Here is a 110,361-nt window from a genome sequence, read left to right on the forward strand (position 1 = left end):
TTCTAAGCGCAGTGCCCTGAAAACGCTGCAGACTGACGTGCCAGACTGCTCTTGTTTATCGGTGGAAACATCCAGTGCAACTTGTAATGTAAACCTCAGCTACCGAGTCCCTCCCTGCTTCCAGGCAGCCGTCCAAGGTGTATTTAAAGTGAATTTCTTCTTGACCATTCGACACAGTGTCTCCAGATCCTCCTCAGCCGGTGATGCAATGTTTACAGTGGTTTCCTACTGCATATTTAACCTCATAAACTTGTGAGCCACATAGCTATTTAATCCAGCAAATCCTGCCTGTAAATATGCTTCAGGGAAAGACTTTCAAAACATTAGCAGGTACTCTGAGACAACCAAGTTGCAAGACTCATGAGGTACTAGTTTTCTAATTGAAAGATGGAGAAATCTGGGACACAGAACCTTGTGTTGCTACACCAAAGAGAATCCTAGGACCGGTTTACACAGGCATTGGTGCTGCAGGTTGACTAATCTAGCAGTTTTCAAAGCATGGCCCAGAGATGCCTACAGATCCTGGAAGAACCGCTGAGGCATTCATGTAAGACAGGAGAAAAAAGAAAGGCTGATTTACTGGAAGCAGGTTAAAATTCACAGTACATATGCAGCCCCATATGCACATATGCAGAAACCGGAGCTGCAGAAGGGGGGAATTTGCGAGTGAGAAATGGTTGAAGAGTTCTGGTCTAATCAATCATTTCTTTTCATTGCTTCAAAGATCAAGAGTACCCCAAAATATCAACCCTGTTGAGTAAGCACCATGTTCCCACAGCTAAAAGCAGATGTTTCATGAAATCTCATCTTCTCACTGGTATTGGTGCTAGACGAAAGACAGAGTCCCTGCCCATGGAAGCAGCCTGGAGTTTTGAACACATAATTTCCATGAGTCTTCCAATATTTTTAAATCCGTGAAAATAATAATAATAATTCTTTTAAAAAGTAACAGCACCAAGTGGTTAAAGTAGAGCCTTCATTTCTTCCCCCTGAGGGTGGTGAGGCACTGGCACAGGTTGCCCAGAGAAGCTGTGGCTGCCCCCTCCCTGGAAGTGTTCAAGGCCAGGTTGGAGGGGGCTTTGAGCAACCTGGTCTAGTGGAAGGTGTCCCTGCTCATGGCAGGGGGGTTGGAACCAGATGATCTTTAAGATCCCTTCCAACCTTTACCATTCTATGATTCTATGATTTAAAACCCGGGAATGACAATCAGAAGCCCATCATCGCCGACCTTCTAGCTGAAGGAAAGCAAGGGAACACAAAATCCAGGCAGCTGTGGATGAGAAAAATGAAAGCTGCCGGAGGATGAATAAGCACAGGTGCCAGCCAGACTGACACATGGGGAAACCCAACTCCTTGAGCTGCAGAGCAGGAATAGACCCAGCATCATCAGCACAACTTGTCTCCGTGTTCAGCGCATCGCAACCCTGCCCTCAGGATGCTCTTTCGAAGTGTGAGTCAGCAGATAACACTCCGGTCTATTTTATCCTTCACACTGCAAGTGGAATTGCCTATGTGAGTGAATTGCTAAACTTGTTCTTTAATGAGGACAGCTGCCTAATTAAGACTTGGCTGAGACGAGCCATGGACTTTACACAGGCTACCTAACTGCCACCAGAAGTGTAACAACCTGCATTTGCTGGCAGCCGGGCTACGTACAAGCCTGTGACCTGTAGCTGAATCTACGATGCCAGTGGGAAGAGTAAGTGACTTACAGCAGTTTAATTAATCTTGAAAAAATACCCCCCCAAAAAATCCTTTGCCAGAGATCTTTCACAGGGTTTTCCTTCCTCTTTTCCCAACCTTTTCTGTAGACTTTAAACCTGGGCTTACCACAAACTGACACAATTCCTGTTGTTTTTCTCTCTCCCTCTGACTGACGCACTGTGGATGCAAACTCATGGACCAGCTCACTGCCACCCGTGACAGTGGTCCTGCAAGCAAAGCATACGTCTTTCTGCTGAATTCTGCCAAAAACTAAACTCACGTTCTCCGACCCATTACGCTACTAAGTTTTCTGCTTGTCAGATCAGCCTCCTGAATGCAAACACAATATAGGCCATGCAGTTTTCTCTTCATTTGTCTTTCAGTAACATGAGGCAGAAGCCCTTGGAGTGTTAAATGGATGTGTTTAAATAAATTATTTACTCTGAAACATGTTTATGGCAGTTTAGATGTAATCAGTATTGTTGCAGCTGGATTAAAAGTCATCGAAACTGATAGGTCTAATTGTAACCTATATTGACAGTGCTGGAAGGGACAGCTTAGTGTGACCTTCTGTCCACAGCAGAGATATGCAAAACCACTTAAGGATTCAAAATTCCTGGGTCAAGGGTCTTTGGCTGAGTGTTGCATGGGAAAGGGAGAGGAGTTCAGGTGAGGAGAGGGATGGTAGTGAGGAAATAAGAGATAAGGAAGTTTCAAAAGAACTCCATCAGATTCTGTTTGGTGCCTTTTTGAGAGAAGATGAAAGGAATAGTGTCACTCAATGAAAGGTATGTTCGTATTATCAACCTGACTTGGGGCAATAGTAATTCTAATTTTGATGCAGACCTGCTGCTGTCTCCAGCTGTCTTCTGGTGGTTTCAGTTCCCAATAATTTTTCTTGTGCGTGAGCTGACTTCTCTTCCAGAGGAAACTTGACTGGAAGACCAGCCCAAATGTACTCCAAATCTACAGGAGACACTTAGGTCCCAACCAAAGGCTTGGACCTGAAAATATGAAGATGGTCTTTGCTTGTTTGATTCTTCTGTACTCAGGAAGTCTGCATGTTCTTGGTACCACCTCCATTTCCTGTTCACATTGGTGTAATGTAAGCTAAATTTTAGCTGTTTAGGTCAAAAGAGACAACTGCTGACAACCTAATTCCTGGTCACATTTGCAGAATACACTTCTAATATCAAGCTGTATAACAAGCCCTTTGCTTCTTTTGCTCATCTGTCACCAGGTCTTTTCAATGATGCCTATGTTTGTTTTGCTAGTACAAAACATTGGTGATATCCCGAAAACAGATTGTCTAGGAGCAAAGCAAACTGAAGAGAACGCATTGTAAAACCAACACAAAAGATACTGGGCTGTAATATGTACTACAGCCAGGTTTTGGGGAACCTTCGATCTTGAGTTCACTAAAAGTCATGACAAAAGTTCACGTCCATCAGAAAATCCTCAAAATCCAACTTCACAGAGCATGCACTGACTGTAAGTGTATAGGCAGTGGATAATGCTATAGTGGCGGCGGAGAGATACAAGCAGCTCCTTTTTAGAGTGAGATTGCTTCAGATGTGGGAGAAACCAGCCAGAACACTGATTGAAAGCGGTACTAGTGTTTCTGGATCTTAATGCAAGGAGATGGACGTTGTGTGGTAGTTTTTCCTCTGCAGTGCAAAGGAGCAACTAGAGAACAAGCAGAGAGCAGTGGTCAAAAAGCCAAGAAGACAGCAAGAGAAATGTAATCAAAGGGTCCCTGGTGGTCAGCCAGGAGTGGGAGAGACCCTAGCAGCTGGACCGCTGTGTGGTAACTGGGAGTGAAGAAATTGCCCCTTTTGACTCTGTTTTCAGGAAAACAAGGTTGTGCACGTATCCTCTGCATGGGCAGATTGCGCACGAGACTCTGCACAAGACTGAGTGAGGGAAAGCATTTGTTATTCTGTTAAGTTCTCCTCCAGCAGAAGTCATCCAAAAGAGTCCAGGATGCAAAAGAGTCCACCTGCTTTTGCTCTGAATTGTTGATAAATTGAGGAGTGAAGATGGCTGGATACTGTGCTACTTCAAAAAAATGGTAATTTTGTCCAGAGCAGAAGGAATGTTGACTCAACAGTGGGTGATTACATACAAGAAGCAAATGGGAATTTAAGGCTTATGAGGCTTGCGTTTCATGAAAAATATCTGACACACAAACCACATTGGAAACAAATTTAAAGTCTTGTGAAGTGAAACGTATAAGGGACCGCCTATGTTCTAAAATAGTAAGACATCTCTCCTAATTCATCTCCTCCATAAGTAAAATAGAAGGCAGTGAAGTTTTCAGGCAGATGTCTTTGACATCAATGCTATTTGATCTGACTAAAAATTATTGACTTTGTACTGTTTCTATTATGATATTTCACACGGTCATATACATGTAGCCTGTATGGCTCAGTCATCCTGTACTTCACATCCAACATTGTCTGGGGACTGTTTCCAGAGCCTGAAAACCTGGCCAAGAAATACAGAATCTAAATTGATGTAATTAATAATTACAATGATAATGAAATATAGTTGTGGCCAAAATACCTGGCCAAAGAGATACTAACCACATCCAAAGAAAAAAAAATGTTCCTTCCCCAAGAATAATTCTTATTAGATTTTCCTGGGAACACTGAATATCCTCTGGGCTTTGTGGTGGTTTTTTTTTTCTTTTTAAAAATACATATGGGTTTCCATTTTGTCTGTTTTACTTGCCCTTGTGTGACTAAACCAATGCTTTGTTTTTTCCATGGTCCAGAAGCATCTTTCTGTTGTATTTCACCAATCTCAGGTAACTCAGACCAGTGCGGCCACAAGCATAGGGGAAGTCAGGAATGGCAGAGAGTGTAGGATGTCGTGCCCATCCACCCTACTGATGCAAGCAGGCTGAAAAAATCAAGTCTTACTCTCCCTCCTGTGGTCTGTTGGCTTTAAGGCAGTAGGAGGCAGAAGGAGAAGCCAAGACCGCTCGTTTGCTGAAGGCATGTGGTTGAACATGTTAGAGCAGAAGTGGAGCTCTTCATTTATTTGTGTTGCAGTAGTGCCAGTCACGGACTGGGACCCCATTGAGTCAGTCACCATACAAACCTGGAACAAAAGCAGTAATCCTTGAGCTCTGGTTAGCCCCTAAATCACCCTCCTTTAAGGGATGGGGATTTGCATATTTATGGTTGGGAAATAACCGTGCTTTAGTCCATTGGAGCCTCTCTTGTTACAAGCACGCGGGGGGTTGTGTAGATGGGAAGAAAAGAATCAGTGTTACAGTCCATGACCACGTACTGCATCCAGCTCTTTCCTCTGACTGAGACAACTGCATTCCAGTTTCAGAATAGTTATTAAAAGCCCTGGTTTTTTTCCATTTTTCTCAGCCTCGAATAATTTTTGTGACGAGCCATAGCAGCACCCTGTCTTCCTCACAAATGAAAGTTAAGTAAACCATGCTCTAACTCTCCCAGCCAGAGGGAGGACCTGTGACAGCAACTTCTTCCATATGCTCATCTTCTGTTTCCAACTTTCATTTCATAAATAACAGGCTTTCAGAGTTGCCCACTCCACACAGCCCAGCACTGATTTACTAGCTGTATTTCTACAGCAGAGGATTTGCATGCAAAACTAGAGTCAGAGCATTTACACAAGAAGACAGCAGTTAAAAAAAAATAACTGAACATAAAATACCACTGAAAAACACAGGCTTTGCCACTGTAGACACATAAAAACCCAGCTCTGCATGGGTTTATCAATATCATGTTTATCCAGCCATGGTATTGAAAAACACGTGTACTATGCCGACTGTATCCAGGGTTACAGAGGCTGTGAGTCTTCCCAAAAGCACTCCTCAGAGAACAAACACCAACTTAACACTGACTTGGCATGGTGCCAGGCTTAGAACTTGACCCAAACATGAATTGCTTATTATTAGAGCAAGTTTACAAGTCCTCAGCAAGTAGAAGGAGAAAACAGAGGGAAAGAGGTGGTCAGCAGAGATAGAAATAACTTCTGTTTTTGAAGAAAAAGGGTACTCAGATCTCCGCAGCCAATTTGTGTCGTGGTAAGTCATGCACCTGGTCAGGGCAGCGTGGCCACCAACCACTGTGGTCATTGTTCCTCAGGAAGGCCAGGGCTTCTGTCAAGATGGGCAATGCTGATGAGAGGTTGTCTAATAGTAAACAGCCAAATGCAGAGGCAACTTCTAGTTATTTGTTGCTGCCATCTGCTCAAGTCCTCCCCCCCACCCCTTCTGCTCCTCAGAGTTGGCCACTATCATGAGATTGTCCATGAAACATGTTAGGAAGAACCATGCGTGGCCATAGCCAAGGCCCTGTTTGAGCAAACCCAGAAGGAGAACAGTTTATTCCAGAAAAACATACTTCCTCTGTTGGGAGGTAATTGAGAGAAATTTGTACCTGCCATGAATCTGAGATCTGCAAGGCTGATATCATAGAATCATAGAATGTTTTGGGTTGGAAGGGACCTTAAAGATCGACTGGTTCCAACCCCCCTGCCATGAGCAGGGACATCTTCCACTAGACCGGCTTGCTCAGAGCTCCATCCAACCCGGTCTTGAACACTGCCAGGGAGGGGGCAGCCACAGCTTCTCTGGGCAACCTGTGCCAATGCCTCACCACCCTCATGGTGAAGAATTTCTTCTTAATATCTAACCTAAATCTGCCCTCTTTTAGTTTACAGCCATTCCCCCTTGTCCTATCACTACACACACTTGTGAAAAGTCCCTCTCCTTCCTTCCTGTAGGCCCCCTTCAGTTACTGGAAGGCTGCTATAAGGTCACCCCACAGTCTTCTCTTCTCCAGGCTGAACAGCCCCAACTCTCTTAGCCTGTCCTCGAAGGAGAGGTGCTCCAGCCCTCGGATCATCTTCGTGGCCCTCCTCTGTGCCTGCTCCAGCACATCCAGCCTAGAGGCGCAGTCCTGAACAGCACAGTAACAGCAGGGAACCTGCTGGCATTTCTGTACCTGTTCATGCCTGGATGCTCTGCAATGCCTGAGCTAGCTACCAGCACATGGCCTCACCACCCGGATTAGCACTGTAACCCCTGAGCAAATGAGTCGTGGTCTCTCCTGTGAATCCCACCGTAATAAATTTATCAGTGGCTAATCTAACTGCTTCAGTCCATTGGTTTGAATTTCCCTAGAAAGGCATTTAGACATGCAGGGAGCATTATTAATAGAAACAAAAGTTCCTCCAGCTTCAGGTACCCTCTGAGCTCATTTCAAACATGATCAAGTGCATGGATTAGCTAAAATTTGATTAAACATCTCCAGTGACAGTTAACAGACTCCTTTGGTGCCTGGTGCCTTTTGTAGATCCCTGGATACCTTTTGCACCACTGTTTGCAGAGCCAAGCCTCAAGCAGGTATAGTTTGCTTACATTTCTAGGTAGATTTTGTGACAGTTTAATATTTGTGGTACAAACCCCTGTGCTAGGCACTCTGCACGGGGAACAGGAAAAAACTCCTGCTCTGGTCCTCACTTCCTGGTTTGCTTTAAGTTTGACCATTGATCATATGGAATCAGTCCTGGAAATACCATGTATTTCCTTCTCCCACCTTACTGCATACCTAAGATACCTCTAGTAACCTCTCAAAACCCAAACCTCCTCTTAAGCGCTAACAGCATGTTCTCAAATACTTTGTCTAGACTTGAAATATGTTTAAGCAGCAAAGTCTGAGGGGTAAACGGACAGCATATTTAGTCCACAATAAATTAACTGGAGCGAAGGCTACTCTTCAAGGCCAATACATTCTGCCTCTCCTCAACAGCCTGAGGAGAGTGAGGGAGGAACTGGGTCGACCGATGCTTTCCGCATGTTGCACGGGATCCCCCAAAAGGCTGACGTGATCATCTGTGGGCTCAGACATCCTTTCCCAGTGTCTCTGTTCACAGCTGGTACAAAATATGCCCAAACAGCTACGCTCTCAACTTCAGATCCCCAAACCAACAGCTATGGACAGCTGGGTTATTCAAACACGAGTCTAATTCAGCCCTTTAAGCACATACAAAACACCAATGAACCTCTCTCCACTGCCTGCAAGAAAAAAACAGGACAGGCATTTTCCTATGCTCTTACTACAAAGCCAGCAAACACCTGAAAGTAAACAGGACTGCAGGCATTCGTTACTATGAAACTATTCGAGATGCAAGGCTTCCCTCTGGTGGAAAATCCGTGAGCTGACCACTGTTCATTAACACCTGCACTCCAGACGTGAAAAAACAAATGCCAACAGTACGTAGAACATTGCTGTTGAAACAGCAAGCGGCAAGTGCATTCACATACGAGAACAGGATTATGCTTGAATCTTTTGTGTCACACGTAAGGCTGGACCTCTTCCTAGCTGAGGGATTCGCTCTTTGGGAAGTAGTCTGGAGGTGCTAGAGCTGAAGGAGATGAGAAACTGCCCCTTCCGTCATAACTGCTAATTCTGGACTAAACTTTTGTTAGCCATAAGAACATCAGGTACAGCATTTTCCATTAGGGTCTGGGCTTTGGAACAGGTTCTTTCTCTATGACGAGAAATTTGTCAGCCTCGGGGTATGGCTGCCTGCCCACTTGTGGGACGTACTGGGTTTGTGAGACAAGGTTTTGGCACCAGAGGGGGTCTACAAGGGTGGCTTCTGTGAGAAAATGCCAGAATCTTCCCTTTTTTCCAACAGAGCCAATGCCACGAGGGACCCGCTGCTGGCCAAGGCTGAGCCCATCAGCGATAGTGGCAGCGCCTCTGGGATCAATTAGATAAGAAGGGGAAAAACCTCCTGTGGAGACCTCAGTTACCTGAGAGGAATGAGAATACATGAAAGGAACAACTCTGCAGACACCAAGGTCAGTGAAGAAGGAGGGGGAGGAGGTGCTCGAGACACCAGAGCAGAGGTTCCTCTGCAGCTTGTGATGAAGAGTATGGTGAGGCAGGCTGTCCCCCTGCAGCCCATGGAGGTCCACGGTGGAGCAGATATCCATCTGCAGCCCGTGGAAGGGACCCCACGCCAGAGCAGGTGGATGCCTGAAGGAGGCTGTGACCCCGTGGGGAGCCCCACGCTGGAGCAGGCTCCTCCCAGGACCTGCGGACCTGTGGAGAGAGGAGCCCACGCTGGAGCAGGTTTGCTGGCAGGGCTTGCGACCCCATGGGGGACCCACGCTGGAGCATTCTGTTCCTGAAGGATTGCACGCTGTGGGAAGGACCCACGCTGGGGCAGTTCATGAAGAGCTGCAGCCCCTGGGAAAGACTCATGTTGGAGAAGTTTGTGGAGAACTGTCTCCCATAAGAGGGACCTCAACGCTGGAGCAGGGGCAGAGTGTGAGGAGTCCTCCCTGTGAGGACGAAGGAGAGGCAGAGACAACGTATGCTGAACTGACCACAAACCCCATTTCCCCATCTCCCTGTGCTGCTTGGGTGGGAAATTGGGAGTGAAGTCAAGCCTGGGAAGAAGGGAGGGGTGGGGGGAAGGTGCTTTTAAGATTTGGTTTTATTTCTTACTACCCTACCTGGCACTAAATTAAGGTAATCTCCCCAAGTCAAGTCTGTTTTGCCTGTGACAGTAATTGGTGAGTGATCTCTCCCTGTCCTTATCTTGAGCCATGAGCTTTTCTTCTTATTTTTTCTCCCCTGTCAAGCTGAGGACGGGAGTGACAGAGTGGCTTTGGTGGGTGCTTGTCCAGCCAGGCTAAACCACGACAGGGAAGAAGAGGAGGAAAGAGGGGGTACTTGTGAGAGTGGACAGCAGTACTGCATGACCCTGGGCCAATGAATTTTCATGACATTTAGGTTAACACAATCGTTGATTGGTGTGGGGATAAGTGATAGGCATTTATAAAAGAAACCCAGAATAAAACAGCTCAAAACAAAAGATTTTGGAAGATCCACAAAACACAGCTGTAATTTATAGCAATCAAAATTAATGCATCTGTGTTTCACATCCAGACTACGTAAGGCCTTTTGAAGGTTTTGCTAAGATTAACAATAAGTAAATAAAGCCTAACTCACCTATATCTACAGCACAGGAAAATACTTAATGTAATGATACAGGTGGTGGATGAGCACACAGATGCAGAACAATCTGTTGCAGATGGCAGCAAACACACCTAACCCAAGTTCAAGTCCGAATTGTGCCCATGCCTCTGTTGTGTACAAAGTGCAGTTAGTTATATACTTCAGAATCACTGCTGCTACCACCATTTTTTCAGCTCCTCCTACCACCGTTTCACAGGCCACGAGGAAGGGCACAGCTCCAGCTATGGCAGATCTGGACTGAGATGCCCAGCCACGCAGGCAGGTTCCTGCCACCAAAAGAGGTGCAGCGTTTCTGACACCCAGCCAGCCAGTGTGGATAAATCATGAGCAACGAGGGCTCGTGGTTAGGGCTACAAGGATGGTGAGGGGACTGGAGCATCTCTCCTATGAGGAGAGGCTGAGGGAGCTGGGCTTGTTCAGCCTGAAGAAGAGAAGGCTGCGAGAGGACCTTATAAATGCTTATAAATATCTGAAGGGTGGGTGTCAGGAGGATGGGGCCAGACTCTTTTCAGTGGTGCCCAGCGACAGGACAAGGGGCAATGGCACAAACTGAAGCACAGGAAGTTCCGTCTGAACATGAGGAAGAACTTCTTCCCTCTGAGGGTGACAGAGCACTGGAACAGGCTGCCCAGGGAGGTTGTGGAGTCTCCTTCTCTGGAGATATTCAAGACCCACCTGGACAAGGTCCTCTACAACCTACTGTAGGTGACCCTGCTTTGGCAGGAGGGTTGGACTAGATGACCCACAGAGGTCCCTTCCAACCTCTACCATTCTGTGATTCTGTGGTTCAACCTGCCAGCAGTGAATCCCACGAAGAGACACGTGCACTTACCCAGTAACATGCACACGTTGTAACGGAAGAGGAGCAGGCCTGTCTCTGAGTGCTCTTTCTGCCGCTGCTTTGGTCACAACAATCCCATGCAATGCTACAGGTTTGGGGAGGAGTGGCTGGAAAGCTGCCCACCAGAAAAAGACCTGGGGGTGTTGGTCCACAGTTGGCTGAACATGAGCCAGCAGTGTGCCCAGGCGGCCAGGAAGGCCAACAGCATCCTGGCTTGTATCAGGAATAGTGTGGCCAGCAGGAGTAGGGAGGTGATCATGCCTCTGAACTCACCACTGGTGAGGCTGCACCTTGAGTACTGTGTTCAGTTTTGGGCCCCTCACTACAAGAAGGACATTGAGGTGCTGGAGTGTGTCCAGAGAAGGGCAACGAGGCTGGTGAGGGGTCTGGAGAACAAGTCTTATGAGGAGCAGCTGAGGGAGCTGCGGCTGTTTAGTCTGGAGAAGAGGAGGCTGAGGGGGGACGTTGTTGCTCTCTACAGCTACCTGAAAGGAGGTTGTAGTGAGGCAGGTGTTGGTCCCTTCTCCCAACTAACTAGCAATAGGGCAAGAGGCAATGGCCTCAAGTTGTGTCAGGGGAGGTTTAGATTGGATATTAGGAAAGATTTCTTCACTAAAAAGATTGTCACGCATTGGAACAGCCTTGCCCAGGGAAGTGATGGAGTCCCCATTCCTGGAGATGTTAAAAAAATGTGTAGATGTGGCACGTCAGGATATGCTTTAGTAGGCATGGTGGTGTAGGGTGGATGGTTGGAGTTCATGATCGTGGAGGTCTTTTCCAACCTTAATGATTCTGTGATTCTATGACTCCCTTGCACTAGCTCTGGTGATTGTCTGACAAATTTTCATTGATCATCACAAATTAGACCAGTGAAAAAAATAACACAAAGTATTTTCAGCAGTTCAGCAAGCTGAATCAGCTCTTTGCTAAATAATGCCCTGAACCATCTAATACCTTGAGGTAAGCGAGGCCCTGCATTCTGCAGGCAGCCTTCTGCCAGCCTGCTGCTGCATTTCTGTGTTTTCCTTCTCCCTAGGCAGCAAATCCCACCCTACGGTGGCTGCAAGTTGTTAGGGCACGCATCACACCATGCCCATCTGCAACAAAGATTAAACAAAGGTGGTGAGAACTCATCACAAGATTGTGAAGTATTTGAATATCATATTAATAAAAACTACTGATAAAAAGTGTGTTGATATATCAATAAAAAAGGTTTCTCGTTATTCAATTAAATCTGGTCTATATAGAAATGTTAATCTGCCAGAGGAAAACAGTATTATCTCCTTGATTCTCCAAAAGCTTCTTTCTTTTCTTTAAAAAAAACAAAAAGCACAGGGTAAAGATACTCCAGCACATCACAAGACCTGGAATTCGTTTTGGTCTTTAGCAATTCAAGATGTTTCAGGTTTGAATCAGGAACAAGTTTCCAAGGCTCAGCGACTTTTCCTCAGCAGAACCACTGCTACAATCTAACAAAACTCGTCCAGTCCTTACCACAAAGACAGTCTCCAGCCGAAACATGTGATGTATGAACAGCTTCAGTGACAGTGGTCTGCTTGCGGGCAGCCATAGAAGCATCTTAAAGCCACTTACTTGGGGCCTGAGGAAGCTGCTGCCTTGCTCTTCATGCACTCCTTGAGGCCAGGCCAGAGTTACAGAAGAAAGATGTGTAGCATAAATACATCACTCCTTCCACCTCCCTGTGGGTCAATGGCGGTGAAAATAAGACAGACCCCCGTCTCAGCCACTGTGTGTTCTCTCAGCTAACCTCGTTCGAGAGAAAACAGCCAGTCTCAGATTTGAGACGCGAGATGATCAGGAGCAGGGAGTGACTGTGCTGAGGCAAAAGGAAATCTGAGGCTCTTCAGCTTCAGAGTCACACCCACACGCTAACTCCCTCTGGATCGCCCATAAACTCTCGATGCAGCAGTTATCTTGATGCCAATGGACCAGTAAGAAAAAGAGAAGCTGTCTCCTGGGATGTCACATTCCATAGAGAAGGAAAGAAGTTAAGGGATGGGACAGGGGAACAAGAATGACTACAACTGACTTTCAAAGTGGACTGCGTCATTTTGTGAGATAACAAATCAGGACAAATTGCACTGAAGAAAAAAGCAAGAAAGTGATGAAGAAAACAAGAATGAAAAGTACAGTATATGAAAGTGGATCTAGGCAAGCTAAATATATTTCAACGTTTAAACACTGAAATGTGCAGCACTGATTCTGTGACATATAAATGCTAACAGTGCTTACATACACAGCACACTGCCTCTAGGACAACTCAACAGGCCTGTTAAGTTCGATAACTTTCCTAATTCAAGCTACTGAAAAGACACCAAATCTTTTCATCATCATTTAAACACCTTTCCCTGACATTTCTTGTTCTCCGTTATTTTTGTTATCCTTCCCACACTGCCCTCCTCGCTCTCGGCAATGGCCTACAGGATTGACAAGCATTTACCCCAGCACTTCACACCGGTAATGACAGCCCTGGAGAAAACGCAGCAGCTTATGGCTCCAGTAGTTCTAAGAGAAAACCAAGCCACACACTGGGTGACAGAATTCCGACTCAATTTTTATATTTTCAGAATTCTCAAAAGTGGTCCTACGATTCTTCAGGTCTACAAATCATAAAACTACCCATCAACTTTCTCAAGGAATAAACTGATTAAAAGATATGCCAAGCATCTTTGCTCAAGTCTGATTTAAAGTGTCCAGCTAAACAGACACCAGAGGGTTGGAGTGGCAGTCTTACCTTCCCATCTGTAGAGCCACAGCCTCCTTCCAAAGGCCCCTGTTAAGTCTCTAGCACTGTCTTACTTACAAATATCAGTACTTACAATTATCTGAAGGGTGGGTGTCAGGAGGATGGGGCCAAGCTCTTTTCAGTGGTGCCCAGTGACAGGACGAGGGGCAATGGGCACAAACCGAAGCACAGGAAGTTCCGCCTGAACATGAGGAAGAACTTCTTCCCTCTGAGGGTGACAGAGCACTGGAACAGGCTGCCCAGGGAGGTTGTGGAGTCTCCTTCTCTGGAGATGAATATTCAAGACCCGCCTGGACAAGGTCCTGTGCAGCCTGCTGTAGGTGACCCTGCTTCGGCAGGAGGGTTGGACTAGATGACCCACAGAGGTCCCTTCCAACCCCTACCATTCTGTGATTCTGTCTCATGGCTATACAAGACAGAGGGCCACCGTACCACTTCACATCTTCACCTCACGCGGGCTGATAAAAGTGCTTCTAGGGTACTGCTGAGCCAAAACAATCCCATCACAGTCAGCTACCTCTCCCCGAGACATCTTTGAGCAAAGCTGTTCCACAGCAAAAGGCACATGATGAATACGTAAAACAAAAACATCTTGCCATACTTCTCAGGGTAGTATGTTACTATATAGGGAGAGATACGTGTCTCGTGCTAAGTAGTGCATTTTTTTCTCTCAATTACCTACAGAGTTCCCATTAAACCAGTGAATGTTGCAACTGAATGCAAAAAACTAAGGAATTTGATGGGCTGAAGTTTGATATCCATAAACACGCAAAAACTCCAAACGAAAAGGCAAGTGTGTACAAAATAATTTATTACAGCATAACATATGTTGGCAATATTTTACAGTGAGTTTTCCATTCAACAATTTCAAATCTAAACAGATGACACACAAAGGAGAGTTTTAATTAGAACAGTTTATTTGTCTTAATAAAATCCCCTCCTCATGAACTTATATTTGCCTTTGAGGGGTTAGTTAATATTACTGAAATTATTTACATTGCAGTGAAATAAAAATGAACCAGGATTGAATGATTCCATTACAGTTTCCAGAAAATTGATTTTCTGTACAAGCCACAGTATAGTTATGTTTTGATAGCAGTTCTTATAGAATGTAAAGCTGTCATATGTAGCCATTTTGTCCAGCAATATTATGCTTTAAATAGGTATATTAGATTCAGACTTCCATTTTGATGTGTTGTATATTTAATGGTTAATGCACCAGAACACAAAGTAAGAAAAAAGGTTCACTGTGATTTGCAGTCAGCCTCTTTGTGCTCCCTTAAATAGTTTTTAAATGTAAAACATACTCCTCACATACTATTTGCTTTGAAGCACCTAAAGCAATAGTAGTTAGGCATGAGAAGTACTGGAGTATTGGCCAGAGGTGGATAACTAAGACTTTTAACAGAGGTAATACAGTAAACTTACCAGCGAATTTTTATGATGTAGAGAAGAACTGTATTGCCCATTACTGTACCTTCTGCATTTGCTCAAGATTGGAGCAGCTTTTTCAACTTAAGTGTCAATAGGTGAACAGATGGGGAGAAACCAGAAGGAAGAGGAGGAAGGGGAAGATGGAACAACCGACAAACAACAGTATCAAATTTATTCTGTTTTCATAGAGAATTGTTTCAGAATACTCAAACTTAAAAATGTTAAACTGACCATAAACTTAGGAAAATAATAGTTATGGAACACAAGGTAGATAGAATAGTTTTCAAAAAGCCTTAGTGTGGTTTTTTTTTTTGTTTTTTTTTTTTTTTACACAAACCTAATCTTCATATCCATCAACACCAGTTCGATATAAGACACACACCTGACAAAAACATGCAAACCCTCAATGCTTTCATCGTCACCGTGCTTCAAAAGAAACCAAAAACTGACCAAAGATAAAAATAAAATACAAAACCAAAACCAGAAAAAAACCTAAAGAACAGTAAAAGATGAACAGGGCAATTCAAGCAGCGCTTCAGACTTTATCTGCTAAAATGCTCAAACGATAATTTATTAACAAGATATGATCACATTTATCTGTATATGTAACGACATTTATGTGAAAGCAGTCTTCAACATCCACATTTTTTTGTGAGGGAAGGCTGATGGATTATTAAAAGACTTAAAACTGTACAAGTATAAACATGAAAAATGCTGATTAAGGATAATGTTTACATAAATATTGGCAGTTTTTGTTGGGAGAAAAATAACTAATAGCATACTCCATTTCCTTTCACTATCCAAATAATTTGTTTTTTACCTGTTAAAGATATTAAAATACAACCTGGAAAAGTAACCCTGATCTGTATCCAGCCAGCATGTAATGAGAGTCAGAGTTTCGTATACATGTGTGCATGTAGGTATACACGCACACGGGCTTGCACACACTACTTCAGATTTCATTAGACAGCAAATCATGGTTAATGGCTGTGTGATTCACAGACGCAATGCTGCTATCGTCCTCGTTTGTGGCAGGCATAAAGGCAGACGTAAAAGGGAACAGTTTATGACATGCTGCTTGATACTCTTCACATTGAGTGTGGCAGCTTCCAAAACTGCCATCCAGCAGTGCCTCAAAGACCTTTGTTAACGTCTAAAGAAACAAAAGCAACAGTTAATAAGTGTGATTTACAATTGTTTCAGTAGTAAAAAAAGATGTGCTGTTAAACAATACTGATCTGAACAAACACAGGTTCTCTGCTGGTATTCAGGTATCTTAGTTACGTAAGGGAAAAAAAATGTGAAACCTTGTTCTTTCAAATACTAATTTATCATGATATATGAACCATTTACATTATTCTGCAGTTAAGTATACATTATTTAAGATCCCACACATTTTTTGGTTTTAAATACTGTATCTTTTACCTTCACATTTTTATCTCTCATGTTTTTATCCAATCTAGTAGCAACAGCAATTGCTTTTTCTTGTCTTGACTTGTCCAGGAAATACATCATCTTTGCACCTTATCACAAGAGAGAACACGACATTTAGATATCAGCATTCCTAAATGCAACACCACATATACTGACACACAGAATCCAAAAACTTACAAATCAATGTGAATTAGAACTTCACAAGTTTTAATAAACCATACTTTCCTCTCTTATTTATAAATTCAGACTAATGAAACTAAAGCGGTTTTGAAATTTATTAGAAGCATAAGGACTGAGTAACACAGGAGATCTGTTTCTGCAAAAGTAGAACGCCTCACTTGACTGAAGACCTGTCAGTCAAGACACACATATAAAGAGTACGTTGATGAGTACGCCCTTCAAGTCAGCAGGCTAAATGAAATCCATCCTACAAATGTAACAGCAAGTAAAAGACATTTCCTCAGAAACACTCTGAATTCTTTTCGAAAAGTACTGCAAGTAAGTGAACAATACAGCTACTGAACAATTGTGGAAAACTGTTTGGAAGAAATTCAGACCAGGATACATCTGTCAGGCAGAAAGTCAGGCCGAGCTGGGCTACTAACCCGGAGCTGAGTGAAACAGCTTCTATGCAAGGAAAGCGTAATGCAAGTTTGGTGTTCTGCCTGGACTGGACTGCAGTGGTGAGAAGTAAGACAGTGCATTAATGTAACTACGCAGCTTCATGGACCACAGTTCACCAAAACTGGCCTGGGCATCACTGCAAAATACTGTGTTGCTCCTCGTATCACAGCTGCCTTAATTTACAAATTTCATCTTAACGAGCACATAGGTATTTCATAAGCTTTCCTTTGCCAAACACAAAGTCCAAACACACTTCACTACATAATCTGCTACAAAGAATAAAAAGCTTATGAAAATATTTTACTGAAAAAGTGGAAAACCCTCTTGCTCAACTCCCTTCCCCAATTATTAAATTTTCCTAATTGAAATATCCTAGTTCTTACTGCATTTTACATCCAAAAGGTTTCAGAAAATAAGCTGCAGGACTGAATATATTTGGGTTTAAGTCATCATTATCAAAGAACTTACTAAACTGAGTTAAATTTGTTTAAAGTCAGTGAGGCTATGGTACAGAAATTGAAAAGGGATTAAAATTTTCCTTGTAATTTTTGTTACTGATAATCATTTTAAGCCAAGGAAACATTCATTTGTACTCTCACACCTAAGGTTCGGGACTTCCAGACCTTTACATTTTTAAACCTGAATTAAAGATGACAGTTTCAGAAGTTATATGTTGCACAGCAGATAACTCCATCGCTTCGTATCTGTTTCAGCATGAACAGAAGACTGACACACAAGTGAAGACCTGAAGCTACCAAGGACATGTCTATGGTTCGTTCACTCCTGATTTCACTTTAAAATCCTAACCCTGCACTTGTTCCCACTGCCTGTAGGCTGACACACTGTTGGATCAGTGATCAATGGACCTTAAGGTCCATTCATTGACCCTAAGGAGCTTTTAGACATTCAAGCCCCTCACCTTCAAAATGGTCCCTGACATCTCTCTAACACGAGTGACACCACTGTCAATGATCTAGTTTGGGCTCTTCTCAAAAGCACTAAAGATGTAGATAGGGTGAAGCCAAATTCAGAAGTACGACAGTCTTAGCCTGTGCAATTACAATGACAAAGTGACTGCACTATTTTCCATAATAATGGAGGGCCAGAAAGTAGAACCTGGAAAACATCCATTTAGATGTCCAACAATGACAAGAGCGGAAGAACACATCTGTACGCATCAGGAGCAACTGCCTGCTGAGATACCTGTACTTGACTTCCCAAATCCTGAGCCTGCTCACAGGAAAGGGGTGCAAGTATGTCTCTCAAGATGCTGTCCTGAAACAGGGATCTTGTAATGGCCTCCAAGTTTGGGTAAGTTGGGGTAACCTTCCTTTAAGAGAGATAAACAGTCCTCTGAAGCTAACTTCCTCCAGTGGCTCTGGACAGAGCCTGTGTAACTTCTACCAACTAGGTGAGATTAGTACTGTTCCAAATACTCTAACTAGCTTCTCAGGTGACATCAATTTTTATTTCAAAACTTTCTGTATTCAGTAGACATCACAAATTTCAATTCCAACTTCCTTTAATTCCAGCAGCTACTTGTAACTCTTCTACACAAATAGCGTAAGACTGTCCTATTTCAACATTTTCATTACTGACCACAAAGCAGAAAAACAAAAGTAGCATAACAAGTTTGTCATGATATTTTTATTGATGCTGTTGCTACGTGACAAAGCCATGAGTAGGAACAGAGACATTTCCGCTGATAAGGAAACAGGGAAAAGCACTGCCTTCTAATATATAGGATTTTCTGCTTTATATTTTCTAATCATTTCAAAGCTAGAAGCTGCAACAGGAAGGATGGCAGTGCTTCCATACTTGAATACCTGTGGAGGTTTGATTGCACCTTCTGGAGGCAATAAGCAGGCTCCTTATGCATCTAATAAAAGAGTGAATGAGTTTTTTTAACATGGTAAACACAGGCAGAAAAAAACCAAATGTAAACATGTGAGTTTCTGGCTCATTGGAATTTATGTATGATTTCTGGACTGCAGATAAGGCTTCTGGATTTAAATCACTTAATATCCTTTTCAATAGCACTAAAAAGTTAAACGAACCTGACAGTTGGTGCTGAATGGAGGTAGCATTGTGTTTGAGAAATTCTTCATTAAAACTTTCCAAGTTCTTATTAACAAAGATTTTCTGCATTTCTTGAGTTAGGACCTTGCTCACAATTTCTGGGAGGTTACTCTGGTCGGATACTAGAAGGGTGAAGGTAAGACAGAGAAGCAAAAAGCGCTATTTAAACAACCATAGAAGCCAGTGTGAAATCATGAACATCACCGCTAAAATTCCATTTAAAAAAAAAAAAAATTGGGCCCAGAAAGAAGCACAAATTTCAGTTCACAGCAGTATTACAGGTCAACACAAGCATTACCAATGCATTTACAGATGAAACATGAAGTGCACTGTCATGTAAACTTTCTGCTGCAAGTTCACAATGCATACTCTGCTTCAGTCAGAATCTTTCTCCCATACCTGTCAGTTATTTTCTTACAACTGAAGTATTTCAAGGATCTCTGGAACACCTATTCCTTTGTGGAACCCAGCCAAAATGAGTTATTGGGCCCACCTCGTGGATTAACAGAGGACCAACCAGAACATAATACAGACACAGTACCCTGCATAGCACAGCCAGTGTTTTCTTGGGTATTGCCAGGAAAAACAAAACATATTAATTTTTCTTCATATCAGTCTGTATTTCAAGAGTAGTTATACATTACAAAAATATGTAGTTATGCCCTTGTACAATACAACTTCCTTTTCCTGTATCTTTACACATACATACATACTTCCTACACACATACCAGCTTTAGAGAATTTAATCAAGCACTCATGTAGCCATGGGTTATTATTGTTGATAGCAAAAGCTCTTTTGACAGACTGTAACATTAACAGAAACTTTCCTGTGGGAAGAAGAAAAAACACATCAAGATTAAGAACACAGAACTATTTCTCTTTGTATCAACTACTGTTTTCTTTAGTAAATCTAGTATAAACATTAGAAATATCAATGCTTACACAGAATTGGGAAGATTTATTTTTCCCATCCAAATTGCTTAATAAAATAGAAATGCCTGTTGCTTCAACTCTGGCAACACTGCATAGATGATACTACTATCTGTTTGGCTTTGTTTTCCCCTAGATAATTAAAGATCACGCATCACACTGCAAATACCTTTATACAGCATTTATTAGTACATACTACAACCTACTTTGCTCTTAGGTTTTTTGGTTGTGTTAAGGCTGGCTAAACAAAAATGCCATTTCCCCTGTCACCACTGGATATGATGCAAACCCCAGCCTCAGTCGAGTAAGTATCTATTCCAGCCCATTTTAGGCTACACTCACATAACACAGGCTGCAGTGAAGGGTTAAAACTTTGCAGATAAAAAAAATGAAGTTATGCAGTACTTTACCTTTTCTAAAGTATATTTCAAATGCTAATAAATGTGTTTCTATGTCATGTCCAATAAGATTCTTAAGTGGTATAAGGAACTTAATGGCTTCTTCTAATGGATTTTCTACCTGTTTTAATAAAAACAGAGTAAAATTTAAAATAAATGTCAAAAAAACACCAAGGAAAATTTTTGTTATTCTTAGCATTTAAATAATCAGAGGTCAAAGGTGAAGTGTAAATAGCTTCCTGAATTAAATCGAACCACAACATTTTTATTTGAACAGCAAGATTGACAAGTGTTTACTCCTGATTTCATGTTGACAAAGACATCATCATTGCTAACTCTGGCATTGCTTATGTAGTGTACTCGGTGTTGTTATTTAGCATTTCAGAAACAACTAAACACAACCACCTTAGACAACAAGCCTAAACTTCTGCAGTTACTGTGATGAAGGAGGTAGCTCTTTGGACTTAAGAGAAATACTGGAACATGTCTTAAAGTTTTGTGAACTGAAATCTCATTTCTGCTCATTTTTCTCAATTCACTGTATGAAAACCAGAGCTCTTCAGACAAGAACAATCTTTTTGTTCAGTATCTACTTTAATAGCCTACTGTTCAAAAAAACCAAAGATTAAAGAATGTATAATATTGTTAACACAGAAATTTGATTTATTAGAGGAAAAATATTAGTGTAAATAGAGATAGACTACAAAAAGGTATCTTTGCATGCAAAAATAATTTTATAAAAAACCATGGATTTTTCTAGGAGAACCTGATAGCAATCCCACATCATAGGCTTTTTATGACAATCACATTAATTTAACACGAAAGACCATGCTAACCCTTTCCAGTTTTTCAGGAACTAGCTCTTCCCTGGGTCCACTAGTTTCCTCTTCCTCTTCATCTCGCTTTTTCTTTTGATTCTTTTGTTGTCGCTCTCTTTCTGCATGTTTTCTTTCCTCTTCAAGTTTTGCTTTCTTCTGTGCTCTTCTTTGCTTGCTAAGCATTTTCTTCAATTCTTTGGCTGAAAGATTTTCTACGGATTAAAGTAACAAACACAGTAACTTGTATTAACGGAATATTTAATCAAAATTCTTGTTAGACATGCCACTACGCTCCTCTGCATACAGCAATTTCCACAGATATCGGCACTTGTCAGACTACCATCACTACATAGTAATTCCAGTAGTAACGTGAAACTATTTACAGCATAACACAACACTTGATATTGCATATTTTCTCAGACACGGTTCTTATAGAAACCTCAACTATTTGAAAGGTTAATTCCATGAAGTTGTTGTATCTATGGCAGGTTTTACCTTAGAAAATGGTTTTGTAGGGTAATAATGAACTCCCATATTGACTGTAGCTCAGCTTCCTTCTAAAGCTAACTAGAAACATCCAGACAGATTTACACTCCATCTTAAAGCAATCTTGCATCTTTCATTAAAGCATCTGAACAATATACAACAATGATAATCGCATAGATTTTTCTGCAAATGCCATGGAATAGCTAAATGGATGCAAGCAAAAACTGGTATTGTTTGGTGTGAGGAGAGGTAAAATATTCTGGTATGTATTAGCAGGTCCTTTATATGAATCTTCAGGCTGTTTGCTGTCTCCAGATTTTTAGACAGGACTCGCATTTAGACAAACCAAGAAGGTTTAACAGTTGCATGAAAAGCAGAACACACAAAACACTGTTTCCTACAAGTTCACATAGAAGCAAGGAGCCTTCAGCCTCTCCATCCACCCCTCTTTTTTCCTTTCCCTGACGTCCCACTGACCTGACCAGTTTAGCCAGAATAATACTGTAGTTTCCACTTTGTCTACTGTCATGTTTCACCGAGAACAGGATTTGTGCTGCTAATGTGGCAAGGAACAGAAAACTGGGCTATGGAGGGACTAACACATCTTTCTGTGGCTATGGCACCATGACCTCTCTGCTGGGGGCAGCCAACACTATGTGAATGCAGAAGCAAGGAGCAACAAGCATTCTTTTCTGTTTACCCCCTTCACACAGTGCTGTCTTCCCCTGTGGATGAGCCTATGGAATCCCAATGCGCAGCAGGCAAATGAACTAACGTGACTACCTAAGACTCTTCCCCACCTTGGCTTCTATGACATACTGCTGCCAAGATCCTCTGTCACACACTGATCTTACATTATATACAGAAACAAATTAAAATTGGAGAGAAAAATAGATGCAAGTTCATTGTGCTGCGAAATATGCCTCTTTCTATATGTACTTCACTATATATAGGCAGATATAGAAAAACTTGTTATTCACCTCTGAGTGAAAGGTAAGATTGTATTGGCAATATTAAGTGCCATTTTTGATTGTTTAACTTTTTGCCCCATGTCAAATATTCTTCCCTTTGCAAAGAGCTAGGCATTAATTCCATCCCTTTAGTCAACAGCCACTGCAGTGCCAACAGTCACTGCGATTCCACAAAAGGAGAAGCAGCTATTTATCTTAAAGGAAGAAACCTCCTAACTCATTTGTCATTGAATCCTCAGGTTTCCAATCCTAACAGTGTCTGCTTTCGTTTTAACATTAGTTTTAAATAATCTCCTAAATGTATTAATTTTGCTAATACCCACATCTGTGTATTCTTTGGTCCTGAAGTTATGTGAAAAACAATAAAATGTAATGCAGTGTTAACTAGTATTACTATGTGATAAATTAAACACACTAGATGAAAATTAAATTCTTACAATTCAGACTGCTTCCCCACAAAAATCTATCCATTATTTCATAAGTCATTTGTGAATGATACTTCTCTTCTGTTTAAATGAATAAATGGCTGAACTGAATTTGATTTTTCCTCCTAATATTCTGAAGTGTCAGTCCTCCCCAAGTACTCCAACTATGGCTAGGTTCATTCATGTACTAGTTTTACAATATGATGAGAGGAGAACAAGGAGGAAGAAAACTTTAGCATGTTATCTATGATCTCTTTTCAGTTATCGGATTGTGACAGAAGAGAGGAAAAACTTCTCTATGTTACAATTTGTATTTATTCTACAGCACATAGCTTAATTAGCTTTCATGTGTCATACACGTATAAACCTCCATTATGGTCTACATACCTGAATTCACTTCTTGTTCTTTGCTTTCATTGGTAAGAGGATTATCATGGAGCTTCAAGTAGATTTCGATTGCCGATCGAGCAGCCTTGAAGTAGAAGGCGTGTTTCCTGAGCACATCTTCTAATCTCAAAAGGTCTACATAGGCACGAAGAGTCATCTTTCTCATGCAGTATGTGTGGAAGTCAAATTGATCATCTGTTATCTCAAAAAAATGCTTCAAGAAGAAAAAAAAAAAAAACAACTTGACTGTTATGCACTTCCCTTGTGTAGTCTATTTTTTTAGTTAGATAGAGGTCAATAAAGTTACAACTGATATTATTTACAGGCAATATTTAACACACACAGAAATATCCTTATAATACTGACTGTCCAAGAGAACCTGTCAGTCGGAAAAACGCCCACCCAGAAAAATCTCATTTTGTTAACAAAAACTATAATATGATTGTTCAAAGACCTCGGCACACTCTAAAAGTCAACTGAAATGTGATCATTCTGATTAAAAAGCTATTGGCAAAAGACAGCATAAAGTTAATGCACAAATAGTTGTATAGTTAGGAGACATGGTATTTTATTTTGAATCCTTTTCACTTCAGATAGTTCTTTTTCACACAATAGCTAGGGATGACATGTTATCTATTACAATAAATCATCAAGTATTAATTGTAGAAGTCAACAGACTAGAAACTTTATATGCAAAGAAAATCATGCTGCAGATATCAATTAGCAAAAAATCATCAGCAAATCTCTCCTTTAGCACATGAAAGTACTGGGAAAGAAACTGATAGTGTTTGCACCTACTTACCCTTTCTACTTCATGGCATTTTTTCAAGGCATCACCATACTTCCCTAGCCTTTGATAAGCTACAGCACATTCAGTCTGGAACCACATACACTGCATCTCGTTTAGGTTTTCCATAGCAGAAGTTCCTTCCTGAAATAAGTGTCATTATCACTTTTTGCTATTATAATTTACCAGTTGCTTCTTTTAACTACAGCTAATTTCAGGCCATTAGTAGGAAACAGTCAATCCTTCAACTACTTGGAATACAACAGAAAATGGATAAAACCACCCAGGGACAGAGAAGAACACTTGTCATACCATATGCTCCCCAGGATACAAGAGGGTAGATATTAAAAAAAAAAAATTTACCTGAACAAGATTAGTGTCGCAACAGATTTTTAAGATTAACTCACACTTGCATGCACAGTCTTACTTCTATAATTTGTGGGCAGAAAACACCATTGTTTTTAAAAATCTGGAGCCCTCAGCACACAAAAGACATGGAGCTGTTGGAGCAGGTCCAGAGGAGGCCACAGAAAAGGTCAGAGGGCTGGATCACCTCTGCTGCGAGGACAGGCTGAGAGAGTTGGGGCTGTTCAGCCTGGAGAAGAGAAGGCTGCAGGGAGACCTTGTTGCAGCCTTGCAGTACTTAAAGAGGGCTTGTAAGAAAGACGGGGACAAACTTTTTAGTAGCGCCTGTTGGGACTGGACAAGGGGCCACGGTTTTAAACTAAAAGAGGTTAGATTCAGACTGGATATAAGGAAGAAATTTTTTACAGTGAGGGTGGCAAAACACTGGCACAGGTTGCCCAGCGAGGTGGTAGATGCCCCATCCCTGGAAACATTCAATCTGAGGTTGGACAGGGCTCTGAGCAACCTGATCTAGCTGAAGATGTCCCTGCTCATTGCTGGGGGATTGGACTAGATGACCTCTAAACGTCCCTTCCAACCCAAACTATTCTATGGTTCTATGATTTTGAAGTTCAGCAAATAATTTTCATTGTTTTTTCCCCTGTCAGGTAAGTGCCATCTACTAGTCTAAAAATCCACCAGTGTATTTACTGCTTTATCACGTAGTACAAAAAATAGTATGTTTCTTAGAACCTGTTAGTCTAAATAAAGTTAAATTTATACTTCATATTTTTATGAGAAAAAAATCCTAGGATTTCTTCTTTATAGTTCCAATGCTCCAGATTAAGGATGAACAAACTGGAAGCACATTCCACACATCACGAATGCTAGCCACCAAGTTTTTAGAACAGTCTTTATACTAGGAAAGAAAACGGAGTTCAACTCGCAACTTTTAATTACATAGGATCAGATTTATCCAATCTTACCACAGGCATCTATGCTAGAGTTCTGCGTTTCTTGCTCTAACACTTCTGACAAGCTTACATGATGCGTTTTAGTAATCAAAGTTTCAATCATTCTTAGAAATATCTAAAAAGCTCAGACTAACTTTCAAGTGTTTTCAGACCTAAAATTAAGAAGAATTAAGGAGCATAATTCATTTATGTGCTCCAAGACATCCCACCAAGTAGCTGTCTTCATGGTTAGTTACATAAATAAAATGGAAATCTGGTCTTCACAAATATAAATTTTGTTCAATGTCAAAAATATGGAATTTAAAATGCTTACCCCCATCTTTTAAGATTAGAATTTGCTTTAACAAATTTTTTGTCTCTAGCACTAAGTTAAAGGAATAAAATGTTCAAGTTGATTCATGTTAGTGCTAAATCACAATGAATACAATGCACATTCCTGTGTGGTTGGCTTCAGTGGTATTCCTGGGAAACAGCAAGTTTTGCTAACAAGGTATCCATAAGCTGCATTTCCACAGAGGTACTTAGAAGTTTGGCAATGAAAAGTACTTCTGGACAACTATCTCTGAACAACTATTTTTTCCACTGTTCACTTGGTCTATACACCTGGAGTACTGCAGCCAGCTCTGGGCCCCCAGCACAAGAGGGACAGCGGTCAGTTAGAGCACGAAAATCAATGTTTGAACATCTCTTCTGGCAAGAGAGGCCAAGAGAGTTGCGATTGTTCATTGCGGTTGTTAAGCCTGGAGAACAGCAGGCTCCAAGAAGATCTAATTTCACCCTTTCAGTATATAAAGGGGGCTTATAAGAAAGACATGGAGAGACTCTTCACCAGGGCCTGTAGTGACAGGACAAGGGGTAATGGTTTTAAACTGAAAAAGGGTAGGTTTAGACTGGACACAAGAAAGAAAGTCTTCACTCTGAGGGTGGGGAGGCACTGGCACAAGTTACCCAGAGAAGCTGTGGATGCCCCCCCCGGAAGTGTTCAAGCCCAGTCGGACAGGGCTCTGAGCAGCCTGGTCTGGTGGAAGATGTCCCTGCCCATGGTAGGGGAGCTGGACTAGACAATCTTTAAAAGGTCCCTTCCAATCCAAACCATTCTATGATTCTATATAGTTATTTACCACTAAGTATAAGCGTATTATCTTAAAAATGGATACTAAAAGATTATTTTTTTAAATTTTGGTCAAAAGTTACATGAGTGAAAAATAAACTAAACTACCAGAGCCAAACAAAACCTCTCTTCATTGAAGCAATACACTTACCCTTGTGAATTTAGAGCACATCTCCTCTGCATCCTTCACCATATTTGCTCGCAGCATGTATTTAGCACATTTAGAATTGATAAATCTGTCCGCAGTATCTAAAGACTGTGCTTCATCCATCCATTTGGCAGCTTCCTTGAGGTTACCTACATGCTGTTAGGGAGCAGTTAAAAAGTTAACTTTCACTGTAAGCCTGCTATTGATCAACTCCTGAAATCTATAGTTACTGGTATTTCTTCCTTGTTTGCTGCCTCCTGCCCCCAGATTTTTTCACAATGACATCCAAGTTATGACTTGCTTTGCAAAACCTAAACAAAAGGGTTTTCATTTTCTTCCTGACAGAACCGTGCCTGAAAAGAAACCTGCATGAAATCCGATGCCCATAACCACTGCTAACTGAAATACTACCCACACATTCACACTAGTTTGATGGGTTGTGTTTTGTTTTTTTTCAAATGAAGTAGGCACTCTACATGTCCATATCCACTTTTTACCTTGTAAATCTTTGCTTTTAAATAGAATAGTTCTATTAATGTTGGAGTGCTTGCAATTGCAGCATTAATGTATTCCAAGGCCAAAGAACACTGGCCAAGTTTGTCAAAGTGCTGTGCCAGGAAATATCGAACCCAAAGCAGTGTCGTTGGGGGCTCTTTCTCTCCATTTTCTGCAATAAAATGGAAAAAGTTACAGTAACCAGTAAGGTTGAAGATTGTATTTGAAAAACAAACACAAGAAACAAAGCTTGGCAAACTCAGCAAATATTTCCTGTAATGTATTCATTTAACTAGAAGGTATTACAGCTATTATCTTGCTAAAAATATTACCACTTCAACACTTCTTGAGAACTGCCATAAACAGCATTAGTTATTACTGTGTAATTAATGGAAGAACATAGAAACTTACCACATGTACTAAAAAGGTCACAAGTTTTCAATGAGGCTTCATAACCAGTAACAAGTTCTTGGATTGTGGAAATCTGCATATAAAAAAAGTATTAACTTAAGTTATGCTTTACTATCGTGTTTACACAGATTAATACACTGAGAAAAACTACATGGGCAAAATTAGAGAAACTATATTGAAATAATTACTTAATTTGGAAAAAATGGATATACCCTCATACAGTTTACTTCACCTTTCACAAGCTACCTTTGATCATCTATTTTAACTGGTGATACGGCAGTCCAGGTGTAAGCTTTGGCAGCTTACAGCAGAAAGTATTCAAGTACATTTGATCAGTAGCCTTTTTAACTTATATTTTTAAATTTTTATTTATTTATGTTATTAGTTTAAGTGTCCAAACTGAGCCAACTGAAGAAAGGTGCCTTGGAAAACACTCTGCGTGAACTTCCCCTAACAATGAAGATATAGAAGAAACTTCTGTGGTTTTTGGTAGGCTGATACATAGTAGTAATGATTTTTTTTTTTGTTATTAAAAATGTATTGTTGTCTAGAACACAGGCTGCATCTTTTTGCATTAAAAAAACCTATATTTATTGATTGATTTGAAGCTAACACTTTCTGAAATCAAACCTTGTCAACAATATTGTTGTTCATTCCAAGGCTGAAGACTCAAATTCACCCACATGGTTCTGAACTCACACTATACGAGTTTGACATTTACAATACATACAAATGGTAGTAACTGCTCATTTCACGACAATGAACTATTCCAATACCAGACCCATGGCTTACAAGTGCAACACGGTATTTCTACACAGTTTACAAAATGCTCAACTTGTTCTGTAGCTACATTATAAACATGCCTGTCATATCCAGCAAGTAACCAGTCTCTTAAACATGAGCAACACTAAAGAAAAAAAGTATGGTCTATGTATATATACCCAAAACACAGAAGAGACTTAAAAAATAAGAAATTACTGTACGTGTAGCAGGATAATGGCTACATTCACCAATTATGTGAAACCTACATATGGTGAAAACCCTAAAACTTCAATGGTTAAAAGATGAACTTACATTACATAAAGCATTGGTTGCAAGAGTAAAATTTAAAAAATCATGGAGAGACAGCAAAATTTTCGAAAGCAGGATTTGACAAAGCACACATCCACTTCAAGATACACTTTGGGAGAGGAGGGGAAGGGAATAAACCTTGTTCTAAAAGATTGAAGTACACCATTTGAAGGATACTACTTTATTTAACCTAACTCAGCACAATAGGCAAGAAATACCAAACATTTTGTTTCAGAGAGAGCAGAGAAGGTGACACACACAAGTCTTACACAGCCAGTGTAAATGTCTCAAAAGTGTAATAAAACATATAAAGACACACATTCTGGAAAGCTCTGAGCAAATCTCATAAGAAATGGTTTCTGGTAGCAAAATCTCAACGATAAAATGTTACTAGACTTCAAAAAACAGCAAAGTGATAAAGAAACGTTAAGAAGTCACATGTAAATAGACAAAGGCAAATAAATGCATTAAGCTGTCCTCTGGCCTCAGAAATCTGTTTACTAAAACAAACCTTCAACAATCTCAGAAGAATCTTTGAAGAATCTTTGAAGATTCTCTTCTCCAAAATGAGTTTAAGTACAGAAGTAAGCATCTGCTTCAGGTCACAGGCTTGCAGTGTGTATGTACAACAGAGTAAGTGTTATTTCCTTGTTGCTTTTCACTACAACTTCAAAGTACTCCCAAAATTATTCTCATCTGACTTAGCAAACCCAATTTCCTCTGAGACCAAGCAGCTTTGCCAGACTGCAAGTGAACTGTGTTTAAAGGGAGAAAGCCCCCTTCGTTTCTTTAATAAACACACCCCACCACCACCAACCTCCACACACAATTTCTTCCACTAGTGCATACCTGGAGTACGGCTTCACAGCTGGACAAAGTCCATGCTACCACCAGAAAGAATGGTGCCACCATCTCCAAGCCACATGTGTCTCGTCCCTGCTTTGGGTCAGTGCTAGTGGCTGTATCCAGGGTTACAAGTGACTTACTCCCTGCTGTACTTCAGCATAGAGATGTCCAGTTACTAGTTCCATTACCAGAGGAAGCTGGCAGTGGCAAACCTGGGGCAGCAAGAAGGCCTCTCTTGCTAGCAGGAGGATCTTCAATCAGCTTACAGAACAGTGAAATCAAATCCTCTGATCCTGAGGTGATGGAGAATACCAAACTGTACCACTCTCCATCATCTATCAGCAGTCCTGGCTAACAGGGGAGGTCCCAGGTGACTGGAATATCCCCAGTGTAACACCCATCTACAAGAAGGGCCAGCAGAAGATCCTGGGAACTACAGGCCTGTCAGCCTGACCTCGGTGCCACGCAAGGTTATGGAGTGATTCATCTTGAGTGTGCTCACCGGGCATGTGAACGACAACCAGGGGATCAGGCCCAGCCAGCATGGGTTCATGAAAGGCAGGTCCTGCCTGACCAATCCAATCTCCTTCTATGACCAGGTGACCTGCCTAGTGGATGAGGGAAAGGCTGTGGGTGTCATCTACCCAGACTTTAGTAAGGCCTTTGACACTGTTCCCCACAGCACCCTCCTGGAAAAACTAGCTGCCCATAATTTGGATGGGTGTACTCTTTGCTGGATAAAGAACTGGCTAAAATGGCTGAGCGCAAGGAGCAGCGGTGAACAGAGTTAAATCCAGCTGGAGGCCGGTCACAGGTGGTGTCCCCCAGGGCTCAGTTTTGGCTCAAGTCTTGTTTAACATCTTTATCAATGCTCTGGATGAGGGGATTGAGTGCTCCCTCAGTAAGCTTGCAGATGACACCAAGCCGGGCAGGAGTGTCAATCTGCTCAGGGGTAGGAAGGCTCTGCAGCAGGATCTGGACAGGCTGGATCAATGGGCTGAGGTCAATTCTATGAGCTTCAACAAGGTCAAGGTCCTGTGCTTCGGTCACAACAACCCCATGCAACGCTACAGGCTGGGGGAGGAGTGGCTGGAAAGCTGCCCACCAGAAAAAGACCTGGGGGTGTTGGTTGACAGCCAGCTGAACATGAGCCAGCAGTGTGCCCAGGTGGCCAAGAAGGCCAATGGCATCCTGGCTTCTATCAGGAATAGTGTGGCCAGCAGGAGTAGGGAGGTGATCGTGCCCCTGTATTCGGCACTGGTGAGGCCGCAACTTGAGTACTGTGTTCAGTTTTGGGCCCCTCACTACCAGAAGGACATTGAGGTGCTGGAGCATGTCCAGAGAAGAACAGGCTGGTGAGGGCAATGGAGAACAAGTCTTATGAGGAGAGGCTGAGGGAACTGGGCCTGTTTAGTCTGGAGAAGAGGGGGGTGAGGGGGGACCTTCTTGCTCTCTACAACTAGCTGAAAGGAGGTTGTAGTGAGGTGGGTGTTGGTCTCTTCTCCCAACTCACTAGCAATATGACAAGAGGCAATGGCCTGAAGCTGCATCAGGGAAGGTTTAGATTAGATATTAGGAAAAATTTCTTCACCAAAAAGGTTGTCAAGCATTGGACCAGGCTGCCCAGGGAAGTGATGGAATCCCCGTTCCTGGAGATGTTCAAAAAATGTGTAGATGTGGCACTTCAGGACATGGTTTAGTAGGCATGGTGGTGTAGGGTGGATGGTTGGACTTAATCTTAGAGGTCTTTTCCAATCTATGATTCTGTGACGATGTTTTAAAAGATGCCAAGTTCCTCCAAATTCACAACTCTGCAGTGGTTTTGGCTTTGCAGTCCAAGAAACTACACCAGAACTGTCATTCTTAAAACCACTCCGAACAACACATTTGGAAACAAGTATTCAATGAAAGCAACAGCTACAAAAATCATGCAAATCTGGTAGTTACGGTACTGTGGACATCCCTGATGAAAATGACAGTATCTATGTTTCTCATGACTACCCAATCTTTTTCCTCCCTTTTTATGCTTTTGTTTCAGTCTCTTGCTAGTAATTTAGGAAACTAATTCCAGGTTCATGTGCTGCTTCAGGGAACAAATGATCTGAAAGTACAAACCCTAATTGCTGTCCATATTAACTGCAAATTTTACAGTAAAATCTGTCTCTTAGATTTATTACCATTTATTGTCTGTATTCTAGAGTCACCACTACCATCTTAAATGCAGTAATATTTTAGTATTTCTAAACACTACAGACTGAGAGGGGATCTTACAAAGGTCTTAAGGGTGGGCGTCAAGAGGATGAGGCCAGACTCTTTTCAGTGGTGCCCAGCAACAGGACAAGGGGCAATGGGCACAAATTGAAGCATAGGAAGTTCCATCTGAACACGAGGAAGAACTTCTTCACTCTGAGGGTGATGGAGCACTGGAACAGGTTGCCCAGAGGGGTTGTGGAGTCTCCTTCTCTGGAGATATTCAGAACCTGCCTGGAGGCGGTACTATGCAGTCTGCTGTAGATGACCCTGCTTTAGCAGGGGGGTTGGACCAGATGATCCTCAGAGGCCCCTCCCAACCCCTACCATTCTGTGATTCTTCTTAATTTTACAATTTCTAAAAATCAAGCCGAAGTATCCGGAAATATCATGATACTGACCATGAGTTATTTTTCAAACAGTATTATTCTAGGAAAAAAGTTTCAGTTATTCCCTTGCCACAGATCTGAAAAAAGTTTAAGGTACTGGAAAAGCATAACTGAAGACATCAACAAATCTGAGGTTCTATTATGACACGAATGGAGCCAATTCCAGAACTGGGACCACCAGTTTCAGAAGCCTCTTAAAAAAAAACCCAAACCAAAATTCAAACCTCAAGCCTTTTCACTATCCACAACTTCAATTTCATTATGAAAGAACAAGGAGCTAAGAAGCAAGAATCCGAGAAGGGGGAAATGGGCTTTAGCATTCCCTCTTAACACAGACAAGTGAAGTGTTCTTTTCCCCTCCTACATATTATGTAAAGATTAAATCTGTAGGTCCTCAAACCAGTACAGATTTTTGTCGTGCAATAATCTTGAAAGCTAAGAAAGCATCTTCCACACTGCACTACTTGAAGGAAAGGCTCCACAAAGGCCAGAATGGTCTTTTTTTCCATTACTGGGCAGTTTATTTCCACTGGAAGTGAAGGTTTCATAAATAAATTGAGTAAATGCCTTAAAACAAGTATTTGAGAAATACAGACTGAGACTGGAATAATTTATCATGCATACACATCTTAATTTCTTTTTAAACTGTAAGCAACAGTAACTCAATTCACTTGAACCCCAATTCTGAATTACTTTTTCCTGTGAGTGTTAGTTTTTGCCTATCTGATTACACCGAGAAATATTTTGTGTCCTCTTATAAGGGACAGCCCAAGGGAAAGTTACCGTTTTCCAGTTAACTGCTGATGGCTAGAATGCTTTTATCATCACTTTTAGCTATTATGGTAGCAACTATGGGCCAGTCATTAAATGTAAATCTGTGCTGCATGCTATGCCATATACCAAGCGATTCCTGCCACTGAAATTTTTCTTTAGACAAAGAGCAAAAGAGGACTATCAAAGATGAGAACTATAATACGGGGACGCATAATGGGATGTTAGGGCTACAGTAGCCTAAATCCTGCTTTGATTTTTTTTTTCTTCTATGGTCCTTGTAGGAGGTAAGTTGAATAGAAGGACAAAGGACTAATAGTAAAGAGAAAAGCAATATGGAAAGATTTGAAAGAAACATACATAACAAAGGCAAGCTGAAATACGTCATGGAAGATGAAATCAACAGCCCACTAGCACAAAGCAGGGAAGCAAATTTTTCAGATAAAAGGCTCAGACTCTATGGTTCATTACTATAGAAGTTAGAAATTACTGAATTGATTGTAAATACTAATATTACAGCAGTTGGGCACAATATTTTATAATAGACTGTTTCAATGACAACCTTCAAAACACTAATACTGTATTTCCTTCTTCAACAAAACAACTGCACAAAAAGGAAGTGAATTGTCAAAATCATATAGAAATATTGTAATATACCATAGAGTGGTCAGACTTAAGCTGTGTCAATACGTTTTTTTTTTTTAAGGATTCAGCTTGTTAATTTATCACTCAATTGCTACATCTAAGCATTTTTTTCAGTTGCCGCCATTATAAATCAGGAACATGTTACCAGCACTTCAGTCCACAAACAGATTACAAGCTACTGTAGGCAGTTTCAGATGCAATCCGTAAGTTTAAGATTTGGCACATGTTTGAGTCCCTGCCTTCAGAATTCTTGAGAACATTTATAGTATTATCTGCACTGTTCTCAAAGGCAAACAACCAAAAGGGAAAGTTTGAATACTGCTACCAAGATATAAACATTCAAGGTGCATCTATAAAACTGTCCAAACAAGACAATATACTACTGAGTTGTAGATACAGATGCAATGGTCTTCAGAAAATTTAGCTACACATTAGTGTATAAGAATCTTCAGGCAGATCCCAGAAATACTTTAGAAAGATGTGTTTTAGTACGTGCTTTTATAAAAAGATTTAACTGTTCAAAATTCATACATATTTACACCACTGAGACACAAGCAAGGGGTACATTAGCTTGCCTTGAACACCATCACCAATGAAAAGGACACAAAACAGTGGGAAGAGTAGAAACACAGGAACAAGATCACATGTTGCTTGGCACAAATATATGCAGAGTGACATTTAAATCACTAAAATGGCCCATCATCATGCATCAGATAGATCATATCTGGGAATTACCACATGGTAGGAGATTGATGCTTTAGAAAACCACTTAATCTGGTTCCTAATTATGCCTAATCATCATACCTACCAGAAGCTAAGTGTTAGCAGGTTGGTGGCAGTACTACTTCATTTTTGTTGTGTATTTCGGGGTGTGTGTGTGTTTTTTTTGTTTTATTGTGTGGTTTGTTTTTTTTAAGAAACTGAAACTATTTAAAGACCAGCTATTCACAGTCCTGTACTGCCTCCAGAATAGTTTTAATTATTCAGTTACTTTAATGAGAGCAACTTTTTCTTCTCCTCCAAGCAGCTTCACAGTCCACTGCAACCCATTCCAAAACTGTAACTGGTGTCTTTAAGAAGAGCATGCTGCTGCCTCAGAAAATAGTCCAACCTCGCCTCAGTGTCAAATCTACATGCTTCCGAAATTTCAGTGTCTCAAATTGCACCTTGTTCTTCAAACACAATTCAATGGATGCTACAAGTTTGATACCCTCGTGACAGAACCAGAGACTTTTTCACATGGAAACACTCTGGCTAATCCTTTTCATAACCAGTTCCACAAAGGGCTAGAGGAGGAAGAAAAAAATCAGCCAACAGTTCTTCAGCTTCTAGTAGGTGACCCAAGAGGCTTCTGAAAGTTCAAAGTATTTACTTCTCATTTACAGCACATAGGTATAAACAAAACAATCACAAAAAGAAATTTCACAAGACTCATCTACTCAGATTCCTCTGTCTCAGCTTTTAAATTAAAGTGTAAGAGAAGGATGACTCAGAAGGATCATTCTATAGTGAAAAGCCATCTAGTATCAGTACTTAGACTGGAAAAAACCGTGAGCTGAAAGTGTGGCTGCTTCCTATTCCTCACCTACACAAACACAGGCTCGTACAGACACACTCCTCCTTTGGGACATCCAATCCTGAAGCAGTACATAAAACCTTCAGCTGTAGGAAGATTTGTGACATCCAGGAACAAGAACAGCCTTGCTATTACTGAGCAGGTATCTTCCAAACAGTTAGCAGTTTAAAAGCTCAAACACTAACTATATTTTGGCAAAAGTATCAGATATAAGGGCACTCCCTTCACTTCAAAGGCAGTTGTTGCATGGAGCATTACCTTTCTGAACTTCAGTTTGCAGACAATTTTGAAGACAACTGTAGCCCTTACTGAAGAGCAAGGTGAGCTGCTGCTAAACTTTTCTCCCTCCTTCAAACTTAAAGAGCAATTTCACAGAAACATCTTCTATTATATTGATAAAGCACTTCTGCTGTTCCAGCAAAAAGATGTCTACTGCAGAAGGGCCTGAAAGAGAGAGGGAAAACAGCACATAGAAGGGGATACCCTTCATGAACTTGCTCATCTTCCACAGAATGAACGTCTTCTGCACTGGAAATGAAACAGGATGTTTCCCAACACACATGTTCTCAATCCTGTAATCTGCCAACTTGGCTCAGATGTCAGACAGCTGCATTTTCTTATGAATCAAAGTGTCAACATGGGTGGTCTTCACCATTAGGAAGGTTGATTTCTCAGCTGGTTCTGAAGATCTGAACTGGGAGAAGGACTGCAAAAATCAACCTGCAAAGGCAATACTTCTGCATGTTGCATTTTCACTTAAGGTAAAAGGATGCATACAAGAAAAAAAAATAAGAGCATGTGTTCTTAGCCCTTCAAAGAAAGGTTATGCTATCTGTCCTTGAAACCTGTAACTGAACCACCTTAAATAGGTATTTCTCCACAGTTGTTCATTTCCTAAAGAAAACTTGTTTCTTGCAGGTAGTATGCACAGTGCTGACAACAGGGGCCCTGCAGGTCACAGAAACTGATCGTGAAGCACTACATCAACATCAATTTGTTGATTTGCCATCAACAAATCAAACATCTGAATCAGATGAGTACTTATTTGAAAAACCAACTCCTGAAGACAAAAAAAATCCACTTCAATAGCAGAAAAATATGTCTCCAAGCTGAATAAATCAAACCCTTTGTTTTCACCTCAAAGTGCAATTGAATTTTGACAGCATTTCCATCACTAGTATTGTAAGTAGCGGTACTTGAACAAAGCTTTCTCATTCCCCGAGTTTTTTTCAGGAGAATGGAGTGTGGTTGAGTTTGTGACACCACTTTTACAGCACAGTAGAAGAAGCATCCACTACAGTTGGTAAGAATCATTATGTCTGTGCCAGAAATTGAAAAATAGTTGTACTTTTCAAAATATCTAGAAACCATTTGCAAATTGTTTTGCTACAGGGCACCTAAAGGAAATTGCTGTTGTGCAACTTCAAAATACTCATCATATAGAAAAGATGGGATACCTAAAGATCAAATGACAAAGTAAGCCTTTCAACAGCAGCCCTGGCAAAGTGTTTTCCTTGGGCCAGAGGAAAACCATGTTGACATGAACAGATAAAGTCTTGTGGCCAAATTACTAGGATTATCTCTCACGAGACAAAAAGAAATATCCAGTACATACCCTGAAGCAATACTCTAAATGCTTCATAGGAAATGGAGAAGCAACAATAAAGACAGTCCGTAAGAGTACTATGTCAGTACTTCAAGTCTTCGCTACGATGAGATGTTATCTGAGAGAGAGATAAGAAGATGCTCACAATGCGCAGAAGCGGTATCAAAGGACCCTGAAAAATATTTATGAACTTAGTACCAAATAAGTTAAGACAGAAAAAAACAAAGCAATTGCTGTGTTAGACTTCTGGAGAAGGCCTTTGATGACAACATTTTGAACAGGGCTTGAGGCTGGTCTGTGGCACACAGCAACAGTACTAAACCACCCCTTTCTCGAGTTCTCTCCATTATCAGTCCATTTCTGAGACAGTGGTAATCACACATGCACACAAAACCAGCCAATACCAAGCTGAAAGCTGAGAAGCTGAACCCACAAAATAATGAAGAGGAATAATTATCAGGAGTTGGTTCCTTGCTTTTGATGCAATGGTCTCCACACCATTCTGAACAGAACCTTCCCCAGAAACAGCTTAGCATTAAAAAAGCTCCAATACAACAATGGCACAAACAAGATGTCTTCTAAACTAAAATTTCCTGAACCATTCCATTTCAAAACTTCCTTAGCTCACAGAGGCACCTTCACAGCCTCCCTGAAAAAGGTTACTTGATTACTTGTGATGGATGAGACAGATATACAGCTTGGCAAGGAACTTCTACCCCCTTCTCTAGGTCCCTAGAGACACTGCAGATGAGGATCCCGAGTTCAGAGCCAGTTAAGTTCTGCTCACATGGTAAATCTGCAACCTGAAGTCCCCATCTCTACAAAGAGACACTTTGATGTGAATTTTCAGGCCTGAAAAACACTTACAAAGGGTAGCAGAGGCAAACTTCTGATGATCTATTTTTGTCCAGCACAGCCCCATCACATGATTAACTGTATTTCAATCAAGGGCATTCTGACCACACCTTTCTGGATGGAAATACTGATGGGAAGGAACTTTTAAATAAGCTGCCAATAGATTCAAAAAGAAATTAAATCATAAACTCAGTTAAACACATCAGGCAACAAGTGTGTGGGGGGGGAGCTACCCATTACAAGAAAAGGTTTTACTACAGCCTAACAAACACAAGAAGCATCTTCATCTATTGCCAAGAGGCAACTGGCATGAATTGAGATGTGCTTTTTATCGAGGAAGCAAAGAACAGAGCATGGCAAACACGTGAGCCAGCTGGCACACTTGTACTGCACAAAAGGTCTGAGTTCACACTCTTCAAGTGTATCCACACAGAAGGTATATATGGGCAGCCACCTAAAGAAGTTACATTTCTTATGGCTTACTATAAATTTAATCAAAAGAATACCTAAGATCACAACACTTATAAGCTTGCACAGTCCATGGAAGAGCAAAAAAAAAAAACCAACTTTGAGCAAGACTCACATTAGTTGATTTTGGTTTTTGAAAAGCAATGTTCCCCCATTATTTAAAAAATGTTCCATCTAGCTATTCTGAAACACAAGACAGACACTCAGATTTATGAATAAAAATGAAGAGGTGTAGGGCATGCAAATGACTCAACAGTTCAAATTTTACTGGACAGCTGTACACTAACTCACTTGCAACAACTTCCTTAGTCTCATCTGAAAAGTTTCTGCTCCACAACTTGTTATACAGTTTATACAGATTTACTCCACCAATGAGGTATGAACCACAGAACAAGCCCATAGAGACCATTCAAATAAATTAGTTAAATTGTGAAAGGCTATTCAGCCTTATACAGAGAATTTCCATTGCTTACATTTTAGTATATGGCTAACATCTGAATGCAATAAAAATCACAATCAATAAAAAAAATTTTACCACCTCACGCCATTAAAGTAGAAACGGCAAAACATTACAAGCAGCCTTCTACTTAACAAAAGTCTCCTGAAATTTCTTATATATCTTTGTCATATACATATGCCAAGTTTGTTTCTATAGAAAGCTTTACTATGTTGTGTAACACCCAACGAATGTGTTGCTTTGGAACCAACAGCAGTTCAAATGTAGGTGCATCTCTCTTTTAAAAGTTTATTCAACTGAGCAATCAATGTTCACTCCTGCTTCCCTCAGAAAAGCACTGTTAAATGTGTGTGTATGCTCATGCATACACAGGGTAGGACAAAAACCTGTCACCTGCAGTAAGGCACACATTTTAAGGGAAGTTCCACAGTCATTTAAAATGGACTGAGACTCAACTGCCAAAAAAACAGAACAGTTGGATTTAATTCATATCTGTTCCTTGATCCAGTTTGCTAAGCAGCTGCACAGAATCAGGCACCCTCTTTCAGTGGAAACCTAGGTATTCTACAGTCAGCTACAAGTACCTCTAAAAACACCTTTTCAGTCAGCTTGCAACCAGTCATCTTGACCCAGCTAGTAAAAAATTTTTATTATTTACTTTTCTATAGAGCTAATCGTATGGTATCATGGTTAATGATTAACTTCAGCATTTCTCAGTGTGTGGTAGCTAAGCAGACAGACATCCTCAGGAATTTCACCGGAGAGCCACCAGCTTATAAGGACTGGCTAGCCACAAAGCATGAAGTCTGCAGTACTGTATTTAAATCAAAACAGAATAAAAACCAAAAAACCACCCACTCCACAACCCTGGAAAGTTACACATTTTCTTTGTTCCCTGACCATCTAAGACATCAGCTACATGTTTTGTAGGCAGTAGAGAAAGTAGCCTTCTATTAGGTAAGTTTCCTTTGAACTAATCTACACTTTAAGGAAGTTCACACATTTTGGTTTATTGCATATTTTCATGGAAAGATTAAGAGCTTGATTAGCTTTTACATTTTCCTTTACACTTAGTTCCTTACCATGGAACACCTCAATTAATGACTTGTAATCACTTTCAAAAGTGAAATACATTCAATGCACTGTTAGATACATTTAGAATTCAAAAATGGCTAAAAATCAAGCATAGCTAGGGCTGCTTTTTGCCCTGGCTTAGGTTTGGAGGTGTGTCTTATGATACACATCACTGCTAGTAAACTGCATGCCTTCCTGAACAGTACAGCTGCATTGCCCTAAGTTTGTGTAACACGTACACACTTGACTATCCACGCCACCAAATCCTACTCTGATTTAGCATCTCAAGATAATGCTACCTTCCCATATAAGTGAAGATTACCCTTGCTGTCCATTGCTGCTAGCACTGGTAACAGCTACTCCTCAGACAAAACCAGTGATACCTTTTTCTAGTGTCAACACCACCACTGAACACACAGGCTATTTGAAATACTGAACTCCAGAAAAAAAGCTTCCTCCATTTAGATAAATGAATTTGGTTTGTATTTGTCATTCAAAAGGTAACTTGTAACATGGCATTTTGTACACCTGCTCTGCTGAAACAGCATTATTTGGCTTTTTAGGGCATGCTGTCTACGTACAAGTGTACTGAATTGGAAATTTGACAGTACAAGTAGCACTTGATAAACATTGCGATAGTTTTATAACTGACTGAACCACGCAACATTTCTAGTCAGAGGTGACTGCATTGACCAGCTTTCATCTTAACATCTGTACCAGAAACATATTTTGTCCCGTAAGTAACAGGCTTTGCCCTGCCGAGTTAGAGGAGTGAACTCCCAGCTAGAGGAAAGCTGTTGAGCACACCAGCTCTGCAGGGAGCAGACTACTCCAGCAGAATGGCAAACGAGTCACAAGAAGAACATTCTTCATTAAAGAATTTACTGCTGCTTCGGAAAGGTCAAGCACGTGTATGCTTACACATTGACAGTACAACTGCACAAGCTTCTTTGAAGCTGTGTAACTGTATTAGAAGTACAAGATCAGTCTCCTGTTAAACAAAACAAACTAAGAGGACTACAAATACAAGAGCCAGCCTGAACTTTGTTTCAGATGTAACAAGTTGAATATTAAAACAACTCCTTAAAATTTATTTTAAAAGCAATACTCCTTGAATATCTTTATAAACAAACTGTTTGGGCATCCATTCTTTCCATTTGAAAATAACAAAAGTATGAATACAGTAAATAAATAATTTTTCAAATTCAACTACACATCTAGCTATGTTATCAATGTAACAAAGTTTAACTTCTCTCAAAAACTGAAGGAAACTTCAATGAAGATGTATATTGGCTATAGGCACAGCAAATGCACTGCCTATAGTAAAGCTACAGAACACTTCAAAGTATGAACATTAGTGTTCAGCTGTATCATAAATATTAACTAATTTGACTATGACATTCATATCAGATCTCTACATAGGCAATCTTTTTTGGAAGTGAAAGCTAACACAGATCAGCACTTTACAACGCTGTCAATGAGAAGTTACACAATTTAGAAAACTTTCGTGCTGAAACCTAGAGTTCAGTACAACACCAACACCACAGTTAGAAGAGACTTACTGTCCCAGGCACACTCTCCCACAGTGGGTAAGCTGTAAAATGTACAACACAAAATTAAAATTATAACCTAGTGACTACACCAAATACTACTAAAGGCTTGATTTTTAAGTTTCTTCTCTGATTTTATGCTTCTGAACACTGATGCTTCACTGCATTTTCATAGAACCATAGAATCATTAAGGTTGGAAAAGACCTCTAAGACCATGAAGTCCAGCCATCAACACACCACCACCATGTCTGCTAACAGAAATATTATATATGCTATAGAAATTTAACATGCCAGTCTACTAAAGTCTGCATGTAATTTAGAGAAGCCTACTCATTTATCTGCTATTTCCAACTACACAGAGACACCTCTAGAAAAAGCACACTGCTTAAATGTACTGGACATCTTTCACCTAGGAATTAGCCCAAAAGGATAAACAGACTATAAATGGGCTATTATTTTTCCCCAGAGGTACTGTTATGGACACAACAGAGCCTTATCAAACAGACTCTTACAGTTAGCTATAAACTGAAAAGTTGTGCTACGAGAGCACTTCACACAGGGCACGGAGGATCTGAAGTTTACCCATTTTGTTAATTCACTCCACCCCAGATCAGTCTACACTCAGTAGTGAGCTGCAAATATCTAAGTTAAAACTGGCTTTTTCTTGATATGAGTGTAGTAAAGAAAAGCAACACTAAAACTCAGACATGAGTGGCTAGCTCTGACTTACTGTTCTAAAAGAAGTCACATGTCTGAATTACACTAAAGACAACAGGTTGTAAGGTACAAACCAAGAGCCACCCTGAAGTGACAAACGCAGATACTAAGCAACACAAGAGAAAGTATTTTGTCACACATTTCTCCAGATGAGCGCTTGATTCATTTAACATACACCAGTAAGTTAATGAAATGGGAAAGAAATGGGATAGTGTTCTGTGAAGTACTGACACCCACAAAACAGGTTTTTGCTTTCATTTTTATATTGCCTTTACACATCCAGAACCAGATCCAACATGCTGAGCATTCCACATCAACTGAGGTCAGTGAATGCTTGTGAAGATAAACATCCCTGAAAGCCTAACTCCTGGGCTACTTGATCAATGCCTGCAGAGTTTGGCCTTGACATCTTGCTGCCTGTTTTAAATACGTGAAGTGTGGATAATGCTTCCCCTTTTCATTGTACTGTGACAAGACAAATAACTTGAGATGTGACATAAACCACAGCCTGTGGTAACTGCCAAAGAAAAACTCTGCATTATACCACACAATGTAAACACATTCAGAAAAACTGTGTTCTTTATTTTAGGGCACTTGATTTTCCAGTTCTACTATTACGCCTAGCGATCCAGTCATAAAACTGTTGACACAATGGAGTAAGTTAAAAACAGCAGTACAAGTTTGTACTGAAAGCTTTAAGAAACTCCCAAGAACACAAATTCAGAGCAAACCAACGCTCTAACATGTCACTGTGGTCATCACGCAACTAATTTCACGAGCAACTGGATTTTTTTGAAAGCTTTTGGAAAGTTTTGGGGATTGCACAAAAGAAAGCAATTTCACATGAGCAGAGCATAGTAACAGCAACTATGAGCAGAGATGTCGAGAGCATTTTTTGCGGGTCTTCAGATGGGTACTTGGAGTAGTAATTCCCAATGTAGACCACTCGGACTAAAAAAAGCTCTCTTGATAAAGCAGTTCATAAGTCAGCTGCTACACCTATCAGCTCTTGGCTTACAGGTTACCTCAGGGACCCAAGCTATCAGCATCAACATGTTTTACACTACCCATTCTCATTAGAGGGGAAGCATCCTATCCTGGCAGTACCTGCAATGAAGTTTCTCACCCTTCCTCCACTTATTTTAACGTTTCCTGACTCCTCCTCAAGATATAATTACATGTCAGGACTGCTCTCTTTTGCTATGAATGTACCAGTTGTTAATCAGATCCTGAGCAAGTCAACTTATGAGACTTGTCCTCCTGGAATTTTAAGTCAGAGACGCTACTGTTTAAAACTTGAACTGACAGAGGCAGTATGAGCAAAAGGCTGTCCTTGGTTGATCTTACAGTTACTTCTGCTTAAGTAACTTAATTCCTAGTGGAACTAATGTTTTCACTTCCTTTCGTAACCCACCAATAGATCACAGAGGGTATTTAACTACTAAAACAGTTACAACTTGCTTTAAATTTCTTTAGCTTTCCACATCAAGGAGGGAAAGTGCCTTCTGTCCTGAAAGGGGTAAGGAAAGATCTTCACTGGAGACAGCCTACCTTCCTGTGTAGACAGTCTTATACCTTTTTTTGAGACTGTAGTTTCTGATGTTTCTTCCAGCCAGCCATTTTCTCTCATCCAGTATTTCCTCACAGTCTCCATATTTTTAGTTACTTAGAAAAAGTGCACATGTGCACTAATGTCGGGCTTCAATGGGATCAACCAATGCACCTGCAACACAATCGACGCAAACCTTGATGTTGACTTATTGAAGATCTTCACTCTTTGGAATTTTATCTCATGGATATAGAGGCCAGCTTGTACGGGAACCAGAGTATTTCTGAATATTGCTCAAGTACAAAGAGAACTTTGAGGGAGGTGGGGATAGCATTTCAGGATCTCTCTCGTGAAGAGCAAGAAGTAAGACTGTTCACAATTATTTCTAATACATCTGGACAGCAGCTTACAGAATGTGAAAGTTACCATGTCCCATGCAACAGTTTACACTTCAGGTTATTACTTCCAGCAGCAACATTCTGCCAAGAGCCACAGCTACATTCGCCCCAAACAGTAACTTCGCATGAACAAAAATCTGCCCTAATACTGCAGCAGCACTCCTCACCAAAACTTTCTGCTTTTTGAATATACCGAAAAGATTACAGCCTCTTCCTGACAGAATATGCATTGTGCCAACCATGTGAATTTTACTCAAGTACAGAGATATCAACATGATAAATATATTTTAAATAGGCAAGTATACTTGCTATTTAGAAACTAAAAGAAGCCTGACAAAAAGAATTAATAAGCCTCTGTACTATACAGCAGGCTTTAAGTTAAAGGTTTAGCATTACGGAAAACTCACGGAGAATAGCTACTTTGCTGATAGCTATTTTTTTGATAACAGCGAACTTCAGAAACTGAAGCACTAAGCAAAGAACAGAAACTATAAACCCACTTCTACCATAAAAGAGCCCAGCATAAGTCTCCCATATCAGAGAACAGCAGTGACACCCAGATCAGTATTTCATGTACACACAGACTGTGCTGTTTGGAGACGTTTTCCTCGTAAATGCTCCATGTTTCTAGCATGTAAATAACACATACGCAGTCACATTTCGAAAAACCCTTCATTCCCATAGCAGTAAAGTGGTTATTCCAAAAGGCTCCAAAAATCAGGAAAATTCAACATTTCACACTATTTTAGAAGTATCAACCATGAGTAAAAAATGCCACTATATTCACATTTTTTAAAGTCCTGTTTTGTTTAGATAACACTTCATACTCCTAAAGGGAAGCAGGATATACCATGTTCGTAACAAAAAACCCCAACAGACAAACCCCGTTTTCCTCAGGTAGCATGAAGCTGCCTTTTTATTATAGCCTCCACTGCTATCCCTCCCATACACTGCACTTGCTTAGAATTAACTCATTTTAGTCACCTACAATTCTTACTACTTAGTCCATGGTTAAAAGTGACAAAGACAACAAATTCACTTTCAAATGCAAGTCCCCTGCACAGTATGCTTATGAATTGATGATGCAGAAGTTTAGTACTTTATGGCAAGATCAAAAAAATCAAGCGAATAGATCTCCAAAGGCAGTGTGAAAAGTACACATTTTAAATTGTATTCTTAAGTAAAAGAAACTACTTTTTTCCAGAAATAACTACAGTTCTCCAAAACACGCTATCAATATTGGCCTCACTACACACAAGCACCTCTCTCGTATCATGGGAAATTTTTTTAAATCACACTGGTGGATTCTTCAAATGAGGACAGCTAGTGTTTTTTATTTTCACATGTTCAATCCAGCCATCTTTTAGATATTGCCATGGCAGAAATGGTTTGTTTAGCAGCTGCTAATAGCACAGCATATTAAGAAAACCAATAGTGAATACAAATTTAAACCTGTACAGATTCAGAAACTGGTACCCAAGCACCTGTTCTGCTCCTTCAGTGAAAGTGGCAGCTAAAGGACAAAGGTGGAATTGGGACAATTGGGAATGTGAACCACTCTGTCCACAAGTCAGGGCCCTTAGCCGATCCATGTTGAAGTGCATGACACACACACTCATGAATCAGTCCCCTGAATAGCATCATCTGCTGGAGCCCTACAAATTCTGTGCCTGTTGTTCCCACCTTCAACACACAAAGTATACAGAGATCATGAACTTAATTTCTACAAATTCTGCACCAGAAAAAACTCCGACATGAAGACAACAGATCATGGGACTTGTCCTACTACCTCTCAGAGCAGACTATTTTAGGGTAAAAGGCCATTATCTCTTTAAATGTACGCCACTGTAGAGTACGGGAAGGCAATAGGTACTTGCGATAGTGACCGTGCGCAGCAGTCATTAAAAAAATGAAGTACTGATCTCCAAACTACAGCACCTCATTTAAAGCCTAGCGTATAGCATTTGTCAAGCATTAAAGACAACAGTTCCACTGAGCACCTCTCAACAGCTGTGCGTCAACACCATACCTCAAGAGTAGGAGCACAGCACACCCTGACCCCACCACACCAATACACCCTGCTATGTAACGCTACAAACATTAGGTTTGCTGGAACAAACTGTCTCCATCAGCAGGCAACTACTCAAGGTGAACACAAGCTATCTGACTTCATAAATAATTTAGACACAATTATGACTTCATTAGAATTTTATCAGTAGCTCTTCCTTCACTTTTCCTTCACCAACTAGATGAGGGAAAACATCTACATCAACAGCTTGGCCAAGTGCCTGCTGATTTCTAAGAAGCTGAAAGTATTCTTTACACTGCTCTTTGAGACAAGCAGATGATCACTGACAAAACACCAAATGCACAACTATTAGATTATCTATTAGAATTTGCACTGTGGAACATCACAGAAATAAGGCGGGATATGCCATATGTGCCACTTTGAGAGCTCCAAAATCAAGAATGACGGATGGAGGACTGTACTGAAACAATTATTAGACCCCTTCATACCTAGAAGACAGCATCCTCAGCCTAACCTCATTTCATCACTCTTGAATAAACAACCTGCTCTTTTGGCAAATGCCTACTCTGAAGCACCAGTTATAGATACTTCACATGCCATCTGTTAAACCATGCACATTTAACCTCATACTAAGGCAAGCCTTTCTGTATTTTGAGGCTACTCCGTTCCTAAAAGGCAGATTCTGTCACAAGTGCCTGTTTTTCCCTTTGTGAATGGTCAGAGAAGGGAGAAACAAGAAATTCCAGGAACTGATTTGGAGGGCTATGCTGACAAACACAAAAATCACAGGTAAAGATTCTAAATCACCGACAGTATCCAGATTAGGGATCTCAATGTTGCTGTATATAGGCATGTCCATCTTTATTATGCCTTTCTGCACTGTTTGCTGTAGGATCTTAGTGTTGCCAGACTTGCACAAAATGCAGTTGTCCCAGTACTGAAGTACCAGTTGCAGACTAGCTTGCTGGCTACCAAGTCAATGGCTACAAGCTGATCCTAGGCTGGAAGGTAAAAGCCAGGAAGAAGATACTATCACAGAATCACCAGGGTTGGAAGAGACCTCTACAGAGTGCTTAATCCAACCTCACTTTATAGAGCAGGGTCAGCTGAAGCAGGTTATTCCTGGCTATGTCCATTCACATTTTGATCATCTCCAAGGATGATGACTCCACTGCCTGTCTGAACACCCTGTTCCCATGTCCGACAACCCCCTTGACAAGAATCTTTTCTTTTGCTCATATATTCTCTTGTATTTTAAACTGTGCACCTAATACCTTGTCTGTTCACTGAGCACCACTGAGAAGCATCTGGCTGTCTTTTCCACTCTTGCCTTCAGGTATTTATACATGCAAGATCCCACTTGAGCCTCCTCTTCTCCAGGCTAAACAATCCTAGCTCTCAGCCTCTCTTTGTATGCCAGACACCCCAGTCCCTTCATCAACTTCACAGCCTTTCTCTGGGCTGTTTCCAGCACATCCATATTGCTCTCATACAGGTGAACCCAGAACTAGACAGCACTCCAGATGTCTCACCAGGGCTGAGAAGGATCACCTCCCTTGACCTCATGGTGGTGGCTTTTACTAATGCAGCCCAAGATGTTATTGACCTTTGCCGCAGGCAGTGTTGCTGGCTCATGTTCAGTTTGGTGTCTACCAGAACCCCCAGGTCCGTCTCCGCAGAACTGTTTTCTGCCTGGTCAGTCCCCAGCCTACACTAGAGCACAGGGTTATTCCTCCGAAGGTGCAAGACCTGGTATTTCCCTTCGTTAAATTTTCTTTCAGCCCATTTCTCCAGCCCGTCAAGGTCTCTCTGAACAACTCCTCTTGTGCATCAGCCACTCCTCCTAGTTTTGTATCATCTGCAAGGTTGTTGCGGGTACACTCTGCCCCATCAGCCAAGTAATTAACAAAGATTTTACATACTACTGGCCCCAGTGTGAACTGCCTGAGGACAGCAGTTGGACTTCATGCTGATGACAACACTAAGCCTGCCAGTTCAGCCAATTTTCAGTACATCTTACTGTCTACTAGGCTGTACTTCAACAGTCTGCCTGTGTTACAGGAGACAGTGTCAAAAGCTTTGCTAAAGTCAAGATAAACAGTACAAACTCCTCTCCCCTTGTCCACGGAGGTAATCATTTTGTCATAGAAAGCTATCAAGTTAGTCAGGCATGACTAACCCTTCATAAACTCACCCTACCCACTCCCAGGCACACTATGTCCTTTGTATGTTTGGAAATAGTTTTCAGGATTATTTGATCCATCAGTTTCACAAGCATTGATATGAAGCTGACTGGCCCGTAGCTCCTCAGATCCTCTTTTTTGTCCTTCTTGAGAACAGGAGTGACATCTGCTTTCTTCCAGTCCTCAAGAAACTCCATCCATCCCAATGGCCCTTCAAACATTGACTGGCAGTGCAGTGACACTGTCCGGCTGCCCCAGCAGTTGTGCATGCATCCCATCAGGTCCAATGGGAATATGCACATTCAATCTGTTTAAGAGTTCTATAACCTGATCCTCCTCTACTGAGATATATGTATTTAAGAAAACAATGAAAGTGACACCCATAGGCCCTTGAAAAAAAACCACCAAAGTTGCATACATTCTCTGTTGTCTTGATATACCAAACTTGCTACTTTTACCAGTAACTCGCAGAAGGCTTTAAGAAGATTTACCACAAGTACTGAGCTTGAAATGAGAACCTCACTGTGAAAGATGATGAAAAGCATTATCATGAAAGGTGCTTTGAATTTGTCTGGAATTCCGCTTTGTGAAGAGGTTTGGGGTTTTGTTGTTTTTGTGGATAGTTTCTTTTTTTAGCACAACCATGAAAGTTGTCAATAAAGTGACTGACAATTGGTATTTTCTGCTTTTCCTTGATACATAACAGGAATCCACTCTTGGACATATAAGAGAATAGACACAAGTATCATCAAGACAGCACCCAGGGCACCAACTAGGCATCAGTTGAGCAATTCACTGCCATCTTGTTGCACACAGTCAATTACAGAATATATGCGAATGCCTTACTTACAGTCTCCTTCTGCTCTAAACAGCATCCTATCAGAGAAGTGACTGATACCTAGAAGATCACAATAAAAGTATCACCATATCCAATGTTTGTCTTGGTGCTAGTGGATGTGGGAAGATGCAGGCTGAGAAGGTAAAAAAACCTACAAAGTACCTCCTTGGGACATGTCCTCCCCCCAGGAAGACCAGGCATCTGCTGTGTCTGCCAATTAAAGGCATAGATTCAACGCACAAAGGGTACCGTTTAAACTGTGGATTTAGTGTAATGATGGTGTTTAGCACCAAGTGCCCTCCCTTTCCAGGTAACTCTTCCCCTATAATTCTTCCATTTTGTGATAGGAAGTATCCAAATAAAGTTAACAAGGGGGGGGGGGGGGGGGGGTGTGTGTGGAAATGTCCAAAGACAGAAACATGGAACGAACTTAGCAGTTTCACAGAGCAGGACAACATTCACAGGGTGTCCTCCTGGTGTCTCGGACAATAGCCAGAAGCAAAAGTGTGTTTCAAGAGGAACTGTACAAACAGGCACAGGCTGGTGTCTAAGAGGGTGACTGAACTCATAGCCAAGGCACACGTGTTTACTGTGCAATCCCTGTAATGGTTCCATATTCTACAAACTATTTTAAAATCAGATATTCATGAAGAGAGCCAGAAGTTGCTGGCATTTATTTTAAGATATGAAATAACATTTAACAAATTATACAAACACTTCAAGTCTATACTCATGTTCTCCTCATCTTCATTTCGTCCTTCAATTTAGGAGCCATATATTAATATACATGAATAACTAAAACTTGACTAACGTAGTTTAATTAAAGCATGCTCTGAAAACTAAATTTTCTGGTTTTGACAGAAAACAGCTAATTGCTTCTGAATGACAGGTAGCAACTACCTAAAAAACACCACAAATATCAAGAATAATATTATTTTATCCATACTGTGGTAAAATCATGCTTTATAATACACTAAAGAAATTATCACCAACTCAATCCAACATGTACAGCTACAGTAACAATTTATGCAGGAAAGTGGGTGAACTTCATATTTTTAAGAGATACCCCTTTTTTGCATTTTGCTTGTTACTGGTTTGCTACATGTAAAAGCTATTTCCCCGCACTTGTTCCATATGAGAAGAGCTCCTCTAAGTAATATTTAAGAGTCTGCTAGCTGTTTTGACAACCCAAAAATTAGCTTATTGACACATCGAGTCAAACACATTGTCCTTACAAGACACTACAAGATCAGCTGAGAAAAACAAATACTGAGCTCAGAATGCAGGTGTCTTCCTCAACACTAGTAAGCTGCATAGGAAGATCTCAGCTCTTGTTCAAACCAGCCATTTCCTTTCCTTTCTGAAACCTTAAGTACATAGAACCTGGTACACCACTTAGTACAGTTGTGAGCTTTGTCTTTTACGTAACCACACTCACTTTACACTATTTCACCATGACCAAGAATTTTCACATTTAAAAAGCCCCAGGGTGTATTTACCACATTCCCTAGAGGCTGCCACGTGATGAATAGGAAGACATATAGCCAATTTCTTCACAACATACAGCAGCTACTTCAAGAGTAATTTGAAACAAACATACAGTGATCAACATTATTCCAACTGACTAAATATTTTTTAAAATAAGAACAAAGCCATCAAGACAGCATTTCATCAAATGATTTCTCTAGTATGTTGTGGGTAAAAAGCAATCTATGACTGAGTATCAGCAACGATGTACCACCAAACATAGTCTGTATAGTATTACAAACTTGTTTTGAATGAGGCACTTCGGAAAACACAGTAAGACTCAGTCTGACAGTCTATCACCCTCGAATTCATCTTTTCTTCAGTTGGGAAGACACAGAATCTGGCTGTGTACCATGCAGCAAGTTAGTAAGTGATTAGTGCACGGCTTTGTTATTATGCTCCCTGTTGGCAGATACCAATTATCACTTGAGAAAGAACTTGAACTCTCTACACAACATATCCTTACTCATCCCACATAGAAAAAACAGCTGCCAATATTATAAAAAGCGATGAAACACACACCTCCTTTTCAGTTGGCCTTTGTCCAACATTTCCTCCCGCAATTCAATGCCTCTCTTCTTTCTTATTTCAAAATTAGAGTAATTTTATGCTACCGCATGGTATAGAAGTGCACTCAGGATACTGAAGAGCTAGCAATATTTTTTTCCCAGTTATGTACTATTTTAATAATCAAAAGCTCTAGCCACAGAACAATACATTTGATCAATTTTAAATGGCAGTAGAGTTTCTAGGCAAAAGACAATTGTTGGCTCCATTTCTTCAAGCACCTCACCCTTCAATCTCTACTACTTTTATCTCCTCCAGCGTAGGTGACTTGACAAAGAGGAAGAAACAGTCAACAACACAGTTCACATGCTACTTAGACTAGCATTACAGCACAAAAACTTAAGAATAAGAACCACAAAGAACTCTGAAGGATTATACAATTTATTGGATAACTCCCTCCTAGCAGTAGGAAGAAAAACATTAGTTAAGATGACTGCTTTGCAAGCCGTGAAGGACCACACAATCTACAATTGGATCTTCTTGCAGAAGCACGTACAGCAATTTACAGCAAAGCAAGCTTAGCACTTTCTCCCCCTCTCCATCAGCTTCCAGAGTTATTTTAAAGTCTGCCTTAAGTGCCTCTGAAACGTAATTATCTCCAGTCTCAGAGGGTTAACAACTCCCTCCTAGAAAGTAACAAACTGTCACTGACTATGTGATGAAACATCCAGCTAACCTGCTTACCCCAGGTTTCACCATACCATCTTTGTCACCTTCTCAAGTGTCCAAGTTCCAAGCAGTTGACAAATCTTGAACAGTTGTGTAGTCACATACAAACCTCTGCACATTGCACACGGAACACAAAGCCAACATATGATTTTTTTTTCTGCTGTGGAATTTTAGGGAAGACAGATTGCATAACAAAGCATACTTTAACTTGTTAACAGACTTAGTTGTTGGGGAAGATGCTACCTCAAAAGAAGTCTTTGAGAATGCCAAAAATCAAAGCTATACATAACCTCTCTTTTACCAAACAGATTTCAGATTCTCATGCCTTTGGCTACTCGAAGAAAGTCTCTTCCAGCAATAACCTCCAGATTACTTTTTCTCATGAAACAAACAGCTTTACATTATTATACTATGATGTCTCTCCCACTTACAGTACCCTTCTGTGACTTCACCCAAGAGATCTTAAATCGTTCTGCTTTAAGTAAGAAAAATTAAAAACATCTCTCCTCCTTAACCAAAGCAAAGCATATTCTTTTAGCACTTTCAGTTATTTCAGTATAGGTTTTTGGTGGGACATTCATTCTTCTTTCTAGAAGCAACTGGTCAATGAAGCTTCCTCAATGTTAAGTTTCAAAGATATGAAGTACTCATATAGTAGATACTGTGGGAACAAGTATAAGCTGTTCCCAACACATCCCAGTGAAACAGATGGGACACACAGCAGGCAGCTTCAGGTTCAGACATCTGCACTCAGATAACCGTTATACAGGTGCCTGTGCTCCCTCTACAATCCAAACAGATCTGTCTCATCTGCCCAGCACAGTCAAAAAGAGCCTTGACAGCTCTTCAACTGATCCTACATAGGAAGCCACACACAGTGGTGAGCTGAAGAGCTCTTAGAGTCCACTGACCTATATTCACATGCCTGAATCTGGAATTTAAAGTCATACCTGACCAATAAAAACACATTCGAGAGAACTTGGGAGACAAATGACGAAACTTCAAGTTTGGCGCTGAATTGATACGGTAACAGGCACCTTTCTTTATAAGTCTGCCCCAAAACATGATAGTCTTCATTTTTTTTTTTTTACCCATCATTTCAAAATCAATTAAGCGCTAAAAACCTTTTCACACATCAAATGAGTTTGCATGTATCCTTTACCTTGTAGATTTTCTTACTTCAAACAGTAGAGGTAAAACTTCACACAGCACTAACTGTACTTCTGTCTAGATAGTCAGTTTATCAGTATAAAGAATTTCAATCCAGTTTCAAAAGTCTGCATTGAAAAGTCTGCATTAGCAACAGGCACTGTAGAAAAGCTTGTACCATAAATGATACCAGAATTTACTAAAAATATGTCAGCCATGGAGACACAGTGCAGATTATATTCTCCAAAGAGAAGTGTATTGAAAATTTCACGTTAGTACAACTAGCAGACAGACTCTTCGAAAGAAGAGTAATTTTAGTCCAAATAAAGGAATAACCATTGCTGGTTGAAAAAGCTGCATCACGCATTTATGGTTTTCCCAGCCACAAAAACCCCTCCTTACCTAATCATGAATGAGTTCAAATACCTAGAGTTGTATTGCTTGTAGTACAGACAGCAACGTCTGAATAGACTGACCTTTATTTTCTACACATTTTAGTAACACATGCTTGAATTTGAAAATTTATTTCTAGTATGCCTTACTGACAAGCTTGGAAGGAAGAACTACATTTGAAACAATAGTTCTCATAATTTTGCCAAAACTGAGAGTTCAGAAGTGCAAAAATTAAATGTTAAAGGTTTAGTGAAAGGCTGAAACCATCCTTTGTGGTAAATACTTATGTATTGTATTGACACAATTCAGAAATGTACATAGAATAATTGCCATCTGTGTGACATTTTAAAATCATGACTTCTGGTGACATCATAAACCATAAGTTGAAAGAATCCTGGCATACTCGCACTCAAAATATACAAAGTTATTGGTTATATTTGATTTTTTCAAGAACTTCAGTGCATTCTGCACCAATCCAACTTCAAGGATTTTGACATCACCTGTCTACAGAAGTGAAGTTTCATACATATCATCAAGTGATCATTCATGTACAACAAAATAGCACTTAAAGGAGAAAAATGTTCAGCAACAGTTATTGGCAAGTTACAGGAAAATATATATAAAAACAGTTACATAGTCTATTAGAAACTCAATATAAGACTTCAATAAAACCAAATAAATACTAATTTTTACCTTTTCTGGATTGTAATATAAAGATTTCAAAGTGGTAAACAAGGGTGGGCAGCCTTTACTGAAGTTAACCCTCAGGAACTTATCCATTAGTTCTCTAAATTTTTCACCTAGAAACAAAAGTGTATTTGGTTATATGTCAGTGATTGCAAGTATTATATAAATAAGCACTATTTGCTGTGCAGCTCTGGATAATAGAGTAACTGAGAAACTGCCATTAAGCGTTTTCACCTTTCCTGTTATTTAAGAAGATGCAAATATGCTTCGGACAAAAAAAGATCAGAGTAAAATGCGTAAGTTGCTAGCGTTTAGGAGACTGCCGATGAAGACATGGGAACAGTCCTCAAACCTGTAAAATCTATTAAAAAGAGCAAGTCTTTAGTGCTGGCTACAGAGGATGTAGCAAGGGCTATTTAAACAAACATTGGAAAAAATTATAATGATAAGAATAACTAAACACTGGAATGGATTACCTTGGAGATCTTGTAAAAGCTCCATCATTGGAAGTTTTATGATTAAGTTAGACAAATGTGTGTTAGGAATAGTGCAGATATAAATTATCCTGCTTTGAGGAAGAAGGATGGATGAAATGAACCCTCTACCTCTCTTCTAGTCCTATTTTTTACGAGTAGGACATGACTTCCGATGATAATATGATTGTTTCTGGAATCAGAAACAGAATAGAAGACCGGGTTTGAGAAGGGTAAGCATCATATGAGAATCACCTTTATAAAAATATACTGGCAGAAAGCTAAAAATCTGATTTAGTTATGTTTCCAGGTAAAAGTCACAGTACTTGCAGTATGCCACCTTTCTGAGGAAAGCTGTTTCCAAAAAAAAAAAAAAAAAAAAAAAAAAAAAGAGAGAGAAGCAGGACCTCAGGGAGAATATATCCAGTTAGGAAAAAAGCTGGCTTTAATGTTTTTATTCCCATGATGAAAAGTGGTTGTTTTCAGCTATTTCCATGTTGATGGGTTTGTTTGGGGTTTTATTTTATTTGGTTTTGTCTGCTTTGCATAGGGATGAAGTTGCCACACTTTACTGCCTACTCTGTAGTCGACTTTTACATGTCTTTGAACAAGGAAGCAACACATTTAACATCATGCTAACACACACAAAACTGTTGAAACAAACTTCAATTCATTAAGAACACTACAAATTTGCTTAACGGATTGTTTTATAGATATTCAGAAAATAAAGATACTACTGCTTTGTATAGAACATTTTTATGTACTTCCACCAATTCTTAGTTGTCCTACACTTATTGTTACCAGCGCTGTTACTGAGACTAACAAAAGTAATTTGTTTTCACCTCACTGTACTGAAACAAACTGCTGCATATATAAACTCTTACTACCCGTGGATGGGGATCCACAACTGGACTATAAGCATATTCTTTACTACAGGTGGATTAATTAAAGCTTATTTTCTTGCATTACAAGAAACCCCCCCAGTAAGACAAAAAATCCATCTCAGTTTCTCAATTTCTTCCACTGAATTATTCTAACTTATATTCTTGATGGAAGAATTGTAATGAAGAATTCAAGAAAGGAAGATTATTCAAGTTTCCATTAAGTAAATATTTATTCATAGGAAGCAGAACAGCTTTAAAACAAAATCTGAAAAAACTCAAAACACATGCATAGGTACCCTCCTGTGACATGATGCCAAGCTCAAAATTTAGTCCGAGGCACAGAAGAGCTGACTACAGGAACAGTGAATCCACAGCATTAGCACATCTAGAACTGGATGGCCAGACTCTACCTCCCCAGCCTTGGTCAGTCTGCAAATTAACTGTTAACACCCTTCCTCCGTGAAGGTGGTTTCCAGCTGGATCAAGGTGCTGATGTGTATCCAATACAAGGTTTTAATTAAGATGCAATGCGTGGCAAGATCTAGGAAGGACTGCCCTTTTAATACAAACCTGCACTTTAGGGCATTTTGAAGCCAATTCTGAAGCAATCAGTGTTGGTTGCAAGCGGTCAGTGACCACACTGAAACAGCAACCTCATTTAACCAAAAACTCTATCCTCCTGGAATTTGCAAATACATTTCTGCAACCAAGTTTGTTTCTGCACCTTCACATTCTCTTTAACTTTTGCCAACAGGAATTCTTATCTGCTGTAGTTCTAAACACAAGAAATCATGTAGTAAATAGATTCGTTTCTAGGGGATCAAAACCAGTCTTATACATCCATGACTCAAAGATTAACAGACTAACAGAAGTGCAAGTTTTAATTTAGAAAAATTCTTATTTGTTATGAAGCACTGCAGAAAGCAGCCGTCAAATTTTTCGCAATTGATCTAATCATGATTTTCGCTTTCACTTACGCTACTGCTACAGCAGAATCAACTAATCCTGATTAGCAAACACACTTCTACTTAAATGAACATTAGCTGTGAAACTACACTGTCAGACAGAAGGCAGCCTAGTGCAATACATACAGTGAATTCAACAGCAAAACACACTATTAATAGAGACATGGAAAAGAGTTTTGCTGGTTGTTTCCTTGTTTGCCATGTATCACTAACAATTTTATTACATGAGAAAAACAATTACTTGTCATCTAGTTTTTTAAATCTAGCTGAATGGCCTTAAAATTTGCCATTGTACCTTCAAAGAAAATTAAATGTCTGGATTAAGTAAGGCACAAGTGGTAACTTCAGGGCTAAATCTCTTATGAAGCAGTTAAAATCCTATGATTTTACAGAGGAAAGGTGTATGCACATTCAGACTCCTGAACAACAACAGAATAGTGGACTAGCTATGCTCTGTAACATTTCAATGTACAACAAACACAGTACTCAGTGAATAAGCTAAATGAAAAATTAACCTCACAAAATTAAAAGGATGAGCAGATACGCTGGGAATTTGTAGCTGAACTTAAAAATGTCACGAAACTTGATATCTAACTTACATACTTTATATGTATTTCCAAAATTTTTTTAGTGAGTTAGAGCAGTTGGACAGCTACATACCAAGCATATATTTTTATGGGATTTACCATTTCATTTAGCCTCCTTCCTTCTGTTTTGGAAGATCACAGCTCTCTGTTTTAAAAAGTATATACCTATTCCCTCCAGAACTGAGGATATTTGTGCACTGTATTTCAAAACAACTTTTGCAAGGTCACTGAAAGAACTTAGCTATAAAATTAATTTGTGCTACATAACAATGCTGACCAGCTCTTTGTTCCTATTATTAAATTATTAGCACAAAGTTAATGTTGTAGATTTACATTCTAATGGTTCTACAACAGTGTTGTACACTCCACAAGATATTCAGACTCACAAAAAATGATTTGGTGTTTTCTGTACAGTACAAAACTATTAGAAAATTGATCAGTCCTATGCCATTGTGATTGTTACATACATCATTTACACCTAGTTTCAGTGTTTATAAAATATAAGTTTGCATATATATATATTAAAGAACAGGAGGGTTGTGTATATACACACACCCCTATGCCTTTAAGTCAAGTGTGCTATACCCCTTGCCTTTTAACTTATGATTCTTAACTTGCATGATGCAGAAAAAGGATGTATAAGAATTCCTACAGTCTATATACCATTCTGTACTGTAGTTTTATCAATACAAACAATGTTACGTTTGTATTACCATATTCACACACATGAACTTTTTCTATCATCTCCTAAAACATAACAAATAATTTTGTCTATTCCAAGAGAAATGTCCCCATCTGATTTGTGTACATGTACAAATAGATATTAAATGCATAAATAGGTATGAAATGCACATTCAACAGCCTGATGAAAACTTTAGAAAACCACAAATAAACTGTTACAGAACAAATATGCAACTTGTTACCTGAAACAAAGTTTAAAGGTAATCTTCTAGGTGAAACTGCTCTGGGATGTCTTTTACTAACTTCTTCATAAATCTGAAGCCTCTCTTCTAAAGTGCCTATTATCAGTAAATATAACAGATAAGTAACACATAAAAATCTATTCTTCTAAATGTTTTTAAACTGTTGAGAATTAATTTAGCTAGACTTCTTATACGGTTTGGATTTGGAACAATTTAAACATTTTGGGCTATTCCTTCCAGTAAATCATAAACATTACTGTGCATTGAAGACACACTGTACGTACAATACACAACTACCAACATGCATCGCTAAGGATAAGCTGCAAACACTACAATCACCTTGCACACTCTGACAACACTAGAGTTTGGTTTCTTTGTTACATGCTGTACAGACCCATTCCCACAGCAGTTTGACATCCATAGCTTCAGCTGTTTTTTCACCATGCATTCAGTTCAGACACACTTAAAGCATTCAGAGAGTGGCTTTCTAAATCATAGGTATACAATAGCATACTATACAAGCATGCCATTATTATAGGTCCTCTGGTGGCAACAAAAACTGAGCACAGTACTGCCAATGTAAGTACTGAGCACCAGAAGTCTTTACACCTTAATGTTTAACAAAAATAAAGCTACTTAAAGATTTTCTCCCCACTCCTCCCCTTTCCCCCATAATATGCTTTGGAGCTCCAATGTGGTTAGGAATTAAATAAAACTAATCTGTTGCTTTGAAATGCCATTTTCTTGTAATTAGGATCAATTTTGCTTTAATATTAAATTCATCAGGCAATTTAAATAAAACTGAATGTACAGATCAAGAATATGACACAACATATATCTGTTTTCCTTTCATAAGAAAAACAAATTATCTTGTCACTGAGCTCAGATGTTGGGGAAGGGGGGGGAATATGTTACCCAGTGGCTCCAAGAGATGTAGAGTTCTGAAAGTTATACTAAAATAATGTTTGGATTGGAACTAAAGCATATAAAAGCCCTAATTGAAGTCACAAGTTGGAGCTCCAGAACTTACCATGGGGGAGGAAATAGTCCTAAGACCACCTAAAAAAATAAAGTAGCATTATTAGTTTTATAAATTAGTACAGTTTTAATCTACATAGGATTTTAATATACCAAACAAACTACTGGATTGCTTCTTTGTTAAGAACTACACATTTTCATCGATGTTTTTATTATACCAAACAGAATAATCAAGCTTTTTTGTAATTTATTTTCCAAGACAATAATCATGATGTTCGACTCTACAGATACACTAGGAAAACCAAAGGGCACCACTCCTCTCTGCATAAATTTAACAAACACCATCATTTTCATTTCCCAATCACAAGCCATATTCCCAGATATTATGAAACCCAACTGTAAAACTTCCTAAAAGAAAGCTGATTGAGAAATAATGCAGCTATAATATTTATGAATAATATCCTTGTGGGCTTATGATTTATGATGTCATCAGAGTAACTCCAATAAAGCTTCCACCAATTACTGAACAGTGAAATACAAGGAAACCATTCCTGTGTAAAGGTAAATACTTGGGAAAGTTACTACTGCAAACCACTTATCACAGCATAAATTGTTGCAATATTGTAATCAAAAAACCAGACAATTAGCTATTTTCCTGGAAAGACAGAACAGCAGTAATATGAACTAGCATTGGAATAACAAAGATTGTCACATTTATCACCTTTTCCTCCAAAGAACAGCTAGCTTAAGGTTTCTTTTCAGAAGGCCTATCTTTAAAAGGCCATCTGAAATAGATATTTGAGTATTTTTCTACATGGCTGTAGAAAGAGACACCACCTAAACAAGTTTCAGAATGACAGTTCATGTTGTGGTGCATGATATAGTCTGACAATCAACTACTAGACAGGAATGAATGACGATTTGGTTTCCAAATTCATAGGCAGCAAGGAAATGTTCTTAGTGTAAGCACGTTAGCAAATGCCACCTTTAGTTCCAAGGGAAAGATTTGCTGTTCATATTTTCATGCATACAAGTTTTTCACTGAACATTTTTAAAACGCATAAACACAGTAACACCATATTCAAGATTAGAAGGTACATGATTTTCTGCCGAGTAAAACTTTTTAACCTAAAACAGTAACATATCAAACAGGAGTTTGAAGTATATTCTGTATCATACGTATTTTCAATGTATCTGCATATCTTCACTTACTAGGTTGTAGGGCCTTTTCCAAGCCTTCATAATAATACCAGTTTTCTGCATTGCGCTCAATTAACTCTTTGTATACTTCACCAGCTTCTTTCAGTCTTCCCAACTTCAGTAACATCTCTCCTAAAAACAACACAGTAAAGAGCTGTGAATTACATGACAAAGTGCTGATGGCTTCGGAGTAAAGTTTACACAACTAGATACATAAAAACTGGCTTAATCCTATGTAGATATTTAGGATCAGACTTTATTTTTCCAAATACATTAACTATTACAAGTGCTACTTGAGGCTACCACACATATAGCTCAAAACAGTCTGGAGTATTCAGCACCTGTGAAAACAAAGACTATTTGAACACCTCTATCTGAATATTTAAAATAGATATTGGGATTATAAAGAAACAAGCAACTCTTCTTTCCAGGACTCCAACACACGACACTTCTTACCAGGCTGCTTACTTAACTACACCTATATTTTTCACACCAACTAACCAGTTTTTAAACCAGTGAAATCACCAGTTAAATAGGTCTACTGGGTCTGGCTTGCATGAAATTCTTTTTCTTCACAGCAGCCTGTACAGTGCTGTGTTTTGGAATTTGCGAGTGAACGTAACACACTAATGTTCTCGCTACTGCTTGTAGAGCATCAAGGCTTTCTTTTTTACCCCCACTCTACCACCCAGCAAGCAGGCCAGTGTAGACAGTAAGCTGGGAGCAGACACAACCTGGACAGCTGACCCAAACTGGCCAAAGGGATATTTCATGCTACACAGTGTCATGCTTAAGAATAAAAATTGAGGGGAAGGCATGTTTGGGCAGGTGGCCATTGCCTGGAGACTAGTGGAGCATCAGTCTGCTTGTGGGAGGTGGCAAGTGATTGCCTTCGCATCACCTGAGGATCTGGCATTTTATTTTTTTCCTTCACTTAAGCTATCTTTATCCCAACACATGAGTTCTCTTGCTTTTGCTTTTCCTATTCTCTCTCCTGTCCTGACAATGGAGGCTGGGGGGAGCGAGGGAGCAGCTGTGTGGGGCTTACCTGTTGGCCACAGTCAACCCACCACAGCTGTGCAAGCAAGGAGCAGCTGAAGAATATATGCTGTTACACTGTGTAACTGCACATATTCAGAACTCTGTATTAGTACTTCAAACCCACAAAACAATAGTGAGTTATTTCAATCAAAAAAGTCAACTTCAGTATTGATCTAAGGAGGGCAATACAAGTAAGTGCATTAGAAAACTTAAGGAAACAAGAATTTGATACTTCAGTCAAAAAAAAAAAATCAGTGTTTGTACTACAAACAGTATTCTTCATAAGATTCTTCTTCGTGGGATGAAAACTTGTTTATACTAGCTCAGATTTATGGAAAGGTACTCTAGTATGCACCAACATAATCTCCAAGATGTCCTCTGTTCCTGTGTCAGCCCAAGATAAACTACCTGCATCCGCTATCCACTTTGGTAGGGCAAGTTACTTGAGCACAAAATTGTAAATCTGGTGTTACCAGTTTCCCTACAGTAATTGTTTCAAATCAATTAAAGATTTCATATGTTTTTTATATTACTGCTTTATCGTATGTGAAAGCCAGCACCAAAACCTAAACCAAAAGTTTAGAATGAAATTGGCTGAGTGAAGAATGACGACTTACCTTTGATTTCTTCTACTATTAATTTATCACATATTTGCTTTTCATATGTCTCTATATGTTCTAAAGACTCCTGAAATAGATCTGCCTCTCTCATCACTTGATTTTGATATAAAATCAGTTCACTATATTCATAATCTATTTTATTAGGAGGAATCTGGGGGGGGAAAAAAGCAATAGGTTAGTTAACATTTACCTGTATACCAATGGTATGCAGTATTACAGAACTCAAGATTCAGGCTACAGAATTTATTACATCTATTTTTATACCCATTCAAACATTCACAGTTTAAAACCCCCATTATTCACTATCAAATTAGATTAATTCAGGATATCCTTTGTTAGAGAACAGTTTAAAATAATCCTGTATTTCTCTATCACTGTGGTGAGCTAATTAAAAACAGAATCTTTGCCTTCTCTCATAAAATTCAATACAAATTGCAAAGGTCTTGGTAATCTTTTCCTTGTGAAGGACTCTTGTACTCCACACCAGTGTTGGCCTAAGTTCCGTAGCAGATTGCTGGGATATCACAATACCCATTTTTAGCATACCAAAAATTCTGGATCAAGCTATTTCCAACAGCAATGAACCACCCAAATACTGGCCATAGCTTCACACCCATAATTTTTCAGACAGGAAGCTTACGTTATTTCTCTCTAACCAAGTCTTCTTTGTACTACACTTCAATCCCCCGGCAAGCACAGTGCACAAACATGCAAACACAATTATTCTGAGGTCTGCTGCCAGTTGCATACCTAGAATTATTGTCAATAGGCTGTAGTAAAACTAGTGGATCACCTGCCCTCCAGTGACACATCAGCCACTGAAACAGAATGACATTCAAAAGTATTCCTTTCTAGGGATAAGTCCCTAAAGCGTATTTAGGCATTGAAAAGTCTTACCAGATTCATAATAATTTCATACTAAATGCTCTTCACAAATATACACAGAAGCTACTTCTATTACAAGTAAATTGCAAGAATTTCAGAGATCAAATGCAGAAGTCTGCAGAAAATGCCCAGCAGATCTATACAACAGTATGCTATGCAAAATACACTGCTTCACTAGAAACTGTAGAGACAGTTAGTCCAACATGATTTTAACAAAAATAGATATGAAGTGGCTGAGCTTGATAAATGTTAATGATTTTCTTTCCCATGACACTACATATTTTGTTTCTTCCTGAGCAAGCAACACTTTCAAGTCACACTGGTCAAACGGTTTACTATTACTTTTCTGTTCCCCAAGTAAAGCTCTTCCACCACCTTCTTTAAAGAACCAAGTAATTTAATTAACAAAAACAAACTAAAACATTCAACTGGTTGAAATTAACATTCATATTAAAAGAATCTTGTCCTAAACCACTACTTGCAGCCCTTCCCGAAGCACAGACCAATTCTATGAGATTTAACATTTCTGTTTACATGCTCCTTGAATTTTAAGAGGCAGCTTTTACAGTACAGTGAATTTTTAGAAGGAGGATTTCCTTTTAGATAGAAATGTCCTGAAAGACAGCATAGCTAAATAAAATAAAGAAGGGTGTATCTTGCAATGAACATCAGTTTTGGGTGCTTTAAATAGCATTCAAGTATTTTTTAGTATCTGCTAACATATTGTAGTAAATGATGGCTAATGAAACAAGACTAGACCTTGCACATAGTAGAATCAGCACATAGCATAAAATCCTACGCATTCCTTAAGGTGTATTTCCTCTATCTGCAGCTCCATTTCTGCTTCCACCTTTGCTCGGTTTTCATCCATATTAAACACTGGAAGTCACTAATAAAGACATTGTTACCCAGAAAGCATTTTAACTGCTCCACAGACTTGACACACCCAACAGGAGTTAAGCATTTAAGCATGTCTTCCTGCTTATCCTCACTGCCACACCACAGAACTGAAACTGCAGAACACCAACTTCGTTCTTTCTCCTTCACTTCCCTCAAAAATATCCTCCCCTTTAATACAATATACATGTCCAAATTCCACAAGCAGTACAGCTTTTTAGCACGTCATGAATTGCTTTTAGGTCTTCAAAACATAGATTACTCCAATAATCCTCAAAAAAGTATGTAAAAGACCAGCAACAGGTATCATTTAACATTCTCGTAGCTCTTCTGGCTTGGCAGCACTAACAAAACAATGAAATGTAAAAAAATCAAATTAACTCCCTCTTACAGGGCAAATCCGCCAGAAAGATACTGCACTTGCTGCCACTCCATTTAAAAAGCTATTCTTAAAAGAAGTTTTAAGGAAAGTTTATTTTTAAAGAGATTTTGAAATCTCTTCAGGTTAATGATGATTTAAATAAACAGTTCATCAGAAGACAAGCAGCTTATAGCCCCAGTACTTAATAATCAGACTGTCTTATAAAGAATAAGATATTATATAATGTTTTTTCCATGCCATCGTTATTGCTGCACAACACATCTGAACTCCTCCCTCCTCCCAGAAGAGTAATGATTCTTGCACACGAGATCTCCATCTTTCTTATGAACTCAATTCTGCTGTTTCACAATAAATTTCTTCCTCTCTGGACCAGAAAAGAATCAACTTTACAACTGCAGATGCCCTAATGTAACTGTCACTGAAACAATGTGACAAGATGCAGCCAAAACATACCTAAGAGCAGACCCCCAAAACTCCAGAGGTTTTCTGTCCATATCTGTAATTGTGGGCCTGATGCAGAAATTAGGAATAAAATAAAAATTAAGAATAAAAATTTTGTTCTGGAAAAGAAGAAAGGAAAAATGGGACATACAACAGTAAAACAAATTGCATAGTTGTTTTACACCTTGGTTCCCAAAATGTAAATTCTGAAGCGACTCTTAAGTCATTTCATTTAGCTTGGACAGCACAGGCTGTTATATTTCCTGCAGTGATGTCTGCATTCAACCTCATAACCTGTTTTTGACTGAAATATTGTGCATCTGGCTAATTTACAGCTTTCAGATGACACGCAACGCTGATCTGGATACATCAAGAGACAGAAAATTCACCATTTCCGATGATAACTTAGCCATTAGAACAAAACTGTCAGTGATAAGAAGTGATTTATCATTTGAATTTGTTGCTCAACTTCCTGATGATTGTTTCTTTATTTTTCCCTACTAAGCAATCTTCCTTGCTATCATTCTTCCCATAACCAGTACCTAAACTGTACTACAATCATCTAGGTTTTTTCTGCTTACAGTAAAGGAGGTAATCTCTGCCCTTAACAGCATTTTCTCTCGTCCTCTCATCTTTTCATATTGTTCTTTTCATTTTCTAACTTCAAGAACAGGGCCATCATTAAGTCTTGATCTCTCAGCAATCAGTGCTCTACAGAGAAAAAATCCCCTCTTCTCAGAAATAAGGGTATTTTTTGGTTTTCACCCATAAGACTACCCTGAGGGACTATTCCACAATAAATTAAGTCAATCTAACTGCAGCCTGGATCAACAAAGGCAGTTCACTTCCCTCTGTTATTCCCCTTCCTCTTTCCCCTCTCACCTCACGGTTGTTCAGTTCAGCCAATCAATCCTTCAAAGGAGTGATTATTTTTCTGTCACTTTGGCTTCCTGAACCAGCCCTCCACGAGTCAACCAGTGCTGCACAAGGAAGTAGTAGGAGCACACAGGAAAAAGTCAGACTGCTGGTTTTGGCAACGGCTTGTAGCTAGATTAGCTCCATTATTTTGTAATACTGCATCTTCAGATACTCACCTACAGTCACCAAAATGACTGTTCCTTGATCTTTTTCTTAGTTTTATTGCTTGGCTTTGGCTGTTAATTCATATCTGAACGGACAGAGCTGCCCGAGTAATCCAAGTAAATGAATATAATCACCCTACATCACCATTATTTACCAGTTATTATGACAGCAGCATTTTACACAACACATTACATTTATTTCTTTATCCATTAACAACAATGGTAAACAGTATCAGGCATAATACAGATTGTCATAAAACTCCTCGAAAGCTTCAGTTTGTTGAAGGTTCCCATTCACTAGTGATTTGGAAACCCTTCAGTCTTTCAACTCTCCTTTTATCACAGTCACATACAATATTCTATTAAGTCAGTTACCAAAGTTCACCTATTGAGCTGGAGCGCACACAGAGTACAGGGAAAGAGAAGAAATTTGGAAAGTAAAGTAAGCAAGAAGCATACCTCCTACAAGATCAATGGAGTGTCCAGAACTCAACTATTTTAAGTGCAGGACTTAAATATCCAGAGACTGCACAAACAGTACATTTGGGGACTACTGTGGAAGAGCCAAAGCATGGCAAAATTGAGCTGAGGTTTGCCTGGGCTCTCCTGGCTGTTCTGGACCCAACACATTGATTCTCTCTTCCGGTGGCTGGGGCTCTACGTTGGCCTGCGCTCCTCAGGGAGACGGTACAGGAAAGCACAAGGCTATCTCTATTTGCAATAGAAATGAAGCTAATGTGGTCATCCTTCTTTTTAGTGTTTTGGGGAAGAAAACACAACGTGCCTCCTAACTGTCTCTACCAGTCTCCAAAAAAAAAAAAAAAAAAAAAAAAGGAAAGGCTTGACATGAATAATTTTCTATGAACTCACGTTGTCCAACATTTGTAGCATATTTCTGTCCTTCAATGATTAACCAGCTTTTCCACCATTTGCCCATGACTGCTATTATGCTAATCAACTGTTAAACAGCTCACTGTTCAAGCACAAATCACTTCCTATTTATGGAAGTTTTCCAAGTATTTCCAGTTTTACTAAAAAACAGCAGAGCTTCTCAGGATTTCTTTGATTCAGGGTAAGAATTAACATTGTCATAACTTGCACAGCAGACTCAATTGATTTAATATGTTCTTCTATGACAGATGGTATTTAAATCTGGCTTAGTCACTAGACTGAAGTGCATATCATCATGACTGTCCTCAAACAAGCATATTTATACAAAACCTTTTAGAAAAGACAACAACATTAACAGCATCACTTCCATTCTCCCCACAGGGCCAATACCACTGTTAAGCCCTCTCACTCCTTGAAAGAACCTCGATTTCTTACACTCCATTTTCTTTTTTTTTTTTAATCTATTATACAGTCTTTCTAATTCTAACAGTCATTCCAACACTGAACTCAGATTGGGTTCTGCTGACTCATTTGAGAACCATGACTTTTTTGCTGTCAAATGCTCATAGGAGGTGACCCAATTCTCATTTAAACTTACTGTTTTCAGTTTTTATTCAGCACTGTACAGCTCTTGAAATATCCAGCTATATATACCTGGTTTGTAACATCCTTTGAGCATGATACACAATCAAGACACAAACACTGGTCTGTCCTAGCAATTACTGATTTCCTTTCTTACAGTTAGTCCCATTCTTGCTGTATGACATCCCAAATGCAGTTCTCTCAAAAAGGATGTGGGATTTTTGTGTAAAAAAAAAAAAAGAAAAAAATCACAATCTATAGGTCAGGTAATATCTCAGTATCTGCACATGATACTTCCAGAACACGTCCCAAGCTGAATGCATCTACAAACATGGTTTTTCTTTCCATGTTACAGAATAACAAACATATCCGGTCTGTTCTGTTAATTCAGACTTTATAGTTCCACGTTATCAGTAACAGAACAAGGGAATGGTCTCTCAGAAAAGGTTATACTCAGTGATTCTAGCATTGTACCATTTGATTTACTCCAACACGTTTCAGTAACACCAAAGCTTCTCAAAGAATTTTCAGCTACGCTGTCATGTCACTTTGACACCAAGCACTGATTTTAACTGCATAATATACAGATGCATACAAAGCAATGGGAAAGTTTCTTTTCACATTCTTCGTAGAGATGAAATGGCATCCAGGCTACGCCAGGAGAAAGGGCAAATAAGCACAACCAACACTAAACAGTATTTTCTGAAGTTTTAGCTACTGTAAAGGGACAGGACCATCACAGGTCGTCTTCAGCTACAAGCCTCACAAACATTAGGTCATGCAGTTACTCCACATCAGTCTACCCTTATATCCTCAACGCTAACAGCCTATGGCAAGAGCAAAAAGTATTCCTGTATTATTTGCATCAGTTGCCAAGTTCCTTGAAATCTTTCTGCTCAAAGCAGAAAGCTCCACAAATAACAAATTTCTTTCCAATTCTTAACTGGTTTCTAATTGCAAAGAACTAACTCTTCAGAGTCTGTCTTACAGAGAAAGTGTTCTCTTTCCAGTACAGGAAGTCCTACCTGTTGGGTTTTCCTAAACTCTTCAAGTAGTTTTAAGGCCATATCATAATCTTTTAATAAGTGGTATGCAATGGCATATCCAATCCATGAAGCCCGTTGTGTGGGGCGCAGCTGAAGTAGCTGGTATCTTGTCTCCTTCAGAAAAAGAAAAGCAATTAAAAATCACAGAGATGTTAAAAAATAGTTATACCGCCTTTATCATGACTTACCACCAGTACAGCTAGCATTTTAAAAGAGCTTTTAAGAGTCCTAAGCAATCTTGGAAACTCTAACAGCATGAGGAAAAGCAGCATGTCTCCATCTCATGAATTGGGGGGCCACTTAGAAAATATAGGCATCATGGCTCAAAGCGTAAAACCTATTTGCTGGGACACAAAAGGTGTCACTTCCAAGAGTACCTCTTGAGGGCTTAAATTGTTTCCAAAGACAGAGGTCTGAAATCTCAGAGAGGGGTTTCTGTTAGAAAGCATGAGTTCACTGCCACTGAAACAGCAGTCCCACTCTCCCCATCCCCAGGCACAAGGTCCTTATACTTGTACTGCTGCAGTACTTCTCAGATTCCCTTCCTGAGTCACATCATGACCCCCAAGTCAGTTATTTTCCCTTTTCTTGCATTAGCAAATTCAACATCCTCAGTGAAGCAGACCAAATAATGCTGAAGCCCACAATCCAGTCCTCTACTTCACATGAAATAAGAGGATGGAAGAGGAGCAGGACTTATCCCTTTCACAGCCAAATCAGTTCAGCCATTTTGAAACCATTCACTCTATTTTTAGACAAATTTTAAGGTTTTGTATATGGTAAAATCAGTATTGGGATTCAAGAAATCAGTCATCATGGGGCAAGTTTCCCACATACTCAAAAAAAACATGAAATGAACACAACCAAATGCAGTACTTCACAACAGCACAGTAAGTACTCCTACTTGCTAAGCTTAAAGTCTTCTCCTTTTTATTTTCATTATTTTAGTAAAAAATGAGCTGAGAACTATAGTTTTACAAGGTGATTCACATGTCACACTGTACAGAATAACTGTACCTCTAGTTCTGCTCTCAACACTATATGGAGCTCTGCTGCAATATGTTTTCATGCTTTCCTATACAAGAGCTTAAAACACTTCTGAAACAGCAAAAACAAGTAGCAACATAATTACTACCAATAAAAGACTTAACAGAGTAACAAAAGAATGCTAGCAGCAAAAAGAGAGGAATTCAAAGGGAATACTTACTCTGTATCCTTCCAAATCCCTCATCTGAATCTGCAACAGAGAGAGATCTCTCAAGATCTGTAGATTATCTTTATCTAGTTTGAGTGCATTCCGGTAACACTTGATGGCTTCATCATATTTCTTATCAGAACGTTGCAAAAGACCATAGACATGCCAACCTAATGCACGCTAAGGAAGATAAATTCGCAATTTTCGCAAAGTAACTTCAGTGCATTCGTGTTACAGACCAAACAACCTGACACCTTCCTTGCAGATCAGCACCTTTATAAATTAAATTTGATTACTGCAACCAGACTTTACTGACACAATTTACAACATTAAATGCTTCCAAATAAGTAATAACAGAAGACCGTTAAACGAGTTTAAGTCAGTCAAAATCCCCTCAAAACACTGTTATACAACCTAAATGATCCAAACTCCACAATACCCTGAAGTTCTTCCTAGAAACGTATTGTTCATAACATGCTACTGTAATTACAGTAGAAATTCTTACTCCTAGAAATGTCTCCATAGCAATACAATTGGTGTATGGGTTTCACTTTTCCTCACTTGCCTATCTGTAACCTCAATTAGTCTCCAGATTTACAGTAAGGGATAAACACACAGCTACATTTCATTCATCGACAAAAGGAAATCTTAGCATTTCTGTGTGTCCAAAGTCTTTGTCGCTTTCTCAGCATCTCAGATTTCCAGCAGTAGCATGTCACTTCAATAGACTTTTCTCTCGCAAGCATCCTTTTTTATCCTGGAAAGATTCTGAATTCAAAGCATGAAACCAACACAGCACAGCAATGCACTACACTGTGTGCGTTCACATCACTCTCCAAAAGTTGTATTAAAAGCAAGATTACTTGACATGATCTCCCTTTGGCTGCTCCAGGTTACTAGTAGCTCACTGAGGCAACACCTTCCACAGCAGTAAATCTGAACTTACTTTAATTTTCAAATTAGAAGTGGCTCAACAGTTCTTTCAAGAAGCTCCCCCATGTGCCCCTGAAGCAGCAAGACACAGCAAACCTTGGAGAGGTATATGCATCCTTCACCCGCGTTCAACTAAGATGGCACAAATGACTCAGTAACTCATAGCACTAACAACCAAAATATTTAAGAGTTGTTATGCTACCGAATTGAAACAGAAGCAATTGCTCCCCACAACAACACAATCACTTCTAAACTTTGCATCTCAAAAAGTCGAGAACGCACATGAAAATTCAATGTGTTAACCTGGTAAAAGTAATCAAAGAAACAGAAGTTCTCTCTTTCTTAGAAACACTCCTGTCCTGAAGTAAGTTCTAGATATGAAGACATAAAGCAGGTTTGTCATTATCAAGAAAGAAAGATGTAAAACTCTAGCCAGAAGAAAAGACCTGTGAGAATTAATATTCTCAAGGAAACACCTAATACCCAAGCAGGAGACCGTGTTATGCATTTCTACAGGAACACCAAATAAATTTCAGCCAGCTTAAGCACACAAAAACTCCAAATGCATTTTTGAGACTGCTAGGAGAGCTGCTATTGCTGCCGTGATGATTCAAGACTAAACGGTAAATGGGGACAAAATGCTTTTGTATACAGTTACAGCAGTTAGTCTAATACTGCTACTTCTTTCCATAAATCCTGCCTTGCTTATTTGAGTTCATGTATTCAGGACATTGATCAAAGTTAAACATATCATCTTCATACACCTGCCTCAGAACTACTGATACTTTAGATTCTCACCTAGAACAAGACAATTCAGTCCAAAAGAATTTATGTACACTTTTACAGTGTACTTAGACCAAGATGATGCTTTGAGTAATTCATCAGGCATCATTACCATTCCTGGATTCAACTGGTAACGTGTCTTAGTCTTTCACAATCATGTTCTTCACCAAGCTATCAAGTAAAGAAAAGCATAAACCCATTCACAAGTGAGTGTGTAGTGTAGTCAAGGCTAAGCATAAGAAATTTTAACAGCTGATACAAGCCAACAAGGCACAGTGCCACTGATTTATTACAGCAGACAGCTCCAGGCAGTCTTGCATGTGTTCCTACAGTGCCCTGAGTATCATGTGCCACTGTTTGAAACATTTATTCTTGAAATTGGTGTGGATATCTGACCAGATCATTACTCTAATTACATACAAAAATGGGTCAGAATTCATCTGTAGTTTTACCACAAAATTTCTGGGTTTCTGACAATTTGACAGCAGCCATTTTCCCCCAAACCTCAACATGGGGAATCATGGAAGAATTTAAATCTTCGACTCCTCCTTAAACAAGTCAGAACACTGGAGAGACCAGCTGTATTTTAAACACTCTCTACCAGGTGCTTTCTAAAAAGCACAGATGACAAAACACAAAAAAAATCACCTTCAAACGTTAACACAAGAAAGTAAGAACAGAGGTGTGCTGCACCTCCCCAAAGCCAGCTCCTGGAAGGAGGCTATTTTAGCAGCTGCCCTAACCTCTCCCTTTCAACCAAATGACAGGCACTGAGCTCACATAAAACAGGAGATGTAAACTTTACTTCAGAGAACCTCCCAGGCTCTGCTTAGGTAGCCCTGAGGATCAACAGGCCTTCAAGCTTTTTTCAGAGCTTCATGGCAAGTCACCAGCCATTGCAAAGGATGTAGAAGGAACCATTATTAAGCAGGCCAGTCAGACCTCAGTTCCTCACAAGCTACAATATATACTCTCCTAGTCTTGACTTTCACCATGTACTGGAGCCCCACCATCAGGAAAGATTCAGATTATTTCAGTAGTGACATTATGACAGCACATCAGGTTCTCTTAAAGTGTGGTAATAGGAAAGGAGGTTTGCTATTTCTTTAGAATTTACCAAGAGATGACAGCCGAAAGTACCGTGACAAATCTGATGCCTAGTCTGGAATTAATTCAGTATCAGCTAGCTTGTGCTCACTAGAGCAGCAATTCTGCACAGACAGATCACTCTAGGGCATTCTCTGTAGAGCTGCAACAATACACCCAAATGCAAAAAGTTGGAATTTCTTGCTTCGTCTGAACTAGTTCTATAGATGCAGCTTAAAAAACCCAACATGGGTGCCTAATAGGATTCAGATGAGTTTACACTTTCCTTGAATTCAGAAAACAAAAATCCTTGTAGTCCTCTGAAGGCAAGCCAAGTTTAACAGGTCAGTAAAACAGTGATAAAAATCCACTGAAATGCATAATAAAAAACATCAAGTTTTTTTAAACTTCTCTAGGAAGGGGATCCCTTTGACCACCCCCATCCCCCCAAATTAGACCTGAAAAAGCACAGAGCCCTCCAACATTTGTAGAGTAGTCTTCTAGATAGTTTTAAGAGTCAGCATGAACTGCTGACAAGAATTAGTGATGCCGGTAAGTTCCACTCTGGAATTTAGTTTAGGAATCAGAAGCCCCCAGAACTCTCCACTAACTCACCCAGATTCTTTTGCTCCCCGATTTAAAGTGCAAGACTTCTTGCACAAAGATTAAAGTTGCTTTGGTATTCCTTCGGTGTTCAGCTTTTAAGATCAAGAAGGTACATATTATCTTCGATTGTTCTATGGCATACCTCTAGTAACTCTGATAAACCTCCAGACGCTTATGGGGTTCTTCCCAAGCTCAAGCTCCCTGGACATTTAGTATCGGAATGGTGCAAACAGCCATCTCTTTGTCTTAACTAGATGGCCATGAAGAAGTGTTTCCTGGGATTTTTTTTAACGTTAAAACCAAACATTTACTGGGAAATTTGCCCCTTAACACGAAACTCAAACACATACAGAACAGGCAAGGCATTCTGTGCAAGTCTGAAGTAGTCTCCTACCTGTGGCTTAAACAGAAGACAGCTACTCCCAAAGGCCTTGGGTAGCTGTTAAGCATTTCACTTTTGGAAGACAAGCTTAGAACAGAGTAGTAGTCATCAAGCCAGCAGATCTAAACCATCACCTAACATTTAGTGGCAAAACAGATACTTTCCAAGCACCTCTAGATTAGATATCTTACACCTTTTTAAGATGAAAGAAAACTTCAGAAAAGGCCAGATTTCACAAGCCATACCTATTTCTCTGCAGAAAGTGAACATAGATGGTCTTTACCTAAGACATAAATGTAAAAGGCTTTTTCCTTAAAGATTCTGCAAAACTGTAGAAAGGAAAACAAAACACGATTTCAAGTATTTGATTACTGATTAATATTCACCACGCACACCTTATTTTAGACTTTCATACAGACCATGTTATGTGCTACAAAAGTATGTACTGATGTAGCAACAAAAATCATACATGCAGAAGTAAGAAATCCTAGAAAAAAGATCAGGTTTTGTATTAAAAAGGATACAGACATGACTCTTTACATCATTACGAAGTCCTTTACGAACAAATTCATATGCTTCTTCCTTCTTCCCTAAGCAGTTCAGGGTCAGTCCTTTCATCGCAAGCGTCTCTGTAAGAAGTATCATATACTTATGTTTCTGACTTCCCATATGCCAGTTTCACAGTGCAGATATCCTTTGAAGTTGTTACACAGTCAAGTCCCCCATTAAATGATAAATTTAGATCAGGATAGCAGCCTAGCACAGCTGAAGACTGTTATATGGAAGCATTTCCTTTCTTGAAATTGGTCTTAAAAACAACTGCTGCAGAGCATCATACACATGATGAACACAGACAACACAAACTTTATTAATTAAAAAACACATTTAACTGGCTTGAAGGGAGTTAACAATAAGCTAAAGTAATTTTAAAGAGCTTCTCAATGTGCATTAAAGTTCCAGGTAGGCAGAACAAGAAAAAAATTCATTATGTTCTGTCATACTGTAAGAAATAGATCTCTGTCACAGTCAGCTCCACTATTACAGCTTGCTTACAAAGCGGCAGTCAAGAGAAGCGTATTTCCTGCTACAGTATTTTCGGGGTAAAAGACCTTCTCAAAGTAGTGGCATTTTAATCAATACTCTGAGAGGCACAAGATTCCAAATAATACATTGGTATGACTATTGCTCCCCCTCTTCCCCCATTCTTCAAGTAACACTGTGGAAACAAGTCACACATAAAGCAAGCACTATGCCTGAATGTTGTTCCAGAGTCGTATTTCAGGTTTTTGCTAATTAAGAGAGCACTTAGTTTTGGCCCCAGCAGAAGATTAGTTACATTTTCATGAAGGTACTCTTGATTTTCCTCCAACTGCAACCTTTTCCCCAACATTAATAGCAATGGCCCATCATCTCAAGGTCAGCCACAGCAGCAGTTTGAAGTTTCATTGACAGATCTATTTTAACACCGTTTTCTGTAAAAGTACGCTTAAAGTGAATGACAACCCAAAATAAGCCAAGGTTTTTGTTTTGTTTTTCATTGTCCTACAGCCACACTGTAAGAACCAAGAAAGCTAGAATGACACCTTCCCAATAATACCAGGAAGCTTGAAAAAGAAGATCCCCACTGCGGGAAGGAGGGCAGGTTACTCCTACCTTCCTACACCAGGGAGATAACTGTCCAGCCACAGCAACCCATCTGTTTGTCACCTTCTCACTAAGTTTTTCAAATTCCTTGTCTCTGAAGCTGTGACAGCAGTGCAGCTTCCCATCAGATCATTTCATTGGCTTAGTTCTGCTTCAGCTGTTCGTTCCAGGCTTTGCTCCCAAGCTCCAAAGCTATTAGTGGCTCAGAGCCCAAGTAGTATGCGGACTGCCAAGGCAGCTAGCTAGCTGTCCTGGAAAAGTTTTAGAGGCAGCAAGAGCAGAAAAGACAGAGATAGTATACTAAGATGTTATAAAAACACTAGTGCTAGCAGAGGCAAATGCATCAGGTCAGAGCTGGACAAGCCAGTCTAGCTTTGAAGTAACAAGAAAACTCTACTTTTATCTCTAGGGAAGTAACAAAGACAACGGAGAAACAGCAGGCACTGATAGAAGCATGAAAAGGAGTAGTCAAACAGTTTGCCAAGATTTGACAATGTCAAATAGGAAAATAATTTTACTGACACAGTACATGCACACTCCACGTTAAGTTGCTTCAACAGCAGACAAACAAGAAAAATTCACTGTATCAGAAGGAAAGGTTGGCTGAATCATGCAACAGAAACCCTGTAATACAGTAAAACTAGAGTATCTTATCGAGGATTAAGTTTTGACAAATGTAAATAGAAGCAACATCTTGCTGTCCCATTTCCTGCAACATTTATCACAACAGGGTCTTCAGATTCTGCCTTTGGCATCAAGTCTTAGCAGCAACAGTACTACACTTTGCTCTTTGTAATCAGCAATTTGGTATGCAGTACAGAAAAATTTAGAGTATGAACTTGACAAAAAAGCATGATTTTTAATTCACTGGTAGAATACCTTCATGCAATCTTCAAAAAAAAAAAAAAATGCTGGGCTTGCTGTTAAACAGGAATGCAAGAAAAACCCACACTAGCATTCTGACCCAGAAACCTAGAAAGGTCCACTAAAGTGTGCTTCCACAATGTATTTTGATCTTCTTCATCCCACCGCACAGGAGTGTTTGACTGAGCTAAGTTGGAAACTTGGTCTACATGCACAAAGACTGAAAATCCAGATTATTCAGTCATAAAGACAGAATCATACCCAGCAACGGACTCCTTTCTTTCCCAATAGTATAGAAGAGACTGATTATACATTTAAGCTCATGACTGGAGAAAAAAATAAAATCTTTTGAGTCTGCAGTTACCTCCATGTTCAGCGAATTTCGGGTTAGACAGGATCATCTTGCAGAACTTGAGTCCATTTTTGTACTGTTTTTGTTCGTAACATTTCTGGAAAAGAGGTGGAATACGATCACTGAAATGCATTTGAAAACAGAGTACCTTAACGTTCTATTAGAAGTGCAGTAATGCTTTCAGTAAGGTATGGTAATCAGATCACTAACAAGCTCTAGTTGAATATGACTATTCTTATTACACTGTCTTTTTTCAGCATTCAGAACAGTATCTGCTTTCATTTACATGCAGCCAATGCTCTACCTCATGGTCTCCTTTTTATAAAGTTAGTAATTCCTTTTCAGCAGAAACAGGAAAGGCAAGTAGGAATGTCTACTTTGATTCAGAAATTCTCAAAAATAGAGCGCCAAGTCAGAAATCTTGACTCTATAGAACTTATGAGAAGAATTAGTTTTAAAGAATCTAGACACTCCTTTCAACATCCCATCTCCCCGGCCTAGTGACCTCCAGGAGTAAGAAATTTCAGACAGAAGACTTTGCTTGTTGCCAATACAGACTTTTGGGAGGAAGAGAAAAACGATGAAGTAGGACAGACCTATTGAAACCTCAAAAATCTATCTATAGATATCTGAGGAGGGAGAATTTACCGAAGTATTAAAAAACCATCTTATTTCTAGCTGGAATAATACAGCTAAGGGCTACTTACAGATTTATTTAGGGTACCATTTACTCATTAGATAAAATGGCAAACAATGTGGTTCAACTGTGGGAACACAAGGAAAAAAAAATATCAACATGTGAACCTGGGTCCCTTTTCTTCCTTTGAAAGGCACTACCTGATGTTAATAAGTCATTAAGGTCCTAGGTAATTCAAATTGGTTACTGATCACTGCAGTTGATCACCACAAAACAAATTTACTTAAGCCAGTTAAAGGCATGCTTATATCAGTAAGTACAAAAGTGATTTAAGGTCATTTAAGCTTCTTACTTTAAAGGAAAAAAAAGTCACCAAACCAGGCTTAACTCGGCACCATTTTCAGTTAATAAGGTGTACTGTCCTGCTGTAATTTAGACAGCTATTCTCTGTCATTTCAGTTATGTGCTAGAGTATTTTAACTGTCTCACAGATCACTCCCACTCCATCAATCTTCTAGGAGAGAGGTAAAACCTATGTTAAATTAATGCAGAGTTTAGTAACTCCTCTGCAGTCATAATACACCATCGTACTGCTTCCCAGGGTACAAGCAATACAGAAACATACCTACGCTCACTTTTGGGTAATCGGCTGAGGTGCCAAAACAAGGGTCCTACTCCAGTCTGTGGCAAACGGCTTAAGGGCAGAGAGATTGTAAGTCTTTGCTGCCTGAAACTCAAGACACTTGCAGTTAACCATGCTTAAGCGGAGACTAAATTATAGAATAATTTAGGTCAGCAGGAACCTTTGGAGGTCACCCAAATCATCCCAAATCAAACAAAGAAGAGCCAATCTTGATATTAGATCAGGCTGCTCTGCCTGGCTTACTTCTGGCAGGATGGTCAGGGAGTTCCCATCAGAGGCAAATAGTTATACTACGGCAATTAACATTTAAACTACAGCAACAAAAGAGCTTTGACAGTTTTAAACTGAGACCTAGTTCCAAACATCTTTATCTGAAATAATGCAGGTTGCAGCAAAACTTGGGAGTCTCCTCTAGCGGAAGGTCAAATTCTCTCATTGATCTATTTTCCCTTTCTTAAAATCAGATGTTTAGTACCATTTTTAAAGAATCATAAGAAAATACCAACAATGCTCTAAGTATGCTTTCTAAATTCATTCAGACATGCCTAAAAAAAGGCATCATGAATGTTCATCTACGACGCCACAACTCTTGCAACGTTGAGTGAAACTCCAAATATACAGCAATGCTTAACCATAAAACAGAAAATATTTGAGTCAAGTGTGCACTTAGATTAACCACTTGAGGAAATCATCTATTATCCTTGTTCTGACATTTTTATCCCATAGAGTTCAATCTCAGGCCTAGAATAAGACTTGAACTTAGATAATTACAGACAAATTTCAGGTTTTTGGAGGACAAACAAAATCACATTTTCCAAAGGCCAACAGATGGAAGAGAGAAGTTAATGCTCTCCACCAAGACAAAAGCACAAGTCCAACATTCACAGTTGCTTGGCTTGCTGACAGACAACCAGCATATTTGTGTTTGTCAGTAAACAGGTTAGCTCAAAACCAGACACAAACCACAGCATTTCTTGCCCAGCTGCTAGTTACGAGACTAAAGAGGTGCTGACTACAGAAACGCCATGAATCAGTATGAAATGCAGCTTTATGCAACTCCACTGTTTATGGTACAAGCCTTGCTGGTTAGTCAAAAGGTGACTTCCCAGCCCCATTTCCTCCAAATACATGTGCCTTTGCAAATAAGTTACGTATTTACACCAGTACATTGGCTTAAATGTATACCAGCATAAGAGAAAAGGACTTGGCTCAGCATTACGAATTCTTTGACTCTCAATCATCAACACATATAAATATACCAAAAGGCTTACAGATTCAGTTACATGGACAAGCCTGGGGCTTTAAAGCATCCAAACCTCATGAATGGACTGCTTTTAAAGTTCTGTCTATCCAAAAACTGTGAATGAGCACACCATGCTCCACCCGTATCCTGTTTACAGGAGACCAGAGTTTGATGCCATACGACAACATCTCATTTTGTAGTACAGATGGGAATTTCATAGTTGAGAAACCTGATGTCTCCATATGTATTCCCAAGTTTCATACTAAGTAGGACAAATATAGCTGAAATGCCTTCATGAGTACCTGTCCCATTGCATTAAGTCTTTGGTATACTATAAGCTCAGCTAATACACTGGGTATGGGGGGCGTGGGGGTGGGTTTTTGTGGTGTTTTTTTGTGTGGTGTTCCCCTCCCCCCCCCCCCCAAACAGCCTTATCTGTTGTGCTTAAGATGAGGCTCCCCATCACCCTTTTATGTCAATAATTTCCTGCTAAAACTAAAGCCAAATCATGAAATGTTTACACACTTCAAACCTCAAAGGGAGATTTTGGCAAGGCCAAAATGTCATCCAGAACTTCTTCTACCAGATGTTCCTGGAAGGATGTTATCTTCTCTGGCAAACATCTCATCCTGGTTTATTCCCTCTTTCAACACTAACTCAAAGATATTATCTACTTGTAGACTGCCATAAAATTAAGCTAGGTATCACTTCATGCATTTCCAGGTAAGTACCAAGTGCCTCAACATAAAGGTCACACAGGCACAGCATCTAGGAAGTAACTGTAAAGGTAAAACTACTTGTAATGAGGATACAACAATGAAGAGCGAGAGGAGACTTTAATCCTATATTACAGTGTTTTGCTGCTTCTACTTAAGGAACTGCCATTCACAAATTCTAACTCTAAAAAGATGCCATGATACAAAAAATAAGAGACAAAACTCCCTTCCACTACTAAATATCAAAAGAATCAGGGATCTGAATGGCTTGCTAACATTACTTATAAAACAGAAGGACTCCATGTATCACTACTCAATTACGCTTGCCATTTACACATAAATTATGTTTAACTATTTGCAACATCAGGTTAGTAAAGGGATGCTTTTACAGACTACACCTCGCTAGACAAAGCATTTGCCACTTCAAAAAAGGCCTTGCATTGAAAGAACAACTACGTTTTTCATATACTGAAAATAGAGTTTAATACACAGATCGGCAATTTTATGACTGAAGAACATCTCATCATGGCCCTTGGACATTAACACTCACTTCTGAGAAGCCATTTAACAAAGAAAATCTCAACTCGCAACTCAAAGACAGACTTCAGTTGTGGCAACCAATTCCCTTCCTCACTCCCTCTGTCCCTAGTGCCTCTGAACATGCTGAAGCAACACAGTATTACTTCATAAACCATTTTCATGTGAAGGCTGAATAAAATGCAGTATCGCATTCAAAGAATGAGGACAGGTATCACACCAAACCACATAGCAGCGTTAAGCATAGCAGCGTTAAGCATAGCAGCTAGGCTTCCTTGATCAACTCAAATGTTTGAAGCTTTGTTTAAGATATTCTATGACTGTAAAAGAGCTTCAGAAGTTCAATCCAAGGGAGACGCACTGACCAGTCTCATGGTGAGCATGTGTGAAGGGGGTTTAAGAAAGATGGGGACAGGATTTTTAGCAAGGCTTGTTGCGACAGGACAAGAGGTAATGGTTTTAAACTAGTGAGGGCAGATTCAGACTGGAAGTTATTTACAATTAGGGTGGTGAAACACCGGCACAGGCCAGAGGGGTGGTAAATGCCCCATCCCTGGAAGTATTCAAGGTCAGGTTGGACCGGGCTCTGAGCAACCTGATCTAGTGGTAGATGGCCCTGCTCATGGCAGGGGGGTTGGACTAGATGACCTTTAAAGGTCCCTTCCAACCCAACGATTCTATGATTCTATATTTTCTTTAATAATTGTATGTTTTCTTTAATAACAATATGGCAATTTGGAAGTTGATTTTGCTGTCTCTTGGCAAGAACTCGCCAAAAACTAAATCCAAACCACTGCCAGCCATTTCACACTATTCTCAGATCCTACCTGTGCACCCCATGTTCTGTTAATACAGGTCTGCACATCAATAGGCTGCCTCACCAGAAGCACGCTGCACCATCAGAACCACCAATAAGAAAAATAAGCATTTCAACCAATTTAACTATTTCTAAGTAGCTGAGTAAAAACAGCTTCAAGCTTTATTAGAAGAACATAATTTCTTTAAGCTTATTAGTCCTCCCTGCTACTGTACTTCCACATAATCCTGCTTGCGGACCTCTCAGCACTCGACAGTTTCAACACTCTTCTTGCCAGGCAGCATCTTCTCTCTTGTGACAAAACTCTGGGGTTTCTGGCAGCCTAGGATTCATTTAAACAAAATTTTCATCTTAAATCCTCAATGCTTACATCTTTTTTTTTCATTAAACTGCATATTTGCTGTGTGACACTGATGGGGGAGCTGGGTAAGGAAGGCACTCAAGAGCTAAAGGTGGAACATTAGAGCCTAGAGAAGAGGACAAGGCTTAAACATCAAGCCCTATGGAAAAAATGCTGAAAGTCAGTTGTGCGGGAAGCCTGTCCAAGCCACAATGGTGATTAAGTTCAGTAATAAAAAACCCTCAAAGTTATCACTGACTGAGATTCTGATCAGCAACTTTTCCTGGAAGCTGACATCTATTTAGCTGTTCAAATTATTACATGTTTCTGACCAAAACCAGGCACAATCAATACAGGAGCATGACCGTACTGTCAGTATTCTTCTTAATTGGCATTTGACACTTGGACCTTCTACAAAGCCTTCCTTGTTTTATTGCTTATCTATAACACAATGTCATCTGCATCCAACAGACAATCTGTTTCTCACAGCAGTTGATGAAATTAGTTATCTAAGCACCTAAGTCAGATTTTATGCAGAATTCAGTATATACTGTTCCTATGCTAACAAATAATAATTACTGAATTATTCACCAGTTTGACAGCAAGGTCTGACACATCTTGTTTGATTAACATACAATTAAGCTCCAAAAGAGTTCAGCATCTGCATTGGAAATGTTCCTTGTACCGTGCAGTATTTTGATACTTTGCAATACTGATACAGGAAAAGAAAGCATCATGATACTATTAAATTTCAGAGACAGACTAGGAACTGCTGCATGAGGTTCCCCAAACAGCAACCCTTTCTCCACACTGATTTCACTCTAATCAGCTGGAAGGGCCTTCCATTCATGGAGGCCAAGGAAAAAGTTTATTACTGCTTTCCCACTCTCACAGAATCTTAGATTTCTAGCCCCGAACAACGCTTCCAGAGTATCAACATGTTCTTCTACCCTTCAGCTCAAGCCCTACTGGTATTTTATATATGCATGGCCACCCCTACTCTCTTGCTGGCAAGAGTGGTTAACCTCATCAGCTGAAATAAAAAGAAGACAACAACCACCTAGCCCCAGCCTTACTTGCCACAATTGTCAAAACGGACAAGCCACATACTTCTTCCCCAGACCTAGGGGCCTGGCAATGCAGAACAGTGCTGAGTCAGACCACAGATGGTGGTGTGCAATACAAGTGGCCAGCATCATATACAGTGGTAACATTTATCAAAGTACTAATGTCACAGTAGTAGCTAAGCTTTCACTGTCATGACTCTCTGTATGCAACAGCATTTTTTTCCCCTCCCCTTTAGCCAGCTTTTTCCAATTAAGTTAAAATCTACAGAACACACAAAACATTTCCACCTGCATTTTGTACAGTAACAGTTGCAGTAACTGCTGTTTGTATTCTGTATTATTAGCAGAATAAAACTGACATTGTATTTATTACCAGAAACACCATGGCTGACACAGAATGTTGTTTCAACATTTGTTGTCAGAGACATCTTTAACTGCCCTCTAAACTACACCTCTTTAAGGGGGATGCTCATTATTAAAAAGCTTGCCTTAATTTCAGACCCAGTCTAATTCTGGACTGTGCACACACACTCAATGCAACTGGAAACCCCAGAATATCCTTTGCTTCGAAGGGGCAGCAACAAGAGAACATGCAGTAGAAAGAGCTCTTCCTTACAAATACTTAGCAGAGCTCTCTACTGTTTATGAACACGTCCGCCTCTGCAAAGCAGAAACCGTAACAGCAACACTAGAAATTAGACAAGTCATAGTCCCATCATACATTTTCCAATAGTTTTTAATCTGCACTTTGTGTAGAAGTACTGAAGAGACCAATCTGCCACATCTCCTGGGATGAAACTGCAATTTGCCTAGCAAGAACTCAGACTGAGCAGGGGCTCCACAATCTAGCGGAACTGCATCTGTGAGCAGTTAAGCACATGAAACTATCAACATCAGCACTGTTTTGTGAGACCTGATACACACACATACAAATCTCAAGCTTTAAAAAAGTTGTGCTTTTATTTAGACATCTTAAAGCAAGTTCAGGGCAAATACTGATGCAAGCCTTCAATGCAAACTTCATCTCAACGTTCCACGGAAGATTTCACAGTGATTCAGACAAAAAGGTTGCAGGCATCAGCAGATCAGGCCAGAGAGATCAGCCCCACCTGGTACAGGCCACCACAGGTAAGATACAAGTGGCAGATGCATAGGGAGAGGCTTATTAATAAGACAAGCATTCTTGCAGTTCTCTCCAGAATGTTCTCAGCCTCCAGTTATTTGTGCCTCACCAGTCCTCTGAGCCAGAGGACGTATCTTGACACACAAAAAAAAGGGCTTCCCCCCAGCACACACCCTGGAATGCTTTTTCATAGCCACTACATCTCACAGCAAAGGGTTCCACGGTGCAACTACCTTTTTGTCTGAAGCTTTGCAGCCACCGCTTCTACTAAAATGAAAACTAGGCACAACAGCCCAAACACAGGCAAATCCCTACCTAACTTCTCCAGATGGTTCCTAATTTCAGAATCTTCTATTAAGTTCTTTCTCCTTCAAGAAGGTCATTTTCTACTTGCATCCTCCTTCTGAGGAAGCTGGAGGGGTGGGCACGGGGCAGGACCAGGGGAAACAGCAGCACACACAGAACTGCAAATGCAGACTTGCAGCGTACTTGAGCAGTGGCATAACAGCATTTTTCTTTTCCCAGGATTCACCAGCTTTCAGCTCTTATACAAGGAAGTTGTTTTAACAGAACCTCAAAAATCCCTACAAATCTCATACCTTAGGGGCAATGAGCTCACAGCCCATACTAGGTCTACATTACATTAGGATTTCCAAGTCTAACATTCATCTACAATTTCACTTACTGACTCAACTTGCTCCAGAAACATGCAGAAGTACTTCTGCATGTTTTCAAATGGCCTTTACTTTCTATGCCATGAGTAGTTGAGTACAATTGAACTCTTCTTCCTGTTCATTGCTTGTTCTGTTCAATACAGCCACGGGCAATTAAGAAAAAGTTCCAGCACTTAATTCTGAAAAGTTACCATTTATTCATACAGGAACTTTCCTTAAAAGTCCAGAGAGTAAATAAACCACCAGCACCATTCCATGGAAGCCTGCTTTACAAGCCTTTCACAATGGCATTTACAAACTCCTTTTTCAAAAGTAAAACAGGAATATTTACGATAAAGCCCTCTCCAAATCAGACTCCCCCAAAACACTGACAAATGTGACACATGATTCTCCTTTATGAAAGTCTTACTAACTTTTACCATTAGTCTATTACCCCTCCTCCACAATCCTGACATTTTAGCAGTATGCAGCTGGCCAGGCATCCTCACCACCTCTTTTGAAAGTTAGTATCAGGGAAACAGCCTACACTGCCCCTCCTTACAACAACTGCACCACAAATCACTCTTCGTAGTTACACTAGATTTTTACTGACAGCTCCATACTCCCACCATTAAAGCAATGGATCTTTAACAGAGACTTCAAACCTCCCCTGCTCCAGCAGTGGACTACAATGGCTACCCTCAGCTATGTTATGCGTCTCATTTGGGAGGCATTAATTAGCATAGCATCATACACTCCCAATTGAGTTTAATAGTTTGGTAACTCCTCCACATCATTACTAGCAGATTGACTATTTGCATTCTTACAATCCATTATTCTTTCACTAAATAAAATGAAAATTCTTCTATAATTTAATGAATAAGAATTCATTTAATTCCCTCCTACAAACATTTGCATATTTATCTTTTATCAAAGGAGAAATCTCTTAGGATTACTGCAGAAGTCAGGGAGCAAAAAGGACACTACAGTGAAGTTGAGCAACTCCTCAGAGACAGGGCACTTGAAATGGTTTCTAAGGTTTCCTCACCCAGAAAAGTGGAAGATACATGCCTGAACGAACTAAGCAGCAAGTCACTGCTACAAAGGGATATACTTCCAGACTTTTTGCATTTAGTTACTTGAAGTCAAACAAGAGTAGATAGCTAAACTGGTCTCAGTACAAGTAATGCCTTAGCTAAGCTTAAGCTAATGCTCAAGGGAAATATATTGGCAACTAAAGCAGCAAACTTTATTATATGCAACAACAATATGTGGAATTCACTAAGAAATCAGAGCATTAATTATTTAAAGGCATGATACTATCCACAGTTATACAATGTATGAAACAAACAGCAGACACCACCTTCCACAGTGTGATACTGGGCAGACACCAATAGTTATTACAAGACACTAAGCATTTCTTAAAAACAATTTAGCAAGTAATCCATGAAAGCATGACAACCCCATGGCTTTCCTCTAAAGCACTCATAAGGACTACTACCATGCCTTGTCCAGACAGAGCTGATTTCATTCCATGAAGCCATAGCTTAAAACTAATTTTAATATGACACATTGTTTAGAATCTGGGTTCTCAGGTGGAAGAAAAAAAAAAAAATCAAAATTGCTTAAACTGAAACATACTCTGAAGGCAAGCTTACAACTTTGCTTTAAATAGACTAAAAGTCTGCCTAAGCTTACTAGAAGTAAACACCAAATGCACATTACCAAACTTCAACCTTAACAAGAAGCATTTTGAAGTTACCACACATACATGTTTATTGTAGATTGCATCTGCCCCATACACTTAAAGTCACAAGAGCTGCAGACCGATGTTAAGTGGCAAGAAGCACACCAGCACTCCTGTATTAATTCTTCTTTATGGATGCCTTTCTCTTTCCATAAAGGGAGAGCCAGGAAGCTTTCAAACACTTCCCCCATGCCCTCTGAGAGACCAAGAGGTGAAAGAGAAGAGCTTCACATTGCTCAGCCTCTCCCTCCCAAGCAACATCACACCCGTGAACATCATGGAGCTTCCAGAGGAAGAGCACCAGTCTGAGCAAAAGCCCCTGTTGAAGGGTGGAAGGCTTAAGAAACTAAACAGACCTGGAAGTCTGGACAGCAAGAGAAATGCGCTCTAGCACTACCTTACAGTAGTACTGAGGAACTGGAACTATTAGCTATGCTGCAATGGCTATTAGCTCCCTCTTCACATCACAGCTAGTTTTAAATCAGCTTGTTCAAGTACAGCCAAGCATGCAGGCACACAAATTGATGTGGCTTAAAGACTATTTACTCAGCTTCTTGGGCAGACTTCACAGCTTACACTGAACTCCACGAGGCCACACAGATTTGAGCAGCTCTCTGAGCTTGGCTAGCTGGCATGTGGGCATCTTGTCCAGACTGTTGATAACCGGTCTCACACGTTACCTACACACACCAAGTCACTGACTCCTAAGCGAATCTCATGATCTCCAAATGAGTTTCCCATTTCATAACTGCTAATTCTCCTCAGAGTGTTTGTAAAAATACTTAGTCTTAATATATGAGCGCAGTTTCCTCACATCTGTCCCAAGTGATTAAATCACTACATGCTTGTAAGGTCTTATAATACAGCCTCCCACATAATTTCCCCCCATCCCCCATTTTTAAAATGCCCATAAAAGCCCTAGTAACCCCAAGTATTCTGGCAGTGCCAAATTTGGCAAAAGCTGCTTCAGTGAGAGAAGAGCCTTTAGGACTACAAGCTGTGTTACTACACTAAAATACTCTGAAACGTGTCAACCAACCAAAGGGTTCAAACTGTACCATTTAGACATTAGTATTCCAGAAAGAGAGCGCCATGAATAAGTCAAAGCTAGCTAGAAAAAGTAATAAATTAAGTTTCACAAAGTATCAATATATGAAGTGACAAGCCAACAAGTAAAAGTTTGTGAGTGACACTTTAGGAACTCTGGCTAGCCACTACACAGCACCAGCTAAACCTTCTGAAGGCTTCAGGAAGCAAGTACACTTCTGTATCAGCACTACTGAAGTTTTACGCGCATCTCTTTTCCTTGCCTAAGTACTTACATTTTGTCCACTGCTTAATAAAAAAAAAATAGGTTGTCTAAAATATGATCTCCAGAAAAGCTCTTCTGTATTTCAGTTGAAAAAACTTCAGAAGTGACTGCTACCATGAACTTGTTTGCTACTAGTAAGAATAATCACTTAACTGTTCTAATATTAGTCATTTATTTTTAGCAGAGAGAAAGAGAAGTGCTAGCATGACTTACTAAGATGCATACCATAAGCATGCAGTAAGCAACAGATCACCATTAAGAACCATTAAGTCTTTCACAAAACCTCCATACTACCCACAGCAGGTAAAAGGGAACAGCTCTGAAGCACCTGCTCCAACGAACTAGCTACACACAGATTCCACCAGCTCACACACGCCGGCTGTTCCGAGCTCAGCTTCCTGAAGCCAACACGCTCACCTCCCGACCACAAAGTCGCATGGGAATTTGGTAGGGTAGTTCCAGTGACGGCAGAAACCAGTGCCTGCCACCAGACCACCGCCGTGCCACCCAGACCTCCTCCGTTGGTGGACGGGCAAGCTGGCACCAAGCGCCGCAGCTTCGCTTGGGCTGGAACTCCATGAGAAGGGGAGTCTGGTGTTTTGTTGTGGGGTTCTGGTTTTTCGTTCGTTCGGTGGGTACGCACGATGACGACGACTTGTTTTTTCTTTCTACGACGAGTTAGCATTATAAAACACGCAGTGACCGAGCGGCGGCTTGAAGCGAGCTCTTTCACTGAAGTTACCTCACAAACACAAAGTGTCCTTTGCGCTACTCGGTCTCAGAGAGCTGAAGCAGCCCCAGACAACAATTTATCCCAAGCAGCCCACACGCAGAAGTTGGGACGAGTCTTCCAGAGGACGTACGGACCGGGGACATTCTAACCCACCGGGCTTCTCCAGCGACACCTCCGATGTCTCAGCGAAGCAGCTCTAACCGAGCCCCTACGCCGAAAGCCGCGTTCTTACCGAGAAGCCCCTACGGAGACCGAACCCCCGGCCACGCTCGCCCCGCGCTCCGAGGTCTCCTTCCACCCTCCCGCTCTCACGGGCAGGAGGCGACCGCGGCGAGCGGCCCGCCGACCCCCAGCCCCGGTCCCCCAGCCTACGGCCCCCCCCGAGGCGCCGGGCCCGGCCCGCCTCCGCCCGCTGGCGGCGGGAGGGACCGGCGGGACGGCGCGGCGGCGAGCTGCCCGGCCCCGCAGCCGGAGCTGCCCCGGAGTCACCGGCGCGGGCGGGGAGGAACGAGAGCGGCGGTGCCCGGGGGAGCGGCTGGTGGGCTGGCTCCCTCCCGCCTTCCCGCCCCGCCCGGCCCCCCACACCGGCGAGGGGTGCTCGCCCGGCCTGCTCGGCGGGCCCCAGACAAAGGGAGGAAGCGGGGGCGAAGCGGGACGGGGCGGCGGCAGCCCCGGCTCCCTCCCGGGGGCGAACGCGGCCGCCGCATCCTTCCCCCCCCCCGCCTCGGAGCCAACCCCGGCAGCGGGCGAAGTCACCGGCGCCGCGGATCGGCGGGCGCCCGGCAAGGCCGGCGTGCGAGAAGGGAAGCGAAGGGAAGGAGAGAGAGGGGAGCGGGGCCGGCGGCTCACCAGGATCCGCTTGAAGAGGTTGCTCTCCTTGGGCGGCAGCGGCACGGACGGCATGGTGCGGGCGGCCCCGGGGCAGGCACGGCGGGAGGCAGGCTGGCGGGGGCGGCCCGGGAGAGGCGGCCGGGCGGCTGTCGGTACGAGGGAATGGAGAAGGGGTGGGGGGGAAGAAGGGAAGGGAACCCCCGAACTCGGCGGGGTGGCGGCGGCGGCGCGGCTCCGGCCCGAGCGCTGGCGGCGGCGACTCTTCAACTCATTGGCCTGCGCCGCCCGCCCCGCCGGCTCCGCTCCGCCGCTGCGCAGCTGCCGGGGAGGCCTCGCCGCCCGGCTGACGCTGCAAAATGGCAGCCGGGGTCCCCTCCGCGCAGGCGCGCCGCCGGCCTCCCCCCCGCTCTCTACTGTTCTCTCCTCTCCCCCCTGGGCTCCGTGGCGGGACGGGGCGTGAGGGGATCTTCCGCCGTGCCCGCCCGTCTCCTCGACCCGCCCGGACTGAGGGGAGGCTTCGCCGTTCGTCGGTCGGAGCTCTCCCCTCTCGGCGGCCCTGAGGGGAGCTACCTGCCGTGGGGCGCGGGGCGGGCGGCTCTGAGGGGAGCAGCCCTGAGGGGAGCGGCCCTGAGGAGAGCCCTCGGCAACACCCCGAGGGGAGGGAGGAAGGAAGGGGGCTCCCACCCGCTGAGGGTGTGAAAATTAGTGACTCCCCCGAGGCCTAGGTCATGGCCGTTTGCAAGGCGAGAGCTGGGGGAACGGGGTGCGGAGGGTTTTTTGCGGTGTTTGGCCTCTCCAGGAGGGCAGAAGGTGTCTCTTGCATGCTCGCCGCCCTGCTTGTCTGCCCCTAGTCACCTTCGTGTCGGTGGCCACCATCCCAGGAGCTGGCTTGAGCGGGGTTTTGGAGGGCCAGGCTGCCTGGGTGGCATTGCTGGGGGAGAGCGGAGTCTCCCTCGGCTGCAGAGCCGTCGGAGGCTGCGTGCTTGCTGTGCCCTGGCTGGTGTTTTAGGGCAAGAACAGCGAACTTCACAGTCGGACTTTGAGCAAGCTGGGATGTCGCTTCTTGCATCAATGCTTTTTTCAGCAGTTGGTGATGTAAAACTTCCCAGCGCCGTCATGTGTGCGTAGAACAGTAAGCGTTGGTTCGTGGCCTTGGCTCCTTCGCCAAAGGAGTTTTTGGGTCTTTTGGATTTTCTTTTTTTTTTTTTTCTCAATCCCAGAAATCACTCCTAAATGAATATTTGCAAAAATTGAAAAAAGAAAACCAAAAAAAACATAAACACTAAAACTGCATGGCCTGGGGCATTTCCTCAGAAGGAAAACTGGTTAAACTGTCAAAGTAACAGCCAATTCCATATACCATCTTACAGGGGAAAAAATTGGCCACCTTCAATTAGAATCTCTGTTTATGTAATTACTCTTCAAAATATTAATTATATTTTGGTATGTTTTAAAAGGATATTAATTTTGTAATAATACAGTTATCCACCTATCATCCCAGATGATGAACGTGATAGATACCCACAGTAAAGCAAGTGTGTGGGAAATAGTATATACCAAGAGCTGCTTAGAAGAGCTGTGTACTTGCTGTGTTTTATTTGGTCGCACCTGAAGTAGGTGACTATGTGACTGTGACTGCGGATCCCAAGCAGCATGGCTTAGGCTTGTCGCAAGCCTTGCTGAAGCTGATGGACGTGATAGCTGCTCTGCTTTCAGGCTAGAGGAGGGACCAAAAGATTGAACAATTTCTTGGAAAAGAGTAACCTGGATGACGGCATAACTTGGGGACTAGCAATTAGATTAAAAAAAAAAAGTGGTAGGCTTAGGAAGCCTCCTGAGATGAAAATAAGCAAAGGCAAGGAGAATATTAAAGAAGTACGGAGTATGCTTTCCTAGTTCTTCTTAGCTGAGCATCAGTTTATGCCCACTGTTTTTGTGGATGGTGGTTGGTTTTGCTTTTGTTTTGTTAATCTGTTATGATGTGTGGTCCGTAGTAAGTTTATTTATAGAAGGAGTATCTTTATTGTGTTTATTTCTCATTTTTTTGTTCCAGCATGCTAATGGTGTTAGTCACTTGGATCGCTGATAGTAGTCTGCGTATTTTCAACAGGCTGTACCCAATTCACTGTTCTTTCTGCTTTATGGTGTAGTACTGCTGTGTTCGGTATCTGATTTTTTCAAAGCAGGAGTACTGTGGACAAGGATGGCCGACTTGACTTTGCCCCGCTGCATCGTCTTCAGAGCCTGTTTGTACCACAGCGTGTATTCAGCACTTTTTATAACTAGCTGAAGCCTTGACTTTATGAACTCTAGTTTTCTGTCTTAGTAAAAGGCATGTTATGCCTCCGGGCGGGTTGGGTGATCGTCTCTGAGATGGTCAGGCAAATATTGTGCTAGGTGGACCTTTGGTCTGAGGCAATAAGGCTCTTCTTGACAGCAAAAGGCCTCTGTTTCCTGCTAGTCCCAATACGGGAAGGAACGCTGTCTGAAAATGGGCAAATTGCAAGTAAGAGGCAGGGGTTCGATTTGCATTTAGACCTGTCTGTATTAAAAATCCGTGTTAAAAGCAGCAAGAAAAGGAAAGCAAGGAGGCAATAAAAGAAACGTTTGTAGACTAGCTGGGAGAGAATAAACAAAGAAACGAGCTTTTGAGAGAGGCAGAGCTCTAGTTGGAAGTGAGGTTTGGGAGCGCAGCAAAGAAAACTTCTTGTCATTTAATCCCACTGTGCTGGGCGAAACAAAGCTCTTTCTACAGGCTTTGTTAATAAACAGGACCGTATTCAAGACGCGTATGATTCTGTCACCAGCATTTCCTTCAGACACAAAGAATTCAGAAGCCTGTTGACAAGCTATTTGGGTTGAAAGGGGGGAGCAATATTAAAGTGATACATACATTATAAGAAGCTTGTGATTTTGCCGTGTCTCTCACTTTACTCTATGACTTGTCGACTCAGTTGGTGGCTGGAGAAGTCACGGCACGATGCCTGCAGATCGCTGAACCCGGTTAGGGCCCCCTGAGCGACAAAGGGACTCCGCGTGGGCACGGACCTGCCTCAAGCCAAGCACAGTGTAAGGCCTGGAACCGGTTTTGTCTGATGAGCCATTTCCTTGCCTCCAGTTTCTAAAGCAATTGGCAGCTTAGTAGTGCCAGATTTTAAAGTACAGGACCGCGGTGTCTGGCCTGCCTGCATTTCTGCTGTCACTCTTCCCTTCTGCACCCAGTGTGTCCTCACCGGCTCCGTAGGCAGCTGCTTCGGCCACCCAGGTTTTAAGGTGTCAAAGCAAACCATAAGGGGTGTGCAAGCACAGATGGCAACGGGATTTCCCCTCCTTCATACTCAGTTCCCATATTGCATTCTAAAAGTGTACAGTAAATATAGGGAAAGAGTGTATCTTATGTGTTTGGAATATGAGATGAGGGAGTAGGTCTTGTGGTTGACGGGCATACCTGGTGATCCTGCGGACTGTGCAGAGTCCAGCCCTTGTCTTGGCCATGTGGTCCCTGCCTGGTCTGAGAGTTTGTTACAATCTCTGTGTTCACACTTGTAACTTCAGAATTTGCCCGCAAGGTGTAATAAAAACTGAATCATGATCATGTTTAATCAGAGGATTTAATGTGAGGACTGTTACTGGCTGGAGTAGAAGCCGATTTGATTTTCCTTGGCCTAACTTCCACTTTTAAAATCAGTTTTTGAGCGCGTGGTCTGCTTAGAGAGTTCATGTTCTTGCTCGCTTCTCGGTTATCCTGCCATAGATTACCCTCCCAAGACTTTTAAGTATCAGATTGCATATTTAGAGTCCCCATGCAAGGATAATTTTACTGTTTCCTTTCGCTGAGGTCTAAGCCATAGTGGAAGCAGAGTGAGGCGTGGTGCGGACGGCATCCAGGCGTCTCTCATGGCACAGCACAGCAGGCTCAGGCCTGGGGAAGCGCCTTGGAGGTTTCAGGGTGCTGTTTGCTGTGGCCCCTTTGCAGGTGGGGTCAGCTCCGTGATGGGTCATGTTCCCTGGAAGAGCCTTTTGATCTGTCTGCCTCGCCGCCTGTCCCAGGGGATGGAGCAGAGCCAGGATCCGTCCTCAGATCTGAACGAGCCGGTAGTTGTCATTCGTGAGCTGATGAGGTTTGATCCAAATCCGCCCGGATCAATCGGTCTCAGAATATCTACCTCACCAAACCCCGCCGATGCTGTATGTGCCAAGTGCCAAATTTTTATCTTTTTTAATCCTGTTGAATGACAGTAGCTGGGAAGAAAGAAACTCCCAACACAGTGGGTTTTGAAGCATTTACAGCATAGCTGGACTTGCCCAAATATAAAATAGGTTAGGAAAGTTACCAAAACAAACTTCAGAAGAAAGAATGACTTTTCAGTGCAAGTGGTGCACCTAAGAGAAACAGAAAACAGTCTCAAGCAGCAAAAATTTGCAGCTTAGGTCTGAATGCATTTCCTTCCTGTAGCATACATAGGAAAAAGTAAATTGGCTCTTTGGGTGATTATAGCTATAAAAAACACAATGTTACTGAAGTCTTTTTAAAATGCATATGTGATTAGGGATGTAGTTGTATAATCTGTTTAATATTATCTATTTAAATGCACATATACGTACTATGTTTTAAACCATGCCATATTTGGAAGCTGCTTCTTATTCGCTTAATGATAATCTAAATGGTTATGTTTATTAATATTTTTTAACTGATGTTTGTCTTTAGGAGTATAGTAATAATTCATTTTAAATACAATTGCATAGTGAGCTTTGACATAAAGCAGTTCGTTTTACACAAACTTCTCTGAAATTGATCTTTGAATAACCAGATTTGAAACGTGCATTTTCAGCACACGTTTTGGGGAAGTACCCAGAGAAACGTGTGTAACGTGACAGCTCAGAAGCTGGAACCAGAAGCGAGTATTCCCGTTTGCTGTTGCTCTCGCCATTCCTCCCGAGGCGCAGCTGAGCTCAGCTGTGTCACTGCACGGCTCTGGGAAGATGATACTGAAAATGAAGACCTATTTTTAAGGTCACGTCCCCTATTTGCTGTTTCGGGCCTTGTGCTCCTCGGAGTGAAGCCGAAACAAACCTCGCCTTGGGGCTGCGCCGAGGCAGGCCGGGAGCCGCTGTGCCAGGACTGGGGAGCCTTCCTGTGCCGCCGCCCGCAGGAGAGCACTGCAAGGGGGCTTCGTGCGCGGCTTTGGGGGGCTTTGCTCGAGGTGGCTGTGCTGGGATGCTGCGCTGCGTTGAAGGCGGCCGCGGCAGCACGGCCGTGAGCTGTTGTGTTACAGTGCGCTCCTTCCCTGTGCCTGCGGGCTCTTGCGTGCCCGAGTTCAGCTGCGTGGAGTTCAGAGCCCATTTGATTGTTAGAAACTATTTTTAAAACCTCTTGAAGTGGTCACAGTAGAGGTAACTGTTTCTTGACTGGAAATCGGCTTTTAAGACTTGTTATTTCATGGTTTTAATAAGACACAGTTGTCACTTTTGCTTGCTGGTTTTGATTTGTGATGTGCATGGGGTAATTCCATCATGTAAAAAATCCGGTTAGGAAAGCAGTTAATAAGTCGTCTACTGCTCATAGCTCTCTAAAAGTTTTATGTGTGTTTATTTCTGCACAAATGTCACGCCGCAACATGTCTCTGAAAAGGAGATACCTTTTTTATTTAACAGAGCAAAGTTATTTGAATATTTCTGACTTCCTTAAAGGTCGGTGTCATGCCATTACTTTTTTAGTTATTTAAAACCAAAAATTTTGTTTCTGAGAGCTCAGGTGGAACGATACTACAAATCTGTTATTATCCGAGTACATCACTTCTTAACCACACCATAAAAAATGAGTTCAATGGTTGTAATTAAGATATTTAATTAATTAATTAAAATAAAAGATAATATTTTAAAAATGAGTTGATGATGGTTCGCACTTGACCAAACAGCAGTGGGTCTTGCTGATCTGGAGCAATTCTACTGTCATCAGCAGAATTAGGTCTTTTGGAATTGAGTCAATGCTTGGCCTGTCGCAGCAAAGTCCAGGGTTGTAGATGATGAGCCAGATTTGTGCCTTTTGCTGTGTTCCTGGTGAAGGGAACATGATCACAGAATCACAGAATAGTAGGGGTTGGAAGGGACCTCTGTGGGTCATCTAGTCCAACCCCCCTGCCAAAGCAGGGTCACCTACAGCAGGCTGCACAGGATCTTGTCCAGGCGGGTCTTGAATATCTCCAGAGAAGCAGACTCCACAGCCTCCCTGGGCAGCCTGTTCCAGTGCTCCGTCATCCTCAGAGGGAGGCTCCCTCTGCTACAGCTGGTTTCAGTCACTAGAGCAATCCATGAGGGCTATCGTTGGCTTTCTGTAAATTAGAGCAGTCCTGAAGTTGCCGCTGTGGGTTCAATAGCACCTGCTGGCAGGAAATCTGAGGAAGCTGCAGCAGTAGAATAAAGGCCCTTCCTTCCTTTTCTAACTCTTCCAGTTCCTGTAGGTAGTAAAACAGCCAGTCAGGCAAGCAAGATGCAGTGCTTCTGGTTTTACTGCGTATTGCCTGTCCCTCACTGTGGATGGATGGATGAATGTAAATAGGTTAGGATCATGTGTGATTTGGGGAGTTAGAATGTCACAGTAATTTGTTAACAAAATGCCTGAAAATGCACACAAGGTCTTGTGTCTGATGAATAAAAACCTTGAAGTGAGCGACTCCCTGTTTCAAGGAAATCCTGTTGCAAAAGTTTCACGCGCTCGTTTTCTCTGAACCCACTTATTTGCAAAAATCGGTAGACAGATGGGATTGTGGCACTGGCAGAGATATTAAGGAGTGCTTCTTTGTTTGTTAAACCTTTTCTGTGTGAGTAGTCCTAGAATGTGAATGGTTTCAATTTAGTGCTCTTGGTAGACCCTTGCACTCCAATATAAATTTCTAGAGCACAGAAAGAATTCATAGCATAATTTGCAGTGCTGATAATATAAAACAAAGAGGAGAAGATCTTCTCTAGAGCAACAGTGATGCTAAGGGGAGCCTGTGTCCTACAAAACTGTAGGCCAAGGGTCTCAGAAAAATAAAGGGGCTGTATTTCAGAGTACCAGCTGCTTACTCACTTTTTGGGTAGGAAATGTTTATAGCACTTATATGTAAGTATATAATGGGAAGGAGTACACAGGGGGCATAAAGCACTGCTCCCGTGTCTTGCGTAGCACGTATATGGGTGAGTAATTTCTTGCAAATTTATTGTAGTCCCATTGACTAACCTGTTGCAAGGTCAGCTCAATGTTGCTAATGTCCTCCTGCCACAGTTATATCTTGTTATGGTAGTGGGTATAATTTTGCATGTAATTCTGGACATTTCATACATTCTTTGTATAGAATTCTGTACCTCTAGTATAGATTTGTCTTCTTTCAGCAACATTTTTCTTTGGCCAGTAAGGCATGAAATGGTTGGGTTTTTCCAATGAGACATAGGCAAAATGAAGCTGTTGTCTGTAAAGCCGCATCTGCAGTAGCTTTTCCACAGCATAAATAAACTGTTTGAGGAGGCGAGGAAAGAGACCCTTTCTACCCCTCAGTCAGTACAATGGTGCTGAGAAGAGCTGCTGGTTTAAACCATGACTAAAACAGGAGCAGATTTGTCCATGACAATTGCATTTGTGTTGATGTAATCAAGAACAGGATTTGGGCTTGATACAGTTCTTATGTTTGTTTTTGGTTTTTTTTTGGTTGTTGTTGTTAATGGAATGCTTTCTTTTTCTAGATAATAACACTGGTCCATGTACTGTCTATTTTTAATTTCAGGTGGTGGAAAACAGGAAGCAAAATGAAACCTTTCCGAAGTGTCTGTCTTTTCAGGAGCCTGCTTGCCAATTGCTACTGTCATGGTCAGCTTCACAGCTGTCTTCTCCCTCCTGTTGCAAAGAAGATAGGTTATGCGGTGGGACTGCACAACTGCGGGTTCTGGAGGCCAGAATCTTTGTTAGACACAGGTAGATTCACTCTATCTTTTAATGGTCAGCATAGGAAAAAACATCAGGATTCTCTAGCATTGTGGAAGCATGAGGCTGTGCAGAAGTATCTGGAGACTCTAAGCAAGGAATACCAGCAGGCTATTGATGTGTTAAATGCTGACTCCGTAAATGACTTTGAGCAAAAAACCCTGAGGAGGAGATGTGCCCATCTGTCCCCCATTGCAGCTGCATTTCAAGAAATCAAAGAGGCTGAAAGAGAAGTTCAGGAACTAGAAACCATGTGCAGAGGTAAGGAGGACACATCTGCTTACTTATTTCAACACAGTAGCTTTGCTTATGATAAACTTCATTGCCCAGCCTTTGAGAAGAGCTTTTAAGTAAGTTAAGCCAGCCCTGGAATGCTCTCTGATCCTGTCTGCTCCTGGGAGCTTGTGTGCTGCTGGGGCTTTCTGCATCCAGCCACATCCTTCCATTTTTTATCTCACCTCGCTTCAGTTTGAGGTCTTAATACAGCCAACTTGGGAGAATAGGGAGCATCTGGAATCTCAGGGCTATCCGTCTAGCAGAAATAGTTTGGGAATGTTTCTTTTAAGGTTGTTTTTTGATAGAACCGAGAGCAGTGTGAACGGAAGGAAAAAAATTTAGCGCACCCAATGCATTTGATAGATGCAGACTTCACCCATGTTATTTAAAATGAGATTCAGTCTAGCCAGTTCATTGATACAAATCAAACAAATGGCATGAACTTTCATTAGGCCCTGAACTGCCAGCTTCCAATTGAAATGGCAAAAGCTAGTATTTCTTTGAAAATATTTCAAGAAATGAAAATTGATGGTTGTCTAAGAAGCTGTTTCTTTTCAATGCTTTACTACAGCAGAAGCTGGGACAAAAAAGAATTAAAAATCGTCGCTGTTTTTGATACCATTCGGGAATAAGAAAGTACACAGGGAGTAAAAGAATTTACCAGATAAGTAACAGTGCAACATTCTGAGAAAAAAACATTGTTAGAAGTGTGAGGAGGTGCACACAATGGGGTTTACATTAAAGAAGTGAAGGAAGGGAAAAGCAAAGGACAGGAGAAATGGGTAGCCAGGGGTGTAAATGGAGGGGGATGAAAGTTCATGATGCTTTTCAGAGGGAGAACCGAAGAGTGTTGACAAAACAGTAAAAGCCATATTGAAATAAAGTTGGTAAAAATGTAATTTGTTTAGAAAGATAGAAAACATTTGTATTCTTTAGTTTTAGCAATAAGTAGATGTTTGTGCTTTCGGAAAAAATGGTGATTATTGAAAATGTTTTAATCCTCAACCCCCTCAAGCTCTTTTCACTGGAGAAAGAGGAAAAGGAATGAAGGTGAGGAGGGACAAAAATTTATGCTGAAAAATAAATGTTCTTGGAAGAATTAGAAAGTATTAAGAAAACACTGGACAATTCATACTTCAACTTAAAAAGGCTATTTTTGGATCAAGTAAGGATAATGAAGAATTTTTCTAATTCTGTAAATTATGCTGTGGGTGAATGGAGTGAGTTCTAGTTGAAAGAAGGGACAAGAAAAGAATGAAAGAAAATGACAGCCAGTAAGTTAATTAAACGGAGCCAAATTATTCTGTTTATACTGTTTATTGTGTGGTCAAGTTGAAACATGAATGTTCCCTTCGACTGCTCTTTGTTTTCTGTTTAGCTGCCTAACTGACCCTCTTCTGTGTAGTACCTGAATTCCTCACAATCGCTATAGGATTTTATATTTGCAACACTCCTTGGACGAGAAAAATGTTATTTCCCAGTTTGCCACTGTGATGTGAGTCACAGGGTAGATGAAGTGAATTCTTAAAGGTCGGGTTTGCAGGAAGGTAGGGATGGGATGCCAATCCTTTGAACCTTAAGATCATTGGTTACCATGAGACCATTCTTTCATCTTCACTGACAGGATTTAATTTGGTACTGTTTATGTAATGAATCGATAATGATGCCTTTTGGACCGGCTGGAGGCCTTTGATTCAGTACCAGCTTTGGATTGGGGTTGTGACATACTGGTAGGGAAGCTTACACAGTTCCTGCCTTATGTACACGGGATGCCAGGTTCAAGTGTTGATCTGACATCCTCTATTTAAGGAAGAAAAAAAAAACAAGCGCATAAATTAAAAACTGTGATGCATGAGAGCTGCTGCTGTCCTTGCCCAGTATACAAAGCTGGTTCAGGATCCCAGGCTGTTTAGTTCTTAAGACTCGCTGCTGAGTTCACCAGTAAATGTGTGTGTATGTTAGCTGCTGTGAACGGGAACCAGGCTCCAGATACCCAGACACTCAGAGCCTGGTCCTTGCGTCTGCCTTTGAGATCCCTGATTCCTACTGCAGAATCCAGAGGTCATGCAAGGCGAGGAGATGCATTCAGCTATTGGGTGTCTGGTTTTATGCTGTATCTGAGGCAAACCTATGGTTTCCATGCTGGCCAGAAGGCGTAAGACTTTCTCCTCCCTCTTTCTTGCTTTCTTCCCTCGCTTTCACTCCCAGCTGTTCCAAGCTGTCTTCCCCCACTCTCCCATTTGCGCTGGTAATTGTCCAGTTGTAAATTAAATCTAGTTCAACTTGGCATGGTAAAACATGTGCCTTTATTTAACCAGACCTGTTCTTTTCTTTCTGTGAGCTGAATTGGTTTTACTTTCTAATGAGATGAGTGATAGAGCCAATCCTCAGCTGCTAGAACAGTAGGAAGAAAGATGAAAAGGAGAGGGTGCTCCCTGTTTTCGCAGTGGCAGGTTTTCTGCTTGACTCCAACTGTCTTCCAAGTTTCTACTTAGCGTATAATCTAATACTAACTGATCAGCATCTGTAATTGTTGTGAACTGGAGCCTCCACAGCAGAAAAGGTTTGGGGCTTCTGCTAGTTTTGCCTGAGAATGTTTCCTAGTTTGGTAGTAAGCTCTAAAATGTGCGAAGGGGCAATATAATCACAGAATCGTCAAATAATTTCGTTTGAAAGCGACCTGTGAAGGTCATTTGGTCTGATGTCCTACTCAAAGCAGGACCAGTTAGAGCAGGTTGCCAGGCCTTGTCCGGCTGAGTTCGGAATATATCCAAGGTCAGAGATCCTACAACCCCTCTGAGCCCCTGTTGCAGTGTCTGACCACCCTTAGGGTGAAAATAGTTTTCCTAATGTCTAATCAGAATTTCCCATATTCCAGCTTATGTCTCCTTTTATCATGATATACAGAGATTGTCCTCATCTTTTCGATGTCTATTAGGTAGCTGTACACAACAATAAAACCTCCCCTCTGCCTGTTTAAGGCTGAACAAACACAGTTTTCTCAGCCTCTTCTCATACGTTCTTTGCTCCGGCCCTTGACCATCTTGGTGGTTCTCAAATAGACTCACTCCAGTACTTCCATGCCTTTCTTGTACTGGGGATCTCAAAACTGGACATGGTACTCCAGATTGCGGTCTCTCATGCTGAAGAGAGGGGAAGGGAATCTCCTTAAGCAAAGCAAAGGGTCGAAGTGAGGTCTTCCACATTCTGATGACTTGCATCTGTAACTCCCACATCTCGCTGATCTCTCGAGTAGCAGGAGAGAGAGGGTCAGAAACCTCATTATTGTCATCATACCTATGTTTGTCATGCTCACCTTAGTGACTTGGCTACAAACTGTTGAACATATGGGTGTTTCTGGGCAAGTATAGGAACAAAAAATTTCGTTGCATGAACAATTGTAGTAGGGGAAACTGAGGCACTTTTTGTCGCTAGGCATGTTTTTGATGTATTCTGTCAAATCCATTTGTGGATTTGCTCCTAGACTGTCAATCTGTGTGATACAACCATGAGTATAACTGGGAGTGAGTAGCTGTCAGGTGGGACTGGCATCTGTTTGGTGCAGACTTTGAGCCTTAAGCTGGAAACTGAGAGGTAAGGTACTCGCTACTCCTTCCAGTACCCCTGAAAAATATGATCATTTAGTTAGCATTATGCATCCTGCCCAGGGCTGCTTTTATTTGATATTTCGTACTGGCAAAATGCAGCTGCAGACTTTTATGGACTGCAGTGCATGTCTTTGTATTACAATTTGCTCTAAGCCAGGTGAGATTGGCTAACATCTATTCCTGTTGTTGGAATTTAGAGCTAGACAGCAGAAATGAGAAACAACTTCTAGAGCTTGCCTTAGAAGAGAAGGAAACCCTGAATAAAAAAATCAACACATTGTGCAGACAGGTGAGTCGGAGGTAAAATTATACAGCTTTATAAATAAAGATGTCAGAAAAATGTTCCTTTGTGATCTTACCAATAGACTCTGACACTTGTGTTTAATAAAACAGAAGTCCAGCTTCTGTATTCTCTTTGAAAAGAAGTGGCAACATTAATTATTAGTGAGCTTCTTACTGACAGTTGTGTCTCAAAAGCTTATTATTTTAGTCATTTTTGCTTGCTTGCTTGTCTGTCTGCAGATGGTGAAGGGGATTAAAAAAATGATGAGTCCGTGCTATTGAGACCTGACATAACATCCTGGTAACTGTTTGTGGCAGCGGAGCGTGCATTCTTGAAAGATCTTTGATTGGAACTTGTAGTCTTTCATTTTCTCTTCAGCTGACAGCACCCCATGAGTGAGGAAATTAATTATAAACAGAGAAGCTGAAATGATTCAGTGGAGAGCTCTATGTTTGGGCTCATTTCTACGTTCAGATTGAAATAATACGAAATGAGACTTTCTGAAAAAGAAGATTAATGTGAAGATTGGCTGGGTTATAGTTGATAACTTTGTGTTCATAGGAAGTTGGGGCTGGAGTGGGTGGCCTCGCACCTGACTTTGCAGAGTCAAATTTTCAGCTCGCTTTCCTGTGGATGCACCAGCGTATCCCATTTCCACACTGACTGCACTGAGTTGCAGTGGCTGTTGGACAGTTTTTAGTCCTACTTACTAGTTTGCCAAAAGAAATCAGTGGCTGTGTGTGCTCAGGCTGTGGCAATTGTGAAGGCTGGCTGTAAATTTGATTAAGAGGAGATAGAGAGTTATGAAGGAGATGATGACTTTTTTTTTTTTTTTTCCCTTTTCAGCTTTTCCAGCTTCTAGTGCCGAAGGAAAAATATGATAGAAGTCATGTCATATTAGAAGTGACAGCTGGCAGAACAACTGGAGGTCAGCAAAGTCTGCACAGTAAAGATTACTTCAAACCTCCATTCACCTTTATTAAACCTCTTACGGGTTATTCTTAATGCCTTTTTATACTTTAATGGTATAAAGTAATACTTTCTTATTAAAGAGTGTTAATCTGTCTAGTGACTGTGGTTAGAGCTGCAACTAAATCTAACAGTGGCTGCCATTTTGTGAACTGCTATTTATTTTGTAGCGCCTTTGTATTTTTAGGAGACATCTGCCAACAGTTCACTAAAGAAATGTTTGAGATGTACCAGAACTATGCAGACTATAAACGTTGGACCTTTGACATTGTGAACTATGCGCCGGCTGAGATAGGTACAATAGATCTTCAGACGTTCCACCAAGACAATGAAATCAGAAGTGGTGGGTTTGTGCTATATTTGTCACACGTTATTTGTCTCTCTAGGTGGGTTGCATCACGCCGCTGCTCGTATTTCGGGAGATGATGTCTACAGGCATCTGAAGTATGAAGGAGGGACTCATCGAGTCCAGCGAATCCCTGAGATGGGCCTGTCATCAAGAATGCAGCGCATTCACACTGGGACAATGTCAGTTATTGTCCTCCCTCAGCCGGAGGAGGTAAATGAACTGTTAATCGGGGTGGTAAGGCGGTGTTTCCTTGCACACCCATTTTGGCATTGGAGTAGGAGTTATTTAAAACCATGTTACTGTTACTGTTTTGAGATTTTACTGATAACCCAAGTGCAAGTCCCAGCAAGTGCAGCACAAGTTCTCTGGCTCTGGAAGGCAATGGTCCTTGGCTCTGTACCTTACATGTTTTACACTGGTCATCAGAAGCAACTTTGCAGATATTTGCTATTGCCTGAAATGGCGTGTAAGTCAGTGATCGTTTCAGTGAGTATTCCAGCCCCAGCACTCACAAGGCTGACTGCTATGAGTACGCTAATTTTAAATTACATCATGTATTAAGACAGGGAATATAGCCAAGGAAATACTCAGTGTTGCATAGTAATGTGATTCTGCAGATCATTTTCTTTTTTTTTGTTTCATTTAAATTATTGGTGTCCTTCTCTGTTAAATCAAGGACAGTCTGCTTTGAATTTGAATGAACGAGTGTGTTGGTAGTCTTTCTGAGATCTCCCTGATACCAACAGTTCTCACTCAAACCAGCAATTTACACACAAAATAAACAAAAACAGATCCTGTAGGCTTCCCCTGCAAGTTCTGCTTCCTTGTAATGCTCTGCTTGCAGCATTGATCAGATCTGAATGTTCCTTTCCCATCCACTGAGCTCAAACTGTGGTCCAGGTCATCATGGACTTGTATTTCCAGTGCTGCATTCCTTACTTGAATCTGGATACACCCAGTTTTTCCTCGGTTAGATGTTTTTAAGCACTGATGCAAGAATCGTTCAGGCCTGACTCATGAGCAAGATTCTTGCACTGCTGTTTAGAACTAGGTTTTGATTATTTGCTTATTTCTTAGTCTCCCTGCCAAAACTAGTGGTTTTACAAAAAGTTATTGATTTGTTTTATTTCACACGCACACGTGCCTTGTTTCGTGAAGGACCTGGAGTGAGAGTTTGAAAAAATAAATATTTAAAGCATCACTTGCTTTGCAGTGATATTTGACACTGCATTTTTTTGAAGTGTAATAATTATAGCTGTTACTCAGGAAGAGCTGTAAAGGAGCAATTTTTTGTGAAGTGTTTTTTTTTTTTTTTACACAGAGTAGAATGGACATTCAAAATATGTTTAGAATGAGCAGAAAGCAGTTATTTTCTTTGATTCTAGGTTGATGTTAAAGTGGATCCCAAAGATTTGCGTATAGATACATTCAGGGCCAAAGGAGCAGGAGGGCAACACGTTAACAAAACTGATAGTGCTGTGAGAGTTGTACACCTTCCCACAGGTAAGCCCAGCTGTATTTCGTACTTCTGATCACTCTAAATCTATATCCTGAAGAGAAAGCTTCTGATCCTGCAAGTTGTCTCTTAGGGTGAGTTTGCAGGGTTGGGCCTTAGACGAAAAAAAGGAGGTAGCCCCTTCTTGTTCTGCCCCTCTTCTGGCAAGGCAACGTGTGAGAAAAGGGTGATGTACCAGCGTCACGAGGGTCAGCGTGTTGCTGTTACGCCAGTTTTATCTTCAGGGGGACTGTTTAATGAATACGCTGTCTTTGAAGGATGAAGGAACAAATGGAGGGTGACAGGGATGGAAGATGTGGATAATTTGTGCTATGTGCTCTGTACCTTCAGGAATAACGGCCACTGGCGACTGAGGGTGCGTGTTGCCTAACTGGAACGTGTGTACTTACTGAGAAAAAAGGAGACTCGGAAGATTTTCATTCAGTACTAGATAATGCTATTGTATGTTGAATAAAAAGGGATATGTGTGTTGATGGGAAGGTAGTGTATGTACTGGACCACTCTGTCTTTCTCAGGATTTGTTTTTGTTGAAATTCAGTGGGCTTCGATCTGTCCAGATGCAGAATGTCTGTAGGCCCAGGAAATTCCAGTAGTGACCTGAAAACAGCTGTTTCCTACATGTCTTTTTATTTCAGAAGTCAAATGAGAAGTAAAAATAAATACCAAATGTCTTTTAAAGACGTTTATTTTCCTTTGTTTCATTATTCGTAGTGAAGTTCAAGACTCTCTGGTATTGTTTAGACACCCTTCTCTGCTAGAATAATGAATTTTCCAGTCTCCAAGAGCTTATCTAGAGTAAGAGTTTAAAAACTTGTGTTACACTGTTTTAAACATGCTTCTGTAGACAGCGCAAATGACATTTTTAACATGTTGGAGCTAGCTGGAGTGAACCCGCTTTCTGGAGGCAGTGCCAGAAACTCGCTTACTTCATGAAATTTTAAAATATCCATGACTTTCCTGTAGCACTGAACAAGGCCCCTGGTGCAGCTGTGAAGAGTTTAAAAACATACTAATGGTTCTGGCCAGTGTGTTGAAATGACTTTTTTACCCTTCAGCTGAGTGACCCTACCAAAGCAGCACTCTAGAAGATTTCGTTTGCCCAATGTGTTAGAATTAATGCAGCTTGTTTGTTCTTTGTTACGATGGGCTTCTGATCTGAGATCTCCTGAATCTCTCTGTCAAGGACTAGCAGTTGAGTGCCAGCAGGAGCGATCACAGCAGATTAACAAGGAAATAGCTCTCCAGACACTGAGAGCTAAGCTGTACCAGCAGATCATTGAGAAACAGCTAAGTCGGGAGCAGAGTGCCAGAAAACTGCAGGTGAGAACGTGCGGTTGCTGAAATTTGGAGAGGGTGCTGTGTTGTAGATTTGTTTCTGATTTTTTTGAGTGAAAGTGACAGAGCAAGTGAGTGCGCGTGTCTCACCAGATGTCCTTACAAAGGAGAATCCTGTCGTTTAAAATGATAAGTAGGTTTCTTATCCTGGTTCAATGCTAGTGTGTACTTCTCAGGCAATGAAAAAGAGACATTAGTTGTAGCTGGAAAGAAAAGAGTCAAACGACTAGCTGGAATTATCCAAAAGGCAGCACTCAACATGTTGTATTAAATCCCCCTGTTAGGGCCAGAGTTACACAAATAGAGCATCAGTAAAAAGTTATTTTCCGTGAAAACTAGGATCAGAAGTTCTCAAAGTTGTATTTTAGCCTGTTTCTAAACCAGAGTATTTGTAAGATGATACAGAGCTTTTGAAAGAAACAAGTATATAAACAATCCTGCCACTTCGCAGTTAGGTGGCGATTTATTCGATATTGTTTAGGTAAACTTAGGGAAGAAACAGCTTCCATAAAAGAGTTACCTCAACTTATGCTGCAAAGTGTGCTTTTCTCTTGAAATGAGCAATCATTCCTCTCCCATTCTTTGAGTATTTTCCCATTTTGTACGTTTATGTGAATACCGCCAAACACCAGGCAAAACTAAATTACCTTTCCTGATGTTTCAGAATATATTCAATGAATTCCTTGTTTTGAAACATTCATGTGGGTGCAGATGAAATTTTCAGAAAAGCCCATGGAAGCAGACACCCATTTCTCTAAGGAGTTTTTAGCATTTAATTCTCTATTTTAATAGAAGAGTTTTACCACACAACAGTGGTACATTTGGAGTTCTGTTTTAAAATTTAGAATTGCTTGCACTCTTGCGTTTTACCACTAGAGGACTACTCTTCGTATTCTCAATTTACTCAGCTTTCAGTGCTGATTTCTGGCAGCCAAACATTAGCGGAACTGCTTTGCCACACGTGGACTGTGCTGCTTCTGTTATTAATGGTGCCTACTCTCATTATTTTTTTGTGGGAGCTACAACGCCCCAAGAAAGAAAAACATTTTTACGTTTCTGAACTAAGGACACGTATAGACATATCGTCTTTTTGCCTTCCATGACTTTTAAGAGTTACGTAATTCTTCCAGCTACAGAGCTGGAACAGAAGTGTACCGGAGGATGTTAAACTTCATCTGTGACACAGAATCGCAAATAATATAGTTTAGTAATGCCGCAATATTTAAAAAAACCCATATGCTAACCCAGTGACCACTACGTTTGTAGGTGCAACACGTTGATCCGTTACAGTTTATTCTGTTTTAGAGTAGTATTTGATTTTTTTTTTTTTAAAAAAACATAACATAGCAGAATTTTTGCTGCTTCACCACAGTTGGGAACAAGAGCCCAGTCAGAGAGAATTCGTACTTACAACTTCACCCAGGACAGAGTCACTGACCACAGGATCTCTTACGATGCACGCAATATCAAGGTAACGGTTGCTTATGAGAGTTTTTGAAGTTGGATACTGATGTGTACCGTAAGAACTAAAGATTAACTTGGTGAAAACAATTTAATTATATGTGAGGAAATCAGACAGCTCTGACAGGATGTCGTAGATTTAGAAAGTTCAACTTTCTTTTCTGGCTTGTTGTAGGGTCGTGTTAAAGCTGACTGGCACAGGGTATAACTCACTGGCCTACTTCTTTGTGTGTTTTTCTCCTTCTATGGGAGTAGAAAATAATAAAGAGTGTAGTCCTTGTTCGTGAACTCCATGAGTCCCTTGGCCAAACTGGGCAAGTGAAGTTGGAGGTTCTTGAGGCTTAGTACAGCCAAAACAAAAACCTGACAAGAAAGACTTGGGTTTTTTAGTTAAGCTGAGTCTTTCCATCTTCCTGTAATGCTGGAGTGAAGAAACAGAAAATTTTTCTTTATGTTTGCCTCGCAAGCCACAGTTAAAAGAAACTGAATCTGAATGCTTTCATTTTAAGATTGCCTGATATTTTATTTGAGTGAATCTCTACATGTGGCTTGAATCTTATTTATTTATTGGGTTGTTTTACAGGGAAATGGATTTTTGTATTAAATTTACAGAAAATGTTTTGAGTTTTAGGACAAAATTTAGGGTGACCCTTCACTATTTTGGCTGGGGTGTCCAGTTTAGTGTAAATACTGTTGTGTAAGAAGCGACACTTTTCAAACTGTGCCCACAGATGTCCTGGGTGACTGCAGAGAACGCAGGGCGTGCTGAATATGGAATGGTTCATATTTAATGAAGTGGGGAATAGGTACACAAACACCATCGTGGAGGAGAGTGGGAAGAACTTCCATGACATAAAAATGCCTTTTGTTAGTCAAGCTTTTCAGTTACTCAGTGTTGGGAACTTGTTACTTTTCTGGAGTGAAACTGAAACCATAAACCGCCTAACAGAAATTAGTGAAGCTTGCCTTGCAAAACAAACTGGTTCTTGGCATGAGCAACAGAATTTGATTTAGGTCCTTGAACCCTGGATTGTTCTTGCTCAGGGGTTTTCATGTAAACGCAGGGGTTACGTGGAAGCGTGGCGGGAGGCACCAGTAGCTCCTTTTGTTGCTGCCGGAATCAATGTGCTTTTCACGGGCGGTGAGCAGAAGGCCGCTGCTGTGCGCCGCGCCGCGTTGCTTTCACGCAGCCCCACAGACGAGCGAGTGAGTGGGTGCGCCCAGATAAGGCTCCAGGCAAAGCGCGTTCTAGGAGCTCCTTGCCTGAGTCGTCAGCGTTTCCAAATAATACTGATGGACAATCAGTAACGCTTTTGTCTGTCGTTACTTTTCTTTTCATAGGAAATCCTAGGTGGGAGAGAAGCACTGGACAAGCTGATCAACAGGCTACTGGAGTTTGCAGAGATAGAGGCTGTCACCGAGTATCTAGAAAACTTGCAGGCTTTAGAAGGAGGAGGCTGCTGAAGACCTGGAGTTAAAGCAGAAATCTTGCGTTCAGTAGCAAAATGAAACAGGTGCAGTTGTTGGATGACAGACTGATTAAAATCTATGCCTCTGTTTTTCAGCGTGTGATCCGACGCTTTTTTATGTTTTGGTGCAAATGGGTTGAATTTGTTGCAGCAGCCCTAGCAGAAAAGAACAAGCTTGAAGCACAGTGTCCGCATACCTTCTGTCTTGGCGGCGTGGCTTTAGGCCGGTCCTTCTCTTGACCGTATTGCAGCTCGAAAGATATGGAATCATGGTGGTGGAGCAGAAGATATACCACGTAGTGCACATTTTGGTTTGGGGTTGGGAGATGTTCCTCTCCAGGTAAACAAATCTAAGCTCCCCTAATACAGTCTAGCATCTGGCCTCATGAAGAATACATATTTCTATCCATTGGTTGGGTGAGCTTCCTAAATGTAGTCCCTTAAAAATAACTCTGTTACGATGCTTTGATTTTTAGAGTGAATATATAAAAGCGGAGGGAGTGATGTCGGGCAAGGCGCCAGAATCTTAAGAGAGAAGCCTGTCAGCTTTCTTCCAGCCATTCTCGGGTTAGCTTAGGGTGGGTCTGGACCAGATGCTGCCGCGGAGTGTAAAAGTACGTGCTGTAGTTTCACATTAAGTCAGCGAGGTTCCGGGAGCAGTTTAGCAGTGGTAACAGGCAGCTCCCTGCTTCTTGGCAGAGAGAACGAGTTCGCAGTGTGGATGTCTTGCAGCAAAGCCGGGTACCTCTGGAATTCAGTTTCTGCCTTGATGCCTTTGGGAACGCGTGCCTGTCTCCGAGGGCGATCCAGATACCTACAGAGCACGCTCGGCTCTGATAGGACTGGTGTTCATGTTTCCAGCTAAGCTGAGGGGCACATGCGCGTAGGCAGGCTGTGGTCACGCGCAGCGATTCAGGAATACGCACACGTGTAAGGACGTCACACAAAACCCCCCACGGGCTCTGCTTCATCGCGGGGTTCTCCTTTTATCCCGCTCTTCCCAGGTTACGCTGTGACGCTGCTCTGCACAACCTCGTGCATGTGAAGGATCAAGTCATTGTTATGATTTAAATTACGCCTTGTGGTTGATTTGTATCTGCACATTTATTTTGTAGTCATGCGTGATACAGGACTGAGAAAATGGCAGTTAAGAAAAAAAATTATTTCAATACTGAGTTCTTCTAAATGATGTAGTTTTTACTACTGTATATGCAACAACCAACAGTTTTAACTTTATTCTGCTTATTAAGAAAGACAGAATTTGTACCAGGAAGAAAGCAGGACGACTACACTCAGTTTCTCAGTTCTGGAATTATTTTTCAATTCTTTTGTATGTTTGCACAGTCTTATCTGCAAGCTTTGTCTGAAAATTTTTGACTTGCTTCCAACACTTTAATTACGAAAGCTTTTGGGTTTTGCTACTTGGGTTTGTTTTTTTCTATAATATATAGCTCTGTAATTCAATGAGGAAGCTTACTACCATGCAATCTGAGAGTCATTTGCACACTTGAACTTTGACTTCTTGCAGTAAGCAGTTCAGGAAAAAAAGACCCCCAGGAAGGTACGCAACTCAGCTTACGCCTACGCGGTGCTGGCAGACCGGCAATAACCAGCGTGATCAGCTGTAACAGGAGAGGATCCAGTGAACGCCCTTATCCAATTGCCATGCTCACTTTCGTGATGCAAACCAATTTATTTTACGAATGCTATAGCTTGAACAATCTTACAAACTCCTTACGAAGCATGCATTTTAAATAATCAGGTTCTACTTCTAGGCTTTTAGTTAATGTCTGTGAAGTTCTTTACTGTGAAAAACTGTTGAAACGCTTTTGAAAAATGAGCCTCACTTGCGTTATGGGAGAAAGATGGTCATGTTTTGACCGCAGGACCCTGGGGATATTTGCAATTAATTTCCTGTAGCCCTTCTTTGTAGTTCATGGTTTTGTGCAGAGTGATGAGAAAGGGGAAAGTGGAAGGCAGCTCCCCTCCACTACTAAATGTTGGATATCCCTGATGTAGGAATTGCAATTCAGCAGCTAAATCCCTTCTCCCAGCCTGGGCCAGTGCATCGCTTTGTCTTATTAAGCTTATCCTGCAATCGCTCATACCTGCAGATGACAGCAAAGTACTGCTGTGCTCAGTTGTGACAGAGATCTTGGTACCTCCTTCCACAGGAGGTCCTTGCCTGGAGCACTTTGTTCTACTAAAACGAGATATATTTGCTGCTCCTCATTGAGAAAGCATTGAGAAAGCATTATTTGAAGGATGTTTTCTCCTAACTCACGTAATATTATTTGAAGCTGTATTTTATTCTAAGTTCTTCACTCCAGTCTTTCTGTGGTAACAAAGCCTGGGGAGGAAAGGGGAAGCGGCTCCTTGGAAGGGGATGGCACAACCGGTGGTGGGAGAGCGGAGCAGAGCGGGTTGATCTGGCAGGAACAGCCTTCTCCTGCAGCTCTGCATCTCGTGGTCAAACGGAGCAAACGGAACACCGTGCTCACCGGCGGGCGGAACCGGGACCCTGCACACGGCCACTGCGCTGCAGCTGGTAAGGCACCGACTTCACCTCTCTCCGGCTCCTGGACGTGAACTGTCGTTCCTGGATCTCTTTCCTTTCCCTGCCGAGGTCTCCAGCGGCAGTGCCTCTCCCTGCGAAGGAGGGAGCCAGGCGATCGCTGAGGTGGGAAGTGGCCCCGTTTATCCCAGCAGGAAGATGGATGCTGACCCTCGGCAGCCCCAGCTCCCTACCTTGATCGCCTTCATTGGATCAACGGAACGCCCAAGGGACGTCTCGGAAGTCCTGGAACTGTACAGGAATTTATTCACCTGAAGTAGCACGCTGCCTGTTCTCCTTTAGCTAGAAGGAAGAACTAACCGAGTGCTGTTAGCAACGAAACACGATTCCCAGTCTGGCAGAACTGCTTGCCCGGATGAGAACTTTTTTTTTTTTTTTTTGTAGCCGCTTAGTGCAGCTGAATAGTTTTTCCACTTTCTGTAAAAAAAAAATTGCCAAAAAATGATGTTGACACGATTTTTTTTCAGCAAAAGAAATGTTACAAAATAATTTACACACATCTCCCACCTTTTAGAAGTGTGTGTCTTTAACTCACAGGGCACTGGTCATCGTCCTTAAGACCAGCA

At 40.9% G+C, this 110,361-nt stretch overlaps 2 protein-coding genes across 7 annotated transcripts; one reads left to right on the top strand and one right to left on the bottom strand.

Annotated features, from left to right (window-relative positions):
* Positions 1-14,153: 14,153 nt before the first annotated feature.
* NAA16 (N-alpha-acetyltransferase 16, NatA auxiliary subunit) lies at positions 14,154-88,319 on the bottom strand. 2 transcript variants are annotated; one of them, XM_075422506.1, is made up of 20 exons: positions 88,013-88,319; positions 75,608-75,692; positions 73,260-73,364; positions 68,958-69,115; positions 67,730-67,864; positions 61,542-61,695; positions 59,896-60,015; positions 57,706-57,801; positions 53,880-53,986; positions 27,609-27,681; positions 27,200-27,369; positions 26,706-26,858; positions 24,140-24,268; positions 23,338-23,551; positions 21,087-21,280; positions 20,263-20,371; positions 19,651-19,749; positions 18,901-19,044; positions 16,211-16,308; positions 14,154-15,938 (listed from the first exon to the last, which is right to left on the bottom strand). In XM_075422506.1, the coding sequence occupies exons 1-20, from the start codon at positions 88,064-88,066 to the stop codon at positions 15,738-15,740; spliced, it is 2,598 nt and encodes an 865-aa protein (XP_075278621.1). In that variant the 5' UTR covers positions 88,067-88,319; the 3' UTR covers positions 14,154-15,737. The 2 variants fall into 2 exon arrangements, with proteins under 2 accessions (XP_075278621.1, XP_075278614.1); XM_075422499.1 differs by lacking the exon at positions 88,013-88,319 and adding an exon at positions 86,848-87,385.
* MTRF1 (mitochondrial translation release factor 1) lies at positions 87,952-107,308 on the top strand. Of its 5 annotated transcripts, none has more exons than XM_075422611.1 (10): positions 87,952-88,030; positions 95,758-96,215; positions 100,036-100,127; positions 100,968-101,049; positions 101,278-101,385; positions 101,477-101,649; positions 102,825-102,942; positions 104,139-104,275; positions 105,663-105,761; positions 107,093-107,308. In XM_075422611.1, the coding sequence occupies exons 2-10, from the start codon at positions 95,780-95,782 to the stop codon at positions 107,213-107,215; spliced, it is 1,368 nt and encodes a 455-aa protein (XP_075278726.1). In that variant the 5' UTR covers positions 87,952-88,030; positions 95,758-95,779; the 3' UTR covers positions 107,216-107,308. The 5 variants fall into 5 exon arrangements, with proteins under 5 accessions (XP_075278726.1, XP_075278705.1, XP_075278716.1 ...); XM_075422590.1 differs by having other exon boundaries at positions 87,980-88,067; XM_075422601.1 differs by lacking the exon at positions 87,952-88,030 and adding an exon at positions 88,064-88,146.
* The last annotated feature ends 3,053 nt before the right edge of the window (positions 107,309-110,361 follow it).

The sequence above is a fragment of the Opisthocomus hoazin genome, chromosome 1 (assembly GCF_030867145.1).
Source record: "Opisthocomus hoazin isolate bOpiHoa1 chromosome 1, bOpiHoa1.hap1, whole genome shotgun sequence".
NCBI lineage: Eukaryota > Metazoa > Chordata > Aves > Opisthocomiformes > Opisthocomidae > Opisthocomus > Opisthocomus hoazin.

Coding starts and splice junctions, on each gene's coding strand:
- NAA16 (XM_075422499.1), bottom strand. CDS start 87,009: ATGGAGTTCCAGCCCAAGCGAAGCTGCGGCGCTTGGTGCCAGCTTGCC. Junction 73,365..75,607: donor GAAATTCGCTGAACATGGAG/GTAACTGCAGAC, acceptor TACTTCTTACAG/AGACGCTTGCGATGAAAGGA. Junction 27,370..27,608: donor TGACCTTTTTAGTACATGTG/GTAAGTTTCTAT, acceptor ATTTTATTGCAG/AAAATGGAGAGAAAGAGCCC.
- MTRF1 (XM_075422611.1), top strand. CDS start 95,780: ATGAAACCTTTCCGAAGTGTCTGTCTTTTCAGGAGCCTGCTTGCCAAT. Junction 101,386..101,476: donor CTATGCGCCGGCTGAGATAG/GTACAATAGATC, acceptor TTGTCTCTCTAG/GTGGGTTGCATCACGCCGCT. Junction 102,943..104,138: donor AGTTGTACACCTTCCCACAG/GTAAGCCCAGCT, acceptor CTCTCTGTCAAG/GACTAGCAGTTGAGTGCCAG.